General features: G+C 39.0%; 3 protein-coding genes and 1 long non-coding RNA gene across 15 annotated transcripts; 2 read left to right on the top strand and 2 right to left on the bottom strand.

Moving 5' to 3' along the window:
• Nucleotides 1-29,212: 29,212 nt before the first annotated feature.
• Nucleotides 29,213-76,085, top strand: BMAL1 (basic helix-loop-helix ARNT like 1). 6 transcript variants are annotated; one of them, XM_061462887.1, is made up of 19 exons: nucleotides 29,213-29,231; nucleotides 51,705-51,825; nucleotides 52,561-52,708; nucleotides 55,752-55,772; nucleotides 56,758-56,796; nucleotides 57,123-57,164; nucleotides 58,089-58,246; nucleotides 59,326-59,405; nucleotides 60,396-60,488; nucleotides 61,429-61,546; nucleotides 63,662-63,811; nucleotides 65,176-65,422; nucleotides 67,141-67,247; nucleotides 67,561-67,711; nucleotides 68,323-68,411; nucleotides 70,245-70,353; nucleotides 73,041-73,134; nucleotides 74,714-74,816; nucleotides 75,376-76,085. In XM_061462887.1, exons 3-19 carry the CDS (start codon nucleotides 52,569-52,571, stop codon nucleotides 75,534-75,536), a joined length of 1,902 nt encoding a protein of 633 aa, XP_061318871.1. In that variant the 5' UTR covers nucleotides 29,213-29,231; nucleotides 51,705-51,825; nucleotides 52,561-52,568; the 3' UTR covers nucleotides 75,537-76,085. The 6 variants fall into 6 exon arrangements, with proteins under 6 accessions (XP_061318871.1, XP_061318870.1, XP_061318873.1 ...); XM_061462886.1 differs by lacking the exon at nucleotides 29,213-29,231 and adding an exon at nucleotides 29,269-29,390; XM_061462889.1 differs by lacking the exon at nucleotides 29,213-29,231 and adding an exon at nucleotides 29,374-29,390 and having other exon boundaries at nucleotides 65,179-65,422.
• Nucleotides 76,086-76,394: 309 nt separating this feature from the next.
• BTBD10 (BTB domain containing 10) lies at nucleotides 76,395-109,204 on the bottom strand. 6 transcript variants are annotated; one of them, XM_061462894.1, is made up of 9 exons: nucleotides 109,051-109,204; nucleotides 101,532-101,690; nucleotides 85,902-86,095; nucleotides 84,956-85,241; nucleotides 82,583-82,685; nucleotides 81,766-81,886; nucleotides 80,469-80,666; nucleotides 78,953-79,063; nucleotides 76,395-77,501 (listed from the first exon to the last, which is right to left on the bottom strand). In XM_061462894.1, exons 2-9 carry the CDS (start codon nucleotides 101,630-101,632, stop codon nucleotides 77,191-77,193), a joined length of 1,425 nt encoding a protein of 474 aa, XP_061318878.1. In that variant the 5' UTR covers nucleotides 101,633-101,690; nucleotides 109,051-109,204; the 3' UTR covers nucleotides 76,395-77,190. The 6 variants fall into 6 exon arrangements, with proteins under 6 accessions (XP_061318878.1, XP_061318879.1, XP_061318880.1 ...); XM_061462895.1 differs by having other exon boundaries at nucleotides 101,532-101,661; nucleotides 109,051-109,186; XM_061462896.1 differs by having other exon boundaries at nucleotides 101,532-101,656; nucleotides 109,051-109,181.
• A 109-nt stretch (nucleotides 109,205-109,313) lies between these two features.
• LOC133274100 (uncharacterized) lies at nucleotides 109,314-126,087 on the top strand. Of its 2 annotated transcripts, XR_009745028.1 has the most exons (4): nucleotides 109,314-109,532; nucleotides 120,521-120,616; nucleotides 124,090-124,249; nucleotides 125,882-126,087. It is a non-coding gene; the product is annotated as an uncharacterized LOC133274100 (long non-coding RNA). The 2 variants fall into 2 exon arrangements; XR_009745027.1 differs by lacking the exon at nucleotides 125,882-126,087 and having other exon boundaries at nucleotides 124,090-124,601.
• On the bottom strand, nucleotides 112,675-115,872 carry PTH (parathyroid hormone). The gene is made up of 2 exons (XM_061462884.1): nucleotides 115,523-115,872; nucleotides 112,675-114,747 (listed from the first exon to the last, which is right to left on the bottom strand). Exons 1-2 carry the CDS (start codon nucleotides 115,813-115,815, stop codon nucleotides 114,474-114,476), a joined length of 567 nt encoding a protein of 188 aa, XP_061318868.1. The 5' UTR covers nucleotides 115,816-115,872; the 3' UTR covers nucleotides 112,675-114,473.
• Nucleotides 126,088-144,179: the final 18,092 nt, after the last annotated feature.

Genomic DNA, 144,179 nt, shown 5'->3' with positions numbered 1-144,179 from the left:
GAGATTTATACCAGAATCCACAAAAGAGCTTTGGTATTGTTCCATTCAACACTGCAGTGCCTAACTGTGAGCATCCTGTGACATAATGGAAATCGGCAGCTGCAAAAAATGTCTGGGCAAAGTGAAGCACCTTCATCAAGGACAGAAAGTAAAGGGAAAAACTTTGCCAGTCATTAGAAAAAACATTGGAGAAGATAACTTGACATTTCATATCTGGCTCCATCACTAGTTTACTTGTGTCCAAAATGAAAATCCTCTCAGCATCAAGAACCTGAGCCAAGTCATAATTCACAGTTACAAAACTCAAAACCCAACCAGAACAAGGCAAGCATGCAGCACATCAGCCTCAAAAGTCATCGTCCTTTGTGCTGGCAGACAGAACTCTACCAGGAGGTAATGAGACAGTTAAACACTGCATTAAAATCTGCAGGGGGCTTCGCTGCCAAGCTGTGTGTCAGCATGCTGCTCAGGAGATCATTGTGCATGGCAAACTTTTTAGCTAACTTGGCATGCAAAAGAACAGATAACATTCAGGGAATTTGGGTGCCTATTGTTTTAAAACTGTGGGTAAGCAGCAGTTTTGAGGATCTCAGAGGAATCTAATGTTAGCCTGAGGTGTCTAAATAGCAATGCAGATGCTTATGCTGTACTGGCATGCATAAGATAAAAGACCATACCCATATGTGAACAAACTTACCTGTTAACACACACACACACACACACACACACACACAACAAGCACACACACACAAACACAAATACATTCTTACTATCAACTTACTATCAAGAAAAGTGCATTAGATGGACTGATATGGATGAGACACTCAGTTATAACATTCTCCTGTTAAGCTTTGTACTTCACACATGTGACTACAATGTATTTAGTAATATGTCGACTTTAGTACTGGTTGAATTTAGTCCTAGAGTGTTATTTGGTAGTAGTCAAGAATTGCTACATGCTTTGTAAAGTATTATGGTAGGCAGGTACTATTACTATATAGTCAAACTGCAGTAGAATTTAGAGGTCCCAAGGAGACCCAAGGAGAAAAATGACTGCTACTGCTGAACCCAGGACAGGGAGGAACAAAAGAACAATGAAATAGCACTAAGGATTTTTAGTTAATACCATGCACTAAATAGCATAGGGAGAAGCTTAAAGATAAGTGTTGTAAACACATAAAAGTAAAGGCTGTCATTGCAGGTGCCATACAGTCAGCAATTCAAGAGCAGAAGAGATGGTAAGGTGCGGCCTAAAAAGTTAAAGAAAATAATCCCACAGTACAAGTGAGGGAACAATGGAACATCAAAAGAACAAGAAAAATATTTAAAAAGATACACAAGTTGCAAGTCAGTATTTGTTAAGACTAGAATGAAGATGACTGGAGTTGTCAAGACGTGAAATGATAAGGGCCTGAGTGAGAGTTCTGGTTGTGTGAATGGAGAACAAAGGCTGAATCAGACTGAGATTGAGTAGGAAGAAGTAAATCTAAGTAAAAGGCAATGAAATGAAGTCTAGCATGGAATAGCATGTGTGATCGCGTACATCCTGGTAGCCTGGCATTTAAGGTAACCTCATTTTAGACTGGGTTCTTGTTTTGCTGGTACTTTCAGCCTGCTAACTAGATACCTTTGGCAAAGCCAGGCTGAGAATACAAATGATGTCCTGGAAGGAGGCTATGCAGCTGGTTCTGTAGACACAAGGCATACATCCCCAGGTGTTTCCCAAGAAAGTACTTCGATGTTACAGTCCTGGTACAAATACAGCCTTCTGGTACAAATATAGCCTTCATATTTTCCTTTTCTTTCTTGAAGTCCTTCTTGTGTTGCTGACAAAAATACTTTCACCACTATGCTGATGGAGACAGTGCTATATTGCAATTTTCCTCTCCAAATTCTGACAAACCCATGATTTAAAGTGTAGATACTCATCTGGTACATCTTGGCATTTCATTCAAGAAAGGATACATCAATATTCTCTCACTTTAGAAGCATTTTGTAAAAACTTGTCATAATTTTGAAGTAAAAGAAAGACCTTCTGCCAAAATAATGTATTGCAGTAGCCCTCATATAGGATCTTGTGTTCCCACCTACCCACCGGTCATTTCCAGATGTATCAGTTAAAACAAAGGCAAGAAAAGCAGTCTGAAAAGGACTGTAAAGCAATAAATAAAACACTTCATTTACTGTAAGTCTTTTTTCTAATGCTAACACACAAGACTCCTGGCATGATAGCCATGAAATCTTTACAACCAATTTAAAGATTAAAAAAAAATTATAAGTTCTTTTCCTTCAGCAAGTAGTTTTATATTCTATGCAACTAAAAAAGCTTAATACTTTTATTAAAAAATTAAAAGATTAGTAGAAAACAATTAGCCTGCATTTAATTTTCAAAAGTCTATTCTATCTCCTTATCTGACTAGAAAGCAGCGTACCATTCAAAAAGTACCTTAATTCACATCACTCTTAAAATGACTCAATGCTGTCCATTTGATTAACTGTTTCACAAGAACATGTTGAGAACTGAAGGAACTAAAACCCTAAAGTTAAAGAAAATTCACTGCAAAGATTGCTCATTACAGAGTACACTATTCTGAAAGAAGTCGTCTTTGGCATTTTTTCTAAACAAAACCATCACATTTGTAAAATCTGATTGAGGTTGAATGAATCAGGGTCAACTTTTCACCATATCCCCCTGCATTAAGAAATATGAAGGTGAGTACATATTCCTTTTGCATCTTTATTAAATATGGTCCCAAACTCAAGCTTTGAGAAGACTTTCACATATAACATCGTTATAGAAACTATGCAACCATTATATCGAGTAATGTGATAATTTGCTGGCCTTTGAAAGATTGGGGGGGTTAAGTTTGGCAATCATAAAGCATGCTGTTAATGAGAAATTAGAGGTTGTGAAATTTATAAAAAGATAATAAACCCCAAACTCTTATTCACCAGCTGCACCAGCTGGACAGTATCAGAGAGATATATTTTTAAAGTAAAAGGCAGGTTGCAGCACATTTTACATCAAGAATCCCTGGAACAGTTGCACAATCCAGTTACACGGTAAACAATCATGAGAAAATAAAAATAGAAGAAATACATAAATCCACTTCAGCAGAAACTGACTGGCACTTTAATTTTGTTTTGTTTAAATGTTTCCTTCCTGAAATTAACAGCTTTACACTCTCCACATATGAAAACATAATGCACAAAAAGGAAAGGAAAAAGGCACAGCTTAATTAAACTCGTCAAGATTATTTTATGCCAATTTATCTAACTTTTTAAAATCTGAATTTTACTCATTCCTCAAAATTCTGAACAAAGATAAACCCGAAATTTCAAACTGCCAAACACTCTTGACAGTGGGAATTTGGAAGTTCAGCATAAACCAGAGCTACCGGCAGTAGCTACCACCAGTAAACTGCATTGATGCTATACTGGCAGACTAAGCTATTTTTTGTCATTATGACACACAATAGAGTTAACATCATGTTGAACACACAAAATCCCCAGTACTTCCATGGAATCACTAAAGAGACAGACTCCCAAGGACTGCAACATTTTCAGTAGCTGCCTCATCCTGACAGGAACAAGTGTGTAAACTGAGAAGTGGCTCTGATACAATTCAGATACACTGTATGAGAACAGCATTTAATTTAATCTGCAGACAATTACTGGTAAAGCTGCTTTGTGTGCTGGGTTTAATTCCTGGGCTGTGAAGTCATGAAGTGGTGCTCAGCAGAGCAGAAAGGTGAACAGCATCCTGTTAAGTGAAAGCAAAGAGGCCATTTTACGTATGGCTCTATAAGCTGTCTAAAGCGGGGGCCTGTGTCTCAAACAAAGAACACTGGTTCACAGCCACATTCCCACCCAACTAGCCGAAATCACAGGCTGTAAAGTAACTCAACACAAACAATGGTTAAGCCTCTGACTTGTGGCTTGAAGCAAAATTTTTGTCAGATTCTATCTGTGGACATAATTAGTTGCTTGCCAGAGAATTTCCTGGCACAGCTGACAGCCTAACACTTTTATAAATGACATGTATTTCTACCCATTGGGAAAGGGGCTCCAAAACAGTTTGTTGTCAGAAGCCATTAAATTAATGATATAAATGATTGAAGAGAAAGAGTTGCTTGGAGGTATCAAGAACCCACTGGATACCTGCTGTTTCTGGGATGCTCACAAGGGAGTTAACTTCCAAAACACAAACACAGGAAGTAGAACTGTTAACTATTTACATGTACATAACATGCCGTTTATCAAGATTGCTCTAAGCCCTGAATTTGAATAATGGTGTCGTGGCACTGAGCCATGCTTAGTACCTAGAAAACCCTAGTGACTTTTCTTAGTTTACAGAGATAGGAAAAGGGGCCCCTTCATTGCAACAAATGTTTGGAAAAAAGTACAAGTCAAGCAGTGCTGTTTAATTTTAGGCTTGTGTGCATGTAAAACCTGAGAATGTGTCAAAACATACCGACAAATTTCAAGAACATTAGTGATCAAAGTTTTGGGCAGTGCACGGATAGGGCAGAGGGGAGTTTTGCCACCACTGATGCTGTAGTGGGCTACGCCATTCAGAGGGCAGAATAGCAGATCTGTGCTTCTCTCATTTTTACAATAGTGAGCATGCTGAGACAAAGTTTCCATAGAAGTCGCCTAAAAACCTACCAATTCTTGTTAAATAAGACCACACCAGTAACTCCAAATCAGTGTCAGACCTTGCATTTGTCTTTAAAATTGCGTACTTCATAATCACACATGTAAACCACTACAAAACTGCACAGCTGTTACGACTGCTAAATAGGACATCTATTTGTGATGCCAGCTATAACCATGTGATACAGTAAAATTTAGTAACCATATTAGCAGCAGATAAATGCATTCAAATGAAAAGGGGGAAAAAAACTGGAAATACTAAAGACAGTAAACCAAGAAAGAAAATGAGATATAAACAGATTTCAAGCATAAAATATATAAATAATAATTAGGGCAAAATACAAATGATTTTATTATGATTCATATTTTTAATTTTCTGTAACAAAAATATTTGGAATAATACCTTTCTGATGAAATGTTTTAAAATAATCCCAGATTAAGTATTTTTCAGTAAATATTACTAATCAGGAATATGTGTGACAATATTCAAGATCTGAGTAATTCTCTTTTACTGACACTAAATCACTATATCTCATAGCATGATACTACTAAGTGTCAGACTTAGAAAATTTGCTGCCTTAAAAGGACTGCATCTGGCAGTGGAGTCAGACGGAAAGGCCAACTACAAACTCCTGATTTCACAAACCCAATGAAAAAGCTGCTATTCGTATTTCTTGAGATAAAATCAAACATTAAACAGTTGTACATGCAAACACAGGCACTTCAGCATAACAAAATTTCTTACAAAATGCTTACATTCAAAAACCATTAAAAGCAATCAAAGATTTCCCTCCATTCATGAGAGTAGAAAGACTTGACCATTCCCAGAGTGAAAAAAAAATTCTTATCACAGACTACAGTCTTTCAAGAAAAAATATAAAAATTAAAATGTAAATAAAACTTTAATTAACTTTTTAAAATACAAATTATCAACTTTGTATTAAATTATCAAAAAGCAAAAGTAAGGTTATTAATTTTCAAACTATATTTGAATGAATAAAATTGGAGATGAGGAAGTATCTTCAGCAGTTTGGAATCCAGCATCTATACAACACACAAGCCATACTAAATGCAATGATTACATTTTACTTTTTTAAGAGTAGATATCAATTGGAATAAAAATGCTAATTACCCAGATAAAGATTTAATCATAAAAAATCAATGAAATTATTTATCTTCATCAAAACATTTAATTTAGAAAAACTATTTCCTATTCATAGGCCAAATGATTTACATATAATATAGTGTATATATTACATAATTAAGTTCCAGTTTTTCTTTTTTTTCATAGGTTTCAACAGAATGCTTAAATATTACTATAAATATTAACAAATTTACAGGGGATAGTTTAAATAACTGAAAAATATTATATTATATTATATTATATTATATTATATTATATTATATTATATTATATTATATTATATAGCTTAGGAATCCCCGCAGTCAGATGATAACACAATCTGATTCTGTTGTTTTACTCCTAGTTCGAATGCGTATACTTTCAAAGATTAAGATTGCCTAAAAGAACAACCTGAATGCAGTTACGTGAAGCTTAATTCTTCAAATACTAGTAGGCTGGATTTTCAGAACAAATTGAGTGACTTAGGAGCAAAAGTCTTCCACCATTAATGAGGTAAGTTTGATTGGAAGGGTAGAAAATTTCTATACAGTTTCATGCAATTCTACTATTTCATAAAACTTAGACATGAAATTAAATTCTAATCTCCTGTCTCTGTGTGAAACACAACGATTTCTTAGTATTTCAGTTTATCAGTCTCAAAACAGACTATACCATCAAGACAGTGATGCTGGACAACTTTCCAAGTACTAGCATTTTTTCCCAGTAAAGGCGGTGTGCATGTACACACGCACAAGCCCTGGGGTAGTTTGCATCAAAAAGAAAGGGAACAGAAGAAATTAATGACTATAACATTAGAGCACAAAAATGAGAAGGCTGAAAGGAAATGAAGAAGGAAAATAATTATTCAGCACTGGAGAAATTAATATACAATGCTATAGTGCCAATTACAGATATATTTCAGCATTGCTGTGCAGTGTTTGAAAATAAAGTAACTAGCCAGTAATCAGATGGACAGAGGCCAAAATTAAGACATACTGCTAGTAAGCAGTTAGCATAAATATTATTCACAGAAACAACTAGATTAAAAACAAAAAGATTTAGCATCTGTTGTTTACAAAAAGAACAACAGTTCATAGTTTTTCAAAATTGTAATCAACATTTCAAGTATTTAGATACTGTTCTGAAACTGAGCACAATAACCAGATTGCAAAGTCGTAAGTTACTTCATCAGAGAATAAACAACAGGGTTAGTCAAGCTGCCAATCCTTTTCCCTAAAGCAGGAATATCTCATATAAGGCAACATTCGCCTTATAAACGTTCATTTATCTCATGCAAGGTTCTGTTTGTCATTTTCCATTTTGTTATCTGGCTTCATGAAGTATCCCACACAAGCGGAAGCAACAGCAGAAGAATGAATGTCAAAGTAGAATAGACCAACTTAAATTTCACCTTATTTTCCATAAATAATAGAATCATAGAATAGTTAGGGTTGGAAAGGACCTTAAGATCATCTAGTTCCAACCCCCCTGCCACGGGCAGGGACACCTCACACTAAACCATGTCACCCAAGGCTCTGGCCAGCCTGGCCTTCAACACCGCTAGGGATGGAGCATTCACAGCTTCCCTGGGCAACACATTCCAGTGCGTGACCACCCTTACAGTAAAGAACTTCCTCCTTATACCCAATCTAAACTTCCCCTGTTTAAGTCTGAACCCGTTAGCCCTTGTCCTGTTACTGCAGTCCCTAATGAAGAGTCCCTCCCCAGCATCCTTATAGCCCCCCTTCAGATACTGGAAGGCTGCTATGAGATCTCCATGCAGCCTTCTCTTCTCCAGGCTGAAGAGTCCCAACTTTCTCAGCCTATCTTCATACAGGAGGTGAAAGTGCATCTTAACAGAATAGCCCCACTTTAGGTTGACATCTCAACATTTCACCCTATCCATAAGCTCTAGAACAGTGGAAACTGATGGCCTTGCCCAGAAATGGACAAATACTACAAAGCAGAGGAGAGACCATGTACTAACAATGAAAGGTGGGGGGGAAGGCAGCAAGAATGGAGCAAGCTGAAGCAAAAGCTAAATGAGGAAGGAAACAGAGTGAACTCCCTTCCTATGCCTTAGCAGACCAACAGAATTCTCCATCCTGGACTTCATCTCCTTAATGCAAATTAAAGTGGAAACTCTAAAAACCCCTGTGTGTTGGTTTTATTGTTTGCTGTGTTTTTGTTTTTTTTTTTTTTGGGGGGGGAGTGTTTGTTGTTTCTATGGTTGCTTGTTTGGGGGGGGGGGGGGTGTGTTTTTTGTGAGTTTGTTTTTTCCTTTTTTCCTTGGTGTGGTTTCTGTTTGTTGGGTATTTTTTCCCCAGCTGGTAAAGCACTGCTCATTGGGCACGATCCTTTCCTTGTGTTTTCTAACAAACGTCACAATATAATTTCCCTGCAAAAGCTATATATTTGCTCGTGAACACACACAAAAGCAGAGCTGCCCTAAACCACAAAACCTCTAAGCAGCTTACCCCTCAAAAATACCAGCTTGGGAAGCAGAATATCTGATCTCAGATGGAGAGGAGGTGTGGCTGAGTAGGAAATGTGTGAGGTGATATTTCAAAATGATACTGGGCAAAACTACAGATAGTTATGAACAAAGGATGACAGAAGGTGACATTCTGAAACACCCAAAGGTTTTACAATTCATTTAAACTCTTAGGAAATGTTTATTCTTGCAACTCTTCACAAGTCAGAAGCTGAACAAGGCATCTTGCCTTTTAAAAGCAAGGATCAGCACTATCCACAAAATTAAGACTAAAATAAACTCCCATTTCATGTCAAAAATGTAAGACTTGAAGAAGCAAATTATGAAATTACATAGATTCATAGATACACACTTTTTATTAGAGGTCAGAACAAAATAAGTATGTTCTATAACAACAAGGGAACAAACTATTGCTTTTAGAAATCGCAGAAATATGCAGGTAGAATTTAAACATGCCAGAAGTTCCAGAAACGGGTGATGCAATAATACTGATCTCTAGCAGTAGGACATCCATTTGTTTTCAAGACACAAGAATAAAGAATCCTACTACAGAAACACTCTAATCTTTCAAAAGAAGAAAATAATTGACATTTTCACATGACAAAAGACAAAACCAGCTACTGTGTGTTGTTCATGTCTTTAAATGAACATTTGAGAAGTCACTTACGGAAATTCAAGTAGAAAAATTCACTCTAAAGATAACTTGTATTAGGTTTGATGTGGTATAGAACAAAATCACTGTATTTGAGAATAGACCCTGCAATTTTCACTCATTCAAGAAGCATTTCCACGTTAAGTTAATTTGAAAAAGTGACTGAAAATTGGCTAGGACATTGACAGTAGGTAATAATGAAGTTTTTACCCTGGTGGAGAGACCAGGGTAGTATAAATTATAGTACAAATCTTGGGAATTGTGAAATAAACAGGATCTCAGCAAGCTAATTTCTCTGAAGTTCATTAGTTTACAAGGCAATTTATCTGCCAAAGAGAACATGAGAGGAAATGCTTGAGGCAGTTCATAATGTTTTAAAATTCCAAACAGGTAATATAAAATACGCCAGAATACAGGTGAAAGTAAGTTGAATAAATCAACCATAATTATTAATGGCTTCAAACATTATTCATTCACTAATAATTTGCATTAGAAGAACATTGTGAATTAGAATTCATGAACCAAAAAATATATTTAAATTGGGGTAACTTTACTTAGTTATTATTATGCTACTAAAATTACAGTCAAACTGGAGGAGGCAAACTAAGGAGCAAAGAGAAATTCATATCTTGGAATTTTCCCACTGAGGAAAGAAAACCTGCTTCTTCTGAAGCAGGATACGAATCATGAACATCTAGTCTGAAATAATGAGAACCTATCACTGTCACCAAATTTTCAAGATTAAGAAAGTAAGTTATGGAAAAAGTACTCTCATCATTCTAGCCTACATGAAGTCTAAAAAGAGCAGAAATCAACTTGTTTCTCTGAAGAAGCCAAAGCTCCCAGGAAGAAACCAATTTCTCCATGTTTACTGAGGTTTTGCTCAACCTTCTTACTAGCATTCTGATAATATTGACCACACCTTCCATGAGATAAGATCAATAACTCCATTGTCACTTAATGAACTTCCACCTCACCTGCAAGGAGTTATAGATCCTGAAAGCAGATAAATCTGAGCAGAAATCATTGCTCAATAATTTTCTATATATAATACCTGACATGAAACACTATTTTCATAAATCTAAGTACTGTTTCACTACTCAGATGACTCGCAAAATAAGCCACTGTTTTAATTGAGGGGGAAAACACAAGCTTTCATAATTGCCAGTTATGGTATGCTTTACTTTCTTTCATGCAAACATGTCACAAAACAGGAACCATATTATTCTAGTATTAAAAGCCCCCCGTGAATGAGACTGAAATATAAGAATTCACTTTTGGGGCTTGATAAATTAATTTTAGCAATTTTTTACTTCAAAAAATTTAATAATGCACTTTGTATCTAAACCTATTAAGATCCTTTCAATGAATACACTCACATACAAAGGCAAATACTGTCCTACGTCTGTCAAAGAAAAGGCTTTTAAGACACTAATCAGATTCAATTATCAAAATAATGTTTTCAGAAAATTATAGCCTCAGCTTTGTCTGTTCATCTGAATCATCCAGCAAGTTTACACTGAGTAGTAAAGCTTGGGTTTATTTGCATTTCAAACAACTAAAAATTAGCTCAAGATGTTATGTTTATTTGGATCCTATATATAAATTTTAGCATGGTGTTATCTTGCACTTCAGACTACAACTCCCTTTTGAAAATTTTAAACAGGAAGTTGGAAGTTCTGACAGGTGAATTTGCCAAAGAAGGGCCTCCGTATTAGAAGCATTTTTAAACTTTAGCTGGATGCTTTTGCTAAAGTGATTTGAAGTGAAAATGAATATAGGCATAGAATAGTCTAGTTTGAGTTGCGAATTCACAACCTGAAAGCCAAAGGAAGATGCCGTTTCCAAATGTTGACTTGCAAATGCAAGAACACAAGTTGCATCAATTCAGTTCAGGTTTTCCAGATTTGTCCTCTCACATAACACCACCATTAAAATAACCAGGTGGATCCTGTTGCATGGTTCTACAAGAAAATGTGCATTCTGTGCCTGCACTATATTATGGATCTTAATTGTTTCATATCAGATAGGTGTTGGTTTTGCATCTCACAGATACAAATGTACTATAATGGGGTGGGTATAAAAATACTGAAGAACTTTCTGAGTTTATCACGTGAATTTCAAAAACAGAGGTAACAGCACATAAAAAGTAATTTGCCCTTTGAACGATACGTCACAATGCTAGTAATATTCGCTTTGAATGACACGTCACAACGCTAGTAATATTCTTATTGCTCATGGAAAAAGTAACTTTAAGGAGTTATGGCAGTCATAAAATTCCAAATTAGTAGAAATTATATAGTAAAACAGCAATACAATAAATACAGCCTATACAGATGATATAATACTGGTCCAATAAGCTCAGATGCAAAGATCTGGACTGACAACACTTTTGGAACAGAGATTCTGGAAGACCAAACTATCTTCCAGCTTGCTCAAGAGACAGCTGTTAGGTTTAGACAGCTCCCATATGATCTGCAAAGCATGTTTCATATCAAAGATTGCATTCCTGATCCACAAATTTAAACAAAAACCAAATAATTCCCTCTTTGCTTAGACAGAGGTCAATATTGACTATTTATCATTCCTAAAATAGCACTACTACAACATAATAGCATAATATGGCTATTATTTGCCTCCAGAAGGTTGTTTTGCTTTTACTGTGAGTGATTTAAATACCTCCAGAATCTTTCTGCCTACTCTGTCTACAGACTATGAAGGTCACCATTTTAGCCATTTCATTTTGATAATATATTAAGCCAACTATGTTACTCTGTAGATCTCAAGAACTTGCTTAAGCACACTTCTGCTATTTTTTAGAATAAACAGTCACCAAAAGGGTCAAAACCAATGCTTGCAGATTTCTTTTATAATAAGGTTTACTACAGCAGAAGCTACTTTACCATTAGCTCAAATAATTTTTATTGGAGCATTAATATTAGCATGCTTTCATTACATGTTTCAGTCTAATTCATAGGAAGAAAAGCAGTAGGCCCTATTGCTAGAAAGAGCCTACAGTAATAAAGAAAAAAATTTATCAAAACAACCAGTGAACCTCACTGTCTCCACAGCTGTCCTTCACCACTCATTCCCCTCTGCCCCAAGGCCTGCTCTGTGACTGCCATCCCTTCTCTTTACTCAAACTGCAAACTGGAAAGAAGCTTAGCCATCATTATGAAAACAACTCCACTGGATCAACAGCTCAGTTTACCCAAAGTACATTGATCTATTTAAATCACTCTTAGTGAATGGCCTTTAATCAGGTCCAGAAAATAAAAATAACTGATGCATTCCATTCCATCCATTCCATTAAAGTTTTCAAGAAAAATACTGATTTTAATCTGGTTTATAACTATTGTGGCTAATACTTTACTACATATTAAAAATAGATGCTTTGGTTTTAAACATTTTATTCTAACCTGAAAAGGCAAAAAAAAAAAAAAAAAAAAAAAGACCAAACTAACTGTTTTAGAAACCATAAGAGAAACCAGACTACAATTAAAAGGGAAAAAGAGGGCAAAAATAAACAAGATTCACAGTAACCTTTCATAGTGAAAATGCCAACTCTGTTTCAAGTGTACACTGAACAGGCTGGTTAAATGTTTGAGTTCCCCTAGCAGTGCCATTAAAACCCAAGAAAGCATTTACTTTAGAAAGGGTCATTGATAGCATAAGCAGCAATGACAGACCTATGTAGAAAATACATGCAAGTAGTTTCTGAAATCTGAGTTATTTATTTTAGGTGTAAATTGACCAAATCTTTTCATAAATCAGTTCCTCATTTTCATTTAACCACATAATACAAATGCCTGCAAGACACAAGCAAGCGACTATACTTAGGCAGTTCTGCCCCCTCCTGGTCTATTCAACATATGCAAGAGAAATCACAAGCAGTAATTTAAGAGTACAGCAACAACAAAATATCAGGACTGATCACAGGCTAATTTGCTGGAGGTTACAGGGCACTCAACTCTCTTACAATCACTTCTCTGGAATCTGATATATCACTCCTTAAGTGTTTATGGGCAGAGAAGAATCTTTCTAAACACAAGAAAAACAAGGAGAGGTTAGAACAAACAAATGTTCTTGTGGGCATCAAAGAACAAAATTCTTCCAATTTGAAATGTAAATATTCTAGTAAAAGACCTATAAGCAACTAAGCAGGTAGTCATATAGTAATATTTACAGTATGGTCTGGAGTTATGCCAAAGACTAACTTACTCCAAAACTGGAAGCAGAGTCAGAAACTCTAAGTCTGTCATCTGAACCACACAGGGAAGGATCAGCTGTAACCTCCCCTAAGAACAGTATCTATCTTTGCTTTTAAAGAAAATAGTCTTTGTCATATCTTTGTCAGGACTTTTGCTAGCATAGGCTATGATGGAAATAGAAGTATCACTTCTTTCATCTCCTGGAGAACTACAGTTTTAGAAAATGCTTTTTGCCATAAAGAGAGGTCAAGGATCTTTTCCAGGCAAATAGCAAAGCTACTGCTCTGAGTGGGGAAATTCATATTTATACATATAGATTCACAAGCTACTCACAAGTTCTACTGCAGTCAGATGTAGAACTGAACAATACTAATCACTTTAGAAGCACTTCACACTGATACAATGAAATTTTAGAAATACTAGAATATCTTAATCAAACATTAGCATATAGTAAGTTTAGAATTAATTCATTTTCAAGATTCATTTAAATTCCAAGGAGATATAATTTTCCCACTCTGGAGCCAGAAGAATCAGTTTCACCATACCCTATTATAATTTATCATGCCAATTTACAGGATTCCAGAATCATTCCATGCTAACTAATTACACATCTACCAAACACCTTGCTTTTCTAACTGCTTTATCCAAGCAATTACTGACTGGAACATTCCGAGTATCCTGTTTTTACAGGCTGCTGTTCTTACAGATGTACTCAGATTGCTCCGATTTCAATAAAAATACAGTCACAGAAAGGTGGGTGAACATTTTCACCTCTCTTTTAAGTGCACTACTAGGAGAAAACTCAATAATGAAGGGAGTAGTAGCCACAAACTTTAAGACATGAAACCCTTGGTTAAAGAACACCCAAACTTTTTTGGGGGAGCAATCTAATTTATCCACAGTTGTAAGAACTTTGAACCTCAGAAACAAAATCCTGAGATGCTAGAGATGCCACTTCTTGGCATTAAATTCAACAAAACATGCTGTTAAAGTCACTGCTGGATCTGAAACAGGCTGTTAAAAAGTCCCAGCAGTAAACTCTGTTCTTTGCCACTATTATGTTTCCTTTCTAAATGCTTTGTGTCATTTGCAGCATCCTGCCACAACCTAGTCAGTCAGGTTCAGATACGTCAAATCCTGCTCTCTGTACTCACACCTGAACTGACTGGTCTTGACATTTGCTGTACATAATTATTATTGTTCCACACAGGTAAGGAATCACTGCTGCCACATAAAGCATTAAAGACACACGCTATCTAGAAATCTACATCTGAAGTATGTAACAGTTACACTCTTGACCGATGGGGAGTAGTTAGCACAATTATCATGCTAGAGTTTTATTGCTCCATTTTTACAGTGACTGTTCATATCTGTACTTGGACTACGTTTATGCTCAAAAGTATTTAGATAGATTGCATAATAATATATGTATCTCCTCTTATATGCTGTATCTAAATATAACCAGTGTGTACATTCACTCCCCTGGGAGTCTGAACATTCATTAATGTTCATAATACACCTTGATCATAAGTAATGTTGTGTCATTACTATTATCTATCTTTTAAATGAATAGATATCATATGATATATGCTTTCTGGTCCATTTCCCCCATTAATACACTTATTTCTCCTATGGCTGTACTGTTTAAACAACTAGCTATTTTACACAGTTACTAGTTATTTTACCAGGGAAGCAGCTTATGCCTCTACTGATTTGGCAACTCAGCAATTTTAATATCTCTAACTAAGAAAATCCTGAAAAAAAAAAAAAAAAGAAAAAAGGGAGTTTCTTCCTCTTCAGTTAGGAAGATTCTAGTGCATGCAGTGATGCAGTAACTCTACATAGGTGATGACAGTGTCATTCTCTCTCCCTGGTAGAGCTTTGTTCCACTATTTGGCAGGGTAATTTTCTGCAATACCTCTCAATGCTTCTACCACTGTACAGAACCTTTTTAGTACACAAGATTTTCTGTTCCTATTAGAGACTTTTCTTCAGCTTTCTTTTATCACTCCCTCTCACCTCTCTGACCTCCACAACTCACTAACTGCTCTAGCCAGGGAAGATGCAGAAACCTCTCCTTGATTCAGAGCTCTTCATTGCAAAAGACTCTAACAAAGCACAGCTTTTTCTAACAAAATCCTCAAACTTGCTACTGCTTTAATCTTACTTAAAGAAAGCCTCTCAGAAAAACACTGCTCCTTCCAGCAGCCTTCTCCTATTAAGCTTCTATAACATCTCTTATCTGCTCATAGACAGTACAACTATCTGCACTTAATTTATTGGGAAGAACCTAGGCTTTGAGCAGAGATGAGGTCTGAAAGTCATAAAGGCCTTCCTGTCAATCTTTTTCTAGAAAGAAATACAGCATTTTGAGATCTGAAATTCTTAGCCCGATTTGGATGTGTCTACATCTGTGTTATTCTGCAAGTCAATTTGATTCTTACCTCCATTTTTTCCATCTTTAGCACACAGACTACTGATAAATGCTTGTCGGTGATTAATTAATGGACAGGTCTGAACCTGCATTATTTATGCTAAATGCACTGCCTTCAAAATCTACTGCAAATTTCAATCAAAATGAAAAGGGAGAGAAAAAAAAATCCTCTGGGCTTCTGAATTGAAACTCATCTTTACAAAACACTTGACATAGTGATAATGGTGGAAAAAGACTTGAGCACTTTTTGAGTGAATGAAAATGAACTTTAAGAGTTTTTATTGCAGTCTTTAAAACAATCTTTCCTATCTATATACAGTCTAATTTTCTAATTTTATGCATTTTATAACAAAAAAAAAGACATCATCACTCTGCCTTTAGGGGTTAACAGAACCCTTGTGACTACTTGTAACCATGGAAATATGAAGAGCTAGTCAGAGCCCAACATCAAACTAACAGAGGTGCTGAGAGACAGAAAATAGATATATGATGAATTTGCTACACATGAAAGCTAGCCAAATCTGTACCAACTGCATTAATAACATAGAAAGCAAAGTCTACAAGGCCTTTTGAATGCTTAAAAGCATGTAGATTTACTATGGCTTCCCACTGAAAATAAAGGGAATGCCTTTAAAGGTCTGTTTTTAAAGCACTGAGTGCATCTGAACTAGTTTAAAAGCGAAGACAAAATGAGGCAGAAATAGTTACTATGTGAATAGGAAGAGTAACAATATGCAGGGAAAGACTAAAAAAGGCCATATTGAAGAAGGGTTTTCTTAAGCTAAGATTGTAGTTATGGAGATTATGCAACTAATGGCCAGTGACATCCGAGTCAGCCTGTACCAAGCATCATCTAGAATATTTTCTCATTATCTGGAGAAAGCCCCAAATTTAACAGACACAGAAATACTCAAGACAAGCAATCACCCAGCTGATGATTTATTGACCAAACTATTTGCCTTAAAATAATAAGGCAAGTGCCTTTTTAATTGCCTTCTTTGTGACATGCCAAACCCACAGATCATCTTTTAACCACTTACAATCCTTTGGCTCAGCCATCCTCAAAAACAGACATCTTTGGAAAAAAGGAAAACATATATTCCTTGCTGTACTAGGCAACAGCAGAAGAAAAATCTTTTCAGTAATGCATTTCATAATTACTTCTACTTGGAAAATAGAAAGATGAATATACACAGCAAAAAAAATACAACATAAGTGCACAATACTTACATTACACAAGTGTGCGACGACCCAAAAGAGGTAAAATGTGTCAGCGTGATCAAGCAGATACTCTCTCACTCTTACAGCATTAGCATCACTAAACAAATTGATTGAAGCTCCCTCTTTGCCCTTTTTCTTTTCTTTAGCAGAGTCATAACTACAGAATCGGAACTCTCTTCCAGTCCCCCTTCTGGCTTCAGGAAGGCCAAGCTCACCTCCAAGACAGCAATATCTCTGAGGCACAGATGATGTAAATGACAATACCACACTTCCTAAAATTAGCCCAGCGCAGACTTGTATATAAGCTTAAAATCACACAGTGAAGGCATATGGATCCACAAGGCTCAACATCCTCAAGGAACACATGGTTTGCCCTTTTTTTCTGTAGGCCCACAGAATTCCCTATAGTATCTAAAATACATCTGTCAGCTTTACTTTCTCAGGGACACAAAGAGAATGATAGATGAATTCCGCAGACTTTAACGATTAACACAATGTTCGTGTCTTCTTTGTCCATTTGTCTGTTTGTTTTCTATGGAAGCAAAGCTCAGACCCTTAGGTCATAAATATACTGCAGATTTCTGTCAGAATGCCTGTGCTCACCAGGGTTGTAAATAGTTGAGATATCAATTTGAATACAATTCTACTGGTAGTTGTACTTGCAAAAATATATTTATAAAACGCCTTAGATAAGATGCTGGGAATCCCAGACACTGAGTTATAACTCAGCACATGATTAGGACTAATAGTATGCCAAAAATGAAGCAATCTTCTTGGCCTGTGTTAGCTGAGTGAAATGCACGTTCACCATTTCTCACACATATGATCTGCTTCACCATACTACTACCTGTTTTCCCCATTTACCACAATTTTATTTCAAGTCTTCATGAAATTTTTAATCTAGGATCAGGTTAACACCATGAAAAATAAAGATATTATCAGGACAATGTGTTCTAGCAATTTGTCATCTTACTTGAATCTTCAGTTTCAGAGCTCCCTTGTGTACCTTTGTAGAGCTCTTACTTAAAGGTATATTAATTACATTAATTATTTTAAATTTCATTATTAAGTCTATGGAAATCTCCAAATTCCACATTAAACTGTAACATTTTAACCCAGATGAAAGTTGAAGAAATCCCATTGTTCCATTCTTGAAATGAACTGTAGAGACATAAAATATTATGCATTATGGGCTTTCAGCAAAATGGTGGTTTCCAAGCGCCTAAAGTCTGGGTCTTTTTAAATTGGAATGGGTTCCTATGCCGCTTAAACACTTTCAAAAAATATTACCTTTCTATCTACTTTGCTGGTGCAGTATCTGGCATACTAGAACCCATTCCTAGTAAGAGTTACTACTGCACTATACTAATTCCTGCAATAGCAGTAGTATTCTACAAATATTACACAAAAATGTGGTTTATTACAAAATCCAAATGGATTCCATAGGGTTACATGAGATGTAACTTACAGCAGAATGCATTTCTAGTGTTCCAAGAGAACCCTGGCTACACTTCGTATTTTGGTTTTGTATATGATGAATTATTACTTTCTTTTAGCATTTGGGAACTTGCTGGTTCAATATTCATGAGAAATACCAAATACAAGAGGTATTTGAACACAGGCCACATAACAGAAGGCTGGGGTTTCTTTCATTAGTGGTAAAACCTTCATATTGGTTAGTTAATATAATTACGGATTATCCTAAATTATTGTTTGTGGCATTTTAGCCTTTTATCCTCTGAACCTCAAGCTTGTACCTAGTATCACAAACAAAAAGGCAACATGAAAAAAGAATTATGTGTACCACAACAGAACCCTGGCACAAAGAGCATGACGACAATTTGCATTTTTATCTCATATTCCAGTGGAGGATCGTGAGAGACTTGAAAAACATTTAAAAGGGTGCTTTGAGGCAATGCCCAAAGTAAAGTAATATTGGTCCCATTTAAGTACAAGTAAACAAAAGGTCAGAGAACCAGATTCAGAAATGTTTAAGTAATTCACTTTGAAAAGAAAGAGTCTATGGATTTCTTCTGTGTCCAAGGCATGAGACCACCCTACAACTTCTAGCAGTTGCTGCCCATCAGCATGGGTAGCAAATATTTGTTTATTAAATAGGTATGTTCTACTAAAAATACAAGAGGAGCCTAATTGTGCATTGACAAGCTATGAACACTGGCAATCTTTTGGCTCTTTTTTGTGTGCATTTCATTACCCACTAGTAACTTGACCTGCATACTTACAGACACTGTCTTTGGCTTGAACAATAGTTTTGCATCCAGTCCTCAATACAACACATAACAATCTGAAAGAAACACGCAAGAACCTTTCCTTCTTTCACCAGAGACCCGATCCAAAGATCACTTAGGGGAGTCTTTCAATTACTTAATGAGATGTAGATCAGATTTCTAAAAAGCAGACATTCAAGTCCTGATTTCAGTAAAGTGTATGCTGCAATGAATATCTTCTATTTTCAGTAATCCTTTCATGCTTGGCATTTATACACGCAGTATATCTTTTTCTTTTTTTTCAGATATTTTGTAGTCATGTAACCAACAGCTGATATTAAACCATAAACAATACCCTAGAGAACTGTAATTCAAAATCTGGAGTAAAAGGAGCCTAATGAAACTGTACTGTTAGTGGGTATATTTAAGTAAAATTATAATAGGGATGATATAGGTCTTAATTATGACAGGCTCAGCATTTTCCAAGACAAAATTAAAAGAACCATGTAGGAAAAACTGCACAGTACTTTATGCCATCAATGTAATTAAGGCACGATGTAAGGATTATTGGAGCAAACCAAAAGAATATCAAAATAATTGGCTACCCCAAGCTGTATTTCCAACTTGGAGTTTGAATTAATTAAAAGATTAAGTCTAAAATAACAGTAGAAAACCACATACCTAAAAGGATGATTACTCTCCTAAAAAGTCAGAGAAGACTTCTAGTATAGAATTTCTTTTTATTGAAGGAAAAGTCATAGGTATCATACCAACTTTGACACAGAGGCAGACACAGCCTGTTTCAGCTCTCTGATCCAAACAACCTGTAGGAGGAGCAACTGAAGAACCACTGAATAGAACTTTTTTTTGTTGGGAGTTGCAAGTTTGTCTAAGTTGTTAAGAGACCCCTTTAATTTCATGCATTGCTTCTCAATCTCTGGTACATACATTGACCCATAGGGCACCTGAAGAAGGCAAACCTTTTAAATAAATAGAGACAATTTCTCACTCATCCAAGCAAGCAAAGAAATGCTGGATGGAAATAAACATAGTAAATAAATAGGTAGAGTATCTTAAATTCTATTAGCTTTATGTGAAAATCACTGAAGTAATACTTGACAAGAAGTGCAACTGAGCATAGGCAATTTATAACAAAAAGCATGGCAGGTTTTTGTTTGTTTATTAAAATGTGTTGATTAACATACCCTCAAGAAACCTGCTGCACTGAGAGCAAGCCATAGCCATCTGCTTAGATTGTGACACCTGCACTGCCCTTGGCCCATGAGGCAGCCTCCTGGCCCCTGATTTATCTAGCAACAATGAACATTTCACTCATGCTCCCTCCACTCACTCCATGTTCAAGCTGCATTTTCACACTTTCAAGAAACTTCATCAGGGCTGTCTTAAGAACAGGATGAATATCATCCAGACTTGTCCTCCTTTTCCTGTCTTTGCTTATCTCCAAACACATGCTTATGGATGAGTGGGTAGGTCTATGCTATGACGAAGATGAACAGCATTATCAGGTCACTTTAATGATCCTTCTGATCCTACAGTGTTGAAGAATATCTTTTTGCTCTTCAGGCTGCCTGAGAAATAGTGGGTTTGTTTCAGAAGTTAAAAGAAAAACATAACTGCTCGCAAAAAATATAAAAGCAATTTATATTAGTAGAGATCATTCTATAAAGGCATTAATTATCAGGCTTGCAGCCACCTATGGAAATATGAACATCAGATGGATATCACAGAAGTGCAATATGCAATAACAGTTAAAATTTATGCCACTCCCAGTGACATGCACATAATTAATAATCAGATTTCTGATGTCACTAAAGTGGGTGTGGAGAGGGTGGGACCTGTATCAGATGTGGTAGTGTTGCTTCAAGTATAAATTTACTGCAGTGCAACAAGGTCAGGACCCACAGCAAACTTCATTTCATGTAACTTGCAGACTCACAAGCACATACTACACACAGTAGAAAGCAGGATGAAGGTGGAACTCTGGTCTCTGTCTTCAGCATCAGTCAGTCCAGATTGTTTTGGGGCTGTAGTTCAGGCAGCTCCTGGAGAAACAAGGGGCCAATGCAAGTCCAGCATGAATGACTGTGTGAATGCACTATGAGTCACATGGTTCAGAACCTCCTGGCTATCACTAATGGTGAAGAAGTGCAGATTAAAGTCCCCCTGTTTTCCTTTATTAAATCCCTCCCATTAAAAAACAAGAGATTGTAGCAACAGTCCTGGTGAGAATTCATTCAGTATGACACTGGTGCTTAAGATTTCAACAACCAAGGTCAGCTAAACATACAAACCACAATGGATGCCAGTTCACTCATGAGCGAAATAAAATGTGCGAAGTAGCTTTCCACATTTCCTAGACAATTTTTGCTGCTGAGAAAAGAGTCAAATTACCCTTACAGCACCTGAACTCATCAGTGTGACATACTGGTACCTCCCAGCTTCAGTTCCCACTCTTCACATACTCCAGTGCATAACCCCTGAACACGCAGGTTAGCGAGGACATCAGGGCTCAAGGGCTGGTGGGGACCAGGGATGGTCTATGAAGATGTGGCAAGACAAGGAAAAGCATTGCAAGCTGGCTGACAGGTAGTTCCATTTCATGTTGTGTACAAGGGTCCAATGCCAGCCATACCTCAACAGTGCCTATACTTTGCTTTGTCTTCTCATCAATCTTTTCCCAAGCATCTTCAGGAAGCCTTTAGCTTCTGTCAAGGCTATTTTGTCATTTGTTTGGAGCTGACTGGGATTTAAAATCCACAAAGATGGACAAAACTTTCCTCTCAGCATGAACGAATAGATGAAGTCCTAGGACTTCATGGCAACATGAAAACCACTTGGTAATTGCTAGATTTTGGGATTAGGTTGCAACTTGGCATCCATTTCATGCTTACACAATGTAAATCTTTCCAAGTGAATCCAAATCATATATGTAGCTTATCTTAGTACATAATTAATTAACACGTACTGTCTTTGCTGTGATTTGTGCTACTCAGTGGAATTTATCCCCAACATATGTTACTAGGATTCCTTTTTGCTGCCTTTTTCAGTCACTGAAACAGCACATCCATTTTATGAATATATATATCTTTTGATCACATCACAGCAAATTGTTACTGCAGTCTAATTTCAATATTGTAGATATGCTGACCTTTTTATTAACATAAAATTGACAGTAAATGTACATGGGAAAAGGTAACACACTAAGATGGAATATGAGTGACTGAGCACAATTAAGAGAATAGATTTTACAGGATTATGTTAAGTATCCTGTAGATTGCAAAGATGTCAGCTAAAACTAATGTACCAGCTGCTGTCCAAATAGATCACAAAAGTCACCATGCTGTGCAAGGCTGAAAATAGAGAAGCGGATGAGTAAGATAGTACCTCTTATATAAACTTCACATTTCATGCACTAAGACTTTTCACTGTCAAATATTCCTGTGTTTGTTATTTTCCATGAAAAATCCACAGCAGAACAGAAGTACCAAATTCTTCAACTTTTCAGGCTTTATAATGCTATTTTCATGCCACACAAAAACTCCCTCCTGGTCTGCTTTGTGATTCATATGTTTGGCTGATTAACATTCCTGGAACTCAGAACAAGAGGGAAACCTTCCCTAAGTACTTCCTGTCTTTCTACATGTACTAATAACAAGACGGAGTCCTCCCACCTTTCCCATATAAAACATGCCAGTCACACCTACTGGCTGATATTCCCATAAGCCTCAGAAACAGTCTGCTTTTGCTCTGTTTTTAAATAGCATGCATTTTCTCTAGGAAAAAAAACAATTGTCTAACATTAATGTGTATTGAAGCAACATTAATAGCCTACTAAATTAATTGTCTGCTGACAATGGAGAAATCATAGCTCACTGTGAACACGGAAGATGAATTGCTCTTTCTCTTTAAAAGATGGTTCTTGTCTATAGTTAAATTTATAAAGCATGTTACCTTAAAACACTGTAAAGAGCACAGAAACATATAATGTTGAGGAAAACTACACTATGTCATGTGCTTAACCTTGCAGGCCTTACTCCAAATGCCTAATGGAATTAGCATGAAGTCAATGCTGAATTTTGACTGTGTAAGAATTAAGTAAAAACTTCACAATAAGGTCTAGTATATTCAAAAGATGAAATGCCAAAAAATAAAATCACTGTCCCATTGTCATATTACAGCCTGTCAATCTGGAAATCTTAAAAGAATGAATTCAAATTATGCCATCCTCTACTAAAGCCATGGATTGTTAAGCTTTTATTAAAGTTATCAGCACTAACTGCAAATAGAAACAAGCCCCTAGTGTTTAAATATTTCATTGCTTCTTTTCATATGTGCCCTAAGCATCATGTTTTCCTTGTATTTGGAATACAGCTAAAATGTTTTGTCTAACTGATATGAAAAAATCACCAGAAGTGCTGAGTGGCTTACCAAACTCTTTAGAAGGCTGCTAGTGAGGTGCTCCACTTCTAATTGTGGCTTTGCATCTGCCTTAGTATGTGGGTGTAGCCCTGGCCAACTCATTTAATCTCCTGGCCTGTTTTTTCAATCTGTAAAAGGGAGAATATTATACTTATTTAATTAGTACAGTCTGTGGCTGATAATGATTTAAAAAAAAACCACCAAACTCTTCAAATATTTAACTGACATTTAAAATTCCAGCTATTCCCTTCTGTTCAACTGATTTTGCTTCTTATTTACCCCTTAAAGTAGATGAAGGCTGGTTGAAAAGCTTTCTCTGTTCATTTCATTACCAAAAGGAAAAGCCTTCTTGTTCCCTTTTTTCCTCACTGATTCTTACCCTCATTTCAAGTCAAAGCTGCATATACACTGCCTTGCTTTGGCTATTCTGTGAATTTAGCTTACAGAATTGATAGATCTTGCTACCATGAAATGAAGCAATAAATTAAGCTTCAACCTACCACAGTGGAGTGTTGTGACCCTTTGGAAATGCAGCAACTAATGCCCAAAAGACCTTTTTTTTAGTGTACTAAGAGAAAGATTATCTTTCTCATAGCACTGTTCAAGTGAAGCTACTACCACTCATAGAAGGATGCAAGACAGGTAAGGAAAAAATAAAATAAAGGGCTATAAAGGCTATAGCTTTCCTTGCTAGTAAGAAACAGATTAGTCCTATTCAAAGATGCAGTTGCCAAAGGACAATACAAAATTGTAATACCCCCTACCAAGAAAAGGCAGTAAAACTCTATCCTGAATCTTAGTACCTGCAACAAATCTTGAAATGCAGCCAGCAATTTCAGGAGTGGTTTTGGTCTAATTTGTTTCCAACAAAATGGCTTATAGATACTATTTTTTCTTTTTTTTTTTTTTGTGATGGGAGGGAAGAATCTCATACCAACCAACTCTAGGTTTTTGCACTCTGCATAAAAAATACAGAAATTAATACGGTGTTGTACCAAAATTATTCCAAGAATTGACATATATTTTCTTTATCAACAAAAACGGTAACTAAAACTTTAATGAACATTTTCATAAAATTTAAAAAAAATGTAAAAAAAAAAAGTAGGAAGAAAGCTCCTAATGGAAAAATGTTATTTGAAAAGGTTGTAGCCTTCAAGATTTAGAATTTAAAATATTTTATTCACTAAAATTTAATTAACATATTCAAAATTTACCATCTCTGCTTCAAGTTCAGACTTCCAGTCCCTGAAAAATCAACTACATATATTTTTAATGAAGCAAAAACTCTCAAAGTGCTCTGACCTCTATGAAGTTTGAATCCAGATAAAGACAGTTCTTTGTCCTGAGCCTTCCATAACGATTGAAAAAATACTGCAAAGAAGTACATAGAATTTGTTAACTCCCTGGCTTTAGCCTCATTTCCTCATTAGATTCTTCTTCCTGTTTTTGTTATGCTGCCAGATATTGGATTGCAAACTCTTGTGAGTTCCTATTGAGTCTGAGAATATTAATTGGTGTTCTTAGAGACCACAGGGCTGAAATCAATGGACTGTATAAGAATCTTCTCTTTTTGTTTGAAAGAAGCTTCTAGCCCTAGAAATTATGACACAGGTTGGGAAGAAGAATGGATTTTAAAGAGCTCAGAAGGAAGCAGGCATGTGAAAAAGTCAACATTTATTGCTTTATATTTATGATTTTTAATGCTGGAATTTGGAAATGTTGTGGTTGGAGGTACACTCATTAAAGTAACAAGTGTTTATACAAACAAAGGCAGAAAAACTTACTACTCTCAGGGCTTAGGGGTTGTAATAACTCAAGAATTTGGAGAACAATGAAAAGAATGAATAAGCAATAGCTTATTAATACAAAACTTTAGTTTTAGAGGTGTTTCAGCCAGCCACACGAGCTGTGACAGACTTTAATAAACAGGCCATCACTGTGAGGTTTTTTTGCATAAATCTGCAAACAGGCCAAGCCATACTTCTAGTTTCTTCTGCTCTCGTAACTGGGTTGAACCATGGCACCAGCTTTGTGTAATGTTGAGAAATACGGGTCAGTATGTCTCTGGGTTTATTAAAGTATAGACAGAACGAGAAATCCAGGTATTCAGGTATAAAGTCTTCCTAATTTTCTGTGAGCTATAACTTTTCCAGCTGCAGGTAAGATCAAAGCTCATGTATTAGGAGGAAGACATTGGATAAAAGTGTAAGACAGGCAAGTTAATATTGCATGTCTGGAAACCTATAAACAAAAAGCAGCAGTTTGAAGTGCTGTAAAGTAGCTGAATCCACAGTTAGGTGCTAAAATAGACAGCATATCTTGGACATATTTTGGAAGACATTAAAAAGTAAAGATGTAAAATACTATCTCAAAAATATTTTACAAAAACTCATGCTCCAAAGACTTAGAGATTTGTGTCTCTCTGTATCTCTGATCAGGGTCATGAATCATGTTTCAGAGAAAATGCAATTAAAACATCAAAGGACTAATTTGGCAGGTTACTTCTGAACATCTGTTACTGTTCCAGAGATATATTAGAGACTGTCTGAAGGCAACCCTTGCCCAAAAAACCCACACAAACAAAACCCCTATCAGTTGTTATCATTTAAGAAACTAGATTCCTTTTTGTGCTTGTAACTAGATAGCTAGAATAAATATATATATAAGAAAAATCACAGATTCTAAAGTGAAATCGCTTTATTATACACCTTAATTATACATTAGGTAGGCTACATTTAATGAAGATCATACCTGTTACCCTTCCTGACACAAAGCCAAAACCTTAAGATCAGGGAAGTGGTTACTGTAGCATTCAAATGTGAATAAGGTAGAGAAAATATCAGTTTGAACATGGGCTAGTTGTTCCAATAATCTATTAATAAAACACAATTTTCAGCAGAATCACTAATAGCACACTCTCCTCCTAGTTTTAAATCATAGTTTTAAGACAGAAATTACTCCAAATTTTGGTGTTTAAGCATAGTGTAACCACTGACATATTGACAAAGTTAAGGAGGAAACTAAACTCCTGCTTAAGATCTAAGTTACTCCCTGCTTTAAAAAAAAAGCATAAAATCTGAAAATTAATCAGGTCAGAGTTGATTAGATGAGGAAATGCCTTTGCTGTTGTATCAGACACACCTGTGCACAGTGCCCTGAGCAGAGCACACAACAGAGCCAGTCTTTCCAGCAGGTTCCACAATTTGTGGTGTGATCTCGGGTTCAAGTGCTCCTTCAAGTACAACCCTTGAAGGGAAAGTATTCTACCTTTGCTCAAGCCTTACCTCTTCTGTTTGCTTTTTGTGTTTAAAATGCGGATAGAAGGGTGATGCCAAATCTTTTCTGGCAACAACAGCTGAACTCAGGTCTTATTAAACCTCAAACTATCATTTCTTAGCTCTTTTGCACTCTTAAAACTTTGAAGAATAACAGTCAATATAACAGACGCCTTACTAATCTGCAGAGAGAAATTCCCTACACTGAACTTAAACCTATTTTAAAAAAACTCACAGAATAGAATTGATATATATTATATGTTAAAATTCAGAATTTGATTAACCAGATGTTATTTTCTGTAATATTTCACTAATGGAAACTACAGTATAAAAACAATTCAAAACAATCATTTACTGGGAAATATGACATATGGCCTGTTAAGCTGCTTTCCTACAGAAATAGCTAAAGATCATTACTCCTGGCATCATTCCCTACAACATTCACTGGCCCCATTAAAACAGACAGTGTGTGATTGAGTCCATAAGGAAGATTATTTCTACAGATGGGTAGAAACAATGATGAAAACTACAAAGAGTTGTGAGAAAAAAGTAGTCAAGGAGACTTCACCACCTCCATAACTTCTGTGCACTAAACCAGATCAAAAACATTGCTGGGGGGGGGAAAAAAAGGATGGATTTCCTCCTTGCTCTTCATGATACACGTTTCCATCTTGGTAATCTACGGTATTTCATTTAACTTGTTCTGCTGGAGGGTTTCTCCTTAAGTAGGAATATCCTGATGTGAACAGGAAGTTTGCATCCAACAGGGGCCACTTGTTGCCTGTGTTTAGTTCTAATTCAACTAGGTGGAAACCAAACCTTAATGCTGTCACAGGCTAAGTTCATGCTCTGCCATAGTGGATTGGAATAACCACAACCACGCTGTGATGTGGTAACACTGCAATACAAGCTACTCAGGTGATGTTATACTAGTGGATGTAAACCAAACATTTGTGATGCACATTTCCTGTCCTGTGTGACATCACAGGATAGGAAATGTTAAGACAATTATAATGTGGCAATTATAATCTTATGTAGCAATAATATAATCACATTTAGCAAATGTTTGCATTTGAAAGCAGCTATGCTGCGATTATGTTCTTGCAACACATTTCCTTTACCTGCCAGAACTGTTGCATGGATTATCTAAATTTAGACTATAACATGGCAACATAGATAGCTTTACTATCTATATTCCATCACTGGCCTTTTGCACATGCTGAATAAAGCTACTGCTGCATACTCCCATTGGCATTATATGATCATGTTGGGAGATGATGGAGCATTTATAGAATCAGACTGGTTTGCGTTGGAAGGGACCTTAAAACTCATCCAGTTCCAACTCCCTGCCATGGACAAGGCACCTTCCACTAAACCAGGTTACTCCAAGCCCTGTCCAACCTGGCCTTGAACACTGCCAGGGATGGGGCAGCCACAGCTTCTGTGGGCAACCTGTGCCAGCGCCTCACCACCCTCACAGGGAAGAACTCCTTCCTAATATCTAATCTCAATCTCCCCTCTGTCAGTTTAAAGCCATTCCCCTTGTACTGTCACTACAGGCCCATTTATTTATTTATTTAAATTTATGGTGGTGAATCTAACGGCAGCATCATACAAGTCCTTCTGAGACATTCTGAAAGGTGCTGCAAAGCCACAGCGTGAGGACTCGCAAAACAGGATGTGCAGTGCTACATCAACTTACCGACGTGGCATTGCGTACAGGCACACACTGTGTGTCCTGTGAGGCACACAGGCTTGATTTGCCAAAGCAGGTTGTCAACATCAGGAGCCACACTGCATCCTGTGGCTAAGGATGCAGCTGGGGCAGCGGTGGGCTAGAAAACATGCACCACCATCGCAACTCGATGGTGACTCCGCAGTAGGGTAAAGTGAGAACGGAGAGCCCATGCCAACACGGGAAGACCAGGCGACAGGTCCTCCCGTCCGGTGTGAAGCGGCCCCAGCGCTCTCTGACGTGACCAAGGAGGCTCAGCGGGCTGCGGCCCCGTGTCTGTCACTGAGGAATGAGGCGAGGCCCGGGCACATGCAGCCAATTACAGCCTACACGGCTGCTGTGCTGATCTGAACACCTCACACGGTGACGCCACGGTCCAAGCCGGTGTCACACGCCTGAAGCGAAGGCGCAGAGACGACAGCCGGAGCGCGCTACTGACGACCCACAAGCCGCCGAGGAACGCCACAGCCAAAACACGGACACATCCGGGTCCCGGCCTACAACTCATGGCACCCCCCACCGCGCACGCGCCCCTCCCTCCACCCAATCAGCTCCGCCCTCGGCCGGGAGGCGGGATCAACACTCCCCAGCGGCCTTTCTGATTAGCTCTGGCTCTAAGGGCGCCCGGGGATTAGCAGGAGGGCGGGCGTTGCCCGCTTGCCGGTCGGCTATTGGCCAAGGCCGCCGGGGAGCCGCTCGCCGGTTGGTGGCCGGGCGCGTCCGGTGTGGGTCCGGAGGAGGGTGTCATTGGCTGGAAAGTAGGTTAGTGGTGCGCCGCTGGGTGGCAAGCCAGGCGGAAAGTAGGTCAGGGACGGGGGCTGCCTGCGCCGGGCGCCGCTCCGCGCGTGCCGCGCGCTACCCAGGCACCGCGATCCCCGGCCCCCGCGGCGCGGCGCGGAGGGGGGACGCGCGGAGCTCACGGTGAGCCCAGAGCGGGCGGGGGGCGAACGGGGAGGGGGGCGTGGGGCGTGGGGGGTGAGGGCCGACCACGACGCCGGCTGGGGAGACCGCGGCCCCCTGGAGCGGGGGGAGGCCGGTGAGTGGCCGCCGCCCTCCGGCAGGCCGCGGGGAACTGCCTGCCCCGGGAGGGGCTGCGTCTGCCCCGGCGGGCTGTCTCGGCGGTGTGACAGGACCCGGAGGTGACGGGGCGGACGCGAGTCGCGGCCGTTCGCAGCCGGCCCCGGGCCCGCTGCCGGCGCGGCGGCTCCACAGGACCCCCAGGGCAGAACTGGGGCTGGGGGTGCTGTCGTCGGTGCGTCTTCGGCTCGGTGGGGTGGGGGCATGGCGACGAACCCGGGTGTCTGGAGGTCGGTGCCTGGCGCGTTGCTCCTGCCGGGTTTGTGGAGGCTGGGGTAAGTCACTGAGCATAGGTGTTGGTGCCCCTTCCCCTGCACCAGGAGCAGGTCTTTTGGACCTGTCTCGTAGCTGCTCCCGTGGATCTGTCAGTATATCCCGTCCACTCTACGTGAGCTCAATGACAGTAGAAGCAGGAGATTGCTGTGGGTTTTGAGACTGTTGCCCGGTGGCCTGTCTACCTGTAGTAGCTGGAGTGGACTTGCCAGTCCCACAGCGGTGGGTTCTTCGCAGCCTGACAGCGCTGCTCGGTTGCCTCCTGAAGGCTTTGTGGTGCAGCCGGAGGTCCTGAGGCAACCCTCCGTGGTGCTGCTGCTCCTTCGCGGGCTGCCTCTGACAGCTGCATGTGCATCTCTGCTGCTGTGGAAAGGAGGATGAACATCTCCCCTCAACAGCGGCTGTACCCCAGGGAACGGTAAGGGGGCTTCCCAAGATCAGCATTTTGCGCCTGGGGAGGCAGGGGAATCGGTTTGCATCTTTAATTGCTGAGGTTTCTGTTACTCCAGTGCCTCAATTATAACAGCGTTGGAAAGATTTTAGTACTTGAAAATAACGGTGAGGAAACAAGTGGGCGTGTTTTCTTGCTTCTGAAGCAAATATGCTTACAGCAATCTTTAAGTATTATTTTCCCAGTTTCTGAGTTAGAAAGGGTCAACTGCAGAAAGTGATCATCCTTCTAAACAATTTTGAATGTACTCTCTTTACAAAATTAATTCAGTCTTCATGTAGATTTTTTTTTTTTCCAAAATGCTGGGCCTCAAACGTTCAAAATGAAACTACGTTTTCATTTTTCTTAATACATTAGTATTAAAGTACCTGTCCTGCCTGTTTACTGTATCTTTTATCAAAAAGGTTTTTTAAATGGGACCAACCAATAAGAAATACACAAGCTACTGCTAAGTTGGTAGGGGTAAACAGAAAGTCTGGTTGTTTTTGTTAACTATTATACTATGTATATACTATATATGGCTACTATATACTGGCCAACAGTCTCTGTACATGGTCTTATGGAAGGCTGAGGTTAAACTCTGCCCTCAAAACAATGTATGTTTTGTATGCTGTAGGAACATGCAAACGTAAATAGCTATTTATAGAATCAGAAGCTATAGGCCACTCATCTGAATATTCTAAAGCACAGTTGCCTGGTAAGGAGAAAGTCTTTACTGCTGGGTTTTGGGGTTTTGTATTTCTCATGACCACTTATGGGGGTTTTATGCCTACTTGTAGAAATTAAGTGTGTAAAATGACCCAGTAAAATATAGTGGTTATAGATTAATATGCTGGTTTTATCCCATGTTATCTTCCACACTGCTGGTTTACATGGTCTGTCTGCACAACAGCTGCGGTGTATGGTGCCATGTGGAGTCCAGACCTGTAAAAGCAGTGTGTTGGGAGACTGCCTAGAGCAGAAATACCACAGAGATCCTAAGGAGCTGCTTTGTTTTGTTATTCCCTGAAAGGCCCTTTTAGGGGGACACAGGGGTGTCAGTAAACTAACTTAGTTGTAGTTGGGATTCTACAAAACCAGAGCTGAAGTTAGGGGCCATTGATAAGGATGTTTTAGGAAGGTGATGTTTATATGGAGAGTTAAAGAGTTATTTTTTCCTTCAGATACCTGCTCTTGGGGATTCTTTTGGGAAACCAGTAGTAGGAAGAAGTGAACATTCACTGGATTTATTTGGCAGAGCTTAAAGTTGTAAACAGTTCCTTAACAGTATGCAGGACTATGATGGTAAAGCTGAGACCTAATGTGATAGCTGCAGCCTGGGTGCCGCATATGAGTAAGACCGTTTTTCAAAATGAACTCATAACAAGGAGGCTGGAAACACCAAGAAACATGTAGGTCAGTTAGCTTTGATGAATATGGAAGTGCTGTTTTTATGCTCAAATTCAATATTTAAAGCTGTTTTCAGTACGGATCCAATTGTCTGTGTGGTTACACTTTGACAGGAGGTACAGGGAAACCTGAGGAAATACATTGTTGTTGAGAAAAACAGAGGGATTTTGGTGCATCCCTTTGTGACTTTCTTTTTTTAAACCTCTGTCTTCAGTTTTCTCCATAGTTCTGCTCTTGAAAGAGGGCAGAAGAAAAGTAATAAAAAGCAGCTACCTATATCCCCAGTTAATAGACAGTTCTCTGAAGTTGGCTGTCTTCAGTAAAAGATGTCTAAAGGCATATAATGTGCAAATGACTGCAAAGAAAAGCCCAAAATAAATATTTCTAAGCTTGCGTAGCTTCCTTGTTCTCAGTAAGTTTACAGAACTCAAAGAATATTAAAAGTTTCACTGTTTCCTTTAATACATTAAACATGATTTGAAACTTTACTTTTTGGGTGTTGTCATACTTGGAAGACTTCAGACTAAAACAATTGGTTTTGATAAATGTAGTAGCTGACTTGATACTGACTGGAACACAGCATTAACTTTTACACTTAGTTGGTGAAGGGTCTGCTTGATCAGCCTAGAGAAATTATGGTCTATGTTTTGGAGGTGCTTGAAGATGCAAATAAGGCATTCTATGGCATTTTCAAAAGCAGTGCAAGAGCTTTCAATCTGGGTTTTTTGGTTTTGTTAAGAGTTGCTATAGTTTGATTTTAGATAATGGGCTGTTGATGGGCTAAAGTAAAGCAGAGGTATACTCTGCCTGCAGTATGTGTTTGTGTGTATATAAATATATACACATGTGTATATGTATGTTTGTGTGGTAGTGTTGCATTGCAGTAGTAAATATGTTCCAAGCTTAGATCAAATACAGACTGGCAATTTTTGCATACTCCTGTGGCGTTAGGTAGGGGACAGTCAAGACACTTGAAACAGAACAGTAAATGATGCACTTACAGTATGAGTGTTTTTAAGACTTAGTGTATTGAGATATTGATAAAGCCCATGTAAGTCTTGTTTGCGATGTTTATTTTTTTCTATTGTGATAGGAAGAGATCCCAGTTGTAATTATCAAATTATTTTTATCTGGTTTTAATAACTTTGAATATTTTCTGATGACCTGTGGTGTATATCTAATTGACCTTTACATTCAGTGAGGTGGACATCGAGGTGAATAGCTCACTGGCATGAACAGCATATTGCACCTGCCTTGTTTTACCTCAGTTTGTTGGAATAATGCCAAAAGGCTACTTATCCAAGGCCCAGACTTCATCTCCTTGGAAACATGATCTTTCACCAGATGTTGAGAAATGTAATTTCTTTTTTAATCCATTCAGCAGAAGAACGCAGATCAAAACAGCATCTTCAGGCTTTGTTAGCCTGGAATATTCATTAACTAAAAAAAAATAGTCTGAGATTTCAGTCTTTGTCCCAGAGAAGATCGAATTGATAGTTTCTCTTGCATTTGATATTATTTCAGGTTTGTTTTATCTGTTCCTAAAATTTCTGTAATAGTTGTGTAGTTTAATTCAAGAACTGGCTGATAATGTCATCATCACGTGTACAGTGCAGGACTGTTTGCGTTCCCTGCCCCTTCCTTGTCTGCAAGGGTTCATCCCTCTTCTCTATCTTCAGGTAATGTTTTCTCCTTTGCAGCTGCAAAAAGCTATTTCTTAGCCAGTGCTCACAGGATTTGTAACCTTTTCAGTCTCTTGCCATTTGAGAAGCTGTTATTCAATGTCTCTGATGTCAGACACACTTCTAGGTCAGCTGCTGGTGTCAGAACAACTTGTGACCCTGAGCTGAAGCCACGCTGTAGTTTAGTAGGTTGGTCTTCTGTGGGAATGGTGCCAGTAGGCTACTTATAGAGCAAGAAATATTGTTGGCAGGATTTTAGAATGGTGAAATAACAAGCCATATTTCTTGTGGTCTAAGATGTTGGTGCTCTCTCCTGACTTTAAAGAAACCCATTCATGTGAAAGTAAGCAATGAGGAAGAGCGTTATAGTTTTCCTGTTTATTTTGGCAGCATTTTCCTTGCAAATGTTAGTAGGCTCTTTTTTACACAGGAGCAAGGCAATGTAGAGGCGCCTTGTGTAGACTTTGGTAGAAATTACTAAATAATGCTGTACTGCAGAACAGTAATGGAGTGAAGTGAGAAAGGAAAGTTACTTCCTAGGGGAAAAAAGGGGGGGGGGGGGGGGGGAGAGAGAGAAAATAAAACTAATAGACTTTTTGTGGTTTGGGCTTTTTTTTTGTTTGTTTGTTTTGGGGGGGGGTGTTGTTTTTTTTTGTTCTGAGTTATGAATGGATTTATCATTGTTATCTATGAATTTTTCTTGGAATATTATGAAATTTAGGACTTCTGTTCCAATTTGAAAAGTAATAAAACTTTATCCTTCATGTTTCATGTATTCATTATAGTTGTGAGTGACAGCAAGAGGAAAGGAATATTTTTGGATTAAACTGTGTTTGGGCATTTCTTTCATAAATCTACATAAGAATTTGACTAAAAATTTGGTTTTGATACTGATACCCAGAACTCAGAAAAATAAGCAACTTTTTACTTATCTAGAACTTTTTTTCTTCTCTAGAGCTTTTCTAGTACAGTTCTAGCTTCTCTAGAACTGTGTAACTGTACTAGAGCTTTTAACTATTTTTTGTGCCACTGAAAACGAGGAAAAAAATCTTTTTGATTACAAGAAAGAGTAACTCAGGTGCATCTCTGACTCTATTCCCTTTCTCCTTAATGGTTTCCATGTGTTTCTGAGTTTCCAGCTGAACAAATATAGAAGTGTTTCAGATATGCAGATCTCTCAGGAGCTCATTCACCACCATCACCTGACTGTACCAGAGCTGGACACTTACATGGCCAAGTTGTTGTCAAACTGATAATTTATTGAAAAATGGCAGAGCCCCAGCAGTGTCTCCAGTTTTGCTTGCCAGGAAGTCTGGAGGAAATGAAGTATAGGAAGCAGACTGGAAGGAAGATCTTCTTTTCCACCAAGACAATACACCATTTGGACCCAAGTCCACTAACTGTCCCTTTTTGGGAAGTAAAGCTGTCTGTTTAAAAAATAAAAATAAAAATAAATATATATATATATAATCTTGAGTTACTGTTTAAGAATGATTTCCTGACTTGCATAGATCTCACCTTGCTGTCAGTTTGTCTGCATGTTCTGTTTTCTGGAAGCAGAACTCCCTAAAACCTCCTTGGGCTTCCCTTTAGAGAAATATTGGCACCTTAGTTTGTTCTTGGTATTCTTATCTAAGAGCCATAGGAGAACTGTTCTTGTGTTCTGTGACATGAAAATCTGTTTTCTGTATGACAGTGGTGGGGGCCTTTTTTAAAAAATAAAAAAAAAAATTAATAAAACTCTTGATCTTAATTTGCAATATAAGTGGAAAGTAGGAAAAGGTTTAAGTTAGCAGGTAAGAGGAGAATTTGTACCTTCTACTTTAAATTGATTACGGGCTTTTTCTTCCCCTAGAGCAGATGAACACTAGTCAGGACCAATTAGTTGCACATCTTGGAAAAAAGCAGGATGGAAAAAAAAAATCCTCCATGTAATAAAAAAAAAACAGGAAAAGGTTCCTACTGATACCTCATTAGAGACCTTGATAGTATTGTAGCATATCGACAGCCTTTTGTCTCTAGGTGAACTGGCCATTCAACCTTACAAGACTTTGAAGTACCTTTAAATACATAGGTAAGTCTAAGAGACTTCTGGGTGCTTTTTAGGCAAAATTAATATGCCTTTTATAACGGGATTTGCTCAGGGAAGTAGGTAAGCCTCCATGGATTCATTCATGATGTGCTGTAAAACTTGTGTAATCTACTTCCTTTGGCATGGCTTTCAGATATGTACTTTAAATATTTTGTCAATCTACAAATTTGTCTTGCAGTTTTAGGATATTTCTGTGGCTTGTAGTTCCCTGTAGCCCTAAACATATGGGAATGATGGTGTTCCTTGACAAACCTGGAAAAGTCCTGAATTCTGGGTTTTGTCAATGAAGCCTTTTTTTCCTTTTTTCTGCTGTTTTTTTTTGGTTTTTTTTTTTTTTTTTTGTGACAGAAAAACCTGGTCTCTTAACTGGTCTTTTGACTTTACTTACACAACTTGAAGTTGCTTGTGTGTGGCTTTCTGTTATCCTTTTGTCTTAGTTCTGTGAATGCTTTGTTTGCTTTTAGTGTGTGTGGCAATGGCGAAGTTTTGGAATGATACTCTGTTGGCAACCAGGTCAGAGGATGCGGTTGAGTGCAAGTTCTCAGGTTTGTCTGTAGGAGTGGCTGCTGAGTGGATTTCAGAGACTTTTGGGAAGCAGAAAAAGGAACTTTCCTGGTCTTCCTGCAGGAATCTTGATGGACTAGCAGATTTCTACTTAAAGAAAAAAGACATTAGGAATAAATACAATTAACTTTAATTGCCCCTTCTAGCAAAACTAATTGCATGTTGTACTGAAGTGCCATAATTTTCCACATTCAAATACAGCACTGCATATCCCCTTTAACTCCTCCCTATGATGTAGTTTGGCTGAGTCTTTGTTTGGCAACAGTATGTAAGTTTCTCTTCAGTCATTCTTTATGGTGTAGTTCTGTATTTTCCATGAATCCTTCCAAAAGTGTACTCATCAGAATCATTTCCACGTGTGAACTAATCATTGTCTTCAACTCTTGAAAGGGGCATTCAGTTCCTGCTGGCTTCCTGTACTGTGTTATGCTTATCTTCCTAGTTTTCACATTCCTTCTTTTCAGTTTGTAAACATCGGTCATTTATGTGCCATTCTAATACAGAACAATGTTGTCTTAAACCTGGCTTACCTGGACGTTAAATAGCTTTCATACAAGTTCTGTCTTGACTATGCTCCTGTGTATTGGAGATTGATTTAATTTCGGTCTTGATAAAAAAAGCCTTTTATAAAAGGAGTAAATTTATTCAAAGCAGCAGCTCACAACATAAATACCTCTTGACAGACAGTTTCTTGAATACTTCTGTTACAGTGGAGGGTTTGTAGGCTTATTCTTGCTGTAGTATCCCTGTAGAAGTTAACCTGTGTGTTCTCATGTTTAGGTGTGCGTTTGCTTAGGCAAGTTATATATACAGTCACTGTTGAGCTCATCATCTCTCCCCCTGTGTACAATGCTGGTACCTGTTTACTCCCTGAATCACCTTGCTGTCATTTATGCAGATTTGTAGCTTTTTTTAAAAAGATATTTTTTTGGTACGATTAGTTTTAATCTATTTTGGATCTCTGAACAGTTCACTGTGGGGTTAGGAGAGTGCTAGGGTTGTATGGGAGTGCACAGCTGAAAGGTGAAGCTAGGAGGTTAACAACTCCTGCAGTAATTCTTCAGTTATAAAGGGTTAATGTTTAGATTTACAACTTCTCATCTTAAAAAAAAAAAAAGAAAAAGAATTATATCACATGACTCTCCCAAAGAGAGGTCTGTGCTGCAGTGTAGAAATCCACGTAGCCCCATATTGAATAAACTAGCTAACTGATTCATGCAGTTACTGTTTATGATCTAGGATTACTCAGTAGTGTTGTTTCTGGCAATTTCCACTTGGCTTTGTCTCTGCTGTTACATGAGTGAGGATCTGTACCTGTTACATGGTGACAGAGGAGACTCTTGCTGGTGAGAGAGCCAAGTAGTGCAGGTTGGCCTGTTACCACTCCAACAGTCTATTGGCTTGCTAACAGCTTTCTTAAGAAATGTATGTACCACTTCCAAGTAGTTGCCAAACAGTTGTTTATCTGTGCATCACACAAGATGAAGGTTTGAAGTGACTGAGGGTGGGAGGACTTTATTGATTGGCAGTTCCCAGCGCGGCGTTACAGAGATTTGGATAAATGAATTTTTGGCTTGGAAAACGAGGATATCAAGCTGGATTCAAAGGTAGTTTGATCCATGTGTTAATTATGTCACAACTTTAATACTTTCCCAGACTTCATAAAGTATTGGTAGAAAACTGAAAAGAGTTTAAGGAATGAACTGTGTTTTGCAAACATAACCTTACAGTGTGAGATCCAAGAAACACAACTGAACTTAAAGGAAGAAAAAGCAATTCACTGGATTCATCTTTCAGTTAATGACCTGATAAGCTTACCTGGTAGGAGAAAATGAAACAAGATTTAGGAGCTAATGGGTAGCCAACTCAAATTCAGACTAGAAAAGTTGTAAGTTTTGAACAAGAGGAACTAAGCTCTGGAATAGAAAAGATAGGAGGCGAGTAAATTCTTGTAACAGATGAGTTCATCCAGGATATCTTCCTAAAATAAACTTTGGCCTGAATTACAGCATATCAGTTTGTTGCATAAAATAGTAGATGAGGTTGCCTTCCATTGCCGAAGAGATACAAATACAGGTTTATATGAGGGAACAAACCTGAATGATTCTGGTATCTGTATTAAGATAAAACTTATGTACTTATCTCTATGCTACTACATGCTTAAGCAGAAGGAAGCTGAAGGATGTACAGCTTTAACCAGTCTGTGAAGGAGAGGCAGGGCCAGAGGGACTTGTAGGAGAGAGAGGGCACAGATCTATAAAGACTCTTGCAACCTTTCTTCAAATTAATTTACAAGGTTAAAAATACTACTGGGGATTCTCATATTGTTATTCAGTAAGGCATTGATAAAATGCAATGCCTAAGAGATTTGCACAGCAATACTAAAAAGCAAAACAAACCTCGCTTTTGGTCTGAAATCTTTCTAATTAAAAGGAATAAAAGGCAACATTTCTGTATTTTTGCAATAAGAATATTGAGTTGCTCAAGAGCAGAAGTTCAAGCACTGGTACTTGATGGAGGCGGAGGCTTGGAGGGGTGGGGGAGAAACTTGAGGAGCTATATCCCTATTCATGAAAACAAAGATGTAGTGATTTAACAGGAAGGTCATGGAAAAGACCTGAAAGATCATCATGTCTGACCTTTACCCCAGGATTGCCAAATCCACCACTAAACCATGTCACTAAGGGCCTCATCTGCATGTTTTTTGAGCACGTCCAAGGATGGTGAGTGATGGAGGCGAAAACTCATATAGAAAGGGTATGTATTTCTCTATTAATCAGAGCAAAATAGTGCTTGAGACTCTAGACCATGATCTGAAGTGAACGTTGGGGGGGGGGGGGGGGGGGGGAAAGGAGGAAAAATGCCAGAAATATTTGTACCTAGTGATTAGCATATGATCCCCTGAAATATGTGATGCTTTCTTTTCTGCTCTAGTCTAAGCATGTTTGTCTGGTTGGGATTTTCCCCATGTTATCAGTAACGGTTTCCCTACTTTGCTGGCTCCCTTGGCCTCTTTAAAAGGGAATCGTGAGCTCTACTTGTTGATTTGAAATTTAATTTCATACTATAGGCAAGACTCCAAGTGAGTGGAGAACTGAAGTGCTTAGGAAGGTGAAGCATGGAACTGCCATTCTGAGTGTTTGGTTTAGGTGATTTGTGCCTGCCAGCTTTTACATGGTTCCCTGCTCAGTGCTATTGTTTCTAAGCACTGCATAGAAATCTAGTTACTTAAATTGCGTTTGAAATTCCACTTATGAAAGCAGATACCAAGCACGTAAATCTTGTTTCCTATATTAGAGGATTTTTTCTGATAAGCTAAGCTTTTACATTTGCCTTGCTAAATTAGTGCAGTGTGTACTGATTGAATTTAAATCTTTCACCTGGTGTTATGTTCGGTGATGTTATGGTGATAACTGCAGATTCATTGACTTAAACCAGAGGTAACCTACAGGGGTCTTTTGAGGGTGTTGTACACTGTCACTGTGAGTATTCAATGTATGTCATACTTGGAAGTTGACATTTTCTCTGGATACTAAGAGATAATGTTGTTTTGCTAGTACTTAAAGAAGGCAAGAGTGACTGTTGCATGCCATAATGAAGACCTGGTTCTTGTAGAGTCTCGTCTGCAGCAGTGGCTGTGAGTGGCTGCCTAGTGAAAAGAAGATTAGGGCAACCATGTGTCCTCTGATACTGGCCTGCAGCTATTTTCAGCTCAGGGACTTCACAAGCCAGATGTGGTTGGTAACCCTCAGGGCCAATTAATGGAGTTCCTTTCCATGAACTGGTCCTACCTCTCTTTGGAAACCACATGAACTTCTAGCCTTCCCAATATTTGGCAGAGTTTCTACAGCCTGCCACCTCATGTGTGAAGAGGTGTGTTGTTCTCAACCTTTCAGCCAAGCTTTGTTTGATGTCCCTGTGACATTTGATGATTTTCTAAACCTTGGGCTCCTCAATTTTCTAAGCTGAAGAGTACTAGCTTATTTCATTATTCTTTATGCAGAACTCGTTGCCTGTCTTGTTCCACCGAGTGAAACTAGAAAGTTTTCCATTTTCTAATAAATCTTATTGCTGTGGATGTGTTGGATGATATCCAGGTTGGCCTCTGTACTGTTCAGGAGCTGTAAATAATTATGAGGGTTTGTAAGTGGTAACTAAGGGACTGCATTGTTATTATTTGGTGCAAGTCTGCTACTTGCGGAAATAAAGTCATCTAAACATACTTAAACTTTTCTGTGGAGGAATGTGAACTGTCTAATGATCCTTCCTAGGTCCTTTGGGATCAGACTGCGTAGGTTGTGGAATGTTCTCTTTTGGAATAAAACAATGGGTTGGAAGAACTTCTGCTTGCAACTGTTAGTCAAATGTCCCTGTGCTCTGTGCTGTGTCTGCTCTCCATTTGGATGGAGAGGGGGTTGTTGCATGGGTGGATCTGTGATCCAAGCAAATGCAAGCAAAAGCAATAATTAAAAAATATAGCCTCCAGTTTTACTAATAGCCCTTTTGTGGTGTGTGTGGCTGTATTTTATTGTGTGGTTTGAGGTTTTGTGTTTCTGAACAAGTTTTTTGCCCATGTTTGGTCTTGGCAGGATTTTTTTGTCTGTGTGTTTCGTTTTTCTTTTTTTGGTACGTGTGGATGATGCTGTTCTTCCCCACTAGTTGTGTTTCCTTTTTGTAACAGTCAAGGTGCCTGCATAGTATAGAATTTCTGGTGTTTCCTGAATCATTTCTCTGCCTTTATTAAGGGCTGTCATGATTTGGTAATGTGAGCCTTTGCTCTAAATGCAACAGCAATTTTAAAACACTTTTTCAGTTTCAGTTGTAATGTAAAAGCATTCAAACTTGACTGTTGATTTAAATTAGAAATCATAGGTTTAAAAGCCTGTCTGGAAAAATGCAAGTCTGAGGCTTGCATCCAAATGTACCTCTGGCAGCTGAATGTCACAGGTTTAGAAATTAGGTGGTTTTCAACATCAGCATTAATGTATAGACACACAAAAATTTAATATATTTTATCAGCCATTTCTGGAAAAGGCTTTCCTATTGCTGTGGGCCTTCTCAAGAAAATAAGGCATATATTCCCCCTGAAGCAATGAATAGAGAGTGGATAGGAATACTCCTGTACTGTGCCTGTATATTCATATTTGTCATTCACAAAATGACAGCCTGAGGAATTTGCCACACTGTACAGACAGGAGTGTGTAAAGCGTGCTGGAGTACTGAAAGTGAAATCTGGGGGAAGGGTGACAAGAAAAGAAAAAAGGGCGTGAAGCTACCTCTTTGATGGTGCTAAGGTATTTTGTCAGCTGTTCTGTGGAACTTTGCTGTGAGATTTTCAACAAACTCTCATGCTTACCCTGAGCTAGACAAATACAACTTTTTCCAACCCATAAAGCTGTTAGGTACTTACCACTCTGGACATGAATGTGAAAGACAGGAAATATTCTGCATGGTTTCTCCCTAAATCATCACTTGATTTGCTCCACAAGTTGTGTCTTTGAATGCAGTGATGTATAAAGCCTCAGAAGCAAAAATTTCTTAGATGTTGGCTTTCGTGAAGTGCACATTGTTAGGTACCTGGGACTCACCTTGGAGATGTGTCACATTGCGCAGAAATTCTACTTTATCAAAGTAAGACAGAAGGAAGCATAAAAAGTAGCTACTGCTGTGGCAGAAGCAGCCAGGAGGGTATGACTTACACATTCAGTGTATGCTATGATGACATATCTAACTTTACTTCTAATGTCCTGTTAAAAGATGACTTTTAGTCATGCGCATAGTTGGGTGCTGAATGGGTAGTCTTCAGCCGTAGCATTCTGCTCAAAAAGCACATTATCAGTATTAGTGCTGGCCATGGGGTGTTGGGAGCTTGCCCTGCTTCTCAATGTTTGCTGTTGTTGCAGTTCCTAACTACTTCATGTGAATCTCTCTGAGGAGCAGAGCATCGGATAATGCCACAGTATGAGCTGTCAGAACTCTGAAATGCTGCCTTCTCGGTGTTAGCAGCAGATCGCTCATTTAAAAAACCTAGGATTTCAGGAATAGGGGAGGTTATTATATCTGAACCATTGAACAAGACTGAAAATGGCATGTCTGTCTTTTTTTGATGATTGTGTCTCTGCATGTTGTACAGAAAACATGCAGGAGCTAAATTGTTGCAGTGTATTGGTTTTCACTAAGTTTGATTTGGATTTAACTGGCAAATAATGTGTGACTTCAGGAAATCAACCTGCTGAGCTTATTTATGTTAGTGTTTCTTGTTGCTCCACATATACCAAAGGATTCTGGGTGCAGAGACAGGTAGCTGAGACCATATGCATGAGTGTGTGTGGGGAGGGATTATTTTCTTAAACCAGGACATTTGTAAATAATTTTAAGTTACAAGTTTCTCAATTCCCACACATAAACTTTGCTAACTTAACACATAGAGTAGCTATGCCATCATTGTATGCTCTTCTGCAGCCTTTTTCTTTTTTTTTTAGCAGACTACCTACTCATATGCTTAACAAAATGCTGTGATGCCTTCGTATCTGAAAAAACTGTGATGTAGTGGGAGAACGGAACTTAAGTAGAACCTCTGATCTAGTACTGAAATAGTCTGAAGGAAGAAATATTAATGTTCATGTGGGTGTCGTGCATATGCATTTGGCATCTAATTTTGTGTAAAGTTAAGTCCAAAAAAGCTTTTAAGAAACCAGTGGGGAAAAATGAACCTGTCAGGGATACGTGTGCTAGAGGAAACAGTAGAGAGCCAGCTGAGTGGGGAATACCCCAGCTTGGTTCCAGACAGGCTGAGAATAGTTTCCTTTTCCTAAGGCTTATTTTAGGATTGAAGTGAAACTGACAACCTGTTGACTTTTCTTTGTCATGCTGGCAGAGTGGTGAGAGCAGGAATGGCTTCTTCCAGCCAGAGATGGAATTTAACAGGACCAGAGGGAGTGTGCAAAAACTGGAAATTGAAGTATAAGGTATAAACGAAACCACCTTTGTCTACACTTCCTTTTGTGATATTTTGCCCTTTTGTTTCTATGCTTTTGTTCCCTGAAGATATGAAGTCTTTAGTTGTAGTTTGTTTGGCAGTCAATCTCCAAACGGAAGGTTTCACAAATGCCAAATGTGTTTAGGTTTGTTGTAGTGATAATGTGACTGGAAACCAGAATCAATTGTAGTCTATAACCACAAAATCAGAATCAACTAGATATGTCACCTTAATAAATGCACTTAAGAGACTAAAAGTGAGTTGTGGTTCAAACTTTTAAGCTGAAAAAATGGCTAACACCCCTGAATGCGTAAACTTTAAAAGTCAACAGAGGAAATATTACTTGGATAGTATTAGCCATGCCAGAGCCTGAGTGTATTGTCTAGTTTTGATGCCTACAAGGCTCCGATATGAGGAGGGGAGAAGAAAATGAAAACTTGACAAAAGCACAGAAGGATTTGGTGACTGGGAGGTGGAATACGTAGTGGAGTACTAAAATAGTGCTTTGCCAGTGGGAAGAGTGGCTTGAGTTAAAGCGTCTCCTATTGCAAGTTATATTAAAGCACAAGCTGAAATTAAAAGCTTGAAGAAGAAATCCTAGAATTAGTTGCTTGGTGTGCCAAATGACTGCTTGGACTGATTAAGTATTAGTGTAGGACCTGGCATACAGAATTGTTTTGCTAGACTGGTATTTCAGATGGATATCTTCTAGAAAATGTGTTCCGTAGAACTGCTTGTGAGATGATTTTGCCTTCTTGCCATTGAAAGGCAACTTTGGAGTTCTAGAACTACAGGAAGAATTTCTGCTGAATTGTGAGGATACAGGAGCTTCACTTAGCTGCAGTAAGGAAATTAAACTTGCCCAGAGCATATTACAGTGATAATAATACTTAGAATGAACAGTTGGACTTCAATTTGTAAGCTCTTAATTAGAAGATGTATATTTAACTGCATAAAACTTAGCTTGTTCAGTTTGAGTAATTGAGTAAGATATCCTTAAAACTTGTACCTAAAGCATCTGTCTGCTATAAACTAGTGTTCATATTTAGGAGTCAGATGAAATCTTGAAACAGAAAGCTGTTATCTTTTGGACTGCAAGTGCAAGAAATAGGCATTCCCAGCTGTGAGTTAAAGATGTGCTGATTTGTGAATCCCTACTGTCTGTATAAGCATGAGGAGTGACTTAAGTAGCTTGCCTACTTATCTTGTATGTTTCTTTGCTCTGGAAATCTCAGTCCAGGTTGTGTACAGCCCTCTTAAGGAGAAATTCCTGATTTTCTAAAAATTTTTGCTTTGAAGTTGACTATACAGTCCAGCACATAAGACATCTTTGCTGGCAGATCAGAAGCAATGTGTACAGCTTGGGAGACTTCACAAAGCCACTACCTCAATTGAGAGAGTTTTTGTTTTTTGGGGTTTGGGTTTTTTTTTGTAGGTTTGGGGTTTTGTTGTTGGATGGGATATTTGTGTGTGTGTAGTTTGTTGGTTGGTTTGGGTTTTTTAAGGTTTCTGATCAAAGCATGCTGGAAGTACATAGCTACTAAAGTCAGCATTAACTTTGATTATGTTTTTATTTAAGCATGTTAATGCTGGGTAATTGATTTACCCACATGGTAGGATTGATTTCCCTCTGTCTTTCACTCACCCCCTTTATCTCCCAGTTCCACCTCCAAATCCTGTGGATGGCTTAGGGCTGATGAACCAAGATTGTGTTTGGTGGTTGTGAAACAGTACGTCCCTCATACATTGGAAGCTGGACCTGGCTTAGAAACTCAGTTTAGGAACTTCAGCTAAGTTTATATTTCAGTAGTTGAGAGAGTAGATTGTTGTTTACTTTAACTGTGAATGAGTCTGTCATTACTAAAAGAATAGATGATTTTGGTGTTAAATGAGTAGAATTAGATATCTGGCCCAAAGGACTTAGTTTTTGTTGTCTATTAATTTTAAGACTTGCCACCCTCCCCAGTGCTGAAAATATAATACTTTGTTCCTTCCCACACATGCACAGTCTTCTGAAGGACTAGAATAAATTAATATTAAGTACTATAGTTAAACATAGATTTGTGAACTTTACCAGCATTAAACATCGGTGGACCTTTTTTAAAATGTAAATGATAATTATTTCATTCTGTAACTTATTCCACAGAAATGCCTGTGGGATTGTCTTACAGTAAGTTGTTGATTTCTTTGGGTTGTTTTTTAATCATTAAACCACTTATGATGCTGCATTTAGCCCTTTTCCTACAAGCAGCTGTTCTCAGAATAACTGTTTTTTTACTCCATTTTGGTTGTATCCATTTCCAGTGAAAGCAAACTGTATGTTTTTGATCAGCAGGACCTGTTGTCGTAAGGCATCCAAAGTCATGAAGGAGTGTGCTGAGAGTGGTTCTTGTGTTGATAGTTATATCTGGGTGTAATTTTTAGTGTAATTTTTATTCCTCTGTAGGAGATTGGCTGTTATCTTGTATATTTTGTATGAGCACTATACTTTTTTTTTTTTTGTAAAAGGCTCCTTGAAATATCCATCTTCTTGACATTCAAGATGAAATCTGAAGATATGATTTATATACTTGTTGGGGGTATTGGTGTGTCTGTAAAATGTCGTAAGGCACCCAGCACAGCTCTGAGGCAGAATTCACTGGTTCCTGCTCTGAGTAGAGGCATGTGAACTGGTCAGTCTCATTCCAGCCACTGTGGCTGAGCTCAGGAATGACTTTAGTACTGGTATTTCTGCTCAGTATCTAGTGATCTGAAGACCAACTTTTTGGTTCCAGAAGGCTGTGGAGAGAGAGGATACAGTTTGCTTCATGTGCAGGTAATAGCTGTATTTGGTAGGTGTGCTGCAGAAGTCCCTTGAAACCTGGTTGTCCAGGAAAGGTGTGTCCATTTTGTTTTCCCTACAGAAGTGGTTTCTGGAAGCCTAAGTTGTATGAGTACTAAAGGATTGATTATTGAAGCAGGCCAAGTTCCTTTGATAACAGCAGCATGTTAGTACTGATTTTTAAGAGTGTGCATCATCACCTTTTAACAAGGGCTTGATTAGTTCTTTGTTTCCTTTTGGTGGCTGCCCAAAATGAAATATCCAAAAAAGCCAACATAAGCTTACCTCAAAGAGTAAGCGCTCAAAGAATCTAATCTTGGTGGACAAGAAGCTTATACTAGATCAAGCTTTCTATAATGACTGCAAACTAACAAGCTTTGTTGAAACACTCCCTTAGCGGAGTTTCACTGAATAGGTAGAGAGGCAAATGGTCTTAAGACATAAGAGGAAATGAAATTTACTGTGTCTGAGAGTCAGCTGGTTACTCAGGATGCTCTTCTGGTGATGGTACAGTCTCCAGACCCAGTGGCTATTCTGTAGAGTTGTATATTAGACTTAGTTCTGTCACTAGAGGTATGTACCAGTCCTCTACTAGACAGGGAAATAACTTCATCTATAGCATAGACAGATCCCTTTCAGCCTAAACAGGTTTGATTCATGGAAATGGCATGGGTTGGTTTTGGTTTTATTCCAGTTTTTGTTGTCCATGTCTCCATCGATAAGGTCTTCTCATGGGACAGCACCAGCCTTGAAGCAAAAATTTATCTGCTTCACTAAGAGAAGAACATGAGCTAGGATTTTGAGGGTTGTTAAATCTGTTTGGTTCTCTTTCAAGATCCAGCCTCTTTTCCTGTCTTTCCATGTTGTTGGAAGCTTCATACTTTAGAGATGCAGACAATACAAAACAGGGAGGAGTGGCTGATATGTTACATAGGTGTGCTACCAATCGGGGATCTCCACAGACCAGTAAAAAGGGTTGACAAGAACCTTGTCAAATACCCTTTGAAGTTCAGTGAAGAGAAATGTCAAGTCCTGCATGTGGAGAGGAAAAACCTCATGCCCCAGTACGGACGAGGGCCTGAGCAGCTGGAAAAGAGCTTGGCAGAGGGTCTGTGAGCCAGCAATGGTGCCCTTGCACCAAAGGCAAGAAGCCTTCTGGATTGTGCTAGGAGTAGTGTTGCCAGCAGGCTGAGGGAAGTGATCCTTCCTGTTTACTGAGCACTGGTGAGAAACTTCTGTCTTCTTGGGTCTAGTTCTAAGCCCTTCCATGCAAGAGAAAGTGATTTTAGTTACCATGTATTCCAGGGTTTGGAGCAGCAGAGAAGTCGTTTGTTATAATAGCTGGAAGTTAAAGTTTTAAGTACTTTCCCTTTTAAGCAAGAAGAGGTGGGATCTGAGGCCTCTCTTGAACTAAAAGTCTGAGTGTTCTGTGAGCAAAGTAGAATTCAGAATATTGTCCTGTGGCTCCATTGCCACTAAGATAGTCTGGAAAACTCCTGTGGGGTCATGCCACGATACGGTTTGTTCTGTCTTTCCTCAGAGACGCTAGTGATGAACAGACTTATTTGATGGGGGGAATGCATGTGAACAGTACATTGATCTGTTGAGAAACTGCCTTTATGTTAACTTCCTAGAGTTGAAAGATGTTCTTTGTGCAAGTGTTTTTCTTCTGTTTATTGGAGACACCCGTATGTCAAAATGATTCATCTTGTAGCTTTGTGGCTGGTTGAAATTCATGGCTGCTTCCCTCCAGCTACTTTTTTCTTCGGAAAGATGGGGAGCAGCTATGCAGCAGTAAGTCTCTTGAGCAGTGCAAGTGCCTCTGCCTTCAACAGAGCAAGGGATACTTGTGCCCTGTTGTGAGGGGCTGGGTAGCAGCAACTGCTAACACAAGAGGTGCAGGATGATTGCTCTCGCTGTGTATGTGTGGTTAAGGATTGGGTCGAAACATGAGCTACTGGTGTTATTAAGAGCTTGGACTGGGACGAGTTCCAAAGCTCAGATGTGGATTGTAGGCTGTCTGGAGTTGGCGAACATGCTGATGAATGAGTGGTGCAAGATGACCTCAACAAGCAAATGAGGCAAAATCTCTTCTTTGCCCCAGAGGGTGCGGTGAGATGCACCTGGGTGTGAGAGGAAGCCACAGGGCTTTTTACCTTCTGGGAGTACAGAGTGTTCTTGCGGGTAATAGGGGGTTCAAGGAGCACAAATGTGCCATTGGAACAAAACAATACCAATGTATTAGGCAAATAGGAAGTTTTCTGACAGCCGCTCCTTAAGTATTGAAGGAAAAGGAAAATACCACTGCTTTATTTTAAAGATCTTCCTTCAATTCCTTCAGAGTATTTCATGATAAAGACTCTGATGTATGACCTGCTTGTTACTTGCTGCAGCCGTATCCAAGTGTGCCAGGATGTGTATTGAAATCATCATGGGGATACTTGCGGAGCTTTGCTAAGCAGAAGTCTCCCACCGTTACTGAGTGCATGCACATCTGGAGTCTACATACACCTCTTGAGGAAATACACAGTGAGGACAAATAATCCTGTTCTGTTTCTTACTAGTTTGTACTGTGACCATTTAACTTTGGAGGTGGTATATTGCTGTGAAGGGAAGCAGATGATTTCCTTTTTGTAGCTGTTTTTGGTTCAGTTATTACATACAGTGACAATGAATATCTTTTCAATTACTTCTTAAGAAAGCCACAGCACAGTTTTCCTCTGTCATTGCAAAATAGTGCTTTTAAGATATGAGGCACTTCTGATTCATAAAGGTATAAACTGCATTTCTTCTAGAATAAGTATGTATGTGTGTTGGAGATAATTGACTCCTGCCTAAGGGTAACTGGAACTGGTGGTGCTTCTGTAAAGAGGTCTTGACTCCTGGATGGGTGCTTGCAGACATAGTTGACCTACTTTAGCTCTGACCTTGATTTGCTCAGAGGTGTTTATGTACTCATGATCAGCTTTGCTGCATGATTAAGCCAGTCACGTGGCTTCCAACTTTTTCTTTTTTCTTTTTCTCTTTTTTTTTCTTATTTTTTTAAAGGATGAGCAGTACGATTTGTTTTTACTCTCTCATTGGCCTTGTTAGAGGGGCCTGGAGAAAGACTGAATGCAAGGGAGAGGAATCCTGAAGGAAGTAGTCCCAAACAGGCTGTGGAGACACATTGTCATGCGATACAATGGCAAAATATCATTCAGTTCTTATGTACAGAAGAACTTAATCAGAGAGAGGACTACATGGCATTTTTTTCAAGTAGGTCCTTGGAGTATTTTGGCGACAGGCTGGGTATTCATAAAGGGAAGATTTGAACTTTGCTGATAAATGTGGGTAACTTTTGTGTTCCTTGTCAATGAGGATTTTTTTGAGTCATTGAACAACTAGGCAGCTGAAGGCTGAAAAGGTAGTAAAATACTCAGTTTTTCAGAACTGTAGGAGTCTTGCAACAAATCACTGAGCTGTGCACTATTTATTATAGTGGGGCATGCTTTTATTTGCTCTCATCATTGCTTTGACATTTTCTTAACTTTAAACCTCATTTCAAGAGGCATGCTAAAATGGAGGGCTGTGGTTGTTAGAACTGAGGTGAGCATTTGGGACATGGTAGAGCAAGAAAAGAAACTGAGAATTCCATATTTTGCTTAAATGGTCAAAATACTTGAAAGAGTGCTTTGTAGCTATCAAATACAGATACTTGGTTATAATTTAAAATGGCAGTGCAGTTGAATGGGTGCTTGATTTCAGGATTGTTTTTCTATAAAACAGCTTTGAAATTTTTGCTTTGAGATGAACAACAAAGTGGTTTTTATTTTCCCATTAAAATAAACCAGTGACTTGTGCAGTGTTCTGATTATTAAGCTAAGATGCTGACAGGTATTCTTAAAGGGAAAGGACTCTGTTAAACTTGCAAACCCTTTTTTTCTCCATTTTTTTTAATTTTAATTCCAGCTCATCACAATCTTCTATCTGAGGTCATCATAAGTGGTGCATGAAATTATACTAAGCATTAAAATGTGAGTTCAGCAAGTACATGTGGAGATATTCAGGAACGTTTGAAAGTTAATTGTGGGTGTCTGGGACAGAAATCTTAGAAACATACTTGTTTCTGGTATGTGCATTATGGAGTGCTTGGGTTCCAAGGCTGAATCAATGATGCACAGTAACTGACATTAGAAAAAGAGGTATTGTAGGTAGTTTGATGCAACAGACTTATCACTGGATTCATAGGCCTTAGCCACAGGCCACACTAAATTTAGCTGTAACTGACTTCTGCACATCAGATGAGGTTGAAGATAATGTTTTTGTATCTGTATCAATCAAAGAGAAATGGTCAGGAGCTGTGGTTTAACTGGTGTCTTATAAATTAAGCTGCAGTAATCTCATTAACCACAGTAACATAATCGCGTTTATTGTTGTTGGACTACTTTGAGTGAGAAAGGCAAAGGAGGCAACTAGGAAAAAGCTGATACAGGAAAAGTAAGGCCTGATCTGCAAGTAACTACTTGTGTGAATTAAAGCCTTGTAAAGTAATCTGTGGTTATGGATTCAATTTATATTTTAACTTAAATTTGTAATGATTTAGCTTTTGTCAGTGACCATTTGGTGTGAGGTGGCCTCCTCACTCACCCTTACCAGTATTTCCACACATTTGCAAATAACCTGACGGCTCTTTCATTTTTGGCAAAGGATCACAGGGAAGGTGTCGGGTGAGGTGGACAGTGGGCTGTCACTAGCAGTTCAGAAGCTCTGCTTCTAGAACAATGATGATCCTCTGTTGAAAAGTTGGTGGTGTTAAGGCAGTGACTTGCCTGGCCTTATATTTAAGGGCTGTGATTCTGACTGTTATTACTGTAACAGGACCAGTGATTTAGGTAATTTAAACTTCTGAAATAAATCATGAATTTGCTGTTTTTGCAGAACTGAAGAAAATTGTACCACTGACTTTGGATTTCGTGAGGTTTCTGTTGGCTTATAACTTTTTATGTGTCGATATATGTGATTCAGTGGAATTGGTTGTAATGTCGTATTGACAGAACATTGGTTGGTTGGCCTGCAAACTTCTGAGGGTGTCATGGGAACTTGCTGATCCGTGTAGTTGGGAAGTGCTGCTGTCATCACAGGTTGGAAAGACAGTCACGATGTTCACAGATTCTTCAACCAGAAAACAGTGTATCCCGAAGACTTTCAAAGCTTTTTGCAGGAGGCAGATTAAGAACAGTTTTTAAGTCTTGCATAATAAGTTTTGCTGGAAAACTTGTTTTGTGGCGGCAGTCTGGAAAAGAAGGACATCCATATGCAGACCCACCACTAAGCTTACAGTGTAGTTGGGAGATATAGTTGAGGACTTGAGTTATGGTACAGGGTGTGAATTTTATATAGAACTTGAAGCCTGCAGAATAGAAGAGTGTTTAACCCCCTTTCCTTTGAAAATGCCAACTGTGCTTACAAGGGAAAATAAAATAGTAAGCCAAGCCCAAGCTGTCTTACAGCTATATCCACCTTAGAAGTGAGGCAGCCAGGAGTGAAGGGTAAGTCTGTCTTTCGCACTGTAACAGCAGCTTGACTCATTCTGGTAGCATCTGACAATAAATGTGTGCAGATCTAACCACTGTTTGTGAGACAAGGGCTTTTATGTAAAAACCAAAGAAGGATAAGCACAGCCCGAAAGGAAGTGATGCTGAAGAGATTCCTTATGGTCCAAAGTTTGGATCATTTGAGATGTACATCCCAACACTTAAGCCTTTTGATGATGGATAAAACTTCTACACTTTATAAAGAAATTTAAATTCAACCCTTGTGTAGGAAACATTTATTTGGTATTGTAAACTGTGTCTAAAACAATTGTTCTAAACAAACTTGTTTTGAAAGGTGTTTTTTAAGCTTGCTGGTTTTCTTCCTACTCAGATTTTTGGAAGTACTTGACTAACAGAATATGAGGCATGGAAGAGTTTTAAGGTGATCAGCTGCTTCAGGCTGAACATCATCTTTCCCCAGGAGGATCTAGGCTTCCAAGACAAGCTTTCGGGTAAGAACTCTTCTGTTTGACAGTCGATCCTATTTAGTAATGAATCAACTTCTCATGGGGTTTCTTCCAACTATATAGTTATTTGCATTTTAGAGGATCAAAATGTATATGTTTTGGATGAAAAAGCTAATTAGATTCATTTGTACCTTTAACTAGTAATCTTAAACCATCATTGGGTTATTTAGATTTTTATTTATGGGGTCTGCTGTGGGGAAGATGTTTATTTAACCTCTTATTTTAATGGAAATATTAATTCTTTTCCATGAAATTAGGTGGAATTAGAACTTTCAAAGCTTCTGAACTTTGATACGATGATCTTCAAATGGAGAGAGACACCAAAGTTAGTGTTCCCAGTCAGCAAAAGACAGACAGAACTTACCGTTTACTTATGTAACGTAGAAGCAGTTGGCTGGCCAGTTAACGTGAGAGTAAACCCGGTTTAGTTAACGATCGCATTGACTATTCTTTGAAAATAATGAAGTAATGAGTTTTGAGAATGGTTGTGGTTTGTCTGCAATACTCAATACACCAGTAACTGGAAAAGGAGAAATGGCAAAAGGAAATAATAAAACTGTGAGTTTTGCAGTTTTAGAGAATGGTGATTTTGAGATCTGGGGTTGGTTTTGGTTTTGTTTGTTTGTTTGTTAAAAATATGTAAGTTTTTGCTTTTCTCAGTGCAGTGGTGTTTTGGTTGGTGGTTTTCATTTACTTGTTTGTCTGTTTTCCTGGTGTTAGACAATCCAATGGCAGACCAAAGGATGGACATATCTTCTACAATTAGTGACTTTATGTCACCAGACCCCGCTGACTTGATCTCCAGTTCTCTTAGCAGTTCAGGAATGGATTGTAATAGGAAAAGAAAGGGAAGCTCTACTGATTATCAGTAAGTTGTATTTCTCTTGATTTAACCCTGCTAAAAAGAGGTGGTAACATAACAATACAGTGGGGGAGATGATAGTAATATTTACAGCTATTTTTAAATAACCTTTTCTTGATAACCTGTTGTAAAGGTTTTATAAAGAAAAAAGCTACCGTGCACTAACAGCAAAGTCCATTATTTAATAATAAAAATAAAGTCTTCATCTCAATGCAGCTAGAAGTGGGGGTATCAGGTGGGTTAAGGCTGAGGAGAGAAAATTTTGGCTGATAAGTGAGGAAAGAAAACTAATACCAATGAAACATAGAGTGTGAAGGTTGATTATGTCGACTATTTGCATAGGAAATAGTGTCAGAGCAATGGGAAGGAAGCTAATAAATTAATTAAAAAGCAGAACTGGGAGTAGTTCATTTGCTTCACCTTTTTTTTGCCTTTCTAGTTACTTCAGATCAGTGGGCTGCCAGCCTTTACCCGATGAAGCTATTTTGTTCTCTCAGTTGAATATGAATCTGAATAGTCCCTGGTTTGAGGCAGTAGATCTACCTTTCATTCAATCAACTGACTTAATCTTGTATTGGCTCACAACTGTAGCCTATTATTCCTGACAAAAACCTGGTTTCTTCTAAACCGATAGTAGATAGGTAGTTTTGTTGCAGGAGAGCTGCTTTTCTTCAAGGGAAGCTGCTAATGACTGCTTGGAAGCACTGTCCAAGCCATAGCGTCTCTGCTGGGGCAGGTATTTGAAATAGAAATCACACCAGCTCTGCTTTAGAATAGTAAAGGTTGTAGTAAAGCTTGCCAGATTTTCAGGTGTGTAATGTCTTCTGCACTAGGTCCACCAAGACCAACCTACTTACTCCTAAATCACTGTGTGAACCTCATGTGTATTGTAACTTTACAAAGTCTACCTGCAGGGTAACTTGTGAATGGGTCCCATCCATTATTAATACAGCTGCCTACTCATTTTTATGTAACATCACAAATTTTATCCTTCTGGGCCTTTGGATTGCTGGCAGTTCTTTTTTACTTGGGGGTAGGATTTTTAAGCCGTATTGAGCAAGACAATTAAGAGTTAGGATCCCTGTGCTTAGGACTTCCTTTTAGGAGAACTTATGCATGAAACTTTAAGCACTGTTGAAAGACCACAAACATACTGCATATGTACCTTCTCTAACATGCATTTAGTTTTCCTAGGACATTCATTACTGCTTCTAGTTGAATTGACTAGTACAAAAGTCAGCGAACAGCCTCAATCTTACCATCTTCCTCTCCTACAGAAAGGATTTCTCCATCTTTATTCTCCTGGGTAGGAAGCATTGCTCAAGCCCTTTTTTCCAAAAGCAGCTTGCTCTTCTAATTTATAATTCCACCCTTTAGTTTGTGTGTGCCTTTAAAAAAAAAAAAAGTGAAAACACTCTTTCCTTGAATCCCAAGTAAAGTACGTTTACAACAGCTGTTGTCATACCACAGTTTGTGTTGTGTTTCAAAGTAAATGGTGGCTAGTAAATATTCCTATTTGAAAATAGAACTTAAGGTAGATTTCCTTGATCCCTCCTTCTTTATGTATGCAATGGTAAATGTTCAGAAATGCGCCTGTTAAGCTTTTCCTGCCCATGAACGAGTGTCCAGTTTGATGCTTCATTTACCATTGAAGCCAGGCAATAACAAAGGCAGAACCTGACTGGTTTAGCGTGGTTCTTTGTTCACCTCTCAAGTACAAGCAAACGTATTGATCATCTGCACTTTCAGCTCTCCACACCAGCTTCTTCTCGATTTTTTTTTTTTTTTTCTCCTGCCATTCCTCCGGGAAAATTCCTGTCCAGCCTATTGCTACCACTTCAGCAAAGGTTGTCTGTTCTTCACTGCGATCTCTTATAGTCAAATGCTGGAATCCAAGATTTCATGCACAGCCCTATAAACAGTTAATTTCTTTTCTTGGGAGTAGTGTTTTCAGTTGTAGTAATACATAAGGAAACTATCCAGAAGAATTTGTAGCTTACCTTGTGCCTCTTTGAAATTTTACTTTCTGTGGATTTTCTCTAAAACAATTTTTTTCTAAAACAAATGTTGTCACAACAAGCATCCTGTAGCTAAAGGTGTCATCGCAAGCAGAAAACTGATGCCTCATTTCTGTTTCTAAGTCCTATTCTAGACCTGCATGCTAGTTCTTTGTGAGCCTCAAAAGTGCTTTGAGCCATTGACTTAGACAGTAACTCAGATGTGCAAATTGAGAGATAAAGTAAACCTTTAGCATTATTTGAACTTCTTTTAAAATCTAGTCACAAAGACGATCAGAAAACACAGTGAGAATATATATATGAACGACTGCCATGTTTATATGTTAAGAAGGTTACTGTCCAATATTGAACAGGCGTAACTACTATGTTAATGGCTAATACGAGATTTTTCATGAGGCTTTTAGAAAACATAGCCTCTTAACATGTTAAAGTTCAGTGGTATTTCAGATCATTTTACAATCTTGAAGTGATGCCAGCAGTTAGCTTGCATGTAGAAACTATGTTTAATTTCCTTATGGTATGATAAAGTTTGTATAAAGTTCAGAATTAGGACTTTAGTACTGACTATAAGAAAAAGTTTATCTGTCCTGCTGGGCAGAATCACAACTTGAGAAACTTGGGGTATTTTTCTTAAAAATTGCTTTTAATTTCTGGCCTTAGAGTCCTCTGAAATAAATCCTATTTATGTAACCACAAAGGAAACACACATAAAGCACAGATCTTTCCTTTCTGAAGCTGAAACAATATCTCAGTGATTTGCATGACACAATTTAGGTTAGCTGTTTTACTGGTTTTTCATGTTAAGTGTAATGAACTATGCTAGCTTTTCTTAAAAAGCAGAACTGTTCTTTCAGAAAGTAGATTGATTTGAACTAGCTTATTGCCTTAGAATACATTCACTGCTATTGTCTTATTTCTTTGTACCTTTCATTTCAAATAGAATATAAATTAGCTTGAGAATTTCAACAGAAAATGTAAGACACAATTCTTATTTTCTATATATGGTGTACTTTATTTTTCTTTCTTTTCAGACTTGATGGCTTTCCTTTTGAGTAAGTATAAATATTTTATGCTTGGTTTTTGCTTACCTTTCCCTCCCATTTACTTAAAATCTGCAGGTAAGAAATGAAACCAGCATAAGACAGGCCTCTGAGTGTCCATTTGAGCACAGTTGTACAGATTTAAGTATATCAAAACAGACTTTTCTTAATTCTTTTGTCTAACACGGCTGTGATCATAGGCATTCACATTTTTTTACCAGATATGGCTATGAAAACTTATGCTTTCCTCTCATTATTTCTGTACATACGATTTTAATCTTACAATGTAATAAGGGGAAATCCTTTTTATTCTGCATTCCTCGTTCTTCTTGTTTTGTTTTTTTTCACGTTGAGACAAAAGTAAACCATGTATCTACACTGAAAGTTGAACTAATTTAAAATGTTCCTGCTTAGTTTTATACAGTCTCTCATTCCATTGTGCATTTGGCCATCTCCAGTAGTTCACTGGCCTAGATTATTATCATCTTCTATCCCCAAATGAGCTACCATAAGACAAGCTAACATGCAGAACACACAAGCACAGAGTAATTAAGGGCATTTGTGAATTTTATGCTAGGCACTTTGATAACTGCCTCCAGTGGAACTTTTAAGTGTAGTAAATGCAAGTTGGTAGCCCTATCTGATGAAGGCACAAAAGTATCTGCTGTGATTTGTACTTTTTTCCCCTCTAGTTAACCGAAAAACGTTTTTATAACAGATGATATCTTTGAACCGCAGCATGTTTTGCTGTCAAACACATCAAGCTGTGCCATTTTGTTCGCTTGAAAGGAGACATAACTAATTTAAGAAAATGTTTCAATGTTGTAAAAACCGCACAGCTTCTTTAGCCGTTCCAGGTTCTCACTTTTATATTCTTACTTTTAAGTTTGTGATTTAAAGAGGACAGGAATACTTTAGTCTAATTTTATGATACTTTGATAACAGTTTTGCTAATCCTACTTAATTTGTGATACATTGCTTTATTCTGTTTCTGCAGGGAAGGTATGGATACAGATAAAGATGACCAACATGGAAGGTACTATTGATACAGTCACTAAAATGGTAGTTCCATGGTACTGACGTAGGATCCTGTGTGTAGATACCTGTTTTGGGTGTCACTGTAGTTATGGGTCTCAAATGTTTCTTTGCTGGTACAAAGGCTTAAGATCACTGAACAAATTAAAACAGACAAAAACCCCTAACACTTTGAGCCACGATATTATAAATAATGATCTTTTCAGAAGAAGGGTTAAATAAACATTGAAAGTTTTAAAAAATGAGGATCAGTAGGTATATAAGATGCATTAAAATAATTTGGTTTGGTGTTTTCAATACTGTCTTTGTGATACCATTTCTCAACAGACTGGAGTATACAGACCAACAAGGCAGAATAAAAAATGCAAGGTAATAATCTGAACAAGTATATCAAAAAGAATTCTCTTGCCTTTTCCTATACGTGAAATATTTGCACATGTATCTTATCCTGAAAACAATTTTTTTCTAGCTTTGATCTCTTATTTTTCCATGTCTTTGCACTGTTAACATTTTTCATGTGTAAACTGCCTATACTAATTTGGTAGGTAACTTGTTTTTACTTCATTAACATTGAAATTTGAGGTCTTTAATTTGTGTTTCTGATAATGTTATATTCTTTCATCTTGTTTCTTTCAAACTCAGTAGTGGGTTGTCAATATATTAACAGTGACTCCTTAATATGGAAAAACATAAAACAAAAATTAACTTACTTAGTATTTGTCATGTTCAGAGGTATCTCAAGTACTTGAAGTGGAAAGCTATAGGATGAGTAGAAGATTTATATTGCCACAGCAAAAGGTAGTTTTAAATACTTGGTACATTCATATAGTATACCGATTACAAATTCATAATTGAATGCTTTTATTAAATATTTAGATATTTATAAACATTTAGATATTTATAAATTTGCTTATCCATGACCTTTATGATTCCACTTATGTTTCAGTGTGTGCTAAGAACAGAAATGGTGTACAGCAGTAGAAATCTCCATGTAATTTTGTACTGTTTAGGGGGTTGTTTCAGAACAGATTCAGTGTACTGTATGGCCAGTGTTATTTGTGTTTTCTGGTAAACTAGAACCATGTGCTGCAGCCTTACCTGTTGCTTGTAACTGTTGCTCATCCAAATAATGAACTTAAAATATCTGAAGAATGCTTTATGTGGATGTCCTTTTCATGAGGATGAGAGGGTGACTTAATTATCAGGAGGAGGCTGTTTGTGTTATACTGGATTTTTTAATATGATTTATTTTCTTATGCTTTTCTGTTTTACCTCACCACCTTCCCTGTTTAGGGAGGCTCACAGTCAAATTGAGAAAAGGCGTAGAGATAAAATGAACAGTTTTATAGATGAACTGGCATCTTTGGTACCAACGTGCAACGCTATGTCTCGGAAGTTAGATAAACTCACTGTATTGAGAATGGCAGTCCAGCACATGAAAACATTACGTGGTAAGTTGATTGGGGTAAAGGGGGTGCATGGACAGGGCTAGAGGAGGATGGCAAAATGGGATTTTCCCCAAAGCTGTACTTCTTCTCTCCCTATCCTTTGCCTTAGGAGTAAGTTAATACATTCTGGGACAGCTTCTCACTTTTCTTAGCATTTGATGCTGTGCATTCATTTATAGCTTACTTGTTCATGGTCCAATATCCTGATCCAACTGCGAAATTTGTGGATGAGAAAGAACAGTCTTCTATCATTTGACCTGATTGGTCACCATCAGTAGATTCGACAAAAGGAGGGCAGCTGAGACAGGTTGGGGGAAGGGCTTAAGTGGCAGCACACAGTTGAATCTTGTGCAGTGCTCTTAAGCAGGTAGTGTGCAAAACTCATTGGATAAAGAAGTTAGATTTTACCTGTAAGGAATATTCCTACAGGACTTTGGAGATTTTGTGTTTGTACCTTTAGCTGTGTGTGAAATAATATAGAGTACTTTGAATGTTCAATTTTATTGTCTTTAATGGGTTTCTGTTGCAAGCACCTGAAGGGAAACACACAGATTTGGAAGAGTTGGGGTTGTTGCAAATTTCTGTAAGTCCAAAAGCTTCATATAAGAAATCAGTGATGATCTTGAAAGAGCTTTCAAGAAATATGCCTCTGAGAAAACAGTGATGCAGCTGACTTAAAGAGCCGCTGTTCTAGTTTCTAGGAGACCTGGTGTCTTCCAGGCGTATTTATCCTAGCATTTTGGAAGGTTTAACTTCTGCAGCTGTCATTTGATTATATGAGTACTTCATAGTACAGCATTTGGGTTAAAAAGTATGTCAAAGAACACTTTTATATCTCAGAAGACATTTAATGTGCATTACTACATAATGCAGTGTCTGTGGTTTAGCAAAAAAGCTTCATCCTTTTTTAAGTTAATATCAACAGAGCTCATGTTGATAGTAAATCAAAACCAAAAAGCGACTTCTATTTTAAAGAACACCTGTAATGATAACAGTATAAGAAGCAGCCAAAGGAAAATTGCTCTTTTAAGTGTGTGTTGTTAAGTTTGTGATATGGGGATTGTTTGTTTGGTTTTTTTTAGGTGCTACAAACCCTTATACAGAAGCAAACTATAAGCCTTCTTTTCTATCAGACGATGAGTTAAAACATCTTATTCTCAGGGTATGTTTAAACTTTTAATAAAGAGATATTAATGGCTGTGAATATAACTCTCCCAAAGCAAAACACCAGTGTTTTTCTGCCTTTTGTCTCAGCTTAAGAATGCTCTGATTATAAAGGATAATGAAGAAATCAACAAGATTTCTGCATAATTCCACATAATTTTGGCATAAAGTTAATGGGTTTTAACAATGACTAGCATCTCTTAATTTAAGCAGGAAGATTTAAGAGGAAGATCTGAGGAAACTCATGGACTGAGGCAAAATTACATAAATTGTTTCCTTGCAGACTTCCTGTCATTGGCTACCTTGACGTGACTTTTGGTGAACAATGATATAACAAACACCTTTTTTTGAGGTCATTGATGTAACACGATTTAGTATGTTTGGCTGCTCGCTGTATACTTCTTTTACAGAATGAGGAGCGTCTATCGTTTGTCAGTAGTTAAGCTTTTCTGGTAGCTTGTGTAATTTGTGCACTTGTGCTCTTTAATGTCCAGACGCAGCATATGCAGAATGTGATTTCTGCAATATTGTGACTCTAAAGCTATAAAATTAGGGCCTAATCCCACACACTTGTATGTGACTGAAAGAGTCATAATGGGAATTACTTGCGTACAGGCACATAAGTAAATACCCAGGTTACATTTGGTCTCTAAAAGAGGAACTATAGAATAAATACAATTAAAATAATATTTTAATTTGAAGGACTTTGAAACATAATCATAGTATTATTGGACAAGACATGGATTCTTTCTTCCCGTAAAAGTGATTTTACATTCTGGGCATGATGCCCGCAATTATGCAGAAAATGTTTGTAGATGCTGAGAAAACTTTGTTGTGATTTAGTATCTTGCCTGTTGACTCAGTTATCTCAAAATGTTAAGACAGCTCTCCTAGTGTAGAAATTTTACTGTGTTCAAAGTGGTTTTAAAGGTTATAACGATGCAGTGAGGGTTTATAACTTAGTAACTTTCTCCCCCTCCCCAATTAGGCAGCAGATGGATTTCTTTTTGTTGTGGGCTGTGACAGAGGGAAAATACTGTTTGTTTCAGAATCTGTCTTCAAGATCCTCAACTACAGTCAGGTATTCTTTTCTATTTTAAGTAATGTTAGGCCTTAAAAGATTGAAAAGCTTTTTTTTTTTTATGATTATGTGTTTATATGGAGGGGTATTTATGTAAATAGTCTGTCTTGAAAGCTGAGATTTCTTGCAAAGAAAGAAGTTTTTCTTTGCCATGTCATTAGAGAAGATTGTTTCTGGTTTCTCTTCAAGCCAAGGAGGTGAAAAGGAACTAAATTTACCTCACTGATTGATGCATTCTGATCAGGCATTTCCCCTCAGGCTTGCAAAATCATTATCTAATTGGAAGCAAAAGCAAATATTGAAAAAACACTCAGGTTCTTCCAATTGCTTCACATGATTTTTTTTTTTTTACTTGGTTTTCTTTTTTCTGTTCTGGTTTTGCTAGAATACTTACTGATGGGAAGCAATTATACCAAAGCCAGGAATTTAATACGTGCTTAACGTGAGGCTTAACTTGCACCATATATTGTGTAAATAAGAGTCTTCGTTTGTTCTGTCATCTGCCCTTGTTGCCAAATTTGAAAACTGTATTAGCTTCAACAGTTTTCTTCAGGAAGCCTTTGGTGTTAGATATATGCTAAATACCTACTCACATTGTAGATACTGGAAGAGAATGTTGACAATTATGTTTCTTTTTTCCTTCAAATGTGTGGCACATGAAGAAAGGTGGAAGAGAAACTGGAGTGTTTGGTGGTGGTGAATTGCGTGTGCTATTGCTGCTAAGCTCTTACTGAAAATAGTGAAATAAATTACTATATAATGTAGTCATAACTTAAATATACAGAGAAAACATAAGCATACCTCACATTAAATCCTGAATCTCGGATGTTTAGTGGTCCTTGGTTAGACCTATATGTAAAAGGATTGCTTACAATAGGTGCTAAAGTTGAGGAAATACACTGAACAATTACTTTTTTTACTAAATATTCAATCTCTACAGAATGATCTGATTGGTCAAAGTTTATTTGATTACCTTCATCCTAAAGATATTGCCAAAGTGAAGGAGCAGCTCTCTTCTTCTGACACTGCACCACGAGAAAGGCTTATAGATGCAAAAAGTAAGTATTGCCACCTTTGAAAAACAGTGTTGTGTGTCCAGATCCACTGCTGCTGAATATTTGCCTAATGTCAAAAGTGTGTGTGGTGTGCTGTTTGGTTTATGTGTCGTGCCAAGGAAGTTTTAGCTGTGTCAAAACTGGTAGGCTTGGTGTGTGCTGCAGGATAGATGCATCAGTTTAACTGGCTTCACCTGTGAGGTATCCTCTCTTTTTTTTCCAAGCATCAGAGGTTTAGTTTTTCCCATTAAAATTTGTGAAGCACTTGTTCTAATCTGTCATTCTCAATGGCAGAATACGCTTCAGTATTATTCTGGATATTTTCAAGGTAGAGGATTCTTTTGGTTTGTTTATTTTTTATTGTCACTCCCATCTATGACCTAACCTTTCTCTTAAAAGTTTTTTTACACTGGTCCTTGGAATCATTTCCTACTCCCTATCTTAGCTCTATTCCACTCTGATATTTTAAAGTTGTTCTGTATCTCTGCTGCTTTTGAGGTGAGTGGGTGTTTAATTCATTTTCTTAACAGGAGTCTACATTGCTTGAGTAAAAGGTGGTATTTTACAACTCCAGATTTCCAGGTCATTAAGTCTCATGTTTGTCAGGAGCACAAACCTCTAGGATGTCATCTTCAAGAAGCCACCATCTCAATTTCAGAAACTGAAGCCAAGAGAGATCATTCCAGGGCAGAAAGCCTAGAGGCTCCAGCTGGATCAGCTGAAGTTTTTCTGGCTCCTGGTTTTGTCTGGTTGTCAAGCATGTATATCCAGTGCTGGCTCCTTTTTTTTTTTGTGTGCTGACAAAGTTACGGCAAAAATAAATACTGTGAATTACAGCCCTCCCATCTGCTATGGTAGACTGATTGATAGAATTTCAAGAGCCCATATTCTTAAAGAGTACTAATATGTATGTGTGTATTTATTTTTATGTTGGCATGAGTGACTCAGGCACAGCTTGTACTCTCACTACTGAAGAGCAGTTTCAAATGCATGTGGTTGCACGACAGTCTGACCTCCTTGTTGTGACCTCGGTCAATTCTAATTTTAAGGGAGGCACACTTTACATTTTGGCGTCGTTGTTTTCCCCCTTATGTTAAATGCCTTCAAGGACCTAGAAGTTTTTGTACATGTTTGTAGCTGTTTGTTTGTTCAACCATGCAGAAATGGTTGAAGTGGGTAGCAAAAGTTGCTATGTGATTTAAATCCTACATCAACTCTTGGAGCACTGTCCCTTGGAGGTCCAGCTTCATCACTGGTGTTGCTGATACCTGTGTTCTTGATGCATGCCAGGCGTCTTCCTGGAGCTCAGTTTGTACCAGCACTCTTCTGTTGGCTCCCAGAGTTGATGTGTGTTTTGGTACTTTGTTTCTCCAGTTACTTTCCACAGAACAGAAGAGAATCTAAGAATCTCCTGCAAGAATATGGTAAAGGTCAGGGCTTAGTGTTAGGGAATGGTCATATGCATTTATTGCTTTGAGGCTGGAGAGACTTCAGACATGTAACCAGTGGTCTTGGGGATTTGCAGCACCTGTGTAGGTCACTGCTGCCTTTTTTTCCACCTGCCATCATAACAGTGAAAGCTGATGTCTAAAATCATACCAGGGAAATGGACCTGAAAAAACTGTGCTGTTTCTGCTCTATATGTGCATATGTGCTCTCTGAATGGGTGTTGTGATAGAAAAGGCTTTCGGTCTGAAGGGACAAGGGCCTATTGAGTGACTATGTATGAAGTACTGCTCTGGTTAGGGGTAAATAATCTCTATTTTGATCAGTTGATTGGTGTTCAAAGAAATCACAATTTATCGCAAAACTCATGTGGATTTGTACGATCTTTTGCTAATCTTTGCATTTAGAACCCTATGTTCTCCAGCTTGCATCGTTTTCACACTAGAAGGTCTAATCACAAATTATAATGTTGATGTGGTGAGCTGAGTCCTGCCCAGCCCATACTCAATTCCATGAAAATCTTCTGTTTCTGAAGAGGGATGAAAAAGGACTTCTGTGCAAGTCCCAGCAAAGTTGAAACTTTGTACAGTTGGGCAGTTATGATATAATCCTTTGTACGGTTAATGTTGTACCTGAAGAAGGCGGCTTCCTCACTTCCTCTCTGTGTTACAGCTGGACTCCCAGTTAAAACAGATATAACGCCTGGGCCATCACGACTGTGTTCTGGAGCAAGACGGTCCTTCTTTTGTAGGATGAAGTGCAACAGACCTTCAGTGAAAGTAGAAGAAAAGGATTTTCCTTCAACCTGTTCAAAGAAGAAAGGTAATAATTATGTATTTTATTGCCATATGTAATGGCTATCAGCCTTTTTTTTTATACAATTGCTCATTTGCAGTGCTTAAATGTTTTACATTTATTGAACACTGTCAATGTTTCCTATTAATATATTGAACTCTGTCTAGGTCTGATAGTTCTTCATACCCCACCCACCTCCCAGTAGCTCTTACACACTGTATTAGCATATAAAGCCAAATTCTCCTCTCTGCTTTCTTGACATTTTTGCAAGCACTTTGTGCTGACAGTTCTGGTGTGGTTATTGCATCTTCTTCAGACATTGATCATATCATACTGAGTCCTGACCTTCCAGTGAACATCTGCAACAAAGGGGAGCTGTTACTCTCTTCCTCTGCTCCATCTTTGACAAGTGATGTTTGGGTGGATATCCAACTAAAAAAATTAGTTTGTTCTGAGTTCATCTGTGGTTTTGGTACATTGTGAGTACTGGAAACAGTGTATCTACACCAGAATTGTTCAGTCATAACATTATCAAAGTTGGTAATATTTTCTTGCTCTGCAGGATATTATTCTAGACATGTTGGAATATATGTTTAGACCACATTTGAAAGTTTCTTCTTTGAGTACCTTGGATAATACATTTGGTATTAAGGTGGAAAGTGTCAACTAGAGAACAGAAGTTAACTGCAGTGTTTTGTCTCGGGATGTGACAGCTGCCCCAAGTACTTCCTGCTGGTTTCAGATACAGATTCAATCTTAGATCATGCTTTTGTGCGCAGCCCTGAGGAAGACACTTTGTGCAGTTAGGCATACACCTTTGACTCTCTAGGAAAGTCTTCCTTGCAGTTTTAAGGCCTGCTCAGTGCTGAGGAATATGAGTTCTCCTTTTGTATTATTTGTCATTGTGAATCTTCATCCTCACCTCTATGTGCAGAGCTGTCCCCTGTATACCCCAAACAGTGTCTATTCTGGCAAATAAATTGATCTTGTTTTTTGTAGGAGCCTCATGTTAAGCTGAAAGAAGCGTCCTGTTTATCTATTTAGTATATTAATTTCTTCAAACAGTCCTTGAGATGGTTTGCATCCTTTGCTGAAGTAATAAAACATGATGCAATTTCTACTTAAAGATTATCAAAAGCAACCTTGGTCCCAACTGTGTGGTGTTTCAGTACCACCCATGGTTTTGCAGAGATAAATTGTGTATCACATTATCTCAGATTAGCTGTGTTGAAGCAGGAGTGCTGAAAAATCCCTTAGTGAACAGTGTCCCAAATTTCCTGGATAAGAGAGGAGATGTGTTATCAGCAGAATGGAGAGGAAGTTCTCCAAAGCAGTATCCATGACCTAACTGCTCTTTTTGGGTTTTGTTTTTTTCTGTTTTCTTTTTGCAGCAGACCGCAAAAGCTTTTGCACTATTCATAGTACAGGATATCTAAAAAGCTGGCCTCCAACAAAAATGGGACTGGATGAAGATAATGAACCGGATAATGAGGGTTGTAATTTAAGCTGTCTTGTTGCAATTGGACGGCTGCATCCTCACGTAGTACCCCAGCCAGTCAACGGTGAGATCAGGGTGAAACCCACAGAGTATGTTTCTCGACACGCAATAGATGGGAAGTTTGTTTTTGTAGATCAGAGGTAAGGATACTTGTAATATCTTCCACAATAAGTCAGTGTCTTAACACTGCTTTACTGGCTGCTTTACTTGAAGCAGCTTTTTACTAAATCCTCACTGCAGGTTATTTTGGTTTTTGAGACCAAGTTCAAAGCTATTCCTGTGTATTTATACAGTATTACTGATTCAGTTAAAAAAAACCCCTAACTTCCCAAGCTATGGTTTATTAGAGTATTCCAGGGATCATTTCTGCCCATTTGTTAAGTGGAAGCCCATTTGGAATGTGTGCATGTAATCTTCAGAAGAATCTGCTGTCCTATCTTGAAACAGGACTGTGATTACTACTTTTCTTGTGGTTTGAATACTTTGGCAAGCACTACATAGTTCAGTTATACAGGCTGCATTAGGCTTTGGTAGCATATACCTTTATTTAACTATATACTTGGATGCATTCTGCTGAATTAATACTTCTGTACGTGATCCTTTGTAATTCTTAGAAAGCAAGCTTTTCATAAGCTTTACTTAGTGGAAAAGGCTTGAGAACTTGTACCAGTATGGTATCCTCTTTCAAATATAAATTTAATATTATTTAAAAGGCTAATTTCAAAAGAAATTGCTTGAATTTTCTTAAATAGTAGAGACACATGACCTGTGTCTTCCTTCAAAATAGCTGGTATTGTTAAGGGAAAAAAGGTGGATGAAGGATGCTAACGGAGGAATTATATAGGGTTGGTTGGAGAGGCCTTGTTTCGTTTCCTGCCTTATCAAGATGGATTGAGACTGCTCAGATGAGGCTGTTTCAGGTTGACTGTGGCTTAAGTTTACTTGCTTACAGTATAGAAAAGCCTAGGCTCCAAATGCTGACAGAATCTGCCTGCTGGGATTTGTTTAGGGATGTGTCTGGTCTGTCAGCTGAGTTTGTGGACTTTGAGAGGAAATAGAGTAAATAGTCTTGAGAGGAAGCACAGTAAGGAGAATCTATCTGAATGCTGTCTGGGTGGTTGGGTTTGGGGGGGGTTGCAGGTTTTGGTTGAGCTGTTTGAGGGGTTTTGTTTTTAATTTGAGGGAAAGCTTTTTAATGTACCAGCTCTTCAGCAGCAGTGCTTAGACGCTGGTGGTCACGGAGGGAGCTGTGAGAGCATTCCTAGCCTTTCTGTTGCTCAGAGTGTGCTGTTCTGTCATGCCAAGGTATGGCAGCTTGTGAACGAGTCTTGCTTTCAACAGATCAGATGTATTCTGCAGGTGGGTAATTCTGAAGAATTTCTAAAATAGTAAGACTCAAAATGTTGGATTTAAACACATACACTCTCATTTAATGGTTTTCCAGCTGTTGTTTACATTCCTTAAGAGTGACCTTTTCAGTTCATGCTAGGCTGTTGTATAGCTCACTGTCACTTATCTACAGCGCTGCTTTGCCTTTTCCTCTTCAGGTTTAAATTCTCAATATTACAGTGTACCTCCAAAGCTATTTAGAAAGTCTTACATCCCTTCCAGTGGTGGTAGTTCAAATGTAATACCTGAGGGCTCCTGGTGTTTCCTACTTTTTTAATTACCTGAGAATTAAAAAGAATATTAACGATGTTTTTGGGTTTTTTACCTTCTAAGCTGAAAACGCATTTCCACATTAGTCAAGTCTTACCCAGTGTCAGTGTGAGTTTAAGTAATCTGTGAGTAAGGATGCTGTCAACTTGAAATGAATGATACCCTCTTATTTACTTTCCCTCTCCCTCCTTTTCCCAAGGGCAACAGCCATTCTGGCATACTTACCCCAGGAACTTCTAGGTACTTCATGTTACGAATATTTTCATCAAGATGATATAGGACATCTTGCAGAATGTCATAGGCAAGGTACGGTTAAGTAAAGAAATGTTGTAAATCCTACCAGGAACAATTGTGTATTAAGAAACACAAACTTGAAAAGATGTGGATACCTCTCTGTTTGCAGATGTTTTAGTCAAGAACATTGTGCGGCCTGTGCCAAACAATAGGATTATCTTCGACTTCCATGGATTTTTAGTGAATATGTGAGGTTCTGGTTGGGTGTGGGGGGGTGTCTGCAGAAATAGCAGTCTAATTCAGGGGTGAAAGGAGATAAGGGCTCTGTTCATGTACTCGTGGTGCCTGTTTGACACAAGGTTCCTTGCTTTCTGCCTGTCTTTAGTTTTGCAGACAAGAGAAAAAATAACAACTAACTGCTACAAGTTCAAAATAAAAGATGGCTCTTTTATTACATTGCGGAGTCGCTGGTTCAGTTTCATGAACCCTTGGACCAAAGAAGTAGAATACATTGTCTCAACAAACACAGTTGTTTCGTAAGTATTCTTCTCTTAGCAGCTGCAGGTACATGCTGAATGCTTTACCCTGTGTTCAGATGCGCTTTGACCTAAATACGTGCACGTCTTCTATATGACAATAGGGGTCTTCTCCAGATAACACCCAGAACTGCATCCTGGGGGAGAAGGCAATTAGTTTAATAATTACAATAGTTTAGTATGTGATGTGTTTATTTTAAAGCCTGCAGAAATACAAACGCTTTCTTCCTTTGGGAAAACCTGGGGTTCCAGTCTTTGTAGGGACTTACAGGAGGTGCAGTTCTTTGCTTTCATATGGCTTCCCCTCCACTTCTGTTTTTCCTTGGGGGCTCTGCACAGGTGCAGTGGCTTTGCGGTAGAATAGCTGCTGTAGAGGAACTCTCTTAGGAGAGAAGCAGTTCGGTTCTGCATTGCACGCTTTGAATCATAACATGGTGGTTTATTTTGGTTGTTTGTCTAGCCTTGGTGTCAGTCACAGTGTTGCTTTCATAGAGGTGATAGTGACTCACAAACTGCTCATACCCTGAAGCATTCCATTCTGACACGCTGGCAGAGAGACTGTTACACAGGGGTTTTCTGTCACTGATTCTTTTAATTCTTGATATCCACAGTGCCAACGTACTTGATAGTGGAGACTCGGCCTTTCCCCAGCTTGCGGCTTCTCCACACAGCATGGACAGTGTGCTTCAGGCTGGAGAAGGTAACCACTATACAGCAAGGAAATCATGGGCAGCCATGCCTCGTTAGCAGCTAATCCTGCATGCACAAATCTGCTGCACTTTTGCACTGAGAATTTGTTGATGTCCTACAGAAAAACAGTTTGGGGGGCAAAGAAGTGCAAATGTAGTTTGTGTCCTGTTAAATACCAGCTTTGGATGTAAGCTGGTCAGCGACGCACGAATGAGCTAGTTATAAGAAACAAGTATAAATGGGGTTGGAGGATTGACATAGAGGACAAATGTTTGCATCATGGCTAGCGCTATTTGTACATCACCCAGCAGTGACTTGAGGTTCCATGGTCAGTGCAGATGACTACTCTGAGGGGGAATGTATCATAAATCAGGCTGGTCATTTGGCTTACCACTCCTTGCCTGCCCTGGGTTTGACTTTTTTGTCAAGACATGAAGACTGACCTCTGGTAATCATCATGGGCTGGTTATGGATGCTGCAGGTTACTGAACCATCTTGTATAACAGGTGGTGTGCAGCATAATGCAGAGCACGTCTTAATAATGAAGTGTTACTGGAACTGGGTGAAACTGAGGTAGAATAGAAATATGTGGTGACAGCCTATGGATGAAAGATGGTGATAATACTGAGATCCTTGCCGAAGGGTCGGGACCCATTGCTTTTAGAGACCCTATTCAGGAGATATGCCTTTGTAACTGTAGAGCAAGGATGTTACACGTGTTAGGAATTACATTGTGAGCTGTATGCGATACACTTAGAAGAGTGCAAGACTTCAGCTTTTCAGTTACATTTCCTTGTGAAAGATGAGGTTCAGAAAGTGGCGCTGTAGAGAAGTAAAGGTGGCAAAGCATGAGACAGCTGAGAGTAGAGGAAGAGAAGCTGCTGGTAGGCCTGATGGTTAGTAATAGAAGGTAGAGTAAAAGCAGTAACATGGTGTCTGGGCCTCCGGAGAATGGGAAAAATAGAGACCTGTTCTCTAATAGGATAAGCTTTTTTTTTCTTACAATGTAGCCTTTGAAAAGGAAACATGCAGAAAATTGTCATACTGACAATTCTTGTCCTAGAAGAGTGAATTAAGTGCAGTGTAATTACAAGTGGTTCTGGCTCTGCTAAGGGTCTGATGACCTTTTACTTTATCACCTCCTGGTGAGTCTGAGCCAAGATACTGAGGGCTGCTGTTGTTAAATATCAGTTTCTAACTGGTGGCAAGTACCCATTATGGATAAGCAATGCTAGGGGCTTTCTTCCCCTTTCAGTACATGATCTTTTCTTTGCTACACTTTTGAGTATATCAGGCTCCTTCCTCCCTGCCTCTCAAGTGTTGTACAAGTATCAAATCACGCTAAAGTAGCAGTGAGCTGCTAACTGTTCAGACATCATGTTTTTCCTCCATTTTTAGATACTTGCAGTTACCTTCAGGGGTAGCTTGGGTTTATCCCATACTGAATGGAATATCTGCTGGCAAGTTCTTTACACAAACAAAGAACAGACATCTTTGGAGGTGAGCCTATTCAGGCACGGAATAAAGCTGGTCTGACAAGCTATGGTGTACCAGTTCTTCACAAGATGTGCTACCAGATGCTTGAAATGCCCAGACTCCAATAAGGGTCAGGATGTGTTGTGTGATACATCCCTGCTGGAGCAGAGGGTTGTTTGAGAGACATAGCATAGCTCAGTGTGAGATGGGGCTTTCCCTACATTTGAAGGTACTCACCAGTTGGTGGAATTGTAAATAAATGGGGTTCAGGAGGTCCTGCAGCTTGTCAAAGCACATCTAATTGCAGATGATTTTTGGAAAAAGTTTGTAAGCTTTTACCTGACCTGAAGATTTCTACTTATCGCAGGTGGCCCAAAAAGGACCCATCCTACTGTGCCTGGAATTCCAGGTGGAACAAGAGCTGGGGCAGGTAAAATAGGGAGGATGATTGCTGAAGAAATCATGGAGATTCACAGGTGAGAGGAAATGGTATGAAGTTAGAGGAAAATGAGTGTTGTTCTCCAGGAGAAAATTAAGGAAGGCTTTCTTGAAGCAGAGTACAGAATGATACAATTGTATTCCATCAGTAGACAGCTACAGGTGACTCAGAACACCTGCGGCAGTCAAAAAGCCTATAGTAAAAGAATGAAAAAGTTACAGCCTTCCAGCTTTCTGCTGTAACAGACTAATCCTGGAACTTTTTTTTTGCAGTGGTGACAATTACCAGTTTACCAGAAACAGTAGTTAAAAAGGACAGCTAACTAGAAACAAGTTTCTTTCCAGGCTGTTCTTTTTCCAATGACTTAAGGGTGTGAGTGGCACAGCCTCCAACTGCCAAAGCTATTGACTCTGTGCCAAAAAAGCACATAGTTTGTTTTCACTTTGCTCAGATGCTTTTACTGTTGATAGATGTGTAGGTTCAGCTTGTGCCGTCCTGCCACAGCCCTTTGCGCAAGGACACAAGGATTAAGCTAGCTCCGCCTTCCCAGGGGCGCTCTAAGAGTCAAGATGTACATCTTGATTTAAACAAGTCTTGTAGCACCCCTCAGTAAGGGACTGTAGTGACATAGAGCTGTGTCTCAGAACTGCCACCTCACACAGGTGAGAGGTTCTTCCAGTGGGTATCACTTTATTTCTACCGGCTAACAGTCCCTATTCTTCATGAACTTCCTTTTTGGAACTGTTCTCTTTCCTGTAAAAGTGGTCTTATCCAGCAGATGTTTAGTGGCAGTAATTCAGCCATACTGAGCTGAGGGCTGGGAAAACGTTCACTCCATTTCCCATACTTTTGCTTCTGCAGACCAGAGACTACTTGCATCATTCTTTAAGGGTTAATGGGGCAGAATCTAGCTGGAGGTCTGTGACTAGTGGAGTCCCTCAGGGGTCAGTGCTGGGACCAGTGCTGTTTAATATTTTCATCAATGACCTGGATGAGGGAACTGAATGTACCCTCAGCAAGTTTGCTGATGATACTAAACTGGGAGGAGTGGCTGACACGCCAGAGGGCTGTGTTGCCATTCAGCGAGACCTGGACAGGCTGGAGAGTTGGGCAGGGGGAAACTTGATGGAATTCAACAAGGGGAAGTGTAGAGTCCTGCATCTGGGGAAGAACAACCCCATGTACCAGTACAGGTTGGGGGCTGACCTGCTGGACAGTAGTGAAGGGGAAAGGGACCTGGGGGTCCTGGTGGATAGGAGGATGACCATGAGCCAGCAATGTGCCCTTGTGGCCAAGAAGGCCAATGGCATCCTAGGGTGCATTAGAAAGGGTGTGGTTAGTAGGTCAAGAGAGATTCTCCTCCCCCTCTACTCTGCCTTGGTGAGGCCGCATCTGGAATATTGTGTCCAGTTCTGGGCCCCACAGTTCAAGAAGGACAGGGAGCTGCTGGAGAGAGTCCAGCGCAGGGCAATGAAGATGATTAAGGGAATGGAGCATCTCTCTTATGAGGAGAGGCCAAGGGAGCTGGGACTCTTTAGCTTGGAGGAGACTGAGGGGTGACCTCATCAATGTTTACAAATATGTAAAGAGTGAGTGTCAGGATGATGGAGCTAGGTTTTTTTCAGTGATGTCCAGTGATAGGACAAGGGGCAATGGGTGTAAACTGGAGCACAGGAGGTTCCATGTGAACCTCAGGAAAAATTTCTTTACTGTGAGAGTGACAGATCACTGGAACAGGTTGCCCAGGGGGGTTGTGGAGTCTCCTACATTGGAGATATTCAAGGCCCGCCTGGACAAGTTCCTGTGTGATGTACTCTAGGTTACCCTGCTCTTGCAGGGGGGTTGGACTAGATGATCTTTTGAGGTCCCTTCCAGCCCTTGGGATTCTGTGATTAGAATTGGAAGAAAAGAAACCCAGATAAACCAAGACCAAACCAGCACTCTGAAACTTAACCATCCCTTTCAGTAGCTGTATGACACTTAGCCTCAAGTGAGTGTAGTAGTATCGCTCACCGCCCATGTTTTCATTTCAAGACCCTGGGTTATTTCCAGTCCTCTTTCAGCAGCTGTTACTATTTTCCAAAGCTGCCTTCTGTTCAGCTTTCCCAGGGGAGCTCTGCCAAGGATAAGATTCCAATTTCCATTGCTTTTCTCCATAACTGCTCCTCCTCCTTGTTGGTTCTACAGTTAATACATTATTCATTAATAACAAAATTATATTTGGTCAAGCTATGGAAAACTGAAGTGAAAAAAACCTGCTTTGAGCAGTTTAATATTAACTCTATCAAATGTCCAATGTATTTCTGCAACAGTAGCTCACTTAAGGAGCCCAGGTTACTGCAACTGAGGCAGCTCAAATCCTTAGCTGGTCTTAATTTAAATAAAATACAAAAGATGAGGCTTTCCTCAGTACCCAGGACCATTTTCCTTCTGACTCCCTGTGAAAGCTGTACAGGGGCAAGCAAAGGGTAGGGAGGAGATGAAGCTTGCAGAGCAAGTAGCAAGCTGGACAATGGCACACAGCTGTGTATCGAGCTGCAAATAAAAACATTGCTACTGCTGATTTGAGTGACACTGAAAAAAGGAGAAAATCACAGAAATGAGGGTCATGCTTTTAACACCTTATGCCGCCTGACAGTAAAGTCGGCATTTGAACTCCAGGTCTCTAAAGCCCGAGTCTCAAAGTTGCTGGCAAATTTATTCCCTGTGTTACGCATTTTTTAGGATAAGAGGATCATCACCTTCTAGCTGCGGTTCAAGTCCACTGAACATTACCAGCACACCACCACCCGACACATCCTCCCCAGGAGGCAAGAAGGTAAGAGCAAGCTTGGCAACCAGTCTTGTAGCAGTGGTGGGAAGCAACACGAAATAATGTGTGTAAAATTACACATGATGTTTGGCTCCTCTTGGCTGCTTGGCTGAAAAACCTTGGCAGCAAGTCGGAGTATCCTGGTGGTAGAAACGGCTGGACAGTACTCCACGAAGTGCAGAGACCGCTCGTTCTTAAACACTGACAGCTTTGGAACCCCCCTGCTCTGTAGATGTTTCTTTTTTAACAGAGCTGCAACAGCTCTCCTCCTCTCTTGATCCTCCAAAAACTCTCTAACACCACGTACTGGCCAACAGTGGAAGTGCTGTCATTTGAGCACAGTGCCCAAATGAATCACAGCAGTTTTACTGTACTGCTGTAGCACAAAATATGACAATGAGATACTTTACTGTGCACTGACAATTTAAGTCAATACCACGTAGCGTGCCTTGTTCTAAGACTGCTTAAGTAGCACTTACATACCATTACCAATGCTTAACAACCTGAATGCTAGTACTGACTGCATTTAAGTCTTGCAAATTGCTGTTTATGGTAGTTACATTCAAGGCAAGAAGAACACTTATCCAGATCCTTATTCTGTGCATTCAAACACTGCCTCAGACTTACTTTTTTCCCCTCACAACTTATGACTATACATAGGAATTGCTTGTACTGGAGCCTATAACAGAAGCAACTATTTCTGTCTATTCCTGGCTCTCTTTGTTCTTTGAAATAAAACTTGCAGTTGGAACAAACTGAGTTGTATGTAATTCTAGGAACAGTTATTCTTACCCTTCTGCTCTCCAGTAATACAACACCTGCATAGAGTAGGGGCTGCTGTAATGGAATAAAGGCAAATGCCCACGGAGAGCTGGGTATTTCCAAGAGGGTACCCACCCTCTCCATCCATCACCTTAGTCAGAAGACTGCATTTGCTAGAAACAACTCAAGTTCTATCTGACGCTGCCGTCAAGAGCTCCCAAGTACTTATCTTCCGGTGCACGTGCCTCTGAGTGGTACAAAACTATGGCTCAGGTTCTGCTATTCCCTTGTTATTTAAGAATCCCAGAGAATGTTCTTCTGTTTCTGGTGAACTCTGGTGCTCTGGAGCCATGCTGCTGCATACGAAAACATGGTTAGACTTGCCAGCCAGGAGCAATGCTTAGCTCATGCAGTCTGTCTGGGAGGGTTTTACTTCCAGAATTAAGGATCTTAGTTGACAGTACTTCACATACACCATAAATTCAGACATATTTCTGTAGATAGTGTAATTATGATCACTTGCAGATGGAACATTTACAAAGGCGACCCCCAGAAATCCCCTGAAGGCATTTTCTATGACCTGTTCAGAAGTTTAGCACATAGTACCAACTTGATTTCCTTTCTAATGGTGATACAGTCCATCTGCTACCTGCTTGATGGGCATCACAGAGGAAGTAGCTCCTGGTTTACAAGTTTGATTAGCTGGGCTGTAGGTGTTGCGTCAAAAAGCCCATCTTCCCTGTATTAAAAATACCAATATAGGGCAATTTAGACTAAATGCAGTATTTCATGCTGGTTTGTGGCTTCTGTTTTTCCTTTCAAGATCTTGAACGGTGGCACTCCAGACATTTCTTCAGCTGGGTTACTGTCTGGGCAAATCCAAGATAATTCTGGTTACCCATATTCTGACAACTCCTCTATTCTTGGTAAGTGCAAGTCACACACTGAGGTGCCTCAATACCAGTGAAACACAAAAACATGGTGGTTTTTAGCAATAACTTGCTTTTGCTACCTGCCAGCTATAGCTGAGGCACAAAGCCCATAACATACCACTGTTTGCCTGGCAGTCTGTTTTGCTGCTTACTTCATGTTGTAATTTGGTTTAAGACAGTACTTACAAGCCTCTCTTCTCTTGCTGAATCAGTGTGAATTAACTGAACTCCTTACCTGCTTTTATGACTGCTTTTAAACAACTGAAGACAAGGAGAAAGGCTAGGCCAAAACCTAGAGGCTGATCTAGACTGAATTTTGAGGTATAGCATATGAGGTCATCCATGTACAGATCATTTCTGAGGAGAGACCTAGCCTCTGTCACCCAGGCATTGGTGGTATCCTTAGAACTTCAGCAACCTGGATATCAAACAGATTAGTACTCCCAATATAGCTGAGCCTGTTCAGATACTCTTACTTCAAGTCATATGGCAAGTGCCTGCAGCAAGTGAATAACCCTGAACTTGTGGTAACTTATTGTATTTACGGTTCCAGGGGAGAATTCTCATATAGGCATTGATATGATTGACAACGATCAAGGATCAAGCAGCCCTAGCAACGATGAAGCAGCAATGGCAGTAATCATGAGCCTTCTTGAAGCAGACGCAGGCCTTGGTGGCCCTGTGGACTTCAGCGACTTGCCATGGCCCTTGTAAATGATGCACCTGCCTCCAAAATCCAAATATCAAAGTGCATTTACTGGTGGAGTTCTACAGTCTGTGAAACTTGTTTGACTGAGCAGCTTTTATGTATGAATTTCATAAGAGCTGTATCGGAATGCAACTCATCCTACCATGTGTAACTTCAGACAACGTGGAATAACCTGCTCCAGTGTTCTGTGTTGATTTGGTTAGCCGTGTATAGCTTGCAATACTTGTATATTTTGGATTCTGTTGTTTGAAATTTTTTTTAAATCACTGTGCAACTCACTGGCATCAGTGGTAGCTTTTATATGCAAATGACCATTTCAGATGTATGGTGTGTTTTTACACTGCAAAACAGTCCCCATGTGGATATTTCTTATACTAATTGTACCATAAAGCTGTTTATTCTTTCTTGTAAGAATCCTTTACTATAAATATTGTTAAAGTGTAATGTATTAGACAGTTAAATATTTTTAAAATAAATGTTTCCCTTGTTCTAAGATGGAGCATTTACTTTAATAAATAAATTTCATAAAACTCTGCTGATGGTGCATGCTAGAAGCAGTCAGTATTTATGATTTCTTTAGCTTTGGGGGAAGAAGGAAGACAACCAATGCCTTACATACACTGACACCATTTTTGCCACAACAGTAAGTTTCAAGAGGAGCTATTGTTACCTACTCCTAGGTTCAAGTTTGTACTTGGAAAAACACAACAGTAAGGTAGGTTAAGATAGCCTGACATGACCAGATTCCTCTTGAAAAAACAAGTATTTAACTTAGTACTGACCACCCTTCTCCAAGGAAAGAAAAGCAGCTACTTTCAGAATTCATCTGTATACTTTATCTCAGTCACAGATAATTCAAATCCTTTAAAATAATGGAAACTTTATTTGCATGAAAAACTTTTGTTTACAATCATTAATAAATGAAGAATGAACCATCTGCATTTTCCTATTTCATGACACTTATGAAAACTGTATTAAATAAATAGTTGTGAACAGATTAAGTAAGGCAAAATTTAAGATAAAGCCCCTATCCATTGTTCACAAGTTCTGAACATGGCTCACGCTGCAAACAAGTGAAAAAATTCACTGAAGAACTTTGAGTTTAACAAGATGTTGCATGGGTAATTGAATCATGTCCTCAATCCAAAAACCCAATAGTAAGTAGTTTTGTGCTCAACCATTTAAAATAAAAGGGTCAACCTATTCAGAGCAAAACTATTTACAGTTAATACTTTTGATAGAAGCACTTTGTTAGTATTGTGCAACACGTTTATAAAAAATGGCTTCAAATTCCATTTATCAACCATTTATAAAGTGCTACTATCAATTCCAATTCTGCATTCTAACCCTGTGTAACAACAGCCACTGGCATCCCATTGCTTCTGATGGGCTTCAGAGTGAGGACAGTCCAGCATACAAATCACCAATGTCACAAACCTACTGGTAAACACATACATGTATGTAACTGCAACCCCAGGATGTTTGGTCTGTACTCTTTCAAAAACAATTGGGCACTCCCTTTGGTCTTTTCAAAGGTCCACACTGCAATATCCTAAACACTGTTACACAATGGAAAAAAAAACTGGAATTGCAGTGTAGTGTGAGTCAAGTACAGAGTTGCTTTAAAGTAGCATGCTTTTGTTCTGTTACGAGTCTCGATCAGGGCAGGGGGTTTTGTCCCTCAGGATCCATCTCACTGTTACTAGGTGGAGGATGAATAGGCAGAATATCCAGCTCATCTACTTGGGGGGTAGGATGCATTACTACAAGCTGGTCCTGGGGTATATCTGCAGCTGCTGCAGCTAGATTTGTAATAGATTTGCTCTTCACACACTGGAAGTCAACATGCCGACTCTTCCCTTCCTCCTTCTCCCATGACATCCGAATGAACGGTCTTTGGACATAGTTGTAAATCACCTCCGGCCTTCCGCCTGGTCGCTTTTTCACCTTCTCTTTGTACGTGGGGTAACCTAAGGAACCAAGCACAGCAGACATTAACATCTCCTGCACTGTTCAGGTCAGAGGGCTCTTTTACAAAAAGGCAACAGGTAGAGGCACAGTGAAGATAAGCAGTTGTCACCATCACCACCCTGAATGGAAACAGATGCTATGTGTTCTTAATATTGTCTATGCAAGGAGAGCACACAGTCAGCAGTTCAGCTACCAAATTGTAAAGGGAAGAGACTACAGTGCTGTCAACAGTGAATACACTGTCATCAGGCAACTCTTCCAAGCTTCACAGGCAAAGCTACTTGCTCCTTCCTGAAGCCAAAAGCAGCTGGCTGTTTCTAAAACACTATGACCTGGAAAACAGGAAATGAGATCTCAGAAGCAGAGACAGCATCACTCCAAACAGTTTAAGTTCCCTAGCACAACCCTACCACATTCCTTCCAGCTCCCCCAAATGATGGAAATGCATAGTTTCAGACCAGCTATTGATTCTGGTTATGCTGTCTGTGATCAAGTCATTGCCCTCCTCTGCTTAAGCAGCAATTTTCATTACTAGAAAGTTATGTATTATTACAGGGCACTAGCACTATAGTTTAGTCAAACAGTTCTTCATCTAAAACAAGGAATGCCAGCAAAAATCTGCTATTAGCCAGCATTACACATACCACCAGCTCTTTCTTAGCCAAACAGCATGTCCATCTGTTTGAACAAACTTATTTTAGAAATCACAAGTGGTTAAAAGCGTTTGCTTTTGGTTGTCAAATCACAAATGTAACTATGACGACTTAGTGAGTGAATGATAAGAAACCTTGCAAATGGTAAAGGCTGGCTTTTAAAATATTTGGGTCAACACTCAGAAGCAAAATGAAATGCAAAGAAATCCAGTTAAAAAAAAAAAAATGAAATCTAAGACTACTTAATGTAGCTGTCTTTTGCAAAGCCAGAGCCAAGATTTTACAAGATTTACAATAATTTACAAGATGTTCATTTCAGATTAGTATTTCTTTGCACTCCAATGGTCCATTTGATAGTTTCACATTTCCTGAAAGAAAATATTTACTTAACACACATTTCCAGCCCTGGAAAGGACACTAGATTAATAACAGAATACACAGAGCTGTAAAAATGCTACTTTAAATAAAGGAGAGGAGATTTTGCATGAAAACTAGAGGGCAAATGGCACAAGCTGCAAGCTGTAAGTCGGCAGAAAGCAGTCAAGTCTCTGCAAATAGCCTAGCAGCTAGGCACATCTTGTAGACCTGCCTGTAATCTTGTAGACAAGCTTGTAATCAGGTTTTCTATAGCTGGACCGGTTGTTGCTGGTACCACTCCCCTCTGGACATTTTATCACCTAAATACAATATCGAGGACAACACTAGCCCTTATTGTTTTCAACTGCAGAGAAAATCAAATTGGAGGTGCTGCAGACCTCCTTCTCTAAAGAGCTGTGTGCAAGCAATGCCCCTCTTACCTTCAATGCCCAGTCGGATCTTCTTGAGCCCCCTTTCCTTCAGAACTGATTTAGCCACATCTCTATTTTCAATATATTTGAAGAATCTATACAACTTCGTGCTGTAAATAACTAAAAATACATTTTAATGAGGAAAAAAAATGTATTCAAAGATTAAACATGTAGTTTTAAAACCACAAAGGTTTATCTTTTTCACTGTTCTGCTTTACTCTCATATTTCTATTTCAGAATAAGGAGAAAGACTTGAGAACTTGAGAAAAATGGCTGAGCACACTGTGAAATGGGTCAGTTGCGCAAGACCTTCCCTCTATCAATTTAGTCTGGTTTACAGACTTAGGTTGGGGTTGGGATTTTTTTGAGGAGTGGGTTTGGGGATTTTGATGTTAGATTTAGGAATGTAATAGAACAATTCACAGGGCAAACCACAGTGAGAGTATTACCAATCCCACCTCCACAAAAAAAAAAAAATTCTTATTTTTCTTTTTTTTTCTGGAATTCCTGCAGACATTAAGAAAAAAACCTTTCCATTCTGCTTGCCATTATGTAAGAGATCTACAAATCACTTTCAGAAAACCCAGACCTGCGAAGCAGAACAAGAGGGACACCTTTAACATTTAAATTATAGCACCTTAAAAGAAGGGACTGAAAAGTATAAATGTAAGAGGTGTCTAACTAACTATGGGTAGGATCAATTATGTGTTTATGTCTTTGAGACATAAAGGTCCTAGAAACCTGAGCTGATTACGTTACTACATTGGAACAGCCATATTTGATCGATATTCGCATGCATCCTCCTTTCTTTAGAAAGAGCTGCAGGTTTGTACCCTCCAAAAACGTAAGGGTTGTTTTTTTTCAATTAGTGTTTAAAAAACAAACCCAAAAGCCAAACCCATGCACACACACACAAATAAAACCACAATACAACACAAAAAAACCACCACCACCAAAATATCCCAAACCCACCCAACAAGAAAAACTGTAATATTTTGAAGAGACTTCTAGGAAGATTTGGTATGGCTGGAGTATAAGCAGTATCTCAAGCTCCCACATGCCCCCAGAAAACGCTGAATTTCAAGTTTTCACACTGAAGGAACATTTTCAGCTACAAGGACAGTGTTGATGCAAGGCAGGGCACTCCTTCCACAGGTACTTTAACTGATTTATGTACCAAAATATTAACAGTTAACAGACACCTCCCCTCAAAACACCCTTCTAGTTGCTCTCCAATGGTAAACATGACTCCTATCCATTTTTCTCATGAAGTTCTGTATAAAAATATCTCCTTCCCCCTCACTGACAGACAAAACCTTAATAATAAATATTAACACACAGGATATGCCTCTGAAGCAGAATGTTCAGCAGAACTATCTAAACTAAGAGGATTTTTTTTTTGTGAGTCATTAGGATGTTGTAAAGACTTTGATAACAGCACTTATGTACAAAACGGTTAAATCAGCACATTTACTGCTACCTCTACCACAGCATGGCTTGGGGGAAACAATGAAAACAAACTTACTTTGTGAATACTCCTCTCCCATTTGTGGGGGATACTCTTCATCCCAGTCAACAACATCATCATCTGTCAGCACAACAATGTGGCACTCCCTCTCACCACTTTGGGCACTGGCTACCATTAATGGGAGAATCATTTCTTCTAGATAAAATTCAAATTGTTTGCGAGCACCATCATTTGACAACTCATGCATGAGAGCACCTGGAATGACATTTTAAGCATAGGCACATTTGAAAGCTTGGTAAAAAAACTGAAGGCAGGAATAAGAAAGCAGTTGTGTTCATTTAGCAGGATTCACTGCAGACTGCTGTAAAGACACTTAGACTATTAGTTTGTATAAGATCAGAACTTTTTCCAAATGTTTACCAGAAGTTCAAACTAATAGAGCTGTCCCACAGATACTAACATAATGTTGGGCAGTCAGAGGAGTGACTTCAAGGAGAGCTCTTTTGTGTTTTACTACTGCTAAACATTTGTCGATTGTGTAAGACTCCTCCCAGGCTTCCCCAAAGAAACACGATTTAAGCCAGTTGCTGATACAGTAGAGCATGCAACCCACTTTTCGTAAGTGGTAGCTTAAAAACAAAGCCTCTCAAAACCCTCACAGCATGAGCTGCTAAATCCTTCTACTCAGGACAAAGTACATGGAGTGCATGACTCTGCAGGCAGCACGCCGAGAGCCTGCAGCACTGCAGTGATGGCACAGGTGCCCCACACGGATCTCATAGCTGGAATGCCACAGCTTGGCCCTGGGCTCTGTGCTCTGCAAACATGAGATCATACCAATCAGAGGCAGGCCAGGTCATTTAAACACTGGCCAAAGCTCTGGCTGTGCTCAGGGCAGGAACAAGCTGAAGAGACACTACACGCTGGGAACCATGGTGAACCATACACCATCAACAAAGCTCTGCTGCTTTTGCTGGCAACACAACTCACTTAAACTGTGAGCTGAATAAATTATCCTGTCATCTGCAAAAAAAGATACTACTTAATGTTTCTGTATCTGCACTGCAAATGCATCAGCAGAATTTAAGCATCCCACAGAGCTGACCACAGCAGAAAAATACCTGAATATCAGATCCTGAAATATCAGAAACATTATTTTTCAAAAAGAGTACGCCCACTGTCTCTATGGCTTAATTGTATAAGAGAGAAAAAAAGGATGGATTTTGCTCATGTAGCATCAGCCATGTTCCTTACCTCAATAAATGATACCATTTGGAATTAACACCCCCACCCCTGCATATTTGCTTAAGTTAGTTTATATAATTCAAATTATTTTAATAAATTCTGTACTTACTGAGATCTCTGCATTTAATAGTACTATACTCAAAAGAAATACAGAGATAGTCACATGCTTCTCTCAGTTCGGGAATAGATATCCCATCAGGACAGCGTATCACTCCAGTCTTGTAGTAATCCTACAGTAATGAAGCAAACAAAGCACACTTCAAAATTCACAGACAAACATTTTGGCATTTCATTTACAACGCTTTCTACATAAGCAAACCCCATAAAATGTAAAGGAGCAACATATGTTAAACTTGGTGAGTTACACTGTCCTCAAATGTATCAATTTTCTGAGCTGCTTTCAAGAGCAACGAGCTCTGGTTAAAATAAGTGACAGCTATTAATACTGATCATTTTGGTGCACGTATACTGTCTTTTAGCTATAATTCACGCAGCTGTTGCTATTCTGATTCTACTGACAAAGCACTACCGCAGCTCTACTTCTTTGTGTAGACATGGCACATTTTCTTTTAAGACTGAAGTTTGCCTTTTTCCTGCTACCTGCAGTAAATTAATTTCCAGTACTCATTTCATCTAATTTCAGCATCAAAAGGGCTGAATACATCTGAACTAGATGCACAAGATAAATTTATGGTAGGCAGTAGTTTTATGGCTCATTTCCTGCATGCCTTCTCTCTCCCTGGCTTTCACATGCACATACCCAGAAAACCTAGGGGTGGTTTTTGTATCAAACCTCATTTCTCCTCTAGGCAATACAGAAGAACAGTATTCCATCCACAAAGTCCAGATATACAAGAACTCCTAAATCAAGAGGTTATACCTCTTAATACTCCTAGTTCTTGTCCTAAAGAGTACCGAAAACTCACCAAAATAGCACGAAACACAGTGGAACCAATTCCTTCAGCAACCTCATACTCTCCTTTTTCATTAGGACGTGTAAAGTTATGTTCTCTGCCTGATCCAAACATCCTGCTCAAGAATAGAAGTAATGTGGTTAGATTTCCTTACTATTATTTTCTCTTGTCTTATTCTGGAAAGTAAAGTCTGAAAAATTGTACTGAAATGGCAAGGAAAACCCAGCCTATTCTAGCTCATACGCTCAGTTTGGTTTACGTTTAGCAAGACTTCTAGAAAATAGCAAGATAGTGTAACTCAGGAAACTAGTTTTATTCTTCAACCTTAACTTGCTAATATCTTTTAATCAAAACAAAAGTTAGACCAGGCCATTTCTTGCCAGTGCCAAAGGTGGGGGAAACCCAAAACAAATCATTTTTGGCATTTGTAGGGTAATGTAGCAGGAAAAAAGTGTTTTCCTGTTGTTAAACTGTCATTATTTAAAGACATTCAAGCTAATTTAGGAAACAGAATCTAGGTTAAGGTCCATGCAACTTGCTTCAATTTCATTTATAAGATTCATTTAATTCAAAAACTAAAATAACATTCTGAAAGAAGATACCCATACTTACTGGTAGCATGCGTTTCTCCCTGCTAGGACAAAAATGAAGTTACACTAAGAGGAAAACTACAAGTATTTTCCAAAAATTTCCCAAACTTTTTAAAACACCTCTGACTCAGAATTACACCATATGTTTACAAAAAGTATTGCCACCTATCCTTGGTTTTATTTACAAATACAGCCCAATGGCAAAGCTTTGCTTTCACACACAAAACCCAGAGAAACACGAGCTGGCGTACTGCACCTATTTATAATGGACAAAGTAACTTTTTTCACCAAATGATTTGACATGTGTTTTCTGACCACTCTTCATGATAAGAAGTAATATTTAGGAAAAAACAGTCTATATGTAGGCCTAAGGCAAATAATACATCCTTATTATAGTTACTTTTACCTGCCAGAATATACTAGCTAAGTTGCTCCTCTTTAGTGTCCTGTGAACTGACATTGGGAGAAAGTGGGTTTACAAATAACTAGCCTTTTAGAACTGTATTTCTGTAACTTTATTAACCTACTTTTGAATTAGCAGAAGATAAAATAAGCTTGTTCCTTGAACCAATCCCACAGGGAGAATAACTCAGCATTGCACACACACACACAAAAAAAAAAAATCTAGTGCATTAGGCAGCGCCATTTACTCTGAGGCTGGGCATGGAAAAGAAAACTATTTTGCCATGTAACTTCACACCGATACCCTCCCAGTTAGGTAGCCTGACCATTTACATATATCTGTGTACTATACATATATAAATGCCTCACATCACTGATTTAATTCTACTGATTATTACTTCTATTTATTTCCCTTTACAGTCTACATAGAAGCATTTTTTGCTTTCTCTATAACTCTTCCCTGACTTTTCACAAAATAGGGAACCAAGGTACTATTTATCCCACACAGTGGTGATTGAAACAAAGCAGAAATTGTTTAATCATATTTGCTACCTGTACCTTGGCAAATAGCTTTATATATGTGTATTTTAATTATTATATTGTCATGGACTGAGAAGCAGCTACATTTTAGTGAAAAAGCCAAATCCAAAGTGACACAGACATAAACCTTCATTTCTTCCTTGCCACAGGTTTGCAAGCAGTGCTCTCTACATTTGGACAATGCAAAACCAGCCAGTATTTGAGCAAGTAAATCAAGGCATCTCTTCCCACCAAGTAAACATGTTAAATATGCTGCTCATTATAGTTTCTACAGAACACATTACATATTGCGGACTTTCATTCAACTACCGACCATTTTGAGTGTTAGGTATCTTTGTCGAAGATGTTCTGATCTGTTATACTGTTTGACATTTCCCTGTCCAAAAACATGTCAGAAGATAAATGTACTAAGCTGGAGTGTTGTCAGGGTAGGCACATTAAGCAAAATAAATTCCTTCAATGTTCTCCTCCTTGCTATTTTGAAATAAACTATATATACTACTACTTTGTTTTATAAAGGAACTAGCTTGAAAAACAAGGGATGGAATGAGGCAGACAATACAAAAGCAATGCCCAGCAAGGCAGAAGGAAATTAGTACATCATGAAATGTTAATTTACTTATGAACTCTTTTGTCTCTTGGTAATAGACATCTATTGGTAATCTGCCAAATACAGAGAACTAATAGCCTGATTTTTACTTCAACACCTTTGCAAACTGGTAACATTAGGCGTTCACAGCTCAGCTGTAGCAATGACTTCAACAGCTATTTAAACAGTGTTATTATCTACAAAGCATTTATGGCTCTTTTTTATACAGTTAGAGATCAAAGGTAAAAAAAAAAAGATACAAACCTGCCCAACATTGTATTAGGTTGTGCAGTAAAGATAGAAGGATCTACAACAAATCTGGTGTTATCCACTATGAGCGTTACCCGTTCAGAAGTTCTTAGATTCCGAGCTCCCTCTTTTCCATTTTCATACACAAACACCATTTCCCCACTAGTCTTGCAGCTCCCATCTGAACTCGACTGGCTACTGTTTCTGCTGCTGTTCCCCATACTAATAACAGAACCATTAGGGGAAGTCTTCTGAGGACGAGGGCTGCTTGGCTGAGATGAACTGTGATCCTTTTCTCGATCTTAAGTGTGAATGACGTGGGAAGGAGAAAAAAACCAGGAAATAAAATTATAGATCCATATAAGCTTTATACACTTTATATCTTTCTAGGCACAAAATGTGGCAACTTTTTAAGTACAAGTTCTGTCAATTACATCTATCCTAGTTAAAGAAACCTTCAGAGATAACTGTCCATATATGAGAACCTGAAGTTTCTACCATTCAGACAAAGCCACCTCACCTCCCCAAAGTCTTTATCAGAAAAAAAATAGCATTCTAGCACTGAAAAAGCAACTCGACATTATACAGAAGCTATGCATTGCAGTTGGCGTTAGTTCAAACAAACCAACCAACTTTTGTCACAAAAAAAAAAGTGAAGTGCTTCCTATATTTCCAGTCACCTAAACCCTACCAAGTAAAGAGGAAGTGTTTAGTCAATTATCTTCTTAAAAAAATTAGACTGTTCTTGTGACTTGAACCAAAACCATCATGTAGGAATACATACTGCAGATGAAGAAAAAGTTATGACCTATCAAAGAGGAGTAAGTCCAGCCCAGGGCACACGTAAAAAAAATCTCTGTATTGTGTCATCAACAAATAACGTTCTTCATTCTATTCTTTTAACAAAACATTAGTCAAGTTTAAGAATTTTAATACAGAAATTCTATAGATCTGAACACACCAGAATGATATTGTCTTGTTGGTGAAGTAACATTCCTGATGCATGGAGTGAGCTGCGATTCTGCTCTTTCATGGGATGAGTCACGAGATCTGTCACTTGATCTGCGTCTGTCCCTTGATCTCTCATGTCCGCCACTTGCACCATGGAGGCTCATTTTTGTGTAGTCTATTCCTTTAGCAATACGAGATGAGGTGCTGAAAACATAGAGAAGTGTTCAGCATTTAAAAATTTTAGAAACATTATACATAAAAATTTTAAAAGACATTCACGCTCCATGTACATGCTTTGAGATCAATATTATCCACCACCATTTTCTCTGCTGTACTTTTGTTTATATTTACAAACATGAACAATGATTTGGAACATTAAGTAGCAAGAATTATCTGTTATAGCTGTGTGATCTACAGAGACGCTGCCTGATCTGCTGAGCCTGCACAGCTAAGCATTTTATTTTGATTCTGTTAAATTAAAGGATCTAATTAAACCATGAAATTAAAAGTTAGGGGTCCATTTTTCTAATGAAAATCCTTTTGGAAAACCCTTCTCAGAGGACAGGCTTTTAGTACTGATTTGCCTTATTTTGCAACTTGATCTTTACAGAGGTGGCCAGCCTTAAACCAGTTGATACATCAAGACACAACAACTAAGGGTTTATTTCTGCACATTGTCTTTTACATTTCAGTTACTCTTAGGAGGAGCAATAGTAAAGCACCACAAGTTAGAGTGCAAGCATATGAACTACATTACTAAAGTCAAGACCTATAGCACTCAAGTAACAAGTAGGACACTTGTTCTGAACTAGCAAATCTTAATATAATAGTTTCAGATACTTTTTTTTAGACTGTTACATTACATTGCTTAAATCAAGCTACTGATTACATTTTGCAATTAATTATTAAACCTATCAATGTAACCAGGCAGATCCAGTGCTCTCAAACTATGTAAAAATTAAATATCAACTTGTAATAGTTATTGTTGAATTTTTCAAAAAATAAATACTTATAACTTTTATTTTTATTCTTTAAACCAAAAATTTTTGATTCAGGACAGCACAGGAATATCTGTGTCCTTGAACCCCCACTGGAATGGCTAAATCAGTTCCTTTGCTATTTGTCTTTCAATGGTGCGCATGACAACACTCCTTACCTATGAGTTTAACTGAAGAACTTTCCAAAAGCCTCAGGCACTGGATAACTGAGACAGACGCCTGCACAGCTACAAGGTCTGACAAAGAGGGGACAGAATTTCCCACAGGAGCCTCAATGGCCTACTTGCTTGCAGCTTGCAAATCCCACAGTTTATACCAAGAGACCTTAAATATGACTGCTAGGTATGCTTTAGGATTTGAGAATACAAAGAAGTAAGCGTAATGACCTAAGAAAAACACAACAAATTTTTAAAACCTGTACAAACAAGTTGAGCAGAATGTCTTCTTTTTGAGTTGCTTAGAAGTAATGAAAAAAATAAATAGCAACTATTCAGAAAAGTGAACACCATGTATATATGACAGGTTGCAGCTTCAGGTTTGTGGAACCGATGAGAAGAGGAGCTTAAATCAGAACAAAAAAGGCTACGATAGATCTTATGCAGTTTACATTGGCACAAAATAAGTATTAGCACAATGCAAAGAGTAGGAAATACACCTCTTAGCTAAGGAAAAAACACTTCCCCCCACCCTATTTGAATGAGGGAAGGACAGTGTATCCTATAAAGCAGAAGTATGGTGCAGAGAAAATCTACTGCAATACTGTTTCCTGCCAAGCTTAAAATATACTGCAATAAGACATGCATCTTTAGGATGTGAAGTCAGGCAAAGTTCCATGGAATAAGGTATAAGAACTGCAAGCCTTGCTAATGGCTGGAAATACTCAGATTCAGAGTCCAAGAATAAAGATGATCCAACTACTTTCATCAAAAGGAAATAGAATTTTCCTCAGACCTTACAATGCAGTTGTGAATGTGTTGAGATATATGGCATTTCAGCATGACTCACATGTCTCCTTACTTGTTTTACTTCTCTATTAGAGAAAGGTAAATTCTGTATTATCAAAGTGAAATATGCAAAAGTTAGCAAGAGTGAGACCTGCATAACTCCCTTTCAAGAACATCAACTTATAGGAAAACCCTTTCACCTTTTCTTATATATACATATATATGCACAAAAATCATAACTGTTTTTATAGATACAAAATATGCCCACAAATTATCAGAAATGTAAAAAGGAAATGTGGATTACAACCTGTAATTAAAATCTGACTTGAAGACAAAGTCTGACCCTGTTTATACATTATGATATTCATTACTACTGCAGCTAAACTTCCTCAGAAATGGTCAAACTTAAAGAAAAAAAAAATAAAACCCCTTCTGTATCCCATCTGTGCATTTATATTTGTGCATTATGGTATAACCAACTATCCTACAGAGAGTAGGTGGGTGAGTGAGGATATGTGTGGAGTACTCACAGCAGTCCTGTGACAAAGTATGCATCTCAGTAAATCCTAATAAAACCCCATGTGATGTGGCCTTTGTTAAAGCAGCACTTTGATCCCAGCCCTGATAATACTTCTAGCCATGCTGTTAGAACCAGAGTTTTGCAGGTACCACATTCTGTAGTATCAAAATGCATGACTCACTATTTCTCAATAGCTAAAGCACTCTAGTTGCTTTAAATAAGGGAAACACACTAGAAAACGAAAGTGAACCTTCGTAAGGATATGCAGGCTGATCATGCATTTTGCAGAGCAGACATGAATTACCTCTTATCAGAGAAGGCAATTAAAATGTAATTCTTCATCCAAAAAAATTCTGAAGCCACCTTACCCTCTAAACAGTGATTCAGAGTTCACACTGAAGTAGGGCAAACACTAGTTAATAATATCTTTACAGGAGTTGAGAAAAACAGGTGCTACAGGAAGTAACACTGACTCAGCTGGCATCATACTTCCTCCTTAATCATGTCTTAATAAAGGACTAAACATTCCTGGCACAACTCTTTCACCTATGCTTTCCCAGTATCAGAACTGGGGTTACTTTTGCCTTGGTATGTACAGTCAACACACCAGGGAGGACAGGGGCAGCGTGCCTCCCCTCCCACTGCCAGCCATATCTGTCCCTTTGGAGCACCGACACAAGAACCATCAATTCAGCACATCGTGCTATGACAGAGGCTGAGGTTGCCAGCTGGAGGACAACGACAGGATCCCGACATATTAAATCAATCGTTTCTGAAGCAGAGATATCAGTAAATAATTTCAAGGACTTGTTCAGATTGCAGCTGGCCACACCATTCATTTGCTTGCTTTTTGGACTTTCTTCCCTTTAATATACAGATAAATGCTAAATGTGAGAATGGCACATTATCTCTTAGCCAGAAGATTAAAGATTAAAGCCAAAATGGCAAAGATTTCTGAGAATTCGAGCAGTTTGGCTTGAGACAGCACCATCTGAATCATAAATCTTCACTCACCTTAATAACAGTAATCTAAAATGTCAATCTTAAATCTTATTACTGTTGAGTCACAGTGCACAAAAAAAACCACAAACAAAACCAACAAAAACCCACCAAAAAACACAACTTCCCTTGAGCTGCTGGATATATACCTGACAAAATCGGAAGTTCCATTTGTTCAACAGCACATGTACTCAGATAAATGACTCCACTGAAATACAATTTGGCTCTATAACAAACAAGACAACTAAAATTAGTTTAAATCCAAACAAAGAGAAGATAAAGAGGTAGAATCTAGCTGTCAGAAAAGACAGTCACTGGCTCTACCCTGCAATACTTGACTAGCAGAACACTGAGCTACTCTTACCAGTTAGGCTGAAAGAACTACATCTGTGGCCAGTACATATGAAAGACAACCAGTGGTTTACATTTTCCTGTACAGAGGCTTTAGAAGAAGTCACAAGTGTTAAAAAAAAAACAAAAAAAAACAAAAAAACAAAACCAATAAACAAAACCATGCAAACAAAACCCCGACAAAAAACCCCACCAGAACTACCAAATATTTTCGCTTTTTTAGCTAGAACTTATTAATAGTATTTTTTCCCCTCTAACAAAGCCACTGGGGACAAGCTGCTGTTTCTGCAGGGAAATACAAAAACAAAAAACCAGCCTTCACTCCACAGCAGCAATGTGTGAAACTACAAACCTGTCCCCAGTGATGCAGACAAGCCAAACTGGCGTTCACTAGGGAGTTCCACCATTGTGTCGATGCATCCACCTACCTACACCAATGGAAAGGTGACTGACAAAAGCAGAGCTGCCCCATTTCCAGAGACAGGCAAACCGTTAGAGGATACTGTGGTTCCCAGAAGCATTATACAGACCAGATAAAATACCAGTACTTCTCAAACAGCAGAGAACTGCTGATAATGAAAAGTGCCCGGAAGTCACTGGTCTCCTGTGGCACCTGGCTCCCATACTATATTCATCAGTAATTTTAGCCTACAACAGTCAATGGTGCTCTGCACAGTGCATTACCTCAAGCCTCCAAGAAAGTCATTATAGTTTCAGATCTCTATCTCACTCTGAAAAGTATCTACAATGTCAACTTTCAATTAATTTCCCAGCCGATGACTGCCAGCTGCACACTGTGCTGTGGAAGTCATGGGCACTGACTGGGGCACAACATGCAAAATTTTCTCCTGCATGCTTAATAACACATTGTATTTAATTTAAAACTCTAAGAAACAAACCCAACTTTTTAAACCTACAGCCTCATTTCCTCATTCACTAAAGCTGGAAAAAAGCCCATATGTGCAGACCATCTAGTACCCAAAAGTTTATAAAGAAAAGGTAAGAGTCTTGCTTTACCAATTACTTTCCTTCAGAAGGGAAAGGAAAAAAAAACAAAAGCCAAAACACAACCCTATGAATACTGGTATATTTAGATAATCTTCATAAATTCAATATGCAGTTTTTCCTGGCTCCAATTAGGACGCTAGCACTGCACCCATTCAAGAACTTTAAGCCAATGATAGAATTTATTCCCCCCCCTCAGTCAGGGATCAAGAAAGCTCTGCCTTTTAAAGAAAAGGCCACTTCCCTTTACAAAGAAGCTGTCTCACAAAGAAAACCAAATAAGCTCAAGGCTTTATTAAAGCAAACCTATTTAATATGATGTAAAGGAGGAAAAAGAGTACCATTCAAAATGGCACACTTGTCATACTGGTATGCTTCCTATTTCTGCAATTAGGGAAGAGCTGTTCCTAAAAAAATGTAAATGCTCTTCAATTTAAATGATGCTTTGGAGTCATTTGTGGAAGGAGAGCTTCAGTTTGTCTTTATACATAACAACATACTGCTCTGAATAGATTACTAATGATTAAAATAATTCTACTGCCAAAACAATTAGCATGTATTCCAATACAAAAATTTCTTGTGCATCCTACTGAATACTGCCAATAAATATCCTGGTTTTATAAAACTAGCTCGTTTACACAGAATTATGGTGCTAAACCAATATACTTATTACCTCCCAAAGTCACCCTAAAACCTGATCTAAATTAAAAGAAATCAGGGTGGAATACTAAGGTTTTTACTATTTTTTTCTCTCTTTACCTTCCAAAACTTCTCCTCTTAAAATATAAACTTACATCAAAATCCTTTCCTAGGATGGTTCACATAATCAACACTTTGTAGAATAGGGATATAGAGCTTTATCTATACACTAAGTTACAGATAAAATGCTGTAAGGTTTTAGAAGAAATCTGTTCTACTCAAATTGCTAGGACTTACACAATGACAACGCTTATGTCCCTCTTCCTCCCCCTGAAGTCTGTTCTTTGTCAGCAGACATTTCAATTGACCAGTGCACACAAAGGACAGTACTTTTCCTTTTCCTCATTCTTCTCCTGAATAATGCCCACAGATTAATCCTGTTAACAGATACGCACCTTCCTCTTGTATCTATCAGGGAGGAAACATAAAAGCATGGAAATAATTTTGAAATCAGAGCACAAAGGAATTCTGTTCCTTCCAAAAAGGCAGCTTTGAAAGCCAGATCAGCATCCTTTGGCATTACTTAAGTTCAGCATATTTGATATTTCCATCATTTCTTCAGTAGTTCACTGCACCATCAGCGAGCCTTACTTTTTCCTCCATCATCTTCCCCTCAAGGATAAGAGATTGTAGCTATACGGTCCATTAAGTGTTCAAAGACGCAAACCCCCTCTAGATATTAATTCAATTCCTCACAGTCACTGATTCAGCCATGCGTAGTGCAATACTGACGTCTGACCTCGCAGCCTCCTGTGAGCTGAATTCATACTTGCCGTTTCCCCATCTCTAAGCAGCCATTGGGTACCACAATTGACAGGCAGGGTGGGGAGCGTGCGAGAGCAGAGCTGCTTGCTACCGTGCCAAGTACCATCTGCGAAGCTATTTCTAGTCCTCCTGCCAGCTTGTCAGGTTTTAGCACACAAACACCACATCTGAAAAGGTTATTGCTAACCTTCTCTTGTCACATCACTCGTTTGTGTTAATGATTATCCAAGACACACAAATCCATGCAAGTTTCAGAGGACAGTTAATTTGTTCCTGTAAAGTCTGCCTGGGTTACTATTTAAAATTAATTCACCTTGCACAAAGTTCATAAGGAGGTACAACAATAGCCTTTCGAGAACAAGGCAGCACAGCCTCCATTTTTTTTTTTTATCTACAGGCATCCCTTTTCCAGCAAGTCTAAGCCAGGAAGAAAAAACCCTACTATGCGTTGTGACAATAAATATCAGAAATCAGTTCACCAAGTCCTGATGTAGTACATCTTCACATCAATAGATCATCAAAAGCTTGTCAAGTCAAGCCCATGGAGCACAATGCATGTGTCAGAATGAAATTTTCTAAAGTTTCTTTTTTTTCTTTGGGGGAGGATAAGTAAGCATCATGCTACAGCTTTTTTTAAATTATTCTTTTTAGAATGTCTGTAGGCTGTTTTAAGGAGCCACTGTACACTGGAGAAATAGCTTAAAAGCAACTCTTACAATAAATAAAAATCAAGATGTCATAAGTGGTAGAGTGGAGGAAATTAAGATATGATGAAATCTGAAGGAATAAGAGGGATTGTTCAGCAAAAGACTGCTGTTGTAAAGAGGAAGTTAGTGAGAGATGTGATTAAAAAGACAGGAGAGCAGTGGCATTCTAAATTGAAGTCAGCTCTTCAGATGTGGAAAGAAAATTTCTGCTCACACAATTTCAACTGCCTGAGCCAATGTATTTTCTCCTATTTTTAGGGTCTTGTGAGGGTTCACACAACCACCCACCCCCATGCCCTTGGACAAAATAACCACTCCAGTCTTGTAAGCCTTTTATTCCCTTCAAAACATGCTATGGAAGACATGGCTATGATAAGCTATATATAGGCTTTTCCAGCATAATGCTTTCTTTCTCAGGCTTTTTTTTCTTTTTTTGCCTCCAATAGAACAATCCCCCAGCAACAAGAAAGTGGAAGTGCACCTAGTTTTTTTCAGCACTGGTTCCCTATATGTGGTCTTTTCTCCATAGCAGAATAAGAACATTTTGTTCTCCTTTACTCCTATTTCAAGTACAAATAACATGCCATGGGTGGATTAGCTCTCTGTTCCTATAAAACTACCCTCAGGCCAGGACATGCATCCATCAAAATCTTGTAGAACCACAGCCCAGCAGCCACGCTTAACTTGGGCTTCATCTCCAGTAAGAAAGCCCTCAGAAAGAATTCTCCGATTTATTTGGGGACTGCTACAGATCTTTCGTCAGCTCAACACAGCAACTCTGTGAACACTTGCCTGCTCCAAAATCTTAAATATTCACATAATTCTGGTCTTCAGTGGGTGCGCTGAACCATGAGTAATCCATTTCTTAGTAAATCAGTTCCACCTCAGGAAAGAAACGAAAACAACAACAACAAAAAAAATCCCATGAGCATTCAGTTGCCAAAGTGATCTTTCAAGCAGCAAGGAATTAACCTCTAGATAGGTATACATTCACACCTTATGACCTTTGTCAAGCTACCCAAATACATGTCCCTCCATAAAAGAATATTGGTTGCCTTTATTTATATACAAATTCCTATTCCATTTTCAAAATGGGATGTTAAGTAAAAATTTAAGAAACTTGGAGGCATATTATCCTCCTTCAAACCAGAAAATACTTCCGATCTATTAAAAACCAGCTTCAGAAGTTCTAATTCAAAAGGTGCAAACACCTGCTGAACCTGTACCTAGCCATTAGAGTTTCTACTCTCAGAGCAGAAATGAGCATACAGCAATTCAGAAGAAAGTTGTCCGTAAAAATTCTACAGCATAATATTCCTGAGCATAATTAATTTCACCTCTAAAATGCTTTGTGCCTTAAAGTCAGGGTCTGATCAAGTTTTGCATGATGCCCAAGTCCACCACAAATAATATCCAATGATATTTGGAAAAGGTCATTTGTGTGCTGAGAGGTTCAAGGGGATTTAGTGTGCTTTTGCACAGAAAGTCACTGAGTTTTCTTTCTCAAAGTGTTCACAAGCTGCCATTTCAGAAATAAAGGATGTCAAAAAGGAAGGTGGGGAAGGGGGGAACAAAACAAACTACACCACAAAATACACAACTGTTTAAGACTACTTGCTATACCACAGATACCTTATAAGAGATTGGTGGACTGATGCTTTTGAAAGACATCACTGAGTGCAGCCCATTTTTCTAGATTCCAAGAAATTTCAATTCCAATTCTACTTCCCAGCCCATCTCAGTTTCTTCTGAGGGCTTTACATCCTGGTGCCAATAAAATCTAGATGAAGAGATCTTGATCTGCCAATACCAGATTGCAATTAAGAGCAGGCGTGTTTACAGTTAACTTAAAGCAGACGATGCACAGTAATTCACAGACTACAACTTGAACTCATGGTAAAAGTAGGCCTGATTGTTTTCACATTGTACATTGTGTAGGCCTGCCCCATGCTATAAAGTGTTCAACTGCAGAAATCCAACTTATGTGAAGAGAAATAATACCCATCCTGCGGTGGAGAACAGATTATACAGTCTGATATCATTCCAGAGATAAGGACCCATCCAGGGATGCTTCGCGTATATCCAAAATGCTGAGGCAAGTGGCACTTCCATTCACAACCCATGAATCATAGAATACTTAGGGCTGGAAAGGACCTGAAGATCATCTAGTTCCAACCCCTCTGCCATGAATGCATCCTCTCAGCATGCTAAAATATTAGGGAAAAAAAAAACCAACAAAAAAACTCAGCATTCAGAATCTCCACAATAACTTGTCATCAATGGAAAACTTTTCAAAGAGGAAGACTTTCCAAGATTCAAGAGGTTCAAGAGTCATGACAAGAGAATCAAAGTACAGCCATGTTTTCTTCATTAACGCACTAGGGCAGGCAGGACTTTGAATCTAACACTACATAAACAGAATGAACAAACAAGAAACTATCAAATGGAACTAAAACAGAAGCAGATTTGGAAAATTAAATCCAGGACAAATCTTCAGGAAGACCAAAATTTAAGCCACAGATTTTTCAGCACAACTCCAGTGAAAACACAAGTACACCAGAATTAGAATTAAAATCTCCCCCAAAATGATAAAAACTATAGCACTAAAGAGAAATTCCATGTGGGAAGCCAACAACCAATGAAAGGTTAAAGAGAAAATACAAGCCAGCGATACTTAATAATGAAAATACAAATTCAGAGACCATTTATTTGAACCTTAGTCACTGTTTAGTCAACATACGGTTCCTGAAATTCTTCTTCCATCTTATTTGGGTGAGTCAAAGCATCTCAAAGATTTTTTGAAATAGCTTGGACAAACAAAACCCTTTGTATTGTTATCTACAGTCAGCTTTAATACCATATAATTCCGTTCTGCCAAGCTCTTTACTTTTTTATCAGGGATCATTTGTGTTATATTTTCTATCCTTATTTTCTGAATCTCTCCTTTTCAAGTTTTTCAGTACACTGCCCATCTCAGAACACATAAGAAAAACGAGGAGAGAAAACAATGGCACAACTTGCCAGAGGTTTAACAAAATTGGACACTCACCAAACTAAATAAATAGATAAAATGCTAACCTGTGTAACTGTTTAATACATACACCCCTTACAGTTTTGCTACATATCCTTTGCCTCAACCAGCCAGCATAGTGAAGGGAGCAGAGTCCTGTGGCTTTCCTTGCTGCCACATAAGCCTTAAACACAGAAAGATGGCTCACAGACTTAGATTATGTTTTCTATGAGTCTAGAAAATTATCTAAGCTATTTTAGGAATGTTAAGGCTGGAGGATTAAACACATCAAAGCACCAAGAAGTGACAAGCTAAGCATCTCTCTTAAATATTACTCTCTTGTTGAGATTTATAATAAAGTTCTCATTTCACCATTACACTTCTCAAACCTGAGTATTTTCTTCCTTATGATAACAAGGCATATTTTGAATGTGTAAGACTAATAGAACTGTAGCACTCAAACCTGTCAACAGAAGAGCTCTGTTCAAGTTCTATCATGAAAAAAAAACTTACGTCTCCAAAAGCATTTTGCCCACCTCACACTGAATTTTTCACACAGATTTTCACTTGTCTGAAGAAAAAGTGTCAAGTCAGAAATAGTAGTAATGTGTCTATACTCAGACACCCAAAATCCAATTATTTTAGTTAGGCTTTTGAATAGAGCATACTAGTTTCCAATAATTGGATTCTCTGAAGTAACCAAGTATCTCAAAGGAGCAAAGTAACAAATTATTTCTCCTTAATTTATTGCTATTCTATTATGACCTCAAACTATTAGTTGGAGTCTCATTTGCAACTATTACTAAAAACAGGTCTACATAATTTGAAAAAAAAAATTGTCAGAATTAAGCTTGAATACTGTATCCCTACCACGCCCATTAAAAACTTCCATAAAACACTGGCTTTTCAGCATTTCATTGGAAACACAAATTGTGTTTCTCCAGAAAGCTATCCAACTTAACTGCAATTGTTTTAGAGGCACAGATTTCATATCTTCTGATGTGCAAACCTTGAATTCAGACCCTGTATACAAAGTGATCAACAGTAGCCTTCCAAAAGGTATAGGCCACAAACTTAGAAGTACCTCCTATCTGCATCAAATAATCTTTTCAGAAAGCTGCACAGCTTTTTCTTTAAACATTTCCCTCAAACAGATGATCCACAACAGACCACACATGGCAGGCACGTGCACTGTTTCTCTGGATTGGATTTAGCTTCAGCTTCCAACTACTATACTTTATTACAAATTTGCCTATTGACTCATCATCATAATGCTGTTTCTGCAACGTTCTTCAGATAATCAAGATGTCATTATTTAACCTTTGAGTTTTTCCTGCCTCAAAACATATTTAGTAACCTCTGAATACACCAAGTGAGGCGGCAGCGTTAATCTGCTGGAGGGTATGAAGGCTCTACAGAAGGATCTGGACAGGCTGAAATCAGTGGGCTGTGGCCAACAGTATGAGGTTCTATAAGGTTCAACAAGGCTCAGTGCCAGGTCCTGCACTTGCTCCACAACAGCCCCTTGCAATGCTACAGGCTTAGGGAAGAGCGGCTGGAAAGCTGCTTGGCGGAAAAGGCCCTAGGGGTGCTGACTGATGGCTGCTGAACATGACCCAGCTTGTGCCCAGGCAGCCAAGGCAGCCAACAGCATCCTGGCTTGCATGAGAAATAGTGTGGCCAGCAGGACCAGGGAAGTGATCATTGCCCTGTACTCAGCAACTGGTGAGGCTGCACCTCGAGTCATGTGTTTGGTTGTGGGCGCCTCACTACAAGAGAGATACTGAGGTGCTGGAGTAGGTCAAGAGAAGGACAACAAACCTGGTGAAGGGTCTGGAGCACAGGTCTACTGAGGGAACTGGGGTTGCTTCGTCTGGAGAAGTCTCAGGGGGACCTTACCACTCTCTACAACTACCAAAAGGAAGACAGATTGAGGAAGTGGCTGGTCTCTTCTCCCAGGTAACAAGTGGTAGGACAAGAGGTAACAGCCACAAGCTGCATCGGGGGAGGTTTAGAGTGGATAAAAATTTCTTCACCAAAAGGCTATTTAGGCACTGGAACAGGTTTCCTAGGGAAGTGGTGGAATCAACCAGCAGGGCAAAGGCAGTGAACCTGCCACTCTGCTCTCATGATACCACACCTAGAGTACTGCATGCAGTTCGGGTGTCCTCAACATGAGGATATGGAACCATTGGAACAAGTCCAAGGGCCACAAGAACTACATAAAGGGGCTGGTGCACATCCCATACAAAGAGAGGCTGAGGAAGCTGGGGCTGTTCAGCCTGGAGAAGGCTGCAGGGAGACCTCATAGCAGCCTTCCAATACCTGAGGAGGACCTAGAAGGATGCTGGAGAGGGACTCTCCATCAGGGACTGTAGTGATAGAACAAGGGGAAATGGGTTTAAACTTCAACGAGGGAAGTTCAGGTTAGATAGTAAGAAGAAGTTCTTTACTGTGAGAGTCATAAGGCACTGGAACAGGTTGACTAAAGTAGTAAATGCTCCATCCCTGGCAGTGTTCAAGGCCAGGCTGGACGGAGTCTTGGGTGATACAGTCTAGTGTGAGGCGTCCCTGCTTATGGCAGGGGGTTGGAACCAGATGATCTTAAGGTTCTCTCCAACTCAAACTATTCTACGATTCTCCCGCATGGCATCCTTGTCTCTAAACTGGAGAGAGATCAATTTGATAGGTGGACCACTCGGTGGATAAAGAACTGGCTGGATGGCCACATGCTGAGTTGTAGTCAACAGCTCAATGTCCAGCTGGAGACCAGTAACAAGCTGTGGCCCTCAGGGATCAGTGCTGGAACCGGTCTTGTTCAACATCTTCATCAGCGACATGGACAGTGAGCTTTAGTGCGCCCTCAGCAAGTTTGCCGATGACACCAAGCTGTGTGGTTCAGTTGATAATGCTGGAGGGAAGGAATGCCATCCAGAGGGACCTCGACACACTTGTGAGGTGGGCTGATGCCAACCTTATGAAGTTTAACCACGCAAAGTGGAAGGTCCTGCACCTGGGTAGGAGCAATCCCAGGCACAGCTACAGGTTGGACAGAGAAGAGATTCAGAGCAGTCCTGCGGAGAAGGACTTGGGGGTGTCGGCTGATGAGAAAACGAACATGAGCCGGCTTCAGTGTGCGCCTGCAGCCCAGAAAACCAACCATATCCTGGGCTGCATCAAAAGGAGCGTGACCAGCAGGTCGAAGGACATGATCCTGCCCCTCTACTCTGCTCTTGTGAGATCTCACTTGGAGTACTGTGTACACTTCTGGTGTCCTCAACATAAAAAAGACACAGAACAGTTGGAACAAGCCCAGAGGAGGGGCACGAGGATGACCAGGGGACTGGAGCATCTCCCATATTAAGACAGGCTGAGAAAGTTGGGGCTGTTCAGCCTGGAGAAGAGAAGGCTGCATGAAGACCTCATAGCAGCCTTCCAGTATCTGAAGTGGCCTATAGGGATGCTGGAGAGGGACTCTGCATTAGGGACTGTAGTGATAGGACAAGGGGTAATGGGTTAAAACTTAAACAGGGGAAGTTTAGACCGGATATAAGGAGGAAGTTCTTTACTATAAGGGTGGTGAGGCACTGGAATGGGTTGCCCAGGGAAGTTGTGAACGTCCCATCTATGGCAGTGTTCAAGGCCAGGTTGGACGAAGCCTTGGGTGAGATGATTTAGTGTGAGGTGTCCCTGCCCATTGCAGGGGTGCTGGAACTAGATGATCTTAAGGTCCTTTCCAACCCTAACCATTCTATGATTCTATGAATCCTGGAAGCATTGGTAGGTCCCTGGAAGCACTCAAAAAAATGTGTAGATGAGGCCCTTTGTAGTCTTGGGGTAATGCCGGTCTTAAAGGTCTTTTCCAACCAAGCTCATTCTCTATGCCTTCAGAATCCCCTCTAATCAAAATTTTCCTTCAACTGCTGATACCAGACTTTCAATAACTCCACCAAGCCTCCAACAGCCGCATTAACCCTTCTGACCATATGATGTTACTGGAGACTTAAGTTCAACTGACTACTCATTGAGACAGTGTCCTCTATAGTGCCAATACTATCAATGACTGAGAGTTGTAGTAGTCTACAAAAAAAAAAACAAAAAAAAACACCACACAAACAAAAAACCCACACAAACAAATAAAAGGTCTACATTCTTTGCTCCTAAATGTTTAACATTGTACTTAGTCATATGAAGACTGCAGGGTTATTTGCAACCAGTTTACTGAGATCACATGCTATTAATAAGCTCTTTTTTATTATTTAACACTCCCCATCATAAGTTATCCTATCAATACCAGTTTTATGTTTTATTCCAGATCACCAGTCATGGGAAGTAACATGGGATCAGAGTTGAACTACATGAACTGGACTCAGCAACGAATCACCCATTTACAAATCACAGAGACCTGAGTGAGAACAGTCCTCAACTCACATACAATGCCCTATTTTATCATCATTTACTGATACTGTGCCAGATTTGGATCATAAGTAAGAAGAACACAACCACTTACCAGACGCCAACACCTTAATAAAAACATCAACTGTACAAAGCTATATTCCATAAGCCTATACTGACCAGTAGCATCGGCCATCCTCTTCAGTTCTGTGTTAACTGCTCCATTATTCATACCCCAGACAGGCCTATAATTAAGTGGGCTTCCCTGTAAGCCTTTTAATTACTGGTGCATTCTTTTTTCCTGCCCTCTTGGATGCCTCACAGTTATCCAATATTTAATGACAGGAAAATAACCCACAATATTAATTGTCAGTAGAATACTTTGGGCAACACTTAAGTCCAGTTTATCTGAATCTATGCAATAAAAATGCAAATTAGGTTGCTGTTACTGAATGTGCTCCTTAGATCTTTTTCTAGCATCTTATGAGTAGGAAATCTTGAATCACTAACAATTTTAGGTTATATTTAGCCTTCTAAAAGGGCAAAGTACTTGGAAGATACACGCTTATTTGGATGCATATATACATATATATGTATATTTTTCCAGCATCATGCTTCTTCACATACATTTGCTAGGTGATTCACTGCTTTGCTTAATTCATTTTAGAACACTATGTGCTGGAAAAACATTAATTAGCTTCATAATGTCTTCAAATCAAGAAGCATTTAAAAAGACTCTTACAGCTAGGGATGCAGGCAAAAGCAAGATCTGACACACAGCTTTACAAAGAAAGTGCTATAGAGCGTGACACTTACATGCAAGCACCTACTGGTTATCATCATGAACAAGGTGCACATACTTTAAATATGCTACTTAACACAGAGCACCAACAACTAAGTGATGAACAAAGTAACTCCTAGTAAGCACCTCCAAAAAAAAAGTAAGTAGAAATCACATATGTAGTCACTCAACTGGTGACTTGATACGCACACAAGGTATTGTTTTGGTTTTGTTGGGTTTTTTAAAAAAACAAAATCCCATCCACAGCAAAACAAACCTAAGCACAGATTATGGAAGCTGACACATCATTTAGGTTAGAAAGTATCTCTTAAAGGAATTAAGCAGCATTCCTTTTAAGAAGAACTGCAAAATTTATGACAGGACTTGCCACAACCAGATACAGTAGCCTTTAGAATGGACTTTTAATGTAGTTTTTGAGATGCAATAGATTGTACATAGCACCTACCTTGAATGTTTACAAAGTTTACGAGGTCTATTATGCAATTTCCGATCCCAATTCTCTGGATCACTGGAGTTACTGTCATAAGGATGAGGCCGTCCTGCCATTCCACTGCTAGCTTCCTCACACTACTGCTCTGAAAAGCACACATGCAGCACTCACAACCTACATTAAGAGAGCAGTGTTTACCTTTAAATAATGCCACACAGAAAAAGAAAATAATTAGACATGCAGAATTTCGTGCTGTTAGGTTTTGTTTTTTTTTAATAAAGATTATAGAAAACAGGATACACTGAAGCACAACTTCTAAATAGCATGACAATAATATATACATTTGGCCACTACCTGCACTAAAAGATTATTTTTTAAGAAATACAGTTCTATAAATGATGGCAGAAAAATTCAGTTTTGCCACAATTAATTTCACTGTGTCCAAACAGAAAAGGCACTGGTTATGAAACACAAGACAAACATATAATTTTTCTTTCATATGTATAAAGTTAGTTCAAAGAAAGATCCCAGCTGTAGAACAAACACCAACAGTTTTACAATTTGAATGGCTGATCAAGAGGAAAACAGAGTTAATATTAACAGTTAAGATACCCAAATCCTTACTTCAAAATGGAACCGACAGCAATCCTTAGACACACCCAATGTAGTCCAGTTTTACTAACTTTTGCAGAAAAGTAACAAAAAAAGTAATAGAAAAACAGACATTATGAGCCTACCCTTCCTTGACTGGGATCCATTATTAAATTCAACTCCCACTAAAATTCACTCATGATTGTCAATAAAGAAAGCCAAATTTTAAATAACTGGTGTTCAAGTCATAGGAATAAGCGACACGTGCGTCAAGAGAGTTGTATAGTTCAGAATGACCTTCTTACAAAAAGAAATGACCTGGTTATGAAAACAAATGACCTGGTAACAAAAATGAGCAAGTAGCTACAAGTGAACAATTGATGATTGCACAGCATCTGGAAAAAAATACCAAATTACATGTATGCCTGCTATGTTTCTCTGCAATTTTAAGCTAAATAATTTAGAAACACTGTATCACCACTCCAGCTTTATTATACTTTTATTACAGTCAATAAAATTTGTCCTTTTTGGAAATCAGTCCCAAAGGAATTTAGGCTTCTCTGAAACAGATAGCTTCTCAAATAAAATGTCCTTCTAGTCATGGAACATAGAAAAGCTCTTCTGACAAATTTAGATTCTCTTAGCTAAGAACAAGCTTCTTAAAAACATCAGTTGCATGCAAGTTTCTTCCTCATGTTCAGATCTAACAATGAGAACAGCTTTTACACCAAGTATACAATCTCCACAGGGTTCGGTTTTTTTCCTGTTATGGTTTCTATAATTAAGCACACTTTGATTGGAAGATTTGTATGGTCAGATGTCCATATAGTGTCAGGAAAGGAAAAAACATTTTATGTAAAATTACAGGAACTACCCAACTTCTCTTGGAGGGAAAAAATAAAAAAGTCCCCATAAGAGTTTCATTGTGTATTACCTGGAAGTTCAGGTTATCAAAGCACAGTCAATGGGTGACAATACTACACAAACATAGAAAGTTATAGGATTTCCACACATTAATCAGGTGTTTTTAGATGCTTAACAAGGAAAACCTACAACCTATTTCAGAACAGAAAAAGTATTATTAAGGAGACACAGGGAAGAAAGACTGGTTTATAAATCCAGTTGCAAGTTACCTTAGCAGCAGCCATACGTAACTTAAGTGCAATATGACATACTATTTCCATACACAAACAATACAAATATGAAGACACTTTCTGTCCTGAATTGAAACAAATGGTGTTCATTAAATTGAATCACTTGAGCAAGATACATACAAGTTTTACTGCTTGTGGCAACAGCACAGTTTAGAGCAAAGAGCAAAGACCAGCAGTCCCCCAGCGGAAACCAGAGCTCCCATTCATTCTGCAACCATTTCCAGCTACTGACCACTGCAGGTCCTGCTTAAACTTGGGCTGAAGCACACCACAGTGATGGGCTCATTTAGCACCACATATTCCTTTTCAAGCTCGTTTCCACAAATTTGCTTTTTTTTAAAGCCACCTGATACAGGTGGCCTCATCAGAAACAGGTGCCTCATCAGAAACAGGTTGGCAGCCAGCACCTAGTTCTTACTCATTTTATTGAATTACTGTAAGACATCAGTGTTTGAATTTAGCTTTCACACTGGAAACACATGTAAAAGGTTTTTTTACAAGAACTGCAGCTGAAAGGACAATTTAAAGCCACTTTCTTAAGCGTCTCACACTTTCTGCCTTCTCCTCATCTTTCATTTAACTAAAGTGACAGATTCAGCAGGAGGGTATCATACACACTTCAAATAAAAAGATTGTTTTAAGTAGATCAGTTCCTCAATCTGTTTGGATCAGTTCCTCAATCTGCTTTGCTATGCAGCCACATGCTTAGGCCATTACAAACAATAGATGACACAGAAGGACAGAAACAAACAAATGGAACTGCTAGTCATGAACAGCAGCATTCCCTTTTCCCAGCTTGAAGCACACAAGGAACCTCAGCACTGTCACTGATGAAGTACCAGTGGCACGCTGGTAAACAAGAAACAGCCTTTCCTCCACCCTCCATTCAGCAGAATCTTAAGAAACAATACTTCTCTAAGAAATAATTTGCTATAACTCAGATGACTTTTTTTCCCCTTAAGTTCCCTTAAGTTTTAACAAACTTGTAAATTATAAATAAATATTTTCTGATTATTTTCTGTCTTGAAAAATGAAAATTTTCAGTTAGTAAATGACGTATGAATTCCTCAAAGTAAGTACTTCTCCTGATTAATTTTTAAACACTTCTGCAAATCTGTTTTCTTCTGCAATAGAAAAGAATTTGTTTCAACTGTGGTTCAAATTATTCCCCCCCCCCCCCCCCCCATCACAGAATCATAGAATAGTTAGGGTTGGAAAGGACCTTAAAATCATCTAGTTCCAAGCCCCCTAACATGGGCAGGGACACCTCACACTTAAACCACCTCATCCAAGGCTCTGGCCAAGCTGGCCTTGAACACCACCAGGGATGGAGCATTCACAACTTCCCTGGGCAACCCATTCCAGTGCCTCACCACCCTCATAGTAAAGGACTTCTTCCTTATATCTAACCTAAACTTCCCCTGTTTAAGTTTTAACCCATTACCCCTTGGTCTTATCACTACAGTCCCTAATGAAGAGTCCCTCCCCTGCATCCTTAATAGGCCCCCTTCAGATACTGGAAGGCTGCCATAAGGTCTCCATGCAGCCTTCTCTTCTCCAGGCTGAACAGCCCCAACTTTCTCAGCCTGCCGATTCAAACTGATTCACACTGTGGGCAACAAAAAAAGCTTTTTGCAGAATATTCTGGCCTTGTGCATAAAGCAGAAAATCTGCAAAAAGTACATGCCCCCCATGAAATCAAGGAACTCCATCTGAAACATTACTAAAGGCAGAAAGGCACTGGGAGCACATGAAATAAAGAATCAAATCCAAACAGCCTTTGTAGATCACAAACCACTGTCATACTGGCCAAACTAATTGCCATTCTAATTTAATTAGCTACTAAGCAATTCTCCAGGTGTAAAGAACGATTTCTCACTCCGCTGCAGAAAGGTAATATTCCAAAGAGATATCACAAGGAATAATTGGGTAAAATAGGAAACCAGGAAGCAGACTTAAATTTTCAAGGCTTTTGAGACAGACAGCTAGGACACTTCAGATTTGCTAATATCAAGTTGAATCTGGAATCATACTAATTTATCAAAGTTGTAGACTACTCAAATACAAGGGAATTGTAAAGATAGACACTCAGTGGGTTTGGGAAGCTAACAGCTGATGTGGTAGAGCCACTCCAGGCATTGCAAAATACAGCCATTAATGCGTTTGCACCACTACTTGAAGAGCACATGAAAGGATGTAACAGACGCTAACTTGTGATGGCCACAGATTATGTTAACTAACACTTAAAGTATATTCAGTTCTTTGTCATGACAAAACACAATGCACAAAAGGTGCACAGCAGATTAAGCAATACTTAGACAACACCAGATGCGGGACAGAAATGGATATATATTTTTGTGAGATGCAGGACTTGCACTCAAGGTATGCAGGTGAGGGGGAAAAAAAAAAAATAATGAAAATGATCTTTGGAAATCTGTCAGGAAAAGAAGTGAAGCTAATCTCAATGTCAGTACATTTCAAGCCAGCCAGCCACATTATATTTATTGAGAATACTTGTCAGGATGAAAAGTTCTGGAGTCTTACTAAGGAAGATGACTAAAATAATATGAAATTTAGAGGCAGAGGCCCAAGATGTCACCTTCCAGACACCAACTCATCAGGTGGAACAAAGAACTGATTGCTCCAGCTGTCAGTACAGAAGACAACATTGAGGTAACACGCAATGCTTCAGGCAGCTACTTCAGCTTTAAGCCTCGGTCAGACGCATTTCCTAAAGTAGAACAGGTTTCAGAAGCCCATCTGCTCTAACCTGCTCTATCAGTGAGATACACTGTAAAGGTGAACCAGGATAAGATGAAAGACCCAATAGACAAGAAACCAGCTAGGATAAAACCTGGCATTAGTGGTGACAGAAACTCCAAGACTTTATTTAGACTTTCTGTGACAGTCTCCCATTTGCTGCCTCTAGTCAAAGCTCAAAAGCAACAACAAAAACTAACTTACAAGTAAGATTTACTGGATATGCAAGCACAGTGACATTACATCCTAATTAAGAAATACAGTTCAAAGTACACATGCTCATAATGCAAACACTGCATCTCATGGAAACCCACACTTGCCAAGTGAGTTTCTTGCAAACTACCACAGGAATCAGTCACAATCCAGCCACATAAAGTAGCTTTAGAAATTACCATCACCAAAATGTTATCAAACTGATGCTGATTAAAGCATAGCTGAGAACCATCCCGTGCATTACAGTCTCAATATTAACGGAGTAGGCCAGGACTGAAGCTTCTCTTGGGGGGGGGGGAGATGATAAATAAGAAAATGAAGCAGTCATGGAAGCTGGTGACATCCCTATTTTATAACTGTAAACAACAGAAATCCAGCAAGCTTAACTTGATTCTTAAAAGGAACATGACAATAACACTCCTATCTGGTATCAGAATCCTAAAAAAAGCAAGAGGCAGATGATTCCCAACTCCGCCTCTGTATTGGGATTCATTGTGCAAAATCAGCCTAGGTCTACCTGTAAAAAGCTCAGCTGATTGAGCAGCTTCTCCCACACAAAACCAGAATCATGATTATCACTGCAGGAAAAAGCAGAACATACCTTCTTGCCTCTCCTTCTAGCCCCATCCCCCGATGCTCATCAATATAAAACAGAAAGCAGGCATAGGCCTTGGTAATAGTCAGTGACAAAATGAATAGCATGAAACAAAGTATCGGGTAGATTTCATGAACAAACAAGCAAGGTCTACACTCATGGCTGTTACGCATCAGTAACAGTGTATCTCAATGAGCAAGAAAACACCATATAATTTTTCAAATTTCAAATTAGTTCTAAGGTAGCCTTTTATTTTATACATATTTTAAAGAGATACATAGTTTTATTGATAAGCAACAGCACTGGGACAAGATTTAAGCAACACTGCTGAAACAAGCTGCGCTAAAAGAAATTGGCATATAATGAGATTTTGATTTTTGCGAATGCATAGAAGACAAAACAGACCCAGCCTCAAACATGCAATCTAGGAAAGCATACAGTTTATAACAAAGTGACAAAAAAAAAAAAAGCACTGATGACATTTGCGACTAACTTAATAAGCAGTTATCACCCACACATCAGCTGTTTACCATTTTAAAATGCAATGGCACCTAAAAGGAAACCTCTTCTTTGAGAAAGAATTCAGCGTGTGATCCTAAAGCTGCTTTAACTTATTGTTTTTCTTAACCTCCAGTTAAAACTAAGTGTGGACAAAAGCACGAATAAAAACGTGTTGAAAAACACTCCCAAGAACAGCCACCAAGAGCATCACTGGTAGATGGCAACAAGTTTTTGAGACAGAAATGGTACAAATAGGAAGGTAATATGCAAAGACATTTGGCAGATTCCTGAAATTAGAAAAACAAAATCAAAGACAAATCCACACTAACAGACCTCCAGAACAAACACAGTGAAACAGCTTTTCTTAACTACAGAGAAATGGATAAAGAAAAACGACCCCAGCCATATCCTTTTCACTGTACTTGTGTTCAAGTTATAGGAAAATCAAGGTAACCTACAGAAAACAATGCAAAGACAGATTATTTTTTTTTTAACACGAGATGAAAAAAGTAACGTGTGAACTATCTGGTTATGAACTGTGAGCAGTGTGAAGAGGATAATTTGAACTGTATTCATGGATCATCTAACGCAAGAGCAAATTGAAGAGGGTAAGAGAGGGTCTTCCAGGGAAAGGATCACCAAAGCTGAAGCAATAACAGAGATAAGGGCTCTTTAAATGAATCACTGAAGATGATTCATGAGGAAAAAAAAGCACAAAAATAAGAACAGAGATGACAGCCAAAAGGCTACCATGAAGCCAGACTTCAGGCTGCACTCAAACCTGTGAGAGGCAGCCCACATTTAAAAAAAAAACAAAAACAAACCATACCAGAACAAAACAGAACAAAAAGATACAATGCAACGACTCCTTTGTACAAAGAAGTCAGACAAGCAAGAGAAACACACCTGTAAAAAGGTCTGTGATGGAACTGAATCGAAATTCTGAAAGAAGGGAGTTCTAAAGTGATACATTTCATGGGATCAGAGATAAAAATGAAAAGGATGCAGAAGTTAGAAACAGAAGCAAACTTAAAGGAAAAAGGTAATGACAAGCAAGTGTGACACATAATTGTACTATGACTGGTTTATCATAAAAACAATTACTTTCTGCAAATAAAATACGGTTACAACGAAAAGTATCATAAAGATATTGAACACATAATGAAATCATATGAGGAGGTAAATCAGTGCTCAGGAACTACATGATCGCTGTCAGCCAGTCTAAGCAATAATACTGCTTCTGTACAGCCTTCATAGCAACCGCAGGTTTTACCGATACACAATAAATGATTAAATTAGTAATTTAAGCAGTGTTCGGCCTGCTCGTGACACCACACGTAACAGAATCATCAAGGCGCAGCGGCCGGGAGCGGGTAATCTCTCTACGATGCTTTTACAGCGTAAAAGATTCAGAACACGACCCGTCTGAGGCGACGGGGAAACCCGCCGTCAGGCCCTCGGGCCGGTGCTCTACCTCAGGAGGCCGGCTGAGGTGCTCCGAGGCGCCGGTGGGTGACCCAAGCCCGGTCCGGTCCGTCACAGGGCAAGGGGCCGGCAGATGCACGGAGGGGCTGCCTCCCGTAAGTGGGACACAGACCAGGAGCCGCGGCTGAGAGTCCGGCCGCATGGGCCCGTCGGAAGCCCGGCGCCCCGGCACACAGCCGCCGCGCAGCCCCACCAAGTCTCGCTCTCAGTCGCGCAGTCACCGCCCGCCACTCACCCGCACAGCACCGCTGCCAAGCCACCGCCTCCCGCCGCCACCAGCCGCTGCGCCCAGGCCCGGCAACCGCCGCTGTCTCCAGCTCTCGCGAGAGCAGCCCAGCGCGCACCAGAGGAGGAGACGGCTGCACCGAGATCTCACGAGACTTGAGGAACAGGGGCGGGGCGTGGCGCTACGCGACGCCGTTGCTAAGGGCGGGCCGGCGCCGTGAGGCGTCCGGCGCTATGGCGGGGCCGGGGAGTGGCGAGCCGAGCCGAGCCGAGCCGAGCCGAGCCGAGCCGAGCCGAGCCGGGGCTGCCTGAAGGCCGCTGTCGTGCCGGGTGGGTGGGACGTCGCGATTCCCCCGCGTGCTGGGGGGTCAAACAGGCGGAGGGTGGAGGCTGCCGGTTTGAGAGGCTGTGCTGAAGAGCGAGCGCCGTCCGTCGGCGGGAAGAGTGGCTCCCGCCTACTGCCGCGGAAAGGTGCTGGGAAAGATGAGGCCGGTGAGCCACAGTGAAGCTACGCTGAGGGGATGGCAACCTGGCAGTTGCCTTTCCGCTGGAGCTCTGTCAATGTTTACACACGGGAGCTGTGAGGAACAACCGTTTGCGGTTTTACATAGTCCCATGGTACGCCATCTATCCCGGCCCGGCACAGAAGAAAAACCCAAAGACAGATGTAATACAGTTTAGCTAGACAAGCTGAGATCCCCGTCATCTCAGTCTTCATCCTAAAACTGATTCCTGATTTAAATTACAACTATAAGTTTTAGCTTCATACAGCCCTATAGGTTATATAAAGTCTATATAATCTGCAGTCTGTTTAGAAATATAATTAGTGGATGTGGCTTTCATTCTGTAGTGCCCTAGCAGAATTGTCATGTCCCACAATGTAGGCAGCTTTGGTGTACTGAAGTGTCACAGTTGTTGAGATGACAATAGGCCCATTGCACTCCTTGTGGGGGAGAATTAACTGATAGCAAGCCCAGGCTGTATTCAGAGCTAAAGACAACCTTTGTCTCTTTTTTGAGATATTCTCTATTAGCACCAGGTTGGGATTGACTTCCGTATCAGGTGAAAAGACTCCAGAACTCTAAACGATAAGTATATTGAAGCAAATTTGAATTAGTGGAAAGTTTGTGAGGAGGAAAAGGAGCAAATCTTTGCCCAGACTTTAGAATCTTTATCTGTTATTTTTTGTGCACTGTGGGAAGCCAGTCTAGTTGCACACTGGATATTTTGGGGGAGCCCCACTGTGAAGATCAGCCACCATGTATGGGCTCTTCTCAGAGTCTCATAAAATGCTATTTTAAGCCACTGTTGGACCAGACCTCCCAGGGAAAACATGCAGGTAAGATGGAACAAGGATCTGTATCCTACTGATGAGTATATTCACCTTGACTAGGGCTTTAACCTCTTGTTGAGGAAGTTAACAAATTTGCTGTCAGATTCCAGAAACCAGAACTGTATAGCCAATGCTTCTTGTGCTTCTATGTATCTTACAGAGCATTTCTGTCTTTCAGAGACACCTAATTATTAATCTAAAGATTCAGTGAGTGTATACCTCTGGACATCCCTGGGGCATTAGCAGATCTGACTGCTTCAGGCAGGGAATATTAGATAGACAATTTATGCACCTTAAGCACATTGGGGAGAGGAGGGAAAGAAGGGGGCAAGAAAGCAGGGATTTGAGTCTTCACTATACCAAAATGCACCACAAAAGACAGAAGCTTTGCAATATAGAGCGAAACAGGAATCTGATAATTCTCTTTTCCATCCTTTAACTATAGTCACAGACATAAACCATACAGTTCCAGAAGTCCACCAGTAGAACAATGACAGCCATGCAGCCCGAACAAAAGCTGTTAGCATGCACTAACTAGGCAGGGAGTTACATGCCACTTAACAGGGATCTGAGCAATATTAAACAGCAGTATATACACAGACAAAGTTAGAAGCAGCTAAGAAAGCCAAACCACTTGCAGTTAAATCAGCAGCAGTAGGTTTTACTTACAGATCATACAGTTTATCTAGCTTTTATTACAGTTCTTCTGACTTTGGCTTTGCTAACTTTTAATGGGGTTGGTGTTTTTTTCACATGCTACTATTTTATTTCCCCTTAGAATGGGTATTGATGTTGGTGCTTCCTGTTTCAATGAGTCATGACTGAGAGACACGATTATATTTCTTTTCACTGAGAATTTTATAAAATGTGAGTGTGTACAGTACATATTCATCTGCACAGGGTAGGTCTTCAAGGACACAGGTCTTAGCGAAAAGCCCTTGCCAGGTCTTAAAGTAAGGTTTTCTGCCTTGAAAGAAAATCTGTGCATAGAAACCACATTCTAAAGGGAGGAAAGAGGCCTTTTAGAGATGCTTCATCTTTGGAAGGCTGACTGACCCTGGGGATGTGAAGGGGTATGGACCTAATACTTTTCTAACCTCATCTCACTCTAACAGGGGACATAACAAGTCTTCTTTGCCAGTCACATGCATGTCTGCTGTGAAGTGCAGACTCACTTAGTATTTGCATTATTTACATGCAAGTACACAACCTGACATAGACTTAAGGCTCCTACCAATGCAAGTGTGGGAAAAGAACTTGAGCATACCCCAAAGTCATACCACTCCAGTGATGTTGGCTGGAGGTGAGATTTTGGCTCACCCTAGCTAGAAGCTATTTATTCAGCCATGTGCAGGCTCAATTCTTGCCCTCTCTTTCCTTGTTCTTTTACAAAGATAGGTAGGCAAAGACATTTATCTATTTATTTAGTCTGTTCTGTTTATTCATCAGATCTTTATCATGCCTTTTTATTTATTGCTTTTCTGACTGCTGCTGTTACATATGTGAACATATGTTGAAACGTATGTGTTTCAGTGGCCCTATTATTTCTTACCATCCTCTTTAGAGTCCCCTTAATCTGTGGAAGAGAGATGACCAAAATTTCATGTGTTACTCCAGGGGAAGATAAGTCTTTGCAATAGTTCATAATATTAAAATATTTTTGCTAACATCCTCTGCCCCACTCTGATAATTTTGCTGTTTTGACTGCTGCTACACTGATCAGAGGTTTAAGCTGAAAAACTGTAACGAATCTGTTTTTTTAGATTATTACAACTTGTAAGTAATTACATTCAAATTATATTTTTCTTTCTAATGGGCATTACCTAGCACTAATTCATCTGCCACTGTGCTGTCTTTAGTCCTTCTGAAGAATCATACTGTATATGGACAAAGCAAATATGGTTTTATCCATAAATAAGGCAGTGCTGAGCACAGTTTGTCTTTGGCCATATTTCCAGCTAAGCTATAGTGAGTGGTGTATCCTGTCTCTGACCCTGAAGCCCTTCATAAGCAACAAGTATTTTTTTTGAATTGTACAGAAAGTTTAAATATTTGTGTATGCATCTTTCATCTACTGGATAGCTGAAGATTAGGAAGAACAGGTTGTTTAGATAATAGAATTTTTTTTTAGATAAAAATGTAAAAATGTAAGGGTTTATTAATTTGGTGCTTGAAGGTTGTACAGTTTCTGCACATGTGTCAGTATTGTAAGGAACAGAAATACACTTGTGCTAGGTAAACCCCTTCTCTATAATCTTTGTTATTTTTGTGTGCAGGAAAGACCAAAGGAAAAGTAAAAATTGCTTTTATCATTATTTTTGTATTTATATTGCTCTAATAAAGTAAGATGGCTTAATAACCTTGCTCCAAATGCTAAATTATATCAGAATAGTTACACATCAGTCAGTTATTATGCTTTAAAATAATGTCCAAGAGCTTTTGGTCCACTTTATTTGGTAATATATAAGTGAGACATAAGTACAAAAATGCAATTTCATTTAAGTTAGCACAGATGTCTGATGAAAGAATAAATAGAAAGTGCACTTCAAGGCCTTGATTCTACAAAGAGGCAAGTAGCATGGAACCTTTGCCTATGTGTGAGAGGGCACTGATGTGCACAGATGTACCATCTGCTTGCAGCATCAGAGCCTCTACACTACTAAAAGTATAGCCAAGATTATGAACTACACTTTGCTAGTTACAAGTACCTTTCTAGCTTCCAGAAAATTGCATTTATATTTGTAATAATTTATGATTTTTTACTAGGTTTCCCAAGGTGTGCTAGACATCAAACAAAGAAATACAAAATGGTACCGGAACATCCATGCAAACTGTTTGGCTTAGAGCAGCAATTCGTCTAGATTTGAGCTCTGGCAATGGCAAATTTGGAGGTAACCACCATTATCCCTACTGAGAAAACATTGTTAGTCAGAAATGATTGAAGGTCCTAAGAAGATGTGCATATACCATTTGAAATATTTTTTTATTTGCTACTTTTAAAAATTATTATCATAATTGAATTTTTTCCACCCCTATTTATGCTGTTTATGTCTGATTCTGTTATAGTCCTACCAGCTAATGGTTCTTCTCCCAAGCTGATTCCTGGTTCTCATTTTTGGGGACTTTGCAAACTGAATTCCTAATTCTAAAAAATTAGCATATAAAAATGCATTTTATTTATGAGAGCCACTGGTCTCACAAAAAAAAAATATTTACACAGGAGGCCTAGTACAACATACAGAAATTCAGATATAGTTTACAGTGAAAATGAGGGACAAAAAATACATATTGCAAGACTTTTGTTTCAATTGTAATTGTCTGATATACAATAATTTGCCAGTTTTATAGTTAGGGGCCATGCTTAACCACATGCTAATTTCTCTGCTCCCAGTGTTTCTGCTATTAATTATAGGTTATCATCTTTTGGAAGAGGGGGAGGCAATGAAACCTTCCCTTCATTTCAGTATTTTGCAAAATTCCATCCTCCTATTTCATACAGATTTTGTTTTAATTTTATCCCACTGTAATTTCATCTCAAACTTCACCTTCCTACTTTATGTTTGCATTCTTTAATCCTAAATGCTTAACATTCAGCTTTTGCTATGTAATTAAAGTTAATCTGATTTTAGGCCGTCTTCGAAAAATAATTGTGGATTTAAGTTTACATATTTTCATTAGTGCAAAGTTAAGCAAAATTTAACCTTTGGCAAAATAGCGCCCTATTCTGTAGACAGGTTCTACTGCATTTAATCAGCGTTAGTTAACAGTAGGAGTAGGCCTAGTGATTACATACAAATACCGTCCATGTAAAAGCAGTAGAACTGGTCTTAAATGTCTGCAACTTTCCTGCTGTTTTGGATTTCTTTTTCTTTTTTATACCAGAAATTTCTAAGATACATTAGCCATATAAAAGATACCCAGAAATTGCAAACACATTTTACTATTTGGTTGTGAAATGTCTAGGTCAACAGGGCTACAACCTTGAATGGTGCCTTTAATCCTTATTGCAGTCTGAATAAATAATAATAAAATGCCCTACTTGATCAATCGTATAGAGACATGTGCTTACTTGGACAGATATAACGCTCTGACTTTTTCCATTATGGCTTTGTTTTAAAGAGTACATCCATGTAAGTTTTGTCCACATCGATGGATTTCTTCTGCATTGCTGCCCGCAAATGCTCAGGAAGCAGCCTTCGACTTCTTATCTCACCCAGCACAATCTCATCCTTGTTTCGAGGTCTCTGGGTCCTAGCATCTTCAAGGGCACTGTGCACATCCTGCAGTTTCATCTGAAGCCAGTCCTGTCTCTCTATGGTGTGTCTATGCTCTCCAAGATTATGCATTAGTTGCATCTCACTCACTGATCTTTTCCTGCATGAAAGGAAAGCAAAGAAAGAGACTCATAGTGGCCCCTCTTGAATTCTAGATCTCAAAACCTGCTATTTGAGAACCTTTTTTGCGATACCACAATACAGAGCCATAAGACTTACCTTTCCTATTCGTAAGAGGTAGAATCGCATCTGGAGAAGAGGAGTGTCGCTGGAGGCTTATTATTGGTAATGGATATATTAGTGAGAAGACATAAAAAATGGGAAATAGTGCACTTTTGTGATGAAATTGTTTGACCATGATTTATTTTAGCTATTGTAGATATGTTAGGACACATACAATAGTAAGACACTGATTAATAAAACTGCAGTGTTTATTCAGGGGTAGTTTTCTGTGAACACTAGAGCTAAGGAAGCATGTCTTCCTGTGGATTTGTACCTCAGTGCTGACTGATGTTAATGTCTAAGTGTGAGTTCCAGCTAGATTCTCACACAGTAAAAAAATGCTATCCTGTGCAGACCCCGTAAGTGCCTTATGAGATGAACCTTACCCAGTGATATTCCTAGGAGATCACTTACATGATTTTTCTCCCTCTACTCAGCTGCCTGTTTTCACAAACTGTTTAAGAGCTCAGAGTATCTGAGAGCTCTACAGCTGTATCTAAGATGACAGAATTTGGCCAGCTTGGCCAACAGGCTCAAAAGCAGAGACAGAAAGACTCACATACATATAAACTTACATGCAGACAAAGTAATGAGGTTCTCAAGACACCTTAAGTCATCCTCCAAACTTTGGAAGTGTAAAATAATGTACTTACATCATTGGTCTTCCATCAGAGTTTGTAAAAAAGCATATGGCATATAAAATGATTGCAATCCTGGCCAGATTTTTTATAGAGGTCATTTTCTCTACAAAGACAGAAATGAATACATGTATGAATCTGTATTTCAAGCAATTTCTGTTTGTTCCAAATAAATTTAGTTTAGAAAAAAACTGAAGGCAGGCATCAAAGGAGGGATTTTGAAAAATAGACTTTTTTGTGAACAGAGTTAAAGAAAGGCATGCAAACAAAGACTCCGTTTCTAATACTAATTTTGAAAGCAACTTCATAGGCAAGTCTAAGAACTTTGGTCTTTGGTTTAGTTGCCCTGCCTCATCATCATCATCATCATCATCATCATCATCATCATCATCATCATCACCATCTAGGTACCCATCCACTGAATAATTTGGTGAAAAGCAACATGCCCTTCCATTATTATTGTTGCTGCTGTTGTTATTATTATTAAATTCATACTTCATATACTCCAAGTATGTTGAAATACTTGTATATTAGCTATGCAAGTTAGAAGTTTTGTCTTTTATCTATTTCCATTGCATATTCTTTAGAATGAAGAGGCTGACAATTTTCTTGACAATTTAGCATGAAGGCATAACTCTACTGAGTTATGTCATTCCCCGTTTAATTCCATAAGAGAAATCAGAATTGAGCACCTCAGATTTTTAAATGATAATCCTGCACTGCCAGTATGAATTCCACTCTGCTTTGTACATCAGCAGCAAAACTGCCACTTGGGATATATTTGAGAAATATTTATTAATGCTGATGCTACAACAGGCAGAAATGACAGTCCAAATATCAGTTTCTAGTCTGGATTTTCAGTATGGGCAGACAGAATAAGCATTTTTTTTTTGTTATAGCTTAAGAAATTTGATACATTTTTGCAGTATTTTCTGCAGCTTTACTCTGGGTCAGGAAAGCATTTATTGAACGGTATCTTACATGACAGCCTGAATGTGGTCCCAGCAGTCAGGATCTGGATTTTCTTCAAGATGTTTCTAACTCATTGCCACAATTTTTTTTTTATTTCACAAACTTGGTTCAGATAATAAAACAATTTGATTGTACTACTTTATTTTTAAGATAGGCTGAACAGAAGGTAATGTAAAAATTAACAAAGAATCAATGATAACATTTTCTAAGTAAGTCTTCTAGAGAACTTGGAAATAAAATAGAGTATACTTACCAGATAGTATCTTACACAGATTTCTGGTTTGGGTATGTCAGCAGATGACTGTCTCTTGATGTCAAGTATATTTAAAGACTACTGAATTGGTTCAGTGAACCCCTTAAATGTAACTCTAAAATAGAGCTTCTAAGTAACTTAGAAGCCCTTTTATTGTCTCAGTTGATGTCACTCTCAACACACACCCTCCTGACCCTCATGTACCCACCCTCAGATGCTTTTGTTAATTTGGCATTTACAGGGAAAAGAAAGATCTCAGCAAAAAGAAAGTATCCTGGGTACCTGTGAAGAAGTTTGACTTTTAAATTCAGATTCCCTATTCCTCATAGTTTTGTACTGAAGAGAAAACGATCTCTGAAGCTGTTGAAATGATTTGCAAAGAAAACTTTATGTTGCTAAATGAAGGCAGGTAAAATTTACATTGGGCAGTGAGGTTAGTGATGTACAAATGCAAGATTATAACAAAATATTGAAAAGCTAACATCTCTAATACTTGTTGAGCTCAGATACTAGGTTTCTTTGTGAAAGAATATACTGGAGAGGAGCAGAGGCCCTGGGATGATAGTAGATCATGTCTTTAATGAGATGCTGGTGGTACAAAAAAGTTATTAAAATACACTCTTCTGTTACACCTATACTTAAGTATATCCCACCATCTCTCAAATGTGCCTCCTAAAATGGAAGCATTCAAACAGGCTGTGATGTAAATTAGTACTTTATAAATTTTGGAAAAGAAATACGTAACTCTTTGCCTACATTCTAAGAAGGGAAATGTGTAATTCAGCAATACTTTCCCGTATGTTTGAAGAAAGATTATTTTTGGCTGCAAGGTATTTTTCCTACATTAGGTGCTTCTGCTGAGTTCCAGCGTATTTCTCCAGGAAAATAAAAATTGAAATAAAGTTTACATCTGCATATTTTAACACACCATTTGGAAGCTATTACTGCTTTTACCATTAATGCTTTTTTGGTTACACTATATATCTGTTGTATTTCAATAAGACGTAAAAAAGATATTTTACAATATTGATTTATATAGATGGTATTCCCAAGGGGAAAGGAAGGGAAGAAACAGAAACTCCATAAAACTCTAAAGAAGTTCCCTCAGTAAGCAGTAAACTGAGAAACTGAGAAGTACAGAAATAATCCACTTAAACAAGTTCAAGAAAACAAGGTAGAGAGTCTCCCAACATTATATTCTCAGTCCTCAATATCCTAACACCTACACAAAAAGAAAGAGTAAACAAAGGTTTATGGGGACAGTATGTTTTGTATCTGGTGTGGCCACCAGGGATACTAATTGAAGGCTTTAGTGACTAAAAACGTGCAATGAACATGGCAAGCCAGGAAAGGATTTGAAAAATGTCTACACAGTTGATTATGAAAAGCTGCATTTTTTAGATTTTACCATAACAAACATCTGTAAAACCTTTAAACATGGCAGTATTTTTACAGAGGCCTGGCATTCCTATGGAACCTCTACCAAAGCCTTAACTAAAGGACAAACATGAAAAAAATCTAGTGTCTGTGTACAAAAAAAAAACATGCTTTCATATAAACTGGCAGCAACTGATAGCAGAAATCAGCAATAAGCCATTAGTAAGAACTGCAAAATGAGTGTTTGCAGACTTGAGTTGCTGACACTATTATTCTAGTTGGAGTTGTATTCCTTACAAAAGACATGTAAATATGGAAGAGACCCCAGCTTGGAGCTTTGTATAAAACTGAGACAGAGAAAATACCAGAAAACACTTAAGTCACTTCAGACAATTTACAGTATATTAGTGCAGGTGTCCTTAAACAAGATGTAGTTTTAGCCGGCTTCTTTGCAGCATACCTAGTCTTTGAAACAACTCTGAAATAGGATTTTTTATTCAAAGGTATTAAATATGTTGTACCTGAAATCTCAAAGATATCTGAACTTAATACTTCAAAAATATTTCCATGTGAAAAATGCACAAGACAAATTAGAATTGCACTGTTTGTCTCAGATAAGTGAAGATACAAAAATAACAAAAATACGGAATATGTACCCCACTATTTGTAAATAAATAGAACCCACGGTTGTAATTAAAGAAACTTTAAATTACACCTCAAAATGGGCATAGCTTTTTCTGTATATGCAGAAAAAATAACTTACTTGGTTTGGATTATTATCCCTGATATACAGAAATTATGTTATTTTATAATATTGCTGCTAATAACTTACCCCATGTCATCTGTATTTGCTAAACTTGGCATATCAAATGTGGGAATGACAGATAATGGACCAAATGAGTGCAGCTTTTTTTACATAATACTGGGAATTGTGAACATTTTTGTTTGGACACAGTGCTTCCACCATGAAATGATGAGTTGAAAATGGATTTGAGCTCTTCTGATGTTTCAGAAAGATGAAGATTCATGTTCAGATTCAAATTTTTCTCTTTTAAGCATCCCTTAAAAAAAATCAGATCACTTTTGGGCAGGAAGCCAGGGCTAACACGTGCTGAAATGCTGTTCATTAGGAGTCTTAAGACTCCCTGCATTTACGGAGACTGTGGTGAAAAAGAGGTATATAAACTTTCATGACAGAAAAAAAAAAAAAAAAAATTATCTCCTCAATGAAAAGGCATTTCATGATCCTTTGTAGGTCTAAGACTGTGTATATAAAGAAAATGGCAAAAATGGCGACCCCCCCCCCAAGTTTTTCTCAGGAATTTCTAGTGCCTACAAATGAGGAATGACCTAAATTAAATGATTTTTTACTTCTCTTAGAATAAAAGGAGGGAAAACACTGTGGATCCTGAGTTTTCATATTCTGAAAATAGCAGGCTGTGAATGAGCCAATGCACAAAACTGGGTACAACTGAACAGAGCAGTCAACAAACTATAAAACATTAAATGTTTTGGGTATCTATGAGAGAAAGGCAACTGATTCAAAAACTGATTGCAAACTATTGGTGTATATGTTGCATTATCGATACTGAAATTTCTTTTCCTTTGGAAGAGGAAGAAGTGAGAGCAGGTAACTTTTAATGAGACTTAGGCTGAAATACAATAATGCTTAGTAGATTGTAGTTCAAATTTGTGATTATTTCTTCAGCAAACTGTCTCAGGTTAGACCTAAGCTTGAACTGAATGTTCTCTTTATCATCATCTAAAACCATAGAATGTTATACTGGAAATGAGACAATATAGCAATATAGAATCATAGAATCAACTAGGTTGGAAAAGACCTACAAGATCATCAAGTCCAACCTCTACCTCAGCAGTGCCAGGGCAACTAAACCATGTCACTAAGGGCCTCATCTACATGTTTTTTGAACACTTCCAGGGATGGTGATTAACAAGAATAAGATTTCCATTTCACCCTTGGAAATGGAAATAATCTGTAGTCAAAATGGTGCCCTTAATTTTCAATTTCTTGTTTGATTTAACTCTGGTTTAACACTGTTGTTTCAGTTTAACACAATGAGGTGTAATAAAATTTAAATAATATGGAATGTGGTAAATATTTTATAGGTGTTTAATACTACAGAGTTCATTACAGTGATGGCTTCTCTGTGCCACGAGACATTATAGACATGAAACAAGGGCATGGCACTTCTGAAGGTGAGGGAGACAGCTGAAGAACTGGAGATGCTGGAATCACAGTGTGGGAAGGAAGAGCTGACCATAGCCTTTTCCTCTGACAAGGCTTTTTCTTGATCAGTCAGAAAACTACCCTTCTCTGACCTTCCCTTATAGATTGTACAGATACTTGAATCAACTGTGCATGAAAAAAATCTGTGTTGCTTTGTTTGCAGGTGGTGTGCCACTTACGTTGAATTTGTTCCATTGAATGTAATCAGACTCCAGGGTTGAAAACAAGAGGAAAGTAATTAGACAGACTTTACAGCCAGGTAGGTGAACAATGGCCAAATTCTAAAAATTCTGAATTCTTTATAATGTACTTCATATATTCTATTCATTTTGTCAGGAAAAAGTATTATACTGCATCTTGAAATTGAACACATACTAAGGTGTACTACTGGAATATGGATAGAAGACACAGCTTTCTACAATTATATTCTTAAGGCACTAAAGCATATTTTCACAAATCAATTACGTAATCTGGTGTATTAATATTCCTACAGAATCCTTCATGCTCTAGATTTAAGGCTTAAATACTGCAGTGAAATTACTTCTGTACTGTTTACAAAAGCTTTTTCCACTTTGCTTGTTCCAGTGCATAATTCCAGATAAAAAGCTTTCTAACTGCAAGTGTGGCTAAGCGAGTATTAGTAGATCATTGAGCAAGGGAACAAAGTAATGGGTGACACACAGGATGATTGGTGAGGCAACCTTTCTAAATGTGTCCATGGAATGTTTCTGCCTTGACACAATGAAGAACCAAAGTGACAGTCAGTAAACTCTTTAGAACTTCATTTGATTGACAAGATTTGTGGCTTTTCAAATACCACAGCAGCATGTTTGGTAATTTATGTAAACAATATTGGGTATCTTCAGGTGGTTTTTGGGTTCTTGCAGCTAGATGAAGCTTTGACCACATGCTAGTTTCCAATTAGATAAAAACCAACACAGAGACTTATATGAAAATCAAAAGATGAGCTATCACAGTCTTTGTTTGTGTCCAATCTGCTTCATACAATGTGTTTTTAGCAGCTATTGGCAAACACGAATTTGCAAATAATTGCTTGCCAGTGTGTTTTTTTCTAGCTACAGAAAATCTTTCATCTGAGTATCACAATGTTCCTGAATTTGCCTGATTTCTTTCTGAAGGAAGTATATATTGATGATATTTCTAAGTTATGGACATTTAGGCAAAGACATCACCGAGAAAAAGATCAGAGAGAAAACAGAAAACAGGGGCTGGTAGATTTCTAGTCCCAGTCACCTGACTTTAGGTACACTTGCTTACCTAGGGAGATAAACTGGACACTGTAATGGTAACTGTGATCCAGATTATTTCTAGAGTTTTCACTGATTAAATGAAGCACATACAATATCTGAGTGGACACCCCTGTTAGCTCTCAATGTAACCTAGCCATGTTATCTCACAGAGCTATCCAGTTTATTACAGAATTTCTCCTTTGATCTATCATGGACATGCCAGGCTTTGATGATACGATCATGAATGTATGTGTGTTTGCTCCCTGCATGCCACCCTATACCATGGCTGCATAGAATTTCACATAACATTACATGGCTGTTTTGAAGCCTAAACGGAGAGCCCTGCTTACCTCATCTCTCTGTCATGACAAGAATCTGAAGCTTGATGAAACAGCCCAGAGTAGCCTGGAGGAATGCTAAAATGTCTGTTAAGGAAAGTCATGAAGATGAGGTACCTCTTAGCCTGTACAGAGACATATTTCAATGGTCAGTAGCAAAAATGTTATTGTGCATCATGAACAATAATTAAAGCTGTGATTAGCACATACATATCGGCACATTTTTAAAGTGCTGTTAGTGAATTGTAAACTAAATGTGAAAGTATTTGTAGAATTGTGTGTGAAAGTATAGGTTTTACTTGGGGTTTAAAAGTTTTAAATTATTTTACAGCAAGTAATTAGTGGAATATTAGCCTTCATGACACTGAAATGCCATGCTGTTACTGCTTTGCTGAATTCATTGCTATAATGAACAGTATAGTACTATATGACCTTTTTCAGTACATAGGAAACTAGTGCAGTACTCAAAACTACTGTTGGATTATCAGATTTTGGGGATCAATACCAAATGGAATTAGGCATATGCATACACATATATATATAGTCTTACATAGGCCAGGGTTTTCATTGGCCTATACTAGCTCCAAATATTTTGTGCAGGCTTGAGTTCCCTTTTAGTGACATACAGTGTAGTTGGAGCTCTAATGAGGGCTCATGTTCTTTTCTGTCACCCTTGAAACCAACATAGCATCCTTGACAAGCCATACAAGGAAACCAGCTTTGAGAGCACGAGTAATCCCAGAGAGAAATGCAACACTGAAACAGGGCTGAGTCTAAAATTCACTGCCTATCTTCCCCAGTCTGAAGGACCTCACTCAAGACTTCAGGATTCAGGAAACCTCTCTTCTGCATTGCACACACAGCCAAATACATGCACATCCTATCAAATCATCATTTTAAAATCTATTAAGACATCTACTAATAATGGTTTGAGTAATTAAATACTGCTGTCAACTTGATCCTAAAAGTGGGAGGTAGGGAGCAGCAGATATTTGCAAGTGTCAGGTTTGACCTAAAACCATGATAAAAATGAATGTGCTAGCTCTGCATAAAATAAAATTTAAAAAACGATGACTCGGGATGATACAGGATGGAACAATGAAGGTCTGCATGTTTTATGCAGGTAGCCACGTATTTTTCTATCCTTTTTACTGAAAAGACATTTCAAGCTCATATTCCCATACTTTTTGCAGTCACTGCAGATGAGCAGATAGCATACAAGTAAGCATTCTGGTCCTTGACAAAATCTCATGGGAATGAAGTGTACACTTTATAAATGAATGATGATACTTCATGCCTTTCCTTCGATCCAGTGAATGTCCTGAAAAATATTATAGTCCATAGTCAGCTGAAAAACTTGGAAATATAGAGAACTTGCAAAAATCAATGTTTTGTTTGGCATTTGAAAGAAAATATTGTGCTAGGTGCTATGCAAGCACACAAGAAGATGCAGACCCTTTAATAATGGTGTTATTAAGATAAAAAAAGTGTTGTGTTTTATACAAAGCTTTTCATTATTTCAGATATTTATTACAGCAAATAAAATATTCTAAGTTATATATTAAAGACTGTCCCAGAAATAAAATCCTTTAAATAAAAACTTCTATGTAGAAGACTTACTGAAGATTAATTCTGGAGTTAAATATTTTGGCCTGAAGCTTCTTCAAGATATTATCTTAATGTGTTTGTACACATATTTATAGTATTTTCTAAAAGGTTAATACTTTTTCTGTATTTTCCCTTCTTTATTTAATCAATCCTCTTCACAAAATTATTAGCTGGATTACTAATAGTTGTTAAAATCCAATTCTTGAATTAACAGTTTTCTCTTACAGAACTCAAAAGACATTTTGTATTTGCATTATATGTATATTTTAAATCCTTCTATGTATTCAAAACTCATTTTTCTTCTTAGACCTTCCTGAAATATCAGCACTAACATGAAATTCTTGTAATAATTCTGAGAATCTAGTTCACCAAAAAGTCTAGCACATTTGGAGCATCCATCACTTCATCTTCTGCTTTTTACTTTTTTCTTTTTTCTTGTTGGATTTCACACTGTGGTCTATGAGAAAATGCACTTTACATTGAGATGTATGGGTCTCAGTGCTTAACAGTTACTTGCTTTGGTCTCTTTGTTTCAGGCTCTGTGTTGAGCCAGTGAGACTCAAAAGAATTAAGAATTGGAGTTTGGCTCTACACATCATCACCCTGGCCTCTTCTACTATGATCTTCAATAAGTGAGAGCATTATTATTATTAACTGTAGTGGTAGTTCAGTGCATTATATAGATTCTACTAGTCAGTACGTCTCCTCTAGATCTTCTGTGCTGATGTGTATTTCTTCTCTCTCACAAAGCTAAACAGACTATCTTGATTTAATTTTTTTCTAGTTAAGCTACTTAGTTCACTGCTTAGCAACTGCTGAAATCTATTGCTAAGGCTGTGTCTCTTCTTCCATTTGGAATTCAGACTCTTCATCTTAATTTCCTAGGCTTTTTGTAAAAGGCCTATATCCCCACTTCGGTGCATTGTATATTGCCATTTTAATCTCTACAGTTTGGGCTAGGATAGAAACAAATAAAGATTTGCTTCGCTTACACTGTATAACTGAGTAGTGAAGGACCTAACCTGGTATTTCTGCCCTTATTTTCTGCTACCCTTTGTTTTACATTGTGATCTCCCTATCTCATAGGATAGACTAGTTAAGGTAAGAATTAACCAATTCTGCCTAATCAAGTCACTTAATTTTCCATGCTTCATAATCCTTACTAAAATGACTATTCCTCTTAGAACCCTGTTCCTAACTACTTTTTCTGTGGTACCCCTATGTTAGGAACAGGATCTTCTCCATTGGCCAGATAACTTTTCTTCTCTTGTCTCTTTTGCATTTTGCTTTACTGCCCATTACCAAAACAACTGGCTGTTTCCCAGTATTTAAGAAAAGATAACAATTACCCTATATAGGCAAACATTTATACATAAAAAGAATCTATAAGAAGCAGCCCAAACCTACAGTATACTGCTACAAATTGTTCCTTCCCCTCCTGTAAGTTGCACAATTCTGCATAACCTCAGGACTGTGATCTCTTTGAGCATGGATTGTATTTTTCCACTAATTCTGATGAACAGTTATCCTGTAGCAGTAACAATGGCTTTGTAGTTTTACAGTGATCCTACAATGCATCTCACAAAAGAGAGGATCATGAAAAGGAATATTCTGAGCCATCATCCCTAGCAGCCTGGTAAAATTAAAGATTGGATAATTAAGGCAATTACTGCATTAGTTTTTCCAGGGTCACTGCCCCTTCTCCTCTCTCTGGAGAAACTCCTATAAAAGGAGGCTCTGCATATCTCTGTAATACAAATTACCTGAAAAACAAATGCATGGTCAGAAGCTAGTGGGAAATAAGGCATACTAATGTGCAAACAGTTGCTGAGGCAAGAGTGGCATCCTAACCCCCAAAATTTCTTTGTATCTGAGAGAACTATAAACATTTGTGAGAGTATAAATTTACCAAAGTGCACAGAGGAGATGGTTTGAGCTAACAGTTTGGTTTTGTTCCATGCTAGCATCTGTGCTGTAACTATAGGAACAGACTATAAATAGGCCAACCCAGTTACCTTTTTCAGAACTTCGGGGATGGCTAATCCTCAAAATAGATGAATTACATAAGTCTGTTCTCTAAACATACTCATTCACTCTGCAAATTGGGTTCTTTGCATGCCTCTGTAAAATTAGTGCATCCCTCTCTAGCTAGTACTCACTGGAGCAGTTGTTCAGTTGACATAGTTGTGCTAACTCAAAGAACAATGCTAGTTGTCAGCATCTGAGGATTTGGACTTTGGCTGCAGATATTTATTAAAGTGCATTTAAAAAGAAAAGCAAATCTGAAATATCAGACTGTAACAATGAATCTCAAATTTAATTCTGCAGGGTCAAAAAGCCACATTTTCGATACACTGGGCTGGATGCACATGTTTGAGTTATATGAAGGGGAGCAAATACTCAAACTGAATCATTCAGATTTGCAAGACTGTTCTTGAACTTCAGGTTACAACAAAAGCTGGAGAAGTGTTTCCTCCTCTGGAGAACAATAGTATTTAAGAAACACCACACGAGATAGAAGATCTCATTCTGGAGTTCTGAAGTCTGTCCTTAAAGGAGCAACTATGCACAAAACTGGACCTAGTGTATTTATAAGTGGAAATGCCATTCTTGCATCAACTGTCAACTCTCCAAAACTCTAGGGACTCTTACAGTGATGTTGTGTATTGGAACCATTTGCAAATGGAATAGTCCAAGCAGTCCTTAATACCTGCAGGTTTATGTCCAGTTACTGCCTTCTCAAGCTGAGCAATCATTATATCACTGCTACAGTGGCCTAGCAGCCTAGTAACATAAAGACAAGACATTGCATTGGAATGGGCAGCTCTGAAGACACATGCTCAAATATGACCTCATCACATTAAGGATATACTTAGAGGAATAGTATCCTTCCAGGAAAGAGCACTCTACAGCTGTTACCACTAATGCCTGAACAGGTCTCTTGCTCATGGTAATTCTTATACCATCTTTGAAGAAAGAGTTATTTCATGCATTTTACAGATGAATGAACAGAAATAGGAAATCTCAAAGCTGGAATCTACCTAGAATGCTCACCAAAGGCCAGGAAATACCAAGAAATGTCATCAAAAGGCCCCTGCATCACTGTGCAAGTGAAGATACTTTCCCATAAAAGTGATCCACACAGTAACACTACAGTGGAAGAGATCAAAAGCTGAATGTGTTTGGTATGTGAAGCCCTGCATTCCAGGCAGCAGTGCAGACCACAGAGCTGGGAGGCTGTTACTGCTCCATTATGTAATGTTCACAAGCTCTTTGCCTCGAGTGATCGAACACCTGCAAGAGGCACATATTTCCCACTCTACTAGGGTTGCAATCTCATTTTGTCTTTCCTGTATTTATCTTCACAGAGGAATTACTCAAAATCTGCAGACTTTCTTTTTAAGCCTCTTGGGTGTCACTAGGTTTTCACTCTATGTGTGCCTCATGTTTTGGGCTCTCCAGGCATACTGTATGTTTGTTTGTTTGTTTGTTTCCCATCAGCCTTCACTATTTTATCCATCTCTGTTGTGGTTCTCTCCTGCGGTTATATTCCTAATTTATAATCAGTCATATGGCACACTATCTACCACATTTATGAAGAAATATGAATACATATCGTTCTGTTTAATTTATAGCTCTGTTCCTTTGAAGCACAAAGTAAAAGCTCTTTGCAAAAATGTGAACACTGAATGGAATGATTGTCATTTTTTGGATTTCTGGGGAGTCTCACACTGACAGCTGTTATTGCTGGTGCCAATCCCACTTCCATGTAATAAAACACTTCTCTGTATTATCTCACTGCCCAAGTATGATAAATACTTTGTTACAGGCATTTACTTACATCCTAGTCCTTCTGTGATGGTGAAACACAGGTGTTAATAAGCCACTCAGCTTCTGGGGCTGTATTGTAAATAGCATTAGACTAACCAGGTGATGATATCACATCCGTATTTTGCATTTCCAAAGCAGTATCTTACATTGTTATTTTTTGAAATACAGATAATGAAAGATTGCAAAGGTCTTTTCAAATTTCTCAGTGTTGAGAAGAGACCACTGTCTATTTAACATTTTTAAAAGAAGAGGCTTTCAACCATCTTCTGTGCCACAGAATCATTTAGATTCTCAGAGGTCCTGTAGTTCAACTGCCTGCTCCAAGCAGGAACAATAATGAATTCAGACCCCCTTGCTCAGGTCTTTATCCAGTTGGGTTGTGGAAATCTGCAAAGACAAAGATCTCAGAAGCTCTTTGGGCAACCTAGTGCTTAATTATGTTTAAGGGGAAACTTTTTTTACCTCCATCAAAATCTCAAATATTTCAATTTGTGGCCATTATCTCTCATTCTCACACAACACACCTTGATAAAAAGTTTTTCTCTTGGTAACCTTCTCTGAGATACAGTAAGGCTGTTAAAAGGCCTTCCTAAGCGTTTTCCAGGCTGAATAAGCTTTTCTTAACTGGTCTTCATAGGGCAATTGCTCCAAGCCTCTAACTATCATGGTGATCCTCTGCTGGATTTGTTCAACTCGATCATCTTCTCTATACTGCAGGCCCCAAAACTGGATAGACTATTCCATGTGCAGTCTAGTGCATGCTGAGTAATGGGATAATCAGCTCTCTCAGTCTGCTGGCTGTGCTGCTGTTGATAGAGCCCAGTATGCTGTTATCCTTCATTGCTGCCAGGGCACACTGCTGAATCATGTTTCACTCAGTCCACAGGGGCCCTGAGGTCCTTTTCAGCCATGTTCTCTTTACCAGTCAGTCCTCCCAGCCTTTACAATTGCAAGGTGTTAGTCCATCCCAGGTGGAGGACTTAGCATTTGTCCCTTCTGAATTTCATGTTGTTTCCATAAGCCCATTCCTCTGTTGTATCAGGCTTTGAAAAAGGCTCTTGGAGTGATCTGATGTATTATACAATAGTAAGCTTTATTTAGGTACACTGGTTTCCTTAATAATTAAAATGAAATCACAAAAAATTGCAAGATTAAGCTAAATAAAGAAGATCCTGCCTCACTTCTCTCAGAATTATTTGACTATGCTAATAAAGTAGTAGGCAAAGCATACAAAATAGACCTTGACTATGACCCGATTCAGTAATATCTGTATTCCTAAGAATATCACATATCAAGAGACATCATCCACTGGAGCATGAGTTCCCCACAAGGATTTTGTTCCTTCAGTTTCCATTTTCATCAGAAAAATAATCAAGATACTGAAAAATAATTTATGTGAAAGGAAAGAATACTTGTGCATTTTCTGTTAATCAATGTGGTTTACCTCATTTAGGACTTTTGTCATGCAATATCTTGACTACAAGTTGGCTTTGGCAAGTTCTGTAGAAAATTATTGCCCCTCAAACAGTTTCAGCAAGAACTGGCAAAACATTCAAATACAAAAGCTTTTGAAAATCCAATGCATTTGCAGCATCTCAACAGTAAGTGTTCCATTACAATTAAAACTACACCATTAGTCATGAATATTTGTAATCAAGGGCAGATCTGCTGAGATGCATGTATTACAAAGGTTATTCTTTGCCAAGCATGCACTTTCCTTGGCCTGTGTTATCACTACATCTGTACAGCTAATTGATTTCTTCAGATGTCTTTCTTAGAACCAGAAAAACAAATCAAAAGCACAATATTATGTGCAAGGAGGTGTCATTTGAACTTATCCTACTGTCTAAATCACACAGGCAACAAGGAGAAGCAGCACTTTATAATGCTTTTCTGTTCACTCAATGTATGCACACAGAGTACATTCAGTATTTTTGTTTTCCAACCCAAAAGAACTCTGACAACACTTTTAAAAGTGCAGTGGCAGTGGCTTTCTGCCATCCTGTATAAATTAGGTGGACCAAATTTTCTGAAGTGGCCGTTGAAACCACACTGCCAGATTTCTTTTTATTGGTATAGTTTCACAGGCACAAGAACTCATGTAAGTTTCCACAGAGAGTACTGCTCTTCCAAGCCAATTTCCCCATTCTCACTGGGACAACTCCCTTCACTTGTGCCAGTGATCCTAAAAGGAGAATCTGGCCTACAGATCAAAATTCCCTAGCTCCCAGCTTTCCGTTCTGAGAGGACATTCATTAGCAAAGACAGTTCTTTTACCATTGTAAAGGTAGGAATGCACAGCAGGAAGCCTAGTCTCAGTGAAGCCCATTTTGTATTAAGTTCCGATATATGATGTCAGTTTATTCATCAATGACTTACATTTTATTCAAACCCATACAGGTTTAAGAAAAGGTCTGCAAACTGCACCCCTGCATAACTGGTGAAATTTTAGGGAGGTCAGGGGTTTCTAAGAGACTCCCTCCAACTCCTAGCACAGAGGTAAGTTCTGGAACTTAGGGTTTAACCGATGTTTTACCTGGGGATGTTCTTTTCTATTGCTGTTTCCTTTGAGAATGTCCACAATAAAGGAGCCAAATGTCCCCTGTACTACCAGCAAGGACAAGGGTTTACTTGCTGGGGAAATGAAAAAAAACAATGTCAAGAAGCTTGGGGGAAAATTGCTGTCATCTTTACATGGATATTCTTCAACTCTTGCATTTATTAGAAAGATGAGCAAGGTCACTTTATGTATCAGGGACTAATGGATACTATATCAAATGTTTTTTCCAGATTTTAGTGCTACAGGGAACATGATAGGTTTTAAACTATCTATGAAGAGAAAACGTTTTCCTTTGTACTTTATTTTAAAGACGTTTCTCTTTGCAACCAAAAGTTGCAAAACAGTTGGTTACCTACTAACAGCTAAAAAAGCATGAGTGCAGGCAGGGTGCAGCAGCTGAGTGTGCCATTAGCAACACTGCCCTCTCGTGGACAGAATGGAAACGCTTTCTTCAGCGTGCGGCCATCGTGTTATCACCAAGAACACAGCGGATAGCTTTGCTTTTGCTACTGAAACCAAAAAATACGAGATGCCTTATTCATATTGTTGAGGACCAAATCTTTCAGGTGTGTGAAAAGAACACAGATAGCCAAAAGGCCTACTCCTAAGAAAAAAGATACGAACAAGTTGCTATGGAAATAACACAGAGTATGACCGAACCTTTCCACAGTCACTCACTCCCGTGTCAGCACAGAGACACTGAGCCATGTTAACCCTGTAGTAATCCTGACGAAATCAGTGAACTGTGGCTGTGTGAAGGTTACATCTGGACTGTGATTTGGCTAATTTCTGTGTTGAATTTAAGTGTTGACAGATGAACTCTTACAGATTTAGAAAGAATGCTGTAGGATGTTACCAACTTACCTGTTGACTCCTCCTCTCAGCTAGATGTCACTGCCACAAATACTGAACTGCATGAATTAGGCATATGAGCCTTTCCAATGAGCTGCAAAGACTGTCAGATTTTTAGCTGGAATAAAAAAAAAATGGAAACTAGGTCTATATGAACAAAATTTATAGATAATTAAGGTAAATCAGGTATAAGTTACAAGTAGATGTAGTAATGATTCACAGAGTATCTTATTCACACAATAGCACTTACATCAGTGTTTCAATGTAGTAATATAAGCTTAACCTCCAAAATCATATATCTCCAGATATCTGTTCAATACAAGATTAGACTGTGTTAAACAGTTCCTTATTCGTAATGGTCTCATGATTTTAATGGAAATAGAACTTTAAATACTTTTAAACCACGTAATTAAAAAGCTTTTTGAAAATGCTTATCTTTCACTTTTTTTTAGGACTTGGGCTATATCACGTGACCCAATATATAAGAGTTAAAAAACATTAATCTATGTTAAAGTAATTTTCTCACTCTTTACTCAGTTCCTCCAGTAAAAACAAAACAAAACAAAACAAAACCCAAAACAACAAAAAAACAAACAAAACCCAAGAAACCTCCCCAAACCAAAACACACAGAAAACAAAATCCCTGTCATGAGAATAACATTTTACTTGTATATCTTTTATGCTAATCTCCCTGTGTAGATTTGCTTTTATCCTGAAGGATATAGTTTGATCCTTAGAATATCCTTTGTTTCAGTTATCTTCTGGAATTATCCTTCAAGCAGCTTTAAACTGCAATCCCAGGAAATTCTTAACTCTCCTCCAACATTCAAAGCTAACTTTGTCCTCTGCTAGCCTTACAAGGAGTGGACACAACTGCATTTTGTGACATTTTGTCAAGTGCCATTTTGTCCTAGCACAGGAAACTAAATCCAATCAAGCTGCAGAGAACATATGCTGCAGGTGCTGTGTGCAGAACACATGATTTCCAGACATAAACCAAAAAGAAAAAGAAATCCCTGACCTGTTAGATTTTATTATCTTTAGCAAATACTAAGGAAGCATTAAAAGTACAAAGTATAAGAAGTATTTTAATAATAAAATTAAAACCTTCTCTACTGATGACAGAAAAGGAGATAGTGGCATTCCAAAGAAAGTAAGAAGCTGAAAAATTTAAAGAAATTTTATATTAAAAGTCAAAAGGAAACAGTTGCTTGAGATTTGACATCTCACTACCCATGTGTACAGTGCATGATCAAGAAAAGGGGACACAACTGTCTCTAGGAAAAGATTGAGCAAAACCTGATGAGGTTGGTGAAATTAAATGACGGAAGTAGGAAGAATGTAGGAAGAGAAAGGAACTCTTTCACTTGGAAAAAAGATACCTTTTGGTTTTCCTTTAGCCAATGTAAAGAAACAAAAAATAATAATTACTTTTAAATGGCCCTTACAGTAATTTACCCCAATTTAAGTATGGAGAGAGGTAGAAGGGAATGGAGCCACAAGAAGAGAAATAGTACTAAGTGGAAAGTAAAAGGGCTGCAGAATCAGGGGACCTTGTCACCCTGGATTAGAGGAATCCTCATAACCACTGAGTATGACTGTGGTATCAGTGGGACTACACTGAATTTATAAAGTAGACTGTAATGTCTATCTAGGGCATATCTGCACAGCTAGGTAAAGTTGCAAAAGCAATGAGGATAGACACATTTAAGCTCCTTGTAATTCAGCTACTTAATATAGGAAGCATAATGGTGGCCTGGTGGCATGAGCTTCACCATGCTGTGGCAGCCCAAAACCAAGCCCTCTGAAGATGTTGTTATTGATGCTACTGTAGCTTGAGCTAGTGATAATAAAGCTGGTGTGGATGTCTAAAATGACCCCTTCTCTGGGCTGGATAGGCATAGGTAATTGGTTAAGTGCAAATCTCAACAGGATTGATTGAGAGTGTTTGTTAATTTGGGAATGTTATTAAAAGCATGATGAATATGACTCTGAAAGCACTTAGAATAGAATTCTGACAGAAAAAATAATTACCCAAGGAACTGGTATGTATACTTAAGCTAAATATGTATTATTAAGTAACAGCTATTTTATGATAATTTTTTCAGGGTTTTTGCATTTCCTCCATAGAATCATAGAATAGTTAGGGTTGGAAAGGACCTTAAGATCATCTAGTTCCAACACCCCTGCAATGGGCAGGGACACCTCACACTAAATCATCTCACCCAAGGCTTCGTCCAACCTGGCCTTGAACACCACCAGGGATGGAGCATTCATAACCTCCTTGGGCAACCCATTCCAGTGCCTCACCACCCTAATAGGAAAGAATTTCCTCATTACATCCAATCTAAACTTCCCCTGTTTAAGTTTTAACCATTACCCCTTGTCCTATCACTACAGTCTCTAATGAAGGGTCCCTCCCCAGCATCCCTATAGGCCCCCTTCAGATACTGGAAGGCTGCTATGTGGTCTCCACACAGCCTTCTCTTCTCCAGGCTGAACAGCCCCAACTTTCTCAGCCTGTCCTCATACAGGAGGTGCTCCAGTCCCCGATCATCCTCGTGGCCCTCCTCTGGACTTGTTCCAACAGTTCCATGTCCTTTTTATGTTGAGGACACCAGAACTGCACACAATACTCCAAGTGAGGTCTCACAAGAGCAGAGTAGAGGGGCAGGATCATGTCCTTCGACCTGCTGGTCCTGCTCCTTTTGATGCAGCCCAGGATACGGTTGGCTTTCTGGGCTGCAAGCGCACACTGAAGCCGACTCATGTTCATTTTCTCATCGACCAGCACCCCCAAGTCGTTCGCCACAGGACTGCTCTGAATCTCTTCTTTGCCCAACCTGTAGCTGTGCCTGGGATTGCTCTGACCCAGGTGTAGGACCTTGCACTTGTCATGCTTAAAAATATCCTAGATCTAACAGGCCAAGGATGCAGAACTGAATGCAAATGTGATTTTTCCGTGATGGAGATGTAGTTATAGAATCATAGAATCATAGAATAGTTAGGTTTGGAAAGGACCTTAAGATCATCAAGTTCCAATCCCCTGCCACAGGCATGGACGCCTCACACTAGACCATGTCACCCAAGATTCCATTCAACCTGGCCTTGAACACTGCCAGGGATGGAACATTTATCACTTCTTCAGGCAACCTGTTCCAGTTCACAATTTTCCACTCACTTATATAGATTGTAGCATCTTTTGATTCTTTTCACAATGTGCAGATTGCCCAAGATGTCTCGCAGTGAAACATACGCAAGTCTTCCTAAATATAAAGTTAAGGACATGGGGGGCTTGCTCTATTTCTAATTCATTACATGTTTGTCCTGGGTTCAGCAGTAGCAGTCATTTTTCTCCTTTGTGGTAGCTGGTGCAGTGCTGTGTTTTGACTTCCAGCCTCAGAACAGTGCTGGTGAAACCGATGTTTTCAGTTGTTGATAAGTGATGTTTACCCTGACCAAGGACTTTGTGAGGCTCATGCTCTGCCAGGGAGGAGGGAAAGCCAGGAGGAATCAGAGACGGGGCGCCTGACCCAGGCTAGCCAAAGAGGTATTCCATACCACAGCACATCATGCCCAGGGTGGGGGGTAACTGGGGGGGTAACTGGGAGTTACCTGAAGGACAGGGGCTTCTGGGTCGGACTCATTTCTTGGCAAGGGGTATTGTATTCTCTTCCCTTGTTATTTTCTCTTATCATTGTTGTCGTTGGTGGTAGCGATGGTGATTTGTGTTGTACATTGTTTGCTGGACTGTTCTTGTCTCAACCCGTGGGAGTTGCTCTCGTTCGATCCTCCTCCCCATCCCTCACGGGAGCGGGGAAGGGGAGAGCCGGGGGGGGGGGGGGGGGGGGCTCGATTGCTCTCAGCCTGGCACTACTCACTGGCAGTGAGTGGAGTGAACAAGCTGTCTGGCTAGGGTATAAACCACGACAATGTTAAACCAAGGTACTCTAATAACCGTAATTTTGTCATTTTGTCTACGCAAAAGAGCTGTCAAGTCATGTAATACCTAGCAATTCCAACAATCCTCTATCAGATACTAACTAGATAAAACACAACCTTACAAATTATCAAAATGGAAACAAATGAGGCTTACTGCTTGCAGAAGGATGTCTAAATGTACTCAGGTGGATGCTAACGGTGGAGTACTAGTACAGATTGTTGCTAGTAGAAACGCTTAACACCTGTCTCAGATTGGGGCACCCAGATGTTCAAGCATGTACAGCAACTGTAATCATGCTTCCAGAGAACTGGAAGAAAGACTGCATCGTTCTTTAGCCATAGGTGTCACAAAATGATTATACTTTTTTGACAGTTGATTTCTCACATCCTTCTCTGGATGTCACTGGAGATTTCATACCATATTGCAATAATTAACAGTGTAGGAGAAAAAATATCCCTTAATATGGAGAAGTTTGAGATAATTTTTTCAAAGCATTCTCGAATTCAAAGTTTGTCAGTTTATTGTGATCTTGGGTGCACATAGCCTGGTATGGGGCAGGCAGGTTATTTGCCTCTAGATGGTGCTCTCATGTTGAGATTAAAGAGCTCCATTAACTTTTTCATTACAACTTTCATAATTCTCTCAAAATCAACATAAACCCTCTCAAAAGAGCAAGGCACAGAACTTGCTAGAACACATACAAATGTACCATATGTCAGTTTCAGATAACTGATATCCCCCAGATTGTATAAGAAAGTGATAATAATTCTAAGAAAATTAGCACTCAAACTATGCAATACTCTCCAATGATGTTGTGGTTTAAGCCCAGCAACTCAGCACCACACAGCTGTTCGCTCACCCCCTCCACACCCCCTCCAGGTGGAACGGAGAGGAGAATTGGAACGTAGACCTCACAGGCTGAGAATAAGAACAGTCCAATAACTAAAGTATAATACAAAACTATTACTACTACTACTACTACTAAGGGAAATAACAAGGGGAAAGAATATAAAACTAAAAGGGAAAAGGAAAAAAAAAACCAACAAACACAAGCAATGCAGAACACAATTACTGACTACCGGTTGACCAACACCCAGCCAGATCAGAGCAGCAATATCTTGCCCTAGCGCAGCAGCCCAGACGGGTTTACTTCTTTGTTGCCAGTCACTCTGCTTCCATTGTTGCATTGCTGCAACACCCCTACAGGGTATTTGCACCATCCATTAGTCAGTATAGAGGTAAAGTATTGGCCATTTTTGTCTTTCATAAATGTCCAAGGCCAGCTGTATGGTTTTCACCTCTGCAAATTGACTCAATTCACCCTCTTCTTCAGCAGTTTCTGCAACTTGTCACTGGGGACTCCACACAGCTGCCTTCCATCTCTGATGATTTCCCAGAGTATGGCAGGACCCATCAGTAAACACAGCATATCACTTGGGGCATGAAAGGTTGAGATAATGACAGATCTGACCAGAGTGTGTAAAAATGAATGTGTTCTAAGCATTCATTGTTTTGGATTAATAGTCATCCATCACAGAGTTGATTTATTTGCTCTTGAAGTTGTTGCGCTTAGTCTCAAGAGTTTCAGCATGTCATACCTTACTTGCAGCCATTATTTGTTGTTTTAGTGTTTATCGGCTTCGGGGCCTGGGTTAAGGTTCTCCTTTTGTTGTACTTTATTAATGGCTTGTGATACATTACAACTACTGATCATGCAGCTGATCTGGTATGAGTTCTCAGCGTGACCATCACCTCTATACTTTGGGAGCCATGTAATGAAAATTATTACCAATTACATCTCTTTTTTCCCCCTCTTCTCCCCAGAGGGCCAACCTATGAAGGAGACATCCTCCCGCATCTTCCACTCCCCCAGAAGGCTATTCACAGCAGCATCATTTGAGAATTTTAAAGATTTTGAATATCCTTTGTGTACCATTGAAACCAGCCTGCTCCTTTTGCTAGGAATCATCATGTTGAATATGGTTCAGGTCTTGTTCAAGGTCAGACAACTATCCAGAATACCACCAGGAGATATTCTCTGAGGCTGGACAGTTACGAGTGGCAGGATGCGTAGGACAGTATGGGCAAGTACTGAGGCCAGTGGGCGGCTCCAGTGCTTTGGAACTTCACAACTGAACAAGTGTGAAATCTGGAAAAACTAGTAAAATATTTGGAAAAAGTGTGATGTCGTTCTACCAATACCAGAGAGGGACAAATCACTGACTGCAACATGGTGGGGCTTGGACTATGCCAACAGAGTCCTGATCAACACTACCCAGTACCTTCAAGGTGAAAAAGATGTTCTGGATCTGATGGCAAAGCAACACATAATGCTGCTACTGTGTCCCTGACCATAAGCACAGCAGCTACCCCAACTGCAGTGACAAGCACAACAGCTATTCCAACTCCGGCAACAGAGACTGCAGCCACTCCGACCCCAGTCACAGGCACTGCTGCTGAACCAAAGGACTGATGCATTCTGCTATCAGCTTTGTGTAGTGAAGGAAGATGAAGAAGGGTCAGTGCCAGAACTAGAAGGGGCAACACCAGAAAAACAGGAATCAGTACAAGAAACAGGAAGAGGCAGAACAAGAGGTAACTTCTCAATCCCTGTCTTTGACTGAGCTGCACAGTACGTGAAAAGATTTCACCTGTCTTCCAGGTGAGCACATCACCACCTGGATGTTCTGATGCTGGGACAATGGAGCCAAAAGTCACAAACTAGAAGGTGGGGAGCCAAGCAGCTGGGATCACTTGCTAGGGAAGGAGGAATTGACAACAGCAATTGCAAAAGAGAAACGCATTCTCAGCCTTGGCAGCTGTGAAGGAAAGGTTTCCCTGCAAGTGCAATGTTATGAGTCGTTCAGACAAGTGGACCATGATAGAGAAAGGCCTCCAGTACCTAAGGGAATCAGCCATTCTAGAGATGATGTATTGTAGGCCAGGTGCCAGGATGCACCCATAGATCCAGATGAAGTTGAATCCATGTGGCAGAAATTTACATGGAGTGCGCCATCATCATATGCCAACTCACTGGCATCAATGAGCTGGAGGGATGCAGTGGCACCAATAGTGGATGAAGTGAGTCATCAGCTCTGGGAGTTTGGAGATTATCTCACCCCTTCCATCATTTCAGCTGTGGAAAAACTCCTGTCCCAGGAGTTCAAACAACAGAAAGACAATCTCTCCAGCTCCCCACATGTACAGACCCACATCTCAGCTAGTAACAGTAAGTGCCCTGTTGCTCAAGAGGATAGATATAGGAGGTACACACCACTGGGCACTCTATGGTTTTACTTGCAGGGTCACAGAGAAGACACAAGAAAGTAGGAAGGAAAACCTACCTCAGATCTGGAGGAACGGGTATGTGAATTGCAAAGAGCAGTGAATGGGGATCCTCCCAAGAAAGTTGCTGCCCTCTTGTGGGCAATTTACCAAATGGAGTGGAAAACTGATTTTACAGTGATTCCTATGAAAAAGAATCCTAATCCCTTGTACAAGAAGTGGAGAATCTTACTAGCACTATTTGAGGGGCCCTGCCTCCAGCCAGGTGGAGGTAGGGAACAATCAGATTTACTGGACTGTGTGGATCAGATGGCCTGGCACATCAGTCCCACAGGAGTGTAAGGCTCTAGTAGATACTGGTGCACAGTGTACCCTGATGCCATCAAGCTATCAAGGGGTGGAACCCATTTATATTTCTGGAGTGACAGGAGGACCCCAAGACTTGACTGTACTGGAGGCTGAAATCAGCCTGACTGGGAAGGAGTGGCAAAAGCACCCTAATGTGACTGGTCCAGAGGATCCATGCATCCTTGGCATAGGCTACCTCAGGAGCAGGAGAGGGTACTTCAAAGACCCAAAAGGGTACTGATAGGCTTTTGGTGTTGCTGCTTTGGAGACAGAGGAAATTAAGCAGCTGTCCACCTTGCCTGGTCTCTCAGAGGATCCTTCTGTTGTGGGGTTGCCAAAGGTCAAAGAACAACAAGTGCCAATCGTGAACACAACAGTGCATGGGTGGCAATATCGCACCAACCGAGACTCCCTGATTCCCATCCATAAGGTGATCAGCAAGGAGTGATCAGCAGGACCTGCTCACCCTTCAGTAGCCCCATATGGCCAGTGCAAAAGTCTGACAGAGAGTGGAGACTAATAGTAGACTATCGTGGCCTGAATGAAGTCACACCACCATTGAGTACTGCTGTACTGGACATGCCAGAACTTCAGTATGAACTAGAGTCAAAGGCAGCCAAGTGGTATGCCACGACTGATATTGCCAATGCATTTTTCTCAATTCCTTTGGCTGCAGAGTGTAGGCCACAGTTTGCTTTTACTTGGAGGGGCGTCCAGTGCACTTGGAACCAACTGCCCCAGGGGTGGAAACACAGCCCTACCATTTGCCATGGACTGATCCAGACTGCACTGGAACAGGGGCAAGCTCCAGAACACCTGCAATACATTGATGACATTATTGTGTGGGGTGATACAGCAGAAGAAGTTTTTGAGAAAGGGAAGAAAATAATCAAAATCCTCCTGAAAGCCATAAAACAGAGTAATGTTTTTCAAGGGAACTACACAGGAACTCTGCCCTGTAGTGACAACTATGCATGGTCTATCTTGTCCCTTTCATTCTAAACTCACATTAGAGTAAGCTCTGTTGTGACACAGAATCATAGAAAGGTTTGGATTGTAAGGGACCTTAAAGATCAGTGTTTATCCCTTCCTTTCCTTTTCTTAAGGTTAAGTCTCTAATCATACAAGCTCTTCTAGGTAAAGTGGAACAGCCAGTTGTTCATGATGAACATCAAGATGCCAAATTCTTTTTCAGCAGTCAGTGTTCCCACAGGTAAAGAGTTCATTTATTTTCAGATAGCACGAGGTCAGAGCTGTAAACTGCCTGAAGCTGGTGTTTAGTGTGCCCTTTACCTTTAACACTGAACAAAAGGAGCTGAGACTCTTAATTTGTGCTAACCCTTGTTAGCAAAGAAAAGAAAGCTGAAATTTGGAGATTGCAATGTAAGAGATTCTAGAAGGTACTGTCTGAGGCATTGTTTCATGACCTGAATGACTCAACAGCTGCTTTGCTAGCTGTAAGTGTAACACTGATAGGGAATAAAGCTATACATGGGCAATGCTCAAGAATATTTGTTCACTGTGCTTCGAGTATTGGATTTTTTTTCCTGTAAGACCTGATATTAGGAATAACTTAGCTTCTGTTCTCTAGGATCTGTTCCATTAGCCACTTTTAAAACAGATTATTTTTGCTCTAAGTTTTCCTACCAGCAATAATTTAATATGCTAAATCATTTAAACATAGTAAAATTGTAAAAGCAAAGTCCCAGACAAAGTTACCACTGCATTAAAAGGTATATGCTTCTTATGAGCATGACAGACATCTCCTTAATTCACCATACACAAATCTTTTTCATTTTTCAGGGTTCAAAAATGTCAGGAAGTCAGTGCACACAGAATTGTGAAAGTCCACACTCCAATATCAATATTTCCTCTAGCAATGACTGATGTCAGAGGAACTATTACCCTGAATTCTTTGTTTGAAAAGAAAAATCAAATGGAAGCTAGAAATCTATTGAGTGTTTTTCCACCACTCATAGTTTTATCTGTAGAATTACAGATTTCATGAACCAAGAAGTCTTTTTTAGAAAAACATCATTATGAGAAATGGCTACAGATTGGATTATTTTTAACAGTAATGTCTTTAGCATAACATCAATCTATTGCAGTATCGTCCATAACAGTAACTTTATTAATCATCTTTCCAAAATATTTTCATAGTTTTCTTTACATGAAAAACTTAGATGGCAGACACCACTTACATGATTGAAACGTTGATGCCACTTCCTCACCATGCTGCTTCCCAGATTTGCCTCTAAACTGCTCCACACAGTACTATCCCAAGTTATTCACTAGCATGGCTTTTCTTGTGTTCCAGGCTGGAATTTGTCCAACATTATGGCTTCTCTAACAGTGGTTTCTATTTTATTAATGCCACTGTTTTCTCTGTTCTCACATTCTCTCTGTCCTCCCTGTCCTCATGGCTGCAGGAAAGACTCACAGACATCATGGAGTGAAAGAGTTAAATGTCAGTCACACATTTCCAATCTAGCAAGTAGGCTGTGTGCAGAGGGAGCAGGTAGGAAGAAAGGGAGTAGAGGTGAGAAGTAAATCGATACCATGAGACTGACTCTGTACAGCTGCACTTGCATTCACCATCAAAAGTGGTAGGTCAGAGCCCATCACAGAGGAACTGTAATCCATTTCCCTAGCTGGGAAAGACAGCACAGGTCTGAAGCAAGTATAAAGTTCATACATATAAGCCAGATGTAAAGAGGTAAATTAATGACTTCAAGGTTTAAACTACAGCAAAAACTCCTTGCATCCCTCTGCCTACATATGGACAAAATGCATTAATGAGTAAACTTCATGCCAGAGTTGTTCCTCTAGCTTCTTGCCTTAACGTATCACATTGTGCAATGTATTTATCAAGGCAAAGGCAATGTGATTCATGTTGTCAGTGATAGTTTCTTGCAGTTAACTGCTGTTACGCTAACAAGTTAATTTTAAGGCAGTGGGAAAGAAGGAGCTGAGGCCTATAAATCATGTTAAGTGTCGTATGAACATGCTTTATGATATGCATAGCCTTTTTCTGAGTCATCTTTGTGAATGGAAAGATATTACTTTTCTCCTTTCTAAGAAAGAGGTTCATAATTTCCTTGAGAAACATGACATTAGTACTTGGTATTTAGCATGACTGATACAGACATTCAGGTAGCCATTTCATTGGATTCTATTTTCCTATCATCAGTACATAGTACAGAGCATAATTTATTTTCATTAGCATTGAGTTTTGCCAACAGTAACAATCCACAACATACATTTTGCTCTACATGTAACTAGCCTGTTCATGAATATGATTTATGGTATTCCTTTACCGGAATGGCTCTATCAGGTATACCACTTCTTGTCACTAATAAATTCGACAGATCAAAATTAATTAAGGAAAATTGACATTCCAGCTACTTTTCTGGTCTCCGGACAAACCCTGCCCTACACTCTCACTGTTGGCTGGGAGAAAGCAAATGTTTTCAAACAGAATCACCTTTTAGACTGAGGCAAACAAAAGAAGATATGTCTTGTGTGAGAGGACACATGGTCACTTTTGGACACACAGAGCAAAAACTCAGATGCTGCTCCATCTCTACTGAAGAGTCCTTAGACTTGAAGTCATACTATTAAAATGGTTGAATGTGCACTCAGCACACTAAGTTCAGTGTGACAAAGATAGTCCATTTGCACAACTGATTCAGCTCTGCTTTTCATTGATGCAGAATATTTGGAGAGATAACCATAAAACCACTACAGGAGCCTGTGATTTTACAAGCCCAAATAATTATCACATATCTAAAGTATGGAATCTCACTGAAGCTACAGTCACTGCATGCTATTTACTTTCATGCAGAATGGATGAGTTAATAGAATACCATTTATAGCCCTGTTTAGGTGTCACTCTTTCATCAATTTCCCAAAGTTCTTTTTTTCTTAATGCCTAAAAGAAATATTTCATCCTTGTATGAACATCTACAATTAAATCGGTGTGTTTAGATATCCACAATGAAATCAGTGTTCGCAATATGTGCAAACCAACTGTCCTAGGTTCAGCTGTAACAGTTATTTTTCTCTGTCCTACTAGCTGGTGCAGTTCTGTGTTTTTGCTTTAGGCTGAGGACAATGCTGGTAACACACCAATGTTTTAACTGTTGCTGTGTAGCGCTTACCCTGATCAAGGACTTCTCTGTCTCTCATGCTCTGCCAGTGAGGAAGGGCACAAGAAGCCCAGAGGCAGCAGAGACAGGACACCTGACCCAAACTAGCCAAAGGCTCTGTGCCCAGTATATAAACTGAGGGAAGCACCTGGAAGGCCCAGATCGATGCTGGAGTTGAGCTGGGTATCAGTTGTTAGGTGATAAGCATCACTTGTGCATCACTGCCATTTATTGGGATTTTTTTTTCCTTCCCTTTTTAGTTTTATTTTCTCCCCCCTTGTTACTTCCCTTACCATTATTATTAGTGGTAGTAATTGTAGTTTTATATTATACTTCATTTATTGTACTGTTCTTATCTCAACCTGTGGGGCTTATATTCTTTCAATTCTCTTTGCCATCCCACCTGGACAGGGTGAGGAGAGGTAGGGGTGAGCGAATGGCTGCGTACTGCTGAGTTACCAACTCGGCTTAAACCATGACACCAACACACTCTAAAATGCAATATCATGCTTTTTCTTGTATGTAGTATTTAATAAGTAGAGATGGTAAGTTTGATTATACACAGACACAAGCACACACATATATCTGTGACTGTGGCTTTTTTTGTAAGTGCCATGGCACAGCAGAAACTGCTCTGTAAAGTGAAACAGCTGATTCTGTGGGCCCGACTTCACTCTACATTTGTATTGGGAGGGTTTACTCCAGACTAACTCCAGTGCTGTCAACTGAATTAGTTGTTGAGTCACATCAGGAGGGCTCCCAGGGTAAATTTCTCATTTCACATTCCTCCATTGCATAAACCCAAGCATAACAGGAGAGGATCGGGAGATTTACTTTGGAAGTGCATGGCTAGTCAGAGGTAAAATGCTAATGTAACTGTACCCTATTTTATCACAACTCCTACTGCTTCTAGGTGAACATATGAAGGCTGAGCTGAACAAGATTTGTTTTGATCTATACTCTCCAGAGGAAACCTAAATATCACATACCATCATACTTCGAGTTATGAAATTATGCCTTCAGTTCTAAATAAGAAAATAGGTTTCCAGATATCAGAAAGGTAAGCGCTGAGATCTAGCATACAATAAGCAAGTCTTACTCAGTGTGGTTCCAAATATGCAGTTGGCTTTCTCTATATGCAGTTGGCTTTCTCTATTCAGTTTGGACTCTGGAACATGGCTTTGGATATGGCACATCATTCTTAATCAATTTTGGTTTGTTTTTTTTTCTCCTGGTGGAAACAGTCAGCTTACTCTTATTTTCTTACATTTTAAGCCTGCCAGGAAAATCAAGAATCTAAGTCCTCCCTAATTTTGTCACTTCTTCCACCACAGAAGGATTTAGACAACTTTTGTTAAAGAGAAAATATTCTGTGAACCAAAAACCTCCTTATCCTCATGCAAGAACTGGAATATCTAAGAAAATAAGTTCCATCAACTCTCTAGGATCTTTTATTGTTTAGAGCTTCCTGTATCGTTTTCCACAGGGTACTCTGTACCAAAGCTACATGTGTATACCTTCCATTTGTAACTGGCAACACTGAGAATTTCTCTGTGAGGGGCAAAATTTTCTTCCTTTCACCTAGAATCAGCCTTAACTTCTTTATACTTCCCTCAGTGTGGACTAGGCAAATTCCATCACAATGCCATGTGCAAGAGA

The sequence above is a fragment of the Pezoporus flaviventris genome, unplaced genomic scaffold (assembly GCF_033815535.1).
Source record: "Pezoporus flaviventris isolate CSIRO_AGI_PZ_B2104156 unplaced genomic scaffold, CSIRO_AGI_Pfla_v1 ptg000036l, whole genome shotgun sequence".
Classification (NCBI taxonomy): Eukaryota; Metazoa; Chordata; class Aves; order Psittaciformes; family Psittacidae; genus Pezoporus; species Pezoporus flaviventris.
The sequence above is the reverse complement of the archived record's forward strand: the minus strand, read 5'-3'. Positions and strand labels throughout refer to the sequence as shown.

Excerpts from the sequence above, each read along its gene's own strand:
- BMAL1 (XM_061462887.1), top strand. The coding sequence starts at position 52,569 with ATGGCAGACCAAAGGATGGACATATCTTCTACAATTAGTGACTTTATG. Across the intron at positions 58,247-59,325 it reads GCACATGAAAACATTACGTG|GTGCTACAAACCCTTATACA; the intron begins GTAAGTTGATTG and ends GGTTTTTTTTAG. Across the intron at positions 67,248-67,560 it reads TGCAGAATGTCATAGGCAAG|TTTTGCAGACAAGAGAAAAA; the intron begins GTACGGTTAAGT and ends GCCTGTCTTTAG.
- BTBD10 (XM_061462893.1), bottom strand. The coding sequence starts at position 91,927 with ATGCCAAAGGATGCTGATCTGGCTTTCAAAGCTGCCTTTTTGGAAGGA. Across the intron at positions 82,686-84,955 it reads CCTAATACAATGTTGGGCAG|GATGTTTGGATCAGGCAGAG; the intron begins GTTTGTATCTTT and ends ATTCTTGAGCAG. Across the intron at positions 79,064-80,468 it reads GGGAGAGGAGTATTCACAAA|TTATTTACAGCACGAAGTTG; the intron begins GTAAGTTTGTTT and ends ATGTATTTTTAG.
- PTH (XM_061462884.1), bottom strand. The coding sequence starts at position 115,815 with ATGAAGTTGCTTTCAAAATTAGTATTAGAAACGGAGTCTTTGTTTGCA. Across the intron at positions 114,748-115,522 it reads TCTGATGGAAGACCAATGAT|GAAAAGATCAGTGAGTGAGA; the intron begins GTAAGTACATTA and ends CCTTTCATGCAG.